Source organism: Carcharhinus amblyrhynchos, chromosome 18 (genome assembly GCF_965287045.1).
Source record: "Carcharhinus amblyrhynchos chromosome 18, sCarAmb.v2.hapA, whole genome shotgun sequence".
In the NCBI taxonomy this organism is placed as follows: domain Eukaryota; kingdom Metazoa; phylum Chordata; class Chondrichthyes; order Carcharhiniformes; family Carcharhinidae; genus Carcharhinus; species Carcharhinus amblyrhynchos.
In genome coordinates, this window is record NC_137341.1 from 44,523,383 (window position 1) to 44,645,278 (window position 121,896).

The window sequence follows — 121,896 nt, forward strand, 5'->3', positions numbered from 1 at the left end:
CACCGGCCTGTAATTACCTGGATTATTCTTGCTACCCTTCTTAAACAAAAGAACAACATTGGTTACTCTCCAATCCTCTGGGACCTGTTCTGTGAGGATACAAAGATTTTCCAGCAATTTCCTCCCTTGCCGGTCTCAGTATTCTGTGGTATATCCCATCAGGCCCTGGGGACTTGTCTACATTAATGTTTTTCAAGATCCCGAATAGCTCCCTCTTTTTGATCTCAACATGACTCAAACCATCTACACATCCTTTCCCACTCTCATTATCCACCAGGTTCTTCTCTTTGGTGAATACTGATACAAAGTATTCATTTAATACCTTGCCAATTTCCTCCGGCTCCACGCATAGATTATCTCCCCTGTCCTTGAGTGAGCCAACCCTCTCTCTGGCTACCCTCTTTATATATGTATCAAAAGCCTTGGGATTTTCCTTAATCCTGCTGGCCAATGACCCCCTTTTAGTCCTCCTGACTCCCTGCTTAATTTTCTTTCTAATTTCCTCATGTTCCACACTTGCTTTATGTGTTTCCAGCCTCCTAACCATGACAAATGCTTCTTTTTTTTGGACTAGGCTCACAATATCTCTCATTATGACTGATAAGGGGATTAAGGGTTATGGGGAGAAAGAGGGAAAGTGGAACTGATCCACTTCAGATCAGCCATGATCTTATTGAATGGTGGGGCAGGCTCGAGAGGCTAGATGGCCTACTCCTGCTCCTATTTCTTATGTTTTTATGTTATCCAAGCTTCCCGAAACTTGTCATACTTATCCTTACAGGAATGTGCCGGTCCTGAATTCCTATCAACTTACACTTGAATTCCTCACACGTGATTTGCCCTCAAACATCTGCTCCCAATCCACATTCTTCAGTTCCTGCTGAATATTGTTGAGCCACATTGCTGTGGCTCTGAAGTCACGTGTAGCCAGATAAGGATAGCAGATTTTCTTTCCTAAAGGACATTAGCGAACCAGATGGGTTTTTCCAACAATGGTTTCATGGTCATCACTAGATTTTTAATTCCAAATTTGTTATGGACCCAAAAGTCTCAAAACTTTTATGTAAATAAGCAGACCTTCCATTGAGTTATAAATGCCAAATCAGATGATAGTGTTTTAAATTTGCAGGTCTATTATGGACTATATTACAATAAATGTTTTATTCTGTTGCTAAGGTGGACTGTGTTCAACTAGGTCTCCCTCTTTAAGATCAAAGCATCTAATCAGAAGTGTTGGTATGGTTCAACTAATGACATACTTGTCAAGCAGTCATATGTTCAAATCTGACACCAGAACTCAAGCACTTAACGTAGGTCTACACTTCTGTGCAATATTGAGGGGAGTGTTGCGATTCTTAAGGTGCAACACTTTGAATGAGACATTAAACCAATGCCCTGTCCATCTGTTTAGGTGAATGTTGTTTATCTGAAGAGAGCAGTTGGGTTCTTCAAGTATTTTGGCTAACGTTTAGTCTTCAGACCAACACACTAAAACTGATCATTTGGTCATTGCTATTTATATGGGGGCTTTCTGTATGCAAATTGGGGACCATGTTTACTGGCTTACATAAAAGCAGTAACAATGTTTCTAGAGTAATTCTTTGTTTGTAAAGCACTTTTGAGCCTGCTGATGATATGAAATTTTATAACTGTAAGCTAGGAATAATGCAGCGAGTAACTCATTTCCTGACTCCCCCAAAGCCTCTCCATTATCTACAAGGCACAAGTCAAAAGCACATTGGAATACTCTCCATGTTCCTGGATGGGTGCAGCTCTAACAACACTATAGAAGCTCAACGCCATCTAGGACAAAGCAGCCCACTTGATTGGTGCCACATCCACTCCTTCCACCACCGACACTCGTAGCAGCAGTGTGTACATCTACAAGATGCAGAAATTCACTAAAGATCATTCAAACCCACAGTCACTTCCATCTAGAAGGACAAGGGCAGCAGATACATGGGAATACCACCACCTGCAAGTTCCCCTCCAAGCCACTCACCTCGCATTAAGTTGATCTTTCTCTAAACCCTGGCTATGACTGTAACATTACATTTTGCACTCTCTTATTTCCTTTTCTATGATCGGTGTGTTTTGTCTGTATAGCACGTAAGAAACAATACTTTTCACTGTATGCTAATACTTGTGACAATAAATCAAATCAAATCAAATCATCCTGACTTGGAAATGTGTCGCTGTTCCTTCACAGTCGCGAGGTTAAAACCCTGGAATTCTCTCCCTGAAGACATTGTGGGTCAACTCACAGCACGTGGGCTGCAGCGACTCAAGAAGACAGCTCACCGTCACCTTTTCAAGGTCAACTAGGGATGGGCAATAAATGCTGGTCCAGCCAGCAACGCCCATGCCCCGTGAAGGAATTTTTAAAAAGTTAAACGTGAAAACCTGTTCCGAGGACACTCAGCATTTCATTGTAGTCATGGCACTTTGCACGTTGGAATGTGCTTGTCAGATACTTCCCCCACCCAGCATTTTAAGATTGTTTTGCATGTGTGAAAAATTGTGACACCCAGAGTGTGACACCCTTCAGAATGGATTGTTTTACTGTTTTTCAGATTTGTCTGTTGGATGTTGCAGAGAGTCAGAGGATTGATCTGAGATGTCTGTCTCATTAATAGATCCTGTTTACCATCCATACAGCTGGAGCCGACATCCGTACAGCTGTCCTGCTCCCTGCGGGAATCCGATAGGCCTATTACTGTCAGAGGCGTGTAAAACTTTTGCCTGTCTCCCTCTGCGCTAAATTGGATCAAAGGGAGTTATGAGATCTATGGGACTGGAATAATTTCTGGATAATTTCTATGAATTCTACTGTGTTTTTCTCACACAATAACTTATTATCTAGACTTGGTAGTTCAAGTCACCAGTGTTATTACAAAAAAAAGCCCAGGCTTTTATTGTCTCGGAACTATTTCAATAATATTAGTGAAAAAAAATCAAACAGTGTAGATTTGGAGCTTTTATTAAATAGCAAGAGCCTGAACAATAAGGCTTATCAGTTAGTTTCCCCAGGTTCATGTTTCCAGTATACAAACCAATGGGAAAAAAAGCACTGCTTATCCATAGTGGGTCACACGCTAGGTATGTTGCCCAGAAAGCCAAGTATCTGAACATTAAGAATGTCCCTCATCCATAAAAGCTCACTTTCATGCTAAGTAGTTTTCTTGTGGAGGGAGGGGGACCAAAATTATAACAACGTATAATTATTCTTTATTGTACTATTAAAAGTTGTATTGTGGACTCTGAAGTCACTACTTTGCACCTTATTTGGAATTAATCACCAGGATATTTCAAAACACATATTATAGAATTCCAACAGTGCAGAAGGAGGCCATTCAGCCCATCGAGTCTGCACCGACAACAAGCCCACCCAGGCCCTAGCCCCATGTATTTACTCTGCTGGTCCCTCTAACACTAAAAGTCAATTTAGCACAGCCACTCAACCTAATCTGCACATCTTTGGACTGTGGGAGGGAACCGGAGCACCCGGAGAAAACCCATGCAGATGTGGAGAGAACTTGCAAACTCCACACAGACAGTGACCTGAGGACAGAATTGAACCTGGGTCTCTGGTGCTGTGAGACAGCAGTGCTAACCACTCTGCCACAGTGCTGCCCCTTTGCAAAGAGGCCAGTCAGCCCATTGAGTCTGCACTGACAACAATCCCACCTAGGCCCTATTCCCATAACCCCACATATTTGCCCTGCTAGTCCCCTGATACTAAGGGGCAATTAAGTATGGCCACTCAACCTAACCCACACTTCTTCGGACTGTGGGAGGAAACTGGGACATCCGGAGGAAACCCATTCAGACACAGGGAGAAGGTGCAATCTCCACACAGACGGCAACCTGAGGCCGGAATTGAACCCAGGTCCCTGGCGCTGTGAGACAGCAGTGCTAACCGTTGTGCCACAGTGCTTGTTATACTGTTAAATCCTGTTGTACTGAGACTTCTCTTCAATAACTATCCCACAGTCAGGTATCAGGGAGCACAGCTGTTTATTACGCCTATTCGCTCCACATCCAAATGTTGACTGCCTACTCTGGGCGGATCCCAATAACTCACTCCACACCTGAGGTCACATGACCTGTTCCTGTAAAGGGACGGTACCCCAAGATACATGGCAGATGTATATCGTTTAAAAGTTCAACAACTGGCAGCATGCCAGAGGCAGCAACTTAATACTGTGTTCAACTTTGCCAGTTTGGTTACGATTTCATTCCATTGGTGCCAATGTTTTCACCAGCACTGAATAGTTTGTAATAGTCACCAAATATTATACATATTAGGATTGATGTGTTTATTTTGCAATATTAATTTTGCTGCAGAGTATAACTTGTGAACTGGGGCTCAACCAGCTCTGGTTAACAACAAGATGACATCCCTAGAGGGGGTAGTGATCCCAAAGCTTGCGTCTGACATTAAATTGATCATTCCTGCACTGCAATGGCAATTCAGGTTTTAAAAATCCATAGCCAATTTCAGATGGAGCTATACAATGTCGAGTTAATTTAAATGGCTACACAGTGCAGGAAGCTTTGCAAACACTTGTGTTTTAATTGTCGGGGATTTACAAATTCTGTAATTGGCAGAATTACAGTTTCATCAGGAACGATGATGGGTGGCACAGTGGTTAGCACTGCTGCCTCATGGCGCCAGGGACCCGGGATTGATTCCAGCCTCGGGTCACTGTCTGTGTGGAGTTTGCACATTCTCCCCATGTCTGCATGGGTTTCCTCCGGTTGCTCCAATTTCTTCCCACAGTCCAAAGATGTGCGGATTAGGTTGATTGGCTGAGATAAATTGCCCCTTAGGGGTATTAGCAGGGTAAATACATGGGTTAGGGGGATAAAGCCTGGGTGGGATTGTTACCAGTGCAGGCTCAATGGGCCAAATGGCATCCTTCTGCAGGGTAGAGATGCTATGGTTCTATTCTATAAACAGGATATAAGATGGCTGGTCTGGCAACATCTGGGGGGAGAGAAACTGAGTTAACATTGAGGTCAATCATCATCAAATGTCAGCTGAGGTTAACTCTGTTTCCACGGTTCCAGGGATGCTGAATATTTCTGTTTTTATTTCAGATTTCCAGCATTTGGCAGTGCTTTGTGCTTTTACAGGCTGGCTGGAACTGAAACTGCAGCTAGCGTATAAACATGCCATTGCTTTATGGACTGAACACTGAACCTTTTCTTCCCCACGTTTGTCAACTGACTGCGCTTGACACGAACACTGGCATTTTTGGCAGAGCTGCCAAAATTGGACTCCCGTCTGGTCTGGAGCTCCTTGCTCCGTGAGGAATTCCTTCCCCACAGTAAGCTAAGGTTGGAAACATTCCCATTGGCAGCCAGACTCACGTTTGAGGAGAAACAAGAAGGGAAGGTGAAGGGTTGAGGGAACGGTTTCGAGAAATGTGGAGGCAGCAGAGAGAGTGGCAGCTAAATAGAAGAGGGAAAGTGGAAGGCAAGAGGAAAGTGGGCAAAGTGGATCACAGAATCCCTACAGTACTGAAGGAGGCCATTCGGCCCATTGAGCTTGCACCAGCAGCACTCCCAGCCAGGCCCTATCCCCATATCCCCACATATTTACACTGCTAATCCCCCTGAAACTAAGGTGAATTTAGCATGGCCAATTAACGTAACCCACACATCTTTGGACTGTGGGAGGAAACTCACGCAGACATGGGAAGAATGTGCAAATGCCACACAGACAGTGACCCAAGACCAGGAATTGAACCCGGGTCCCTGGTACTGTAAGGCAGCAGTGCTAACTACTGCGCCACCTTGTACGAATGGGGAGGTAAGGGCAGGGAGAAAGGCAGTGGAGGGCAATAGAAATACAAAAACCCAAGGCTAAAATGGGATCAGATCGGAAGCCAAAGTGTTTAGTTTGGGTGGTAAAGGTGAGGAACTCACTGTGGCATTTTGCGCACATTTTGAGAAGATAGTTCAGGGAAACACTTTGAAACGAGGGGAGAAAGAGGGTATCTACACTAGCAGAGAGGGCAAGTCATTAACTGAGGGGATGTAGTGAAATTTGGAGGGTCACTATTAACTGATAGATTTCAATGGGTAAGTTGTGGGTGTGGAGGTAATGGAGAGTGTCAGCATCAACTGGACAGGAGGGTTAGGCAGAGACGTTGTGCCAGTGCGGGTGGAAGAATGCAAAGTTGAATTAAAGAGGATGGGAAAAACATACCAGTCTGAATTGAGGGAGAACAGGGGTAAGAGTGTCTGCATAAATGATAATGTTTCAGGAGAGAAGGTCTCTATGAAAGACGTGGGACTTGAATGAATTACAGAGTCCCCGTGAACAGGATCAAGAGAGGCTATCATGCCTTACTGGCCTCCAGGGATGGACCAGAATGTTGACCACTGGGTAAATGACCAATGTTCAAAATCCAAATATCACTTATTTGATCAGTAACAGGAAATATATCTATCAACTGAAGTCTACAAGTGCTTGAAATTAACCAACATGCATCATCCATTATGTATTTGTTTAAAAAAAGCCTGTTGCCTAATCACATGCATATTTTGGGTATCAGCATTTTTATTTCCTCCTTCCAGTTTAATGCATTAATGATTTCATTTACTCAATAAAGTTAACCAACTTCATTACACGTACAATCCACAAAGCCCTCTGCATCTGTTGGGTTTCATCATACAATCCCTGCAGTGCAGAAGGAGGCCATTTGGCCCATCGAGTCCATACCAACAATAATCCCACCCAGGCCCTAGCCCCACAAATTTACCCGTCAATCCCTCTAACTACACATCCCAGGATGTGTAATTTAGCATGGGCACATATGGCTGTGCATCTTTGGACTGTAAGAGGAAACCAGAGCACCCGGAGGAAACCCATGCAGACATGCAGAGAATGTGCAAACTCCGCACAGACAGTGACCGAAGCCGGGAATCGAACCCGGGTCCCTGGAGTTATGAGGCAGCAGTGCTAACACTGTGCCACCCCAAATACTGTAGACCTTTAATTGTGCTGTCTCTAAGTTCTCACCTTTTCACTTTATTTACTAGCCAATCCTCATTGCCTTAGAGAAGTCTCCTTCTTGAGCTCTTGTTGTCTATGTAGTGTAGGTACACCCATTGTGCTGTCAGGAAGGGAGAGAGAGTTCTACGGTTTTGACCCAGTGACAGTGAAGGAATGGCGATATATTTCCATGTCAGAATGGTAAATAACTAGGAGGGGAGGTAAATAAAAACATTAATGAATAAAAACTGGAAGGGGCAAATAAAAATACCGATACATAAAATATGCAAGAAACCAGGCAACAGTCATTGGGCATTTTTAAACAAAAAAAAATGGATGATACATTTTTCCTAATTTTAAGCACTTGCAGACTTCAGTTCATAGATATATTTCCATTTGGTAAATGACTTGGAGGGGAACTTTCAAGTGGTTGTGTTCCCACAATGTATGAGTTCATCTCCTGACAGACTGCCTGATCTTCATAGCTTCCTCTTGTTTTGCTGCGCTAAAGGTGTCTTAGACAAGCAAGTTGCTCTTTTTGTTAACATAGAAAAGAAACAGTGTGCTTATCCAAGTTTTCAAATCCCTCCATTCCCCTCCCTATCTCAGTAATTTTTCACTCCATCCCCCCACCACTGTCTCAGAAGACGAAGGAAATTTGGCATGTTAGATACAACTCTCATCAACTTTTACAGATGCACCATAGAAAGCATTCTTTCTGGTTGTATCACAGCTTTGGTATGGCTCCTGCTCTGCCCAAGACCACAAGAAACTACAAAAGGTCGTGAATGTAGCCCAATCCTTCACGCAAACCAGCCTCCCATTCATTGACTTTGTCTACACTTCCCACTGCCTCGGAAAAGCAGCCAGCATAATTAAGGACCCCACGCACTCCGGATATTCTCTCTTTCACCTTCTTCCATTGGGAAAATGATACAAAAGCCTGAGGTCACTTACCAACCGACTCAAAAAAAGTTTCTTCCCTGCTTCCAACAGATTTTTAAACGAACCTATCTCACATGAAGTTGATCTTTCTCTACAGCCTAGCTATGACTGTAACACTACATTCTGCACTCTCTCCTTTCCACCTCTATGAATGGTATGCTTTGTCTGTATAGCGTGCAAGAAACAGTACTTCTCACTGTGTACTAATACTTGTGCAACGCCGGCATCTCCACATCGTTACTAATACACGTGACAATGATAAATCAAATCAAATCAAATCAAAACCCTCCAAGATATCTGGACTCATCTAATTCCGGTCTCTTCTGCACCCACTATTTTTATCGCTTTGCCATTGGTGACCGTGACTTCAGCTGCCTGAGCCCCATGAAGGACTGACAATCCCGAGTGAATCTATTCCTTGTGGTTTCACTACACAACTTGCCCCCACATGAGTTGGCCAACACACCCATCCTTATGACATGCACTGCCTTTCCTACATGAAATGGAAAGCAAAAAAGACTCACTAACCCAATTGGATGATGCTTGACTTAAGACAAGTAACCCCCTCTCTCGCGTCCCATTTTTATTGCTGCAGGTACTTGTAAAAAGAAATGTTAAAAGAAAATGATGAAATAAAACACTTTGTTTAATGTCCTGATGATTTTCCTCCATGGATGCACACAGCAAGCAATGTCCTGGAAATTTGATTTGATTTATTATTGTCACATGTGTTGGGATACAGTGAAAATTATTCATAGAATCCTTACAATGCAGGAGGAGGACTTCTGGCCCGTTGCACCCGCCATAATCCTGACCTGGCCCTATTCCCGTAACACCATATGTTTACCCTGGTAATCCCCCGACCCTAAGGGGAAATTTAGCATGGCCAATCAACCTAACTCACATATCTTTGAACTGTGGGAGGAAACCGGGGCACCCGGAGGAAACCCATGCAGGCACGGAGAGAAGGTGCAAACTTCACACAGACAGTGACCTGAATTGAACCCAGGTCTCTGGCACTGTGAGGCAGCAGTGCTAACCACTGTGCCACCATGCCACCCAAGATATTGTTTCTTGCATGCTATACAGACAAAACATACTGTTCGTAGCGTGCACAAGGGAGAAGGAGAGGAGAGAGGGTGCAGAATGTAGTGTTACAGTCACAGCTAGGGTGTAGAGAAAGATTAGCTTAATATATGGTAGGTCCATACAAAAGTTTGATGCCCGGGTAATCCAGGCCAATCCTGGAAAGTTGGTAACCCAAGCACTACACTCTGGAATGACCTTACCATCTCTCCCTCTCTTTCCCTCCTGACAGCAACTCCTTTGATCGAGCAAGTTGACCATTCTATTACGTGGCTGGGTGTCAAGTATTCCTACCAACCCCTGCCAAGCGCCTCCCGGGGAGTTTTGTTATGTCAAAGGTGCTCTATAAATACAAGTTGTTGTTGTTGCACTTTAGCATTCATTGCTTGTGGGCAAATCTTGGAAAAAAATTGTAGTGGGGGGGGGCAAGTTTGAGAGAATTGTAGGTGTGTGTCCGTGTTGGAGCACGGTTGGGGGAGGGGGGGGGGGAGGTGGTGGTGGGGGTGTTGCGAGCAATGTTTGATCGATTCTGCCCAGCAGGGATTCTGCAGTGTCCCGGCTGCGTGCTGGAAACGGGACTATTTGCAAACTAGCTGCTGAGTGAGTCATGGGGAATTGCAAAACTTTAGATTTCCCCTCCCTGGGAACGCTTCCAGTTTCCATTCATCATGCAACAATTTGTAGGGTGACGTTTGATCCACTGGATGTCTGGAAGATGATCCTTTGTCACAATCTCCTCTCGCATGTAAACACACCCCGGGGGGCATTCCCAAACTCCCCAGTTAGACCTGAACTTCACCAATGGCTGCAGGTAAGTTTCTGCTCCTGTGACCTGGCGAGAGGGTTTCTTTAACATTCATTGGCAGCGAGAGACGGTATGAGTCGGAGGGGGTTTAGCCTGACAGTTGTGTCATGTAAAGTTGTGGGATTGTTTTTGATGCTAAAAAAAACAGTCTGGAATTGTACAAATCCTTAAAGAGTGAAGAGGAATGTTTTTTTTAAAAAAATCACATTTCAATCTTTTACAAACATTGCTGGCCCCAGCCAGAGCCGGAGGGAGGTAGAGAGAGGGAGATGGGGGAGTTGCTCCCAGCGGGGAAGTGGCTGTTGTAATTTCACTGCTCTGGGTGAAATTCCACCTTCTGGAAATGGACCAGTTTGGCTTTGTTTTGGCGCAGCGTCTCCCTGTCCGCGGTACTGGAGCTATATTGATCTTCCCTTCCCTCTCCCCCTTCCCTTCCCTCTCCCCTTCCTTCCCTCTCCCCCTTCCCTTCCCTCTCCCCTTCCCTTTCCCCCTTCCCTTTCCCCTTCCCCTCTCTCATTCCCTTCCCTCTCCCCTTCCCCTCTCTCCTTCCCTTCCCTCTCCCCTTCCCTTCCTCTCCCCCTCTCCTCTTCTCCCTCCCCTCTCCTCTCCCCTTCCTCTCCTCTCCCCTTCCTCTTCTCCCTCCCCCTCCTCTCCCCTTCCTCTCCTCTCCCCTTCCTCTTCTCCCTCCCTCTCCTCTTCCTCTCCTCTCCCCTTCCTCTTCTCCCTCCCCTCCTCTCCCCTTCCTCTCCTCTCCCCTTCCTCTTCTCCCTCCCCTCTCCTCTTCCTCTCCTCTCCCCTTCCTCTTCTCCCTCCCCTCTCCTCTTCCTCTCCTCTCCCCTTCCTCTTCTCCCTCCCCTCTCCCCTTCCTCTTCTCCCTCCCCTCTCCTCTCCCCTTCCTCTCCTCTCCCCTTCCTCTTCTCCCTCCCCTCTCCTCCCTCCCCTCTCCCTCTAATCTCTCCTTTCTCCTCCTCCTCTCCCCCTCTAGTCTCCTCTCCCTGTCCTCTCCCCTTCCCTCTCCTCTTTTCCTCCTCATCCCCCTTTCCTTTCCTCCCCCCCTTTCCTCTCCCCTCTTCCCCCCTTTCTTCTCCCTTTCTCTCCTTCCCCTTTCCTCTCCCTCTTTGCCCCCTTTCCTCTTTTCCCCCTTCCCTTTTCTCCCCTCTCTCTCTGTGTGTGATGGGGAAGGACCCAGCTCCCCCCCCGGGTCAGGAGCTCACTGCGATGCAGCTTTGCATTGGAAATTGCGAGTAGCTGCTGTTGGGAATGCAGCTTTCAGTCTGAGTGGCAGTGAGTGAGTGAGTGTCTGACGCCCAGGGGCAGATTGGAGAAACTTTGCTCCATTCCACCTCCCCACATTTTTGTCGCATCTTCTGTCCCTCCGCAATTTTTTCTCTGCGATGCGACAAAAGTTGTGACGCCGCGAATTCTCGTATTTCAGACGCAGCAAAAATGCGACGTCCCGTCGGAGGGCAAATTGCAACTTAGTCGCCATCTTTAGCGATGGGTTTTATTTTGCCGGGGAGGTTGCTGCCTAGGTGTGTGTTTGATATCTGAGCCCCCCTCTCCCGGACACATGGCTCAGGAGGAAGCCTTCCGCCGCCGCAAGCTCAACTTCAATGAGGACGAGACGGAGACTCTGATCCGGGAGGTGACACTGCACCAGGACCAGCTCTTTGGCAGGGGGGACACCAAGCTGCCCCCTGGGGCCAAGAACAAGATCTGGCTCTCCATCCTGGCCAAGGTCAACGCCGTGTCCAAGTGCACCAGGGACGTGGGCGACATCAAGAAGCGCTGGTACGACATGTGCCACCGCACCAAGGACAAGGTCATCAAGCTGGCGCGGGAGACCATTCGGAACGAGGGGGTCGCCCAGCGGGAGGCCGGCCCGGGCACTGCCCACCACCGCCGCGACCCGGCCGGGCCCGGCGCCGCCAACCGCGACGCCGGCGAGCCGGGCACCAGCCGGGGCGGCAGCGCGGGCAGAGGCGGCGGCCAACCCGCCGTCTCCGGCCAGCGGAAGAGACAGGCGGCGCCCCGCCCGGTGGCTTGGCAGGCCCGGCAGGTGCCGGGGCAACCGCTGGCGGACCACCGGGCGCCGGTTCAGTGGCCGCCGGTGCTGCTGTTCACACTGGGCCCGGAGGCCACCCGGGACGATGCCAAGGAGCCATCCCCAGACCAGCAAGCAAACGACACCCTGGATGGTAAGTGCTCTCTCCGGTTCGTAGACAGCACTGTCGAACATCCCACGCCACCGAGCTTCCACAATTTAAGGTCACCAGGAGATAAACCTATTCTTGTGCTTGGTGCAATCTGTTACAGACCAGAACGCAATGAAAAGTTATCTCAGTTTGGCTATTATAGAGATCAGAGGTTGTTAAAGGACATGTTGCAGTCCAAGCTGTGAGTTTTTATCACGGAGTTTGCCTAATTTATCTTTTCCAATTCTTCATTTTGAGAATTGCAAAGATTTCTGTTCCCGTCAACTTCTTTAAATTCTGTACACCAGCCTTATTTTCTCATCACACCAGGCATCTGAGCAACTTGTTATTCTGGCGTGGGCCACTGCTTCTCCAAAAGTTTAAAGTTTATTTGTTAGTGTCACAAGTAGGCTTACGTTAACGCTGCAATGAAGCTACTGTGAAAATCCCCTAGTCGCCACACTCCAGCGTCTGTTCGGGTACACTGAGGGAGGACTTAGCATGGCCAATGCACCTAAGCAGCACGTCTTTTGGACTGCGGGAGGAAACTGGAGCACTGGAGGAAACCCACGCAGACATGGGGAGAATGTGCAGACCCGCACAAACAGTGACCCAAGTCGGGAATCGAACCCGGGTCCCTAGCGCTGTGAGGTAGCAGTGCTAACCACTGTGTCATCGCCCCACAACAAGCTACTGGAGGATGTGCCAGTAGTCCTAGTTTTGCACAAGCAGCTCAAGTGGAAACTTCTCTCTAGGGAATTATGCCAATGTTGTGCTCCACTTCAAAGTAACTCACTGCACTTCCAATGTCAATAATGCTTTTCAAAACTAACCTTCATATCCTTCAGCTTTTGCTGCTTATTTCTCTTTATCCACATTAAGTCTAAAACAAAATCCAATCTCGTTCTGCTGGATTTTCTTAACGCATCTGTTATAAAGTGAAGGTTGATCCTCTCTCTGACAACTAACACTCAACCACTCAAAGAGAAGTACCTGGCTTCATAATCTGTTAAAGTGTATATGAGAAATAGTACAATCTGCTCTTCAGCAACTTTTAGTGATTAAATCAAAATAAATACCTGAGACTGTCTCCGTAAAAGTAACAACACTTTATTGATCTAACTAACAGTGAAAAGGTTAACTAAACTATTAACAAACCAAATAAAACATAATTCTAATGGAATGCTGTTCATATAAATCCAATTCCCACTTATTAACAAAAAACAGTAGAACTTTTAGTCACTCTCAAAATGCAACCAGATTTGTCATCTTCTAGAATCTTCTTTCTGGAATCTCTGGTGTCTTTTTGTCAGCTTCACTATCGAGATGAGGCTTTCTTTTAAGACATAAATGCAGCTATGAGAGCCAGCCAGTTTCTCTCTTTCTCTCTCAGAGCTGAACTAAGCTGTCATTCTGGAGGTGGCAGGTGCCCTTGTCCTCCAGTTTGTTATTCCCATCCGCCCCCCCCCGCCCCATCTCTTATACCCTCTGATGATATAGCAACATCCCCACAATAGGATTAGTTTACAGGTTACCAAAACATCAAATTCAAATCTGATAGGCTGCTGTTATTCAAATGCCTACTTTAAAATGATTGGGAAAACTATAAAAAAAGCCTGTTGTCTTGGCAACACTATCACCTAGACTGGCGATATAATGTTTCAGTCTGTGTATTCTGTATGTACCTGGAATTTACCTTTTTTAAAACTCTAAGTACTACCTTTTTGAACAGACCATGCAATTTTACAACTCTTTGCATTTTACAATTTTTAATAATTTTGCAAACACCAACTTCACAACACATATTACTTTGTGGAGTATCCTGAGCTTTTAAATGTAATTATCCAAAAACCTTGTAGAAAGAAAGGGGAGGCTATTGTAACACAGCAACATACCTGGTCTGGTGGAATAGGTAACAGGAGAATATTTTAGTCGACAGTTTGTGTTCAATGTCCCATGTCCTAATTTTTGCTCAACAAACAAAATAAGTTATTGGGCCCGTTTCCTGTTTAAAACAACCAACAAGGCTCACTACACTAGTTGATACTTGTGCACAAATGTTACAGCATCTTTAGGCTGGCGAAAGATGTGCAACTGAATGCCAATTTCTGAAAGTTGGTGCTAAGAGTTGCGCCATCCATTATCAGCTTCAGAAAATGTGTCCGGCTCTCTGCCTCACCATCGACATGCAGTAGATGTGAACTTAAACTCACCACAAATTTACATAAGAACATAAGAGCCAGGAACAGGAGTAGGCCATCTGGCCCCTCGAGCCAGCTCCGCCATTCAATAAGATCGCGGCTGATCTTTTTGTGGATTCAGCTCCACTTACCCGCCCGCCCGCCATAACCCTTTACTGTTCAAAAATTTATCTATCCTTGTCTTAAAACGAGGTAGCCTCAACTGCTTCACTGGGCAGGGAATTCCACAGATTCTCAACCCTTTGTGTGAAGGAGTTCCTCCTCAGCTCAGTCCTAAATCTGCATCTTCTTGTTAAAAGCATAAATGCAGTTTTAAGGTCGCGTACATGATTAATTAGAGCCAATCTTTCTATCCCTCTTTCTGCACCGATTTGACATGGAATTCATCTATTCTTACACTTCCTTCTCTGTCTTGGGACTGTTTACCTATCAGTCATTCACTCTGAATCATAGAGAATCTCTACAGTGCAGAAGGAGGCCATTCAGCCCATCGAGCCTGTGTCAACAACAATTGCACCCAGGCTTTATCCCCGTAACCCTGCATATTTACCCTGTAATTCCCCCCAAAACTAACGGGCAATTTAAAATGGCCAATAAAGCTAACCTGTACATCTTTGAACTGTTTGATTAAGTAGATACACAGCTTCTTGCTCTGTTTAGTCAGGTCCACCGTGCCTTTCTTCCTTCATTGCAACATTATTTGCTCACTATGAGTGGCATGGTGGCAGGCACTGCTGCATTACAATGCCAGGTACCCGGGTTTGATTCCTGGCTTGGGTCACTGTCTATGCAGAGTCTACACATTCTCCCCGTGTCTGCGTGGGTTTCCTCCAGGTGCTCCAGTTTCCTCCCACAGTCCGAAAGACGTGCTGGTTAGGTGCATTGGCCGTGCTAAATTCTCCCTTCACGTACGCAAACAAGTGTGGCAACTAGGGGGCTTTCACAGTAACTTCATTGCAGTGTTAATGTAAGCCTACTTGTGACACAACTAAATAAACTTTACGCTTCATCAATTGATTTTTTTCAAACTTAAACGTGCACAAGTAAACCTCACTAATGGCAGCTGCCATTAGACGCTGTGCTACAGCAGAATTTGGGTCAAGAAGGAAAACTCTTTGCTAAATACTTGAACACTAGGCTTGTATTTTGGAGTAATCATATGGACTGCAAGAAAAAAGTGAACTGACTACCTCTGAGTAGGAACAGTGTGCATGTTTGAAGACAGTGTCTTTTCATGTTCACATTATTTGTCCAACAGAATCCATTATTGAAGTGAAACAGGAAGACATTGGTCCAAACTTTGATGTGGATTATTCTTCACCAGACATTGCATCACCACAGAGTCCTCAAGAAGGGAGTCCATTCCAGCCTCAAGGGAGACGTGGATGTAAGCAAATTTCCCAGGAAGAAATGTTGGGTATCCAGGAACAACACAACGTGTTGCTCGGGGATGGTAATGAGGAGTTGCACGGCATCAGGCAGGAGCTAAGAGAACTTCGAGCCGACCTTCGGGAATTAGCCACGGGCATCAGGCAACCCCTGGAGAGGCTAGCAGATTGCATGCAGGCTATCCTTCCATTATTACAGCATCCACCTTGCCCTCGAACGCCGCAGATGACTGACTCATTCACGCAGCCAGATGAAGAAGAAACCACGGCGCCTGGCCAGTCACTGTCCCGCAGTCGACGGAGCGGGCGCAAAACATGTAAACGACCAAAGCTAGACGTGTAGCCGGTTTTGTCTTAGACCAGTGGATTTCTGCTTCTTTCATTTCCATCTTTGGTTGGGTCAAGTATTGCAAGTCTCGATCTGACTGCACAACCCGATCCAGTGATTCCTGAAAGTCAGTGTTTGACACTTAGTCCTGTTGTAACAGGGATTTTTAGGAGCGGTGGGAGTGTGAAGTCTTCATACAATCTGCGCTTGAACTGTGTAAAAGAACCATTGCAGCTATATTTTAGAGTTTGTGTCACCGGACTGTCTCTGCATGGGGTATTTTGGGCCTTGGTGAATTGCAGGCCTGCCTATTTGTGTTAGTGGTGCTGATAATTTGAGGTCATTAATTAAATTTATCGCCAGTGGCATTTTGCCAACACATTAAAGCACTTTTGGATCATGTGTTTTTCTACAGTGGCTCCAATATGCTAAATATGGCTTGTAATAATATCGATGAAATGAAGTGCTAATGATTTGGAGCAATTTTTAACATGATTTAAAGGGTAACATTAGACAAAAGGCGGGTAACTATAGGCTGGTTAACTTCAGTAGTGGGCAAAATGCTTGAATCTATCATCAGGGAAGAAATAGCGAGACATTTGGATAGAAATCGTCCCATTAGGCAGATGCAGCATGGGTTCATAAAAGGCAGGTCATGTTTAACTAATTTACTGGAATTCTTTGAGGACATTACAAGCGCAGTGGGCAACGGGGAACCAGTGGATGTGGTATATCGCGATTTCCAGAAGGCATTCAACAAAGTGCCACACAAAAGGCTGCTGCATAAGAGAAAGGTGCATGGCAATATGGGTAATGCATTAGCAAGGATGTTGGATTGGTCGACTAACAGGAAACGAAGAGTGGGGATAAATGGGATTTTTTTTCTGGTTGGCAATCAGTGACTAGTGGTGTGCCTCAGGGATCAGTGTTGAGACTGCAATTGTTTACAATTTACTTGGATAATTTGGAGCTGGGACCAAGTGTGGTGTTTCCGAGTTCGCAAATGACGCTAAGATGAGTGGCAGAGCAAGATGTGCAGAGGCACTGAAAGTCTGCAAAGGGATATAGATAGTTTAAGTGAGTGGGCAAGGGTCTGGCAGATGGAGTACAATGTTAGTAAATGTGAGGTCATCCACTTTAGCAGGAATAATGGCAAAATGGACTAAATAGTAAAAAATTGCAGCATGCTGCTGTGCAGAGAGACCTGGGTGTCCTTGTACATGAATCACAAAAAGTTGTTTTGCAGGTGCAGCAGGTAATTGAGAAGACAAATGGAATTTTGTCTTTCATTGCTAGAAAGGTGGAATTTAAAAACAATGAGGTTTCGTTGAGCTGTATAAGCTGCTGGTGAGGCCACACCTGGCGTACTGTGTAGAGTTTTGATTTCCTTACTTGAGAAAGGATATACTGTCACTGGAGGGGGTGCAGAGCAGATTCACTAGGTAGATTCCAGAGTTGAGAGCGTTGGCTTATGAGGACAGACTGAGTAGACTGGGATTATATTCATTGGAATTGAGAAGAATGAGGGGGGATCTTATGAAGGAAATAGACAAGATAGAAGCAGGGAGGTTGTTTCCAGTGGCAGGTGAAACTAGAACCTAGGGGCTTATCCTCAAAATAAGGGGGAACAGATTTAAGACTGAGTTGAGGAGGAATTTCTTCACCCAAAGGGTTGTGAATCTGTGGAATTCTCTGCACAGTGAAGCAGTTGAGGCTACCTCATTGAATGTTTTTAAGGCAAAGATAGACAAATTTTTGAACAGTAAAGGAATTAAGGGTTATGGTGAGCGGGCGGGTAAGTGGAACTGAGTCCACAAAAAGATCAGCCATGAACTTATTGAATGGCGGAGCAGGCCCGAGGGGCCAGATGGCCTACTCCTGCTCCTACTGCTTATGTTCTTATGTCATTGTGGGAGCAACAGCAATATAAATGTCTCTGAAAGAGGAGACTTAACATCTCAGAGCTGCACGTGGGAAATAGAGAGTGAATAAATATTGAAACTGAAACTACACTCAGCTACCTTCATTACACAAGGTGAGGACAAATGGCCCCTGGATAATGTGCATCACAGTTCTATTTCAGTTTGTTGAAGAAGCAATTTTAGCATTCTTGGAAATAGAAACTATTGTTCTGGTTTTTAATTTAAACAATGAAATTTTCCGTGTCATTTTAAATTTAGTTTGGCAATGTTTAATTCTATTTAATCAAACACACTGATATTCCTAGCAATGTCTGAGATATATTTAGAAACATATGTAAAAAATAGAAGCCATTCGGCCCTCCAAGGCTGCTCTGCCATTCATTATGATCATGACTGACCTCAAATCTTAGGAGACCATTTTTTACAAGTGTACGGCAGGCGATACAGTAATTAGCCTCACGGTGCCAGGGACCCGGGTTTGATTCTGGCCTTGGGTGACAATCTCTGTGGAGCCTGCATGCTCTCCCCGTGTCTGCGTGGGTTTCCTCCAGGTGCACCAGTTTTCTCCCACCCTCCAAAGATGTGCGGGTTGGGTTGATTGGCCTTGCTAAATTACTCCTTAATGACAGGGGGACTAGCAGGGTAAATACATAGGGTTATGGGAAAAGGCCTGGGTGGGATTGTGGTCAGTGCAAGCTCAATAGGCCGAATGGCCTTCTTCTGCACTGCAGGTATTCTATGATTCTAATCTGTAAACAGGATGGCTGGTCTGTCAGCATCTGGGGAGAGAGAAACAGAGTTAACAGGTCAATCATCATCAAACCATAGCAGAGGTTAGCTCTGTTTCCAGGCACACTGAATAGTCCTATGGACTGGTGTCATTTTAATTTATACACTAAAACCAAAGTGGTGTTGAACTCGTAGGTTAAATTCTATTTAGTCTGTAAATAATAAAATCTCTCCTCATTAGTACTGGGAGGGCAATAAATGCTGGCCAACCAGCAACAGCCATGTCCCAGGGAAAAAAAACCTAGTAGTCTGAACAATGTAGCAATACTTTCAAGTGTGTCTCTGTTTTAAGGGGCACCAGTCTTTTGTAATGTATTATATGAGAGATGAGCGAAGATGATTGATTCAAATTCTTCTGCTGTAGATGTGATCCCAGCTGTGATTGCCTCCTTATTGCGTATCGTATCTTGGTAATGACCATTTCACAAATTACATTGATTTGTACATCACGATCGAGGCGAAATTGAAACGAAGAAAGCAAAATGCTACAGGTGCTGGCAATCTAGAAGAGGAAAGAGAAAATGCTGAGAATATTCAGCAAGCCAGGCAGCAACTTGCTGGGGTGGCATGTACCGGGGGCGGCATGGTGACACAGTGGTTAGCATTGTTCCTTCACAGCAGCAGGGATTGGTGTTCGATTCCTGGCTTGGGTCACTGAGCAGAGACTGCACATTCTCCCCATATCAGCGTGGGTTTCCTCCGGGTGTTCTGGTTTCCTCCCGCAGACAGGGGCGGCATGGTAGCACAGTGGTTAGCACTGCTGCTTCACAGCTCCAGGGACCTGTGTTCGATCCCTGGCTTGGGTCACTGTCTGTGTGGAGTCTGCACATTCTCCTCATGTCTGCGTGGGTTTCCTCCGGGTGCTCCGGTTTCCTCCCACAGTCCAAAGATGTGCGGGTTAGGTTAATTGGCCATGCTAAAAATTGCCCTTAGTGTCCTGAGATGCATAGATTAGTGGATAAATATATAGGGATATGTGGGTGGGGCCTGGGTGGGATTGTGGTTGGTGCAGACTCGATGGGCCAAATGGTCTTTCTGTACTGTAGGGTTTATATGATGATTTCTATGAGACATGTTGGTTAGGTGCATTGGCCATGCTAAATTCTCCCTCAGAGTACCCAAACAAGCGCCAGAGTGTGGCAACTAGGGGATTTTCACAGTAACTTCATTGCAGTGTTAATGTAAGCCTACTTGTAACACTAATAAAAAAAACTTAAAACTTGGAGCGAGGAACAGAGTTAATGTTTCGAGTCAATGACCTTTAGACGAAATTGTTATTTTTCTTTTTCGTTCAGACAGCTGGACCCTAAGTTTTGGACAGGCGCCGGAGTGTGGCGACTGGGGGATTTTCACAGTAACTTCATTGCAATGTTAATGTAAGACTACTTGTGACACTAATAAAAAAAATAAAAAAACATAAAACTCCTTCACCAAGATCTCCAGCCTTTTACAACATTGGGCCCTGTCTGCCGTATCCAGCCAATATCCATGGTTATCACTGACTCTACGCTGAAATCATTAAAGTGAACAGGCACCAAGAGGTTGGGCTGCTTCCTGAATCATAATGAGTGGACATAGTTAATCCCTTATTCTGACCTTAGTGCCCTTGTTTGGGTGCTATTTAATTGAACCCCTCTCTTGACTCTATCTAACATCTGGAAGTCACCTGTATCCAATAAATTTTCCATCTGCTGCTGCAGGTGGCAGTGTTCCTTGAGCACGAAGATCAGAAAACCATGGAGCATAACAGGTTCAGATCCCTTATTCTCTGCAGCAAGATAGCTATCGTGCCCGAGGGGATTGCCAGGCAGAGATAAGACTGTTCCCCAAAGTAAATACGGGACTGGTTACCGAGTCAATTGCATTATCGGACTGTGCCCTACAACCAAAGGGCTTCTCAATCCATCAAATGACCATACAGCGGCCTCAGGCAAGGCTAGGGGAGCTGGGGTCTGCCTCCTAATCAACACCTTGTGATGCAAGGACGGAACAACACAGGCAAGTTTCTGCTCCCCAGAATTAGAATACCTGACGCTAAAATGCCGCCCCTACTACCTTCCGCAGGGGTTCCCCTCTGTTATCCTGACAGCAGTTTACATTCCACCCCCACCCGGACAGAAAGACCTCGCTGGACGAAATATGTGCCACCACAATTAGCCTTGAGATGAAACATCCTGAGGCCTTGTCCATCGTGGCAGGGGACTTCAATCACACCAACCTCAAGAATGTCCTACTAAGATGCCACAATACGTCTCCTGTTCACAGGCCCAAACGTTCCACTGCTACACAAATATCAAACATGCCTACCACTCTGTTGCCTGCCCACACTTTGGCAAATCAGACCACAAGGCGTCTGCTCCCAGGTAATAAGTAAAGACTGAAACGGGAAAATCCGAAAGTTGTGTAATTTTGGTCTGAGGAATTGGATGATCTCCTACAGGGCTGCTTGGAGTCAGTGAACTGGTCAATATTTAAAAGCTCTGCGACCAGCCTGAACGAGTACACCACATCAGTAATGGACTTCATTAGTAAGTGTGTAGAAGACTGTGTGCCAAAGAAGCAACCTGTGTGTTTCCCAAATGGAAACCATGAATGAACAGGGATATCCACTGCTTGCTGAAGTCCAGGTCTGAGGCATTCAAGCCAGGAGACCCTGACCTATTCGAGAAAGCCAGATATGATCTGCGAAGATCCATCAAAGATGCCAAAAGACAGTACCAGGCTAAGGTAGAATCCCAGGCTAGCCACATGGACTCCTCCAACTATTGGCAAGGTTGGCAAGACATAACAGGCTACAAGATGTAAAATCACCAGCTCCAATGCACCCCTTCCCGATAAGCTCCGTGCACTCTATGCACATTTTGAGCAAGAGGTCAGCGGGAGCACTCCTTCCATCTCGGAAGCCTTGGATGAACCTGTATCTGAGGTCACCATTGCAGACATCAGAGCAGCCTTGTCAAAAGTCAACCCATGGAAAGCGAGTGGCCCGGATGGGGTGCCCAGATGAGCAGTCAGATCCTGCGCAGACCAGTTGGCGGGGATATTCGCAGATATCTTCAACCTCTCCACAGCAATCTGAGGTCCCCATCTGTTTCAAGAAGACGACCATCATCCCTGTACCAAAGAAAAGCAAAGCAGCGTGCTTTAATGACTATCATTCGGTGGCTCTGACATCCATCATTATGAAGTGCTTCGAAAGGTTAGTCATGGTACAAATCAATTCCAGCCTGCCAGATTGCCTGGATCCACTATAGTTTGCCTACCGCTACAATAAGTCAACAGCAGACACCATCTCCCTGGCCCTGCACTCAACCTTGGAAAACCTAGATAACAATGTCACCTATATCAGCCTCCTATTCATCGACTACAGCTCAGCCTTCAACACTATGAAACGCATCTCTAAACTCCATGGCCTGGGTCTCCCTCTGCGACTGGATCCTGAACGTCCTAACTCACAGACCACAATCAGTAAGGATAGGCAACAACACCTCCTCCACGATCATCCTCAACCCCACTGCCGCACAAGGCTGTGTTGTCAGCCCCTTACTATGTTTCTTATACACCTATGTCTGTGTGGCCAAATTCTTCTCCAACTCTATTTTCAAGTTTGCCGATGACACCACCATAGTGGGTTGGATCTCAACCAATGATGAGACACAGTACAGGAATGAGATAGACAATCTGATGAACTGGTATGGCAACAATAATCTCTCCCTCAATGTCAACAAAATGAAGGAGATAGTCATCGACCTCCGAAAGCATAGTGGAGGACATGCCCCTGTCGACATTAATGGGGACGAAGTAGAGGTAGTTGAGAGCTTCAAGTTTTTAGGTGTCCAGATCACCCACAACCTGTCCTGGTCCCTCCATGCTGACGGTATAGTTAAGAAAGCCTACCAATGCCTCAGCTTTTTCAGAAAACTAAGGACATTTGGCATGTCAGTGATAACTCTAAGCAACTTTTACAGATACACCAAAGAAAGTATTCATCCTGGTTGTATCACAGCTTGATATGGCTCCTGCTCTGTCCAAGACTGCAAGAAACTTCAAAGGCTTGTGAACAAAGCCCAGTCTATCATTCAAACCAGCGTCCCACCCATTGACACTGTCTACATTTCCCGCTGCCTCGGAAAAGCAACCAGCATAATTAACACTCCAGGCATCTCCGATATTCTCTCTTCCACCTTCTTCTGTCGGGAAAAGGATACAAAAGTCTGAGGATGTGTACCAACCGACTTAAGAACAGCTTCTTCCCCGATGCTGTTAAACTTTGAATGGACCTACCTCACATTAAGTTGATCTTTCTCTACACCCTAGCTATATTCTGCACTCTGTCCTTTTCTTCTCTGTGAACGGTGTGCTTTATCTGTATAGTGCGGAAGAAACAATATTTTTCACTGTATGCTAATACAGGTGACAATTATAAATCAAATCAAATCAAAACGAAATCAAAATGAAATCAAATCAATAACCTCCTGATGAAATGGCGCTTGCAATGACTTGGAAGGGGGTCATGAACAGCTGATGTGAGGAAGAATGGAGCATTTGATTTGGTTAGCTCATGTGAATGCTGGATTTCCAGGCCTTTGACAGCTCTGGACAGAGATTCAGACAAACAGCTGTCTTTTGACTCCCATATGGCAGATCTAACTTCAAACATCTGAACTTCAGAGAAAGAGACTTTTCTGGCAGATCCTGGTGTCTAAACTTCAGAGAGAGAGAAGGAGCTACTTCTCTCTACAGCTCCCAAGCAACAATTGAACTGGGTCTCCGTCCATTCCATGGGTTAGCGAGTGCAAGAACAATCTTCAAATGCTGGGCTGATGGCGTTGCACTTTGAAACTTCAACACAGTGGCACAGTGGTTTGCACTGCTGCCTCACAGCACCAGAGACCCAGGTTCAATTCCGGCCTCGGGTCACTGTCTGTTTGGAATTTGCACATTCTCCCTGTGTCTGCGTGGATTTCCTCCAATTGCTCTGGGTTCCTTCCACAGTCCAAAGATGTGCAGGTTAGGTTGATTGGCCATGGTAAATTGATGTGTCAGGGGGACTAGCAGGGTAAATGTGCGGGGTTATGGGAATAGGCCTGAGTGGGATTGTGGTCGATGCAGACTCGTTGGGCTAAGTGGCCTCTATGAAATGTACAAGCACATTCCAAGCTGGAGAAGGCCCTGCTTAAACAGCAATTAAATCGAGCAACTTCCAATTTACACTTGATTTGAATGGATTATATGTTCCAATCTTAGAAAAAGGTGCAGGTTAGTTTAAACAGAGAGTTCTGCCTTAGCAATAGGATAATATGTTTTGCATGATTGAAGGGCCAAACTTGCTCCTATTTTGTGTGTTTCTTTCTGTTATTTAATGTACCATGGTATGGCAAATGGCAATTTTACAAAATACCAACCAATCCCAAAATGTGGCTCATTGCAAACTAAGGAAATTTGGCATGGCTGCTACAACTTTCACCAACTTTTACAGTTGCACCATAGAAAGCATTCTTTCTGGTTGTATTATCAGCTTGGTATGGTTCTTATGCTGCCCAAGACCGCAAGAAACTACAAAAGGCCATGAATGTAGCCCAATCCATCTTGCAAACCAGCCTCCCATCCATTGACTTTGTCCACACTTCCTGCTGCCTCGGCAAAGCAGCCAGCATAATTAAGAACTCCTCGCACCCCGGACATTCTCTCTTCCACCTTCTCCCATCGGGAAATAGACACGAAAGTCTGAGGACGTGTACCAACCGACTCAAGAATAGTTTTTGTCCTGCTACCATCAGATTTTTGAATGGACTTACCTTGCATTAAGTTGATCTTTCCCTACACCCTAACTATGACTGCACCCCCTCCTTTCCTTCTCTATGAGTGGTATGCTTTTATCTGTATAGTGCGCAAGAAGCAATACTTTTCATTTTATCCCAATACATATGACAATAAATCAAATCAAATCTGCAACTTGCTGACGAAATGGCACTTGCAAAGGCTTGGAATAGGGTCATGAGGTGCGACAGAAGAGAGGCTGATTTGATTTTATAACCGAAGTTTTAACGTTTATTTATTCAAGTTTAAACCTTTGGTTATAAAATAGAGCACCATCCAGTTTGCAATGAGGGACATGTTAGGATCAGTTGGTATTTCAGCGGAGTTGCAGTTTGCCATACCATAGTTGGGATGTGAGAACATTTGAGACTTTAAAAAAATGCACAGTTTGGTAGACAAACGTGTTCTTTGTTTTTTGAGCTACTGCAAACCCCCTTGCAATGAGAATTTGAAGCCAGACAAAAACAGGCGTGATTACACGTCTATACATTTCGGACCGTAATGCAATAAGCACCCCACTTTTCTTAGTTGCGATTAATGTTAGCTGGCCAGGTTTTGAGTTTTTCTGCACAGTGCTACTTGCAATGTTTGAGCTCTCTATCGCACTGTAGGTGGCAGTTGTTACTGACAGCGAGGATTGAGAAAAGACACGTTACTGCTCCAGGGGAGAAAATAAAACAAGGTGCATGCAGCAAGAGAGGTGGGCAGGCGAGAAGCATAGGGCTGAAAGACAAAAGACAACTGGGGTACAAAAAAAACTGGGGTGTTAAGCAAGAGCATTGGAGATAGGTAAGCGCATTCATCCCACTGTTTTTTTTAAAAAGGGAGGGGGGCAAATTAAATCAGTTTCACCCTCCCTCCTCTTTGTTTTGCAAGCAAGGTTTGCAGGGGAAGGGTCAAAAGTTTTGCAATCCGTACAACCCACCCCTCCTAATCTCCAAAGCGCGTCCCGGGGCAACTTTGCAGCGCGAGCCGCCGGGCGCACATACACACAAAAAAAAGCGGCCCCTAGCAACCGCGGCCGGGCCCCCCTGGCAACCGCGGCCGGGCCGCAGAGGAGGCGGAGGTTCGGGTCGCTCCGGGCGGCCGGGCTTGGTGGATTCACTCGGAGACGGTGAGTAAGATGGGGTGGGTGGTTTAGGGAAAGCCTCCCCAGCACCTCTCCGGGGCGGAGGAGGAGGCGGGAGGGAAAGGCCTCGGGATCTCTCTTTCTCTCTCCCCCCCCACACCACCGCCGCCGCCTCCTCCTCTCGGTGTGGGAACCCGCCTCTCCACCGGCCCCCCCCTCCTCTCTCGGTTTGCTGCTGACAAAGCAGCCCACCACCAGGCCGCAAAGCCCCGGGCTGTCGTTAGGGGGCCCACCGAGTAGCGGCAACGCACCTCGGATCCTGCTTTGCTTGAGGCTAAATATATTGGCTGTTTTGCCTGCTGTTGTATTCCACATCCCCTTTCCCCCACTTAAAGTCTCTGAAAATTTCGGATGATATATTTTCAAATTTTTCGTGCTGTTCTTGTGTTATTCTGCGTTTGAAATGGAAGTTTTAAAGTTTATTTACTAGTGTCACTATTAAGCTTACATTAACACTGCCATGAAGTTACTGTGACAATCTGTTTAACTGTTTTGTCTGCTGCTGTAAACATCCCCTTCCCCCACTTAATAGTGTCTGAAATTTTTGGGTGATATGTTTTCCAACGTTTAGCGTGATTATCTTGTCATTCTGCAAGTTTATATATTTGAAATGGAAGTTTTTAAGTTCATTGATTGGTGTCACAAGTAGGCTTACGTTCACACTGCAGAGAAGTTACTGTGAAAATCTGTTAATTGTTTTGCCTGCTGCTGTACTCACATTCCCTTCACAGTAGCAAGCAAAACATCAAACCTTTTGATGTAATCATAGAATCCCTACAGTGCAGAAGGAGGCTATTCGGCCCATCAAGTCTGCACCGACCACAATCCCACCCAGGCCCTATCCCTATAACCCCATGGATTTACCCTAGTCAGTCCCCCAGGCACTAAGGGACAAGTTAGCATGGCCCACCCACCTAACCTGTAATGGGCAGGACTTGGTGCAAGTTAGGCTAAGGGCTTTGGATAAATTCAAGTTACGGAGAGTAAGGTGTACAGTGTACAACTGTATAGTGGTAATTTATCCATAGAAATACCAGTTAGAACATCTGCGCAAAACAGTGGTTCAAATCCCAGATCTGCTGGTATGTTTTTGTGAAGATTAATATTTATGTTTGGACTATTATTAGAAAGTTAAATATGTGTGTACTAGTTTTCTTAGCATTTCGAGTTCAAGGGCAATCAGATATGTAAAACAAAATTTTTTTATGACAACTTATACAGATTACATTCTAAGTGGAGAAGGATTCCGTCAGTGCCCCCCCCCCCCCCCCCCCCCCCCGCCGCCGCCGCCGCCATGTATTATTGCTACCATGCCATAGATCATTGATGACAGAATAAGCCTCGATGATCTCTGGCCCTTGGGAGCGTTTATCCATTTGGAGAACCAACTTCTTCAGGGGTACTTGAAGGGTTCAAGTGATCATCTGGTCTGGAGTCACTGATCAATTGAAAGGGGTTGAAATCACTTGGTTTGCTTTTCGTGAGACACACGCGAATGTGTTTGTGTAAAATTAATTTGTCTACTATTTTGCCAAACTATTTGGAATAGGTTAATGTTGCCATTAAAGTAATGGGCAGAGGATTTTGATTGGATATGTTCGTAATATTAGTGATTTCAACCCAGTAATTTGTATGACTAATTTTAAAAACAAGTTCAGTTATATAGCATCTTTCATGATCTCATGCCTTTATTAGCCTTTACAGCCAATGAGATGTAATTAAGGAAGCACAGCAAAGAGATTAATACTTTAATAATTAGTTGTCAAGAGGATAAGTATTGACTAGAATATGAGTATAATGTCCCTCTCTTCCCAGTAGTGAACACACACATTTTTGTGGCCATCTAAGATTGTATGAGGGCTCTGTTAATTGTGTCTCTGACGTGAAGTATTTCCTTAGTGTAAACCCTGTTTGTGTGCTTGGGATTCAAACCCATAACCTTTTGACTTTGAGGTGATGATGCTCTTAGCTATTGGAAACAAAATATTTGTATTCTAATAGCATCTTTTGTGGCCTTAAGATGTCCAGAAGCACTTCAAAGACATTGGGATAATTATGAAGTGTGGTCACTGCTGTAATTGTAAAATGGTTATAGCACAGAAGTGGGCTATTCAGCCTGTGTCTCTCAGCTGGCTCTCTGGAGGGGCAATTTATCTAGGTTCATTCCGCCATTTTCTCCCCAGAGACCTGCGCCTTCTTCCTTTTCAGATAATCCAATTCTTCCTTAAATGCCTTGATTGAAGTTGCTTCCATCACGCTGTCAGGTGGTGCATTCCATTTCCACTTGCTGTGTATAAAAGTTTTTTCTCATGCTGCTGTTGTTTCTTTTACTAATTGCTTTAAATCTGTGTTCTCTTGCAAGTAGAGTTTATTTATTAGTCACAAGTAGGCTTGCATTAACATTGCAATGAAGTTATGTGAAAATCATTGATCCTTTCACTAAGGGGAACAATTCTTCCCCATCTACTCTGTCCAGACCTCTCATGACTTGGTATATTCTACAAATCTCCTTCCAAAACAGTCCCAGCCTCTCCAGTCTATCTACGTAATTAAAGTTCCAACCCTTGGAGCTATTTTTGTTCATCCTTCCTCCAATTTCTTTGGTAACCTCACATTTTTTCCTGAAGTGTAGCGCTCAGAACTGGACACAGTCTCTAGTTGAAGCTGAAGCAGTGTTCTATACAAGTTGAACATTCCTTGTTTTTATCCTCTGTTCCCCTAATAATAAAGCCTAGAATGTTGTAGTTTGAGCCCTGCTGGCAGAGAGGGTGCTGACTAAAATATAACCCAAAGAGATCAGTTTATTGTGAGCTCAAACTACTGAAGGAATAATTTCAAAAGAATCGTAATCTCGCTTTCAATCTGTTCTGCTGGCACCTTCAATGAGTTATGCACATATGCGTCAGGGTCCCTCTGCTTCTGTGTCTCCGTGTTCTTCCAAACAAAATGAAACACGTGTGGAGTCTGCACATGCTCCCCATGTCTGTGTGGATTTCCTCCGGGTGCTCCAGTTTCCTATCAGAGTCTGAAAGATGCGCTGCTAAATTCTCCCTCAGTGTACCCAAACAAGTGCTGGAGTGTGGTGACTTGGGGATTTTCATTGTAACTTCATTGAAGTGTTAATGGAACCCCACTTGTGACACTAATAAAAAACATTCACACTTTTCTGCAATCAGTTTCATTTGCCATTTGTCCACCCATTTTAATACAGCTCTGTTAACTTAGTTTGTATGTACGCAGCTTCCGCCTGACCTGCTGAACATTTCTAGCATTTTCTGTTTTTATTTTGTTTTAACTGCTATGGTATCTTGTTTGTGTAAATGCAGCAGCCAGTTGTACACGGTAATGTTCTCCAAACATTGAAACCAGATGATACTCTAAGAAGTGGTCTTATGATTCTTATGATGCAAATGGAGTTGCTTTGCCTTTTTCTTGTTTATTGTGCACAATAGTTAGTGGAACAGTCGAGCTGGATGTGATCAGCATACAAATGAAAAGTGACCCAGTCAGTATACAACCTTGTGTGTGTGCGTGCCTGTGTGTGTGTGTGGGAGAATGGAGTGCTGGCATTCTTCAGAGCTGATCTTGTGTGGGCAGAAAGATAAAGTGTACAGGTACCCACTCTGTTAGGCAGAGAAGTGGATTAAGGGCTTGTCAATCCATTGACTCCAAGTGCTGCTGAACTGAGGGTCTTTAACCCAATAGTTCTGCTCGCATTGACCTCTCTGCCAATGAAAGGTGTGTTTACTTCCTATGTCTCTGTCCTACAATTTTGTGACATGATGAAAGTTGTGTTGAGGTGTGAAGTTTGCGTTTGGATGTATCTGGATACCAAAAGACTTAAAGTGCAGATTGGATTTGAAGTACCCCTTTCTTTGCCTATATATTCTGTTACTCCTAGTGCCTTCCACAGCCATTGCATCTTAAATTTGCCATTATTCTGGTCCAGCTCTGATTTATAACATTGATCTGTCACTGATTTGAGTTCTATTGCTTTGGGAAATAACAATGTATTTTTTGTATTGAAATAATAATCTCAAAGAACTGGACGGCTGAGTAGGCTAGTGACCTTACTTGCAGTCCTGGAATATGGTTTTCATGGAGTCCTACAGTGCAGAAGGAGGCCATTTGGCCCATCAAGTCTGCACTGACCACAATCCCACACAGCCCCTATCCCTGTAACCTCTTGTATTTATCCTAGCTATTTCCCCCTGACACTAAGGGGCAATTTAGCATGGCCAGTCCATCTAACCTGCACATCTTTGGACTGTGGGATGAAACTGGAGCATGTGGGGGAAACCCACACAGACGTGGGGAGAACGTGCAGACTGCACACAGACAGTGACCCAAGTGGGGAATCGAACCTGAATCCCTGGCACTGTGAGGCAGCAGTGCTAACCACCGTGCCATCCCACTATGCCACGCCTTTGAATGCAGCCCAAAAGTTTTGGTTGCAGTTTTATTTCCCAGGTCCAGTAGTGTCTTGTGAAATTTATTTCCACCCATCTTAATGATGTTTGGTACACAGCACAACACAACAAAATTAATTGTGATGATTGGTAATCTCATTTATCCCATGAGGTTGATTTGTGTACAGATGTTTTCTTTTTATTATGTGTTCTTGGGATGTGGACCTTGCTGACAGCAGGGCCAGCATTTGTTGCACATCCCCAGCTGCCCTTAAGAACGTGGTGGTGAGCTGCCTTCTTGAATTGTACAGTCCATCTGATCTGATCTGATTTATTATTGGAATACTATGGAAAGTATTGTTTCTTGCTTACTGTACAGACAAAGCATACCGTTCATAGAGTACTTAGGGGAGAAGGAAAGAAGAGGATGAGAATATAGTGTTGCAGTTATAGATAGGATGAAGAGAAAGATCAGCTTAACATTCAAAAATCTGTAGGTATATCCACAGTGCTGTTCCATTTATTATGAGGGCAGTAGGATTAGCATGTTGATGAAGAGTAACAGTGCTCTGTTTTGACTTGTATATCCTTCTGTAGATTTATTTGGAGGGTCTCACTTACTGTGATCAGTAATGTTCAGGACTGATGGAGAACATGGAAATCTAGTTTTCCTCCAATGGGCAGAAGTAAAGAACATTAAAGGGATTGGAAACCCTTAAGTGTGAGATTATTTGCAGGTGTTCTTATGAAAGATCATGTCAGCATGATCGTTCATTAGAACGTCTGAAGCATTAACTCTTTCCTCAGATGCTTTCTGACCTCAGTATTTTCTTGTGTTTTCCATGCTTGTTTCAGATTTCCAGCTTCTGCAATATTTTGCCTTAGTGGATGTGTGATTATTTGATTTAGCTGGCACCTCCACCTACAGGGGAAATAAGTACTTGTGGGCTTATCAAGCAGTGGGTAAAGCTCTTAGCAGCTAATAAAAACAAGGAGGGTTCACACTGTCCACGTGCACTGTTAATCAGATTGATAGCAGATACAGTTAATTTGAACATCATTTCTAATGGCAGTTGTGCTTCAGTTATTTTTCTTGGCAGAATGCAAAATGCATTTAAACCTGCTGCAGGGAAATGATATCTAACTCAGGATGTCTTCTACTTCGTGCAGCATTTGTGAGTTGGTACTGAACTCTTAAATCAATGAGTTTCCTATTACTGAATATAAGTTACACTAATAGCATTTCCGTCTGTCCCATATGCTGCCTTGTGTCTAACTTTATTTACATACATTCTGTTTTGCTTCAGCACAGTGTTCTGTTAAACAGTGTAGAGATAACAGTGTTCAATTGTTTGTGCTAGTTTGGGTTTTGTCGTTTTCATACCCTGGTATATAGGATATTTTACCAGTCCAAAATCACACTTGATTAATTCAGGCTTTCAGTTTGTTTTTGATTTGATAATTTTTGCATTTAAGAACTGGCAAGATTTGTCAAATTGTGGATTTCAATACTATTAGCAATAAATTTTGTCAAATGGCCATAGAGAGCATTGAGAAGTGTGTTTAAGCGGCACAGTGGTTAGTGCCGCTGCCTAGCAGCACCAGGGACCTGGGTTCAATTCCTGGCTTGGATCACCATCTGTGCAGAGTCTGCATGTTCTCCTTGTGTCTGCATGGGTTTCCTCCCACAGTCCAAAGACGTGCTGGTAAGGTGCATTCGCCGTGCTAAATTCTCCCTCAGTGTACCCGAACAGGTGACGGAGTGTGGCGATTAGGGGATTTTCACAGTAACTTCATTGCAGTGTTAAAGTAAGCTTACTTGTGACACTAATAAATAAACTAAACTATAGGATTTGAAATGCGTTTCCTGTCTTGCTCCATTTGAATGCTGTAATAGTGCTGGAAATACAGTTAGGTGTGATATCATCAAACTACAGTGTTTTAATTTCATAAACATGAAAGCAACTGAAGAGGTTCTTTTGAGCATTTGCTGCACATTCTTGAGTGCTAAAACAAAGACCCAGTCTTTTGATTCGGACAGGGATCGAGTGCTGTTGAATTAACAGGAAAGGGAAATTTCCCACTTTAGCACCTGTTGGTAAGCATTCAGATGACCCAAATTGTATGCAAAGTAAATTCCCCTCCTGTTGGGCCTAACCCCAAAGGGCACGCTGTATGTATTACACCATTGAGAAACTTTCACCAAATGTTTTGGCCTTCATGCCAGATTGCTAAATTACAGAATATTATAGGCACTTTGGTCAGATCTATAACTGCTGAAATTATCTGGTTAGTATCAGGCCTTTAATATTTTATTCCTGTTTTATTCTATTTGTTTTGAATGAAAGACGATGCTTTTGACCTTTCCATATTCAAAGAGGCATTGGATTGTTGTTTGAAAAGGAAGAGCATGCAGAGTAGTGGGGAAAAGTTGCAGCAGGGGGAGGCACTGGTACTATTGTTAAAGTTTTAATGTTTATTTATTAGTGTCACAAGTAGGCTTACATTAACACTGCAGTGAAGTTACTCTGAAAATCCCCTAGTTGCCACATTCAGGTGCCTGTTTGGGTACACTGAGGGAGAATTTAGCATGGCCAGTGCACCTAACCAGCACGCTTTCAATCGTTGGAAGAATTCAGAGTACCCGGAGGAAACCCACCAGACATGGCGGACAAAGTGCAGACTCTGCACAATGATCCGTGCCAAGAATTGAACCCGGGTCCCTGGCACTGAGAGGCAGCAGTGCTAACCACTCTGCCATCCCGTACTTGAAAGAGCAAATGCAGAAACAATGGGCAGATTGGTCTCCTGTGCTGTGTAACAGTTCTACATTGTGTGCTGGTATTTTTAGGACTTTTTTTGCGCCTGGGATGTTGCTAGTCTTTCATTCTGCATTTTTTTACTGTTATGCAATAAAAAAGCCTCTAAATAACAACAAGATTTGTATTCTTTGTTATGTGATATTCATTTCCTCAAGGAACGAACTAACATAATACCTAGATGCCTAATGCATTTAAAATAATCTGAATACAATGTAGTTAGTTTAACAATCCTTGATCTCTTTGTTGGCCTGCTGTTGCACATTAAAAACCTTTTTGGTTTGTTTCGTTGTATCCATGCATGAGATGGACCTAAATGAGTTATCTACCAGGAGTTTCGAAGAATCTTGTCAAAATTATATGTTTGTATTTTTTTTCAAGTATTGAAGGGTGGCACAGTGATTAGCACTGCTGCCTCACAGCACCAGGGCTCTTGGCTCAATTCTGGCTTTGGGTGACTGTGGAGTTTGCACATTCTACCTGTGTCTGCATGGGTTTCCTCCCTCAGTCCAAAGATGTGCAGGTTAGGTGGACTGGCCATGCTAAATTGCTCCTTAGTGTCAGGGAGATTAGTGGAATAATTAAGTGGGGATAGGGCCTGGGTGGGATTGTTGTTGGTGCAGGCTGAATGGTCTGAATGCCTCCTTCTGCACTAAGAATTTTATAATTCTGTGTGACTTAATTGCAGCATATTGCCACCACCCCACTGAAACAGATTCTGTTCTTTCCTACATAATGTGTCAAGTTTTCAGTGATGGGCTGGTGCACGCGTATCTTGTTAGATCGTTGTTGATATAAATATTATACGCACAGACTATACCTTGTGAAGGCAAAGTTGCATTGGCTAGAATTCCCCAAGCTTGTCATTTAAAGCACATGACTGTGATGTGCTGGCTAGATCAAATTCTTATTGCATATCACAATTTGCAGTGTTTGTTTACCAGTCCATTTGGTAAGAAATGGAGCTGTATAATTCCAGTTGTTTCTGTTCCTGTTTGCAGTGTAGCTCTTGAGTCTATTGAATCATTGAGTCTAATGATTAAATGTAACAGATCTCATGGCATTCCTTGCTTACGGTAAATTGATTGATAGGATGCTTTGTAAGGATGGTAGTGATTTACAATGAAATGCAGAATGATTGTTCTGTGAAGGTCGAGCTTTGTCTCTTTGAAATTGCAGCGAACTTTGTAGATGGGAATGTTCTGATTAGTTTCAGGTTCAAAAGCGCACAAGATTTAAGATAATTTTTGTTACAGATGCCAAACTATGTTGATGTCTGCCTTTTTGCTGCATTTAAAGAATTTATGATGTATTGTGGGAATCTTTGCTCATGTTAGGCCTAATATTTACTTTTGTTCTGGTGCAACTTAATCTTTGCATTTGTTTATTAATCATTGACATCATGATCTGTTATCTTGTATAATAAAGGTATTTTTATATTTGGAAAAAAATGTTCTATTTTCCACTAGGGTAGATGTGAAACTTTTTGGCTCTTCTGCCCTCCATGTTTTAGAAGAATTTGTGGAACACCAGGAAGAGCCTGTTCTTTTAATAGCTTAAAATATTTTTTAAATGTGTTGTTTTGCTTATTCTGTTCACTTGTCATAAACCTGATAACTGCTTAAACTGACATTTTAATTATTGTATGATTCGTTTTCACAATGATTGATTAAAATTGCACAGTATGGATGTGGTTTCTGTTTAACAGTAGAGAAGAATGTAGAATGCTTAAATTAATTTATCATGATTCCTGTTAACATATCCCAAGTGTCTATCTGAAAGAGATACAGTGCTCTGATAGTTGTAAGATTACTATGAAGGGAATAGCTAAGATAGAAGCAGGGAGGTTGTTTCCACTGGTAGGTGAAACTAGAACTAGGGGGCATAGCCTCAAAATAAAGGGGAGCAGATTTAGGATTTAGTTGAGGAGGAACTTCTTCACCCAAAGAGTTATAAAGAACAAAGAACAACCCAGCACGGGAAACAGGCCCTTCGGCCCAACGAGCCCGTGCCGCCGCATCACCCTACACCTATTCTACCCTGCATGTCTACGAATGGGACCCTACTCAGTCAGATTCAGGGAAGAAATAGTGTCAATTTGGTAAAAACCGATTAGCCTAAGAGCACATCTTTGGGGTGTGGGAGGAAACCGGAGTGCCCGGAGGAAACCCACGCAACCACAGGGAGAATGCGCAAACTCCCACAGACACAGGCCCAAATCCATGTGTCTGCACAGCCAGCAGTGCTAGTCACTGAGCTGTTGCGGCGCCCGTCTACCGGTCCAGGATCAAGCACACACACCGACATGAAGTACTAGGTCACTCCTGGACTTCCAAGAGCAGCCCACGCACGACCCGCCGTGTGCATGCCCCTCGCTTGACACGAGGTGGACCTCCACCTGTGGAATAAAGACAAAAAATATTAATCATACAGCCTGCCCTTCCGGTGTCTCCCGAGGTTTAACCCTATTTAATAGCCCCTACCATATCCCTCCATTCTCGTTTCACTCATGTGCCTATCTAACTGCATCTTAAACGAGTCCAACGTTCCTGCCTCCACCACCCTACTCGGTAGCGCATTCCAGACCCCCACAACTCTCTGCGTAAAGATAAATGTGTGGAATTCCCTGCTCAGTGAAGCAGTTGAGGCTACCTCATTGATTCTTTTTAAGGCAAGGATAGATACATTTTTGAACAATAAAGGAATTAAGGATTATGGTGAGCAGGCAGGTAAGTGGAACCTAGACCACAAAAAGATCGGTCATGATCTTATTGAATGGCGGAGCAGGCTCGAGTGGCCAGATGGCCTACTCCTGCTCCTAGGTTTTATGCTCTTATGAAAGTTTGGAATTGTCTCATGATTTTTGTACTCCCTGATAGTAACCATCATGTCCTCCTTTCCAGTGTTCAAAGTAAACAATTGTGCATACCATTCTCAGTTAAGTGGCTTTTTGGATTTTTGACGGGTTACTTGTTTTGTAGCTTTCGTTATTGATCGCTTAAAGCCATTAACCTTTTATGTAACAGGAAGCAAGATGCAAATGCATTTGCCCTGTTTCTGCTGCTCAGCTGAAGGATGAGTATTTAGTAATGGTGAGATTCAAGGCAGCATGTTTAATCAGGATGGAAAAGTGTTGTTTATATTTAATGATTTTGGCTGTAACTGGAACATCTATGCTAGAACTGCCGTAAACTGGTAGAAGGTTTTTTTCTCATGAGGCTTTTTTCCATATTTTGAGTCAGCATTTTGGGTTTTAGAATGGAGTGCGTGGAGTAAGAAGAGTAACAAAAATCATTTATAGCACCAGGGTTGGTTTTGAATTTCTCTCACAAATAGTTGATACAGCTACAATAGCCCTTATCTGTGCTGTAAACCTCTAATTCTATGATAGACAGCCTTGAATCATATACATAAAGCAAAACAAGAATACTACACATAGAACATTACAGTGCAGTACAGGCCCTTTGGCCCTCGATGTTGCGCTGACCGGTGGAACCAGTCTAATGACCCTCTAACCTAAACTATTCCAATGTTATCCATATGCCTGTCCACTGACCATTTAAACGCCCTTAAAGTTGGCGAGTCCACAACTGCTGCAGGCAGGGCATTCCATGACCATACTGCCCTCTGAGTAAAGAACCTACCTCTGACATCTGTCCTATAATTACCACCCCTTAATTTAAAGCTATGTCCCCTTGTGTTAGCCATCACCATCCGAGGTAAAAGGCTCACACTATCCACCCTATTCAATCCTTTGATCACCTTGTATGCCTCAATTAGGTCACCTCGTAACCTTCTTCCCTCTAATGAAAATAACCTCAAGCCCCTCAGCCTTTCCTCATAAGACCTTCCCACCATACCAGGCAACATCCTGGTAAAAATGGTGGAGACCTGAAATAGAAAAACAGAAAATACTGGAAATACTCATCAGTCACACAGAATGTGTAGAGTCATAGAATCCTACAGTGCAGAAGGAGGCCCAGGCCCTGTCCCCATAACCACATGCATTTACCCTAGCCAGTTCCCCTGACATTAAAGGAGGCAGATGCAGAGTTAACATTTCAGGTCATTGGCCTCCTTCTATACTGAAGGGATCCTTTCGGCCCATTGAGTCTGTATCAACTACAGTCCCATCGGATCCTACTCCTGAAACCCCGCAGATTTACCCTGCTAATCCCTCTGACACAAGGGTCAATTTAACATGGCCAGTCAACCTAATCCGCATATTTTTGGACTGTGGGAGGAAACTGGAGCACCTGGACAAAACCCATGCAGACATGGGGAGAAAGTGCAAACTCCACACAGACAGTGACTGAGATTGAACCTGGGTCCCTGACGCTGAGAGGCAGCACTACTAACCACTGTGCCACCCAGAGACCCTTTGTCAGGTGTCTGCTTCTCACTTCACAAAGGCTGCAAGCCTTGCTGACTGTTTCCAGCATCTCCTGTTCCTTATTTTAGTGTATAACCAAGTCTTGGTTGTTTGCCCGGATGGTCATGTTATATGGGCTGAACCTAAGTCATTGATGTGTGACTGAGACAAGCGTGTGAGACTGTAAGAACATTGAGCTAAAATTTAAAATACCTTTTTGTGTTGTGGCATTTTAATGTCTGAATCATAAATTTTGATTCCCATTTAAAGGGTGTTTAATACATTAGCAAAACGATGCTGATATAAATCTAGCACATTTAGTTGTATGAATTTACAAAAAGAGTTATACTTTATAGTGTAAGCGAATAAAGAGAACATGCAGAATCATTGTGTGACTTTATATAATTTATTGTTTCTCTTTCTGACTCAGAATCTGCATCATTAGAGGAATTGGATGTAAAGGATAACATGTCCAATGTATCCAAGGACAGAAGTAATAGGTGGCAAGAAATTCAGGAAGGACTACAATTTATCCAGTAAGTGTCTTCCTAAGCAGTGTGCTTAATTTTACTATTCTCTGAAGCTCATATTCTCTGAATATGATTGAAGCAACACCCAAAATCAGTTGTATATCCTATACAATAAAAGCAAAATACTCTCGATGCTGGAAATTTGGGAGGAAAAAAGATGCAAAAAATGTTGGAAAAACTCAGCAGGTCTGGCAGCATCTGTGGATGCAGTAATTAAAGAATGCTGTTAAAGACACACTGATGGGATAATTCCCCCTCCAGTTTCTCTTCTTTCCCTCAACATGAAGTTTGGCTCCTTGCCACTGTGACACGTTTGAAATCATTCATGTATCATGTGAGAAATGAGTGAATTCTGTTACTGTGCTACTATTCAAACCTTGATGTTCTTTGAAGACTGCTTCTGGAATCCCTTTGTGATTATTGCATGACAGCGAGTGTAAATACTGGAGGGTTAATTCTGGGATTGGATGCTCCCAGTGAGGAATGATAACAGTATCTTGGAACTTTGTGGGTGTGCAGTCAAGAGATTTCAGTACAGGAGTTCTGATGCACGTTTGTCCCTAAGTTTGAACCTAGAAGATTTGGGCCAACATTTCGGTGTAGCCACACACGCTGAATAACAAAGATATTATTGGTATTTTTCCCCATCCTGCTTTTAATTTGGCATTGTTATTTTAGTAAATATAAATTAATCAGCAAAAGGATTAGAAAACGTTCAGAAATTAAATACCTTAGCAGCTTGCAATATGGAATTCCAGTTTTCTTTCTTCCAACCAACAAGTTACACCCTTCCCTGTGGCATGTTCAGTAATACTTGCTGTAATTGTATAGACATTTCTGATTGCAGGTATGTGCCATAGAACATAGAAAAACTACAGCACAAACAGGCCCTTCAGCCCACAAGTTGTGCTGATGATATCCCTACCTATGAGGCTTACCTATAACCCTCAATTCTATTAAGTCCCATGTACTCATCCATAAGTCTCTTAAAAGACCCTATCGAATTTGCCTCCGCCTCCACCACCACCACCGACGGCAGCCGATTCCACTCACCCACTACTCGCTGAGTGAAAAACTTACCGCTGATATCTCCTTTACCTACTCCCCAGCACCTTAAACCTGTGTCCTCAACCATTCCAGCCCTGGGAAAAAGCCTCTGAGAATCCACCCAATCTATACCTCTCGGCACCTTATACACTTCTGTCAGGTCACTTCTCATCCTTCGTCTCTCTAAGGAGAAAAGACCGAGCTCCCTCAATGTATCCTCATAAGGCATGCCACCAAATCCAGGCAACATCCTTGTAAGTCTCCTCTGCACCCTTTCAGTAGTTTCCAGATCCCTCCTGTAATGAGGTGACCAGAACTGAGCATGTGGATTTTTAAAACATTCTGTCAAAGGTATAGATGAGTTCCTAGTTTCTTTTAAATGTGCAAATGGGAAATATATTAAACAGTAAAATGGGTACGATCTGTTTGTTTTGCAGCACTAATTTGTATATTTTTATTTACTTGTTTACTACAGATTGTCACAAATTTCACGTTGTTGTCCGTAATGGCACGTGATTAGTAAAACTAGACAATGCTGGAAATACTCAGCAGGCCTGGCAGCAACTATGAAGAGAGAAACTGAGCTGATGGTTCAGATCATGTCCTTTCATCAGATTTGATTATGTTGGCACCAGGTGGATCATGTTGGCACAAAAACTGAAAATGCTGGAAAATCTCAGCAGGCCTGACAGCATCTGTGGAAAGAGAGTAGAGTCAATACTTTGAGTCAGGATAATTTGTCGTCAGAATTGCTTGCTCAACGCTCTGACTTGAAACGTTGTTAGGGTTTATTCTGTCTCCACAGATGCTGCCAGACCTGCTGAGATTTCCCAGCATTTCCTGTTTTTGTTTCAGATTCCAGCATCTGCCATATTTCGCTTTTATCTTGAAATCATGTTGACAACCTGCTGAGAAGGAGCGCTGTTTTGTTTCCCTAATCATTTTGGTGGATGTGTTTTTGATGGCAAACAGTGTGGTGTGTTGTGTTATATAACATTCTGCTGTGATGGAAGCAACATAAGCAACTTGCTTGATGGTGGATTCAAGTCACAATTTGCACGGAAAAATTATCGCTTTGTGCTTCACTCTGCTGCTTTATCGACCTCAGAAATAGAAAATATGTAATTGATGTCAATATTGTGGGGCAAAAGATCATATTTGTTTTTGACTTAGTTAATTGCAAGAAATTATGGATGAAGCTCCGCTGGTAACATATAGGCCACGTAGATCTTCCACAGAATAGCAGTCATCGTCAGATTTCTCAAACTTTTCCAGGTTGCTCCACATTTCTTGCCCAGCCTTCAGCCAAATTTCACCAGGAATACACAGTGCACTCCTCACAGAGCGCTCTCAGTGCAATGGGGTTGGTGGGAGATGGGGGTGAGGTGGGTGCAGGAGAGAGATAGGACACACCCTCTCTGTATGGCACTAGGTTTCATATATTAATGATCTGGAAGAGGGAACTGAATGTATTATTTCCAGATTTGCAGATGATACAAAGTTGGGTGGGAGGGTGAGCTGTGAGGAGGATGCAGAAATGCTTCCGCGTGATTTGGACAGGTTGAGTGAGTGGGCATATGCATGGCAGATGAAGTACAGCACGTATTAATGGGAGTATATTCACTTTGGTAGCAAAAATGGGAAGGCAGATTATTATTTGAATGGGTGTAAATTGAGAGAGGTGGATGCTTAGTTTTATGTCTTCAAGCATCAGTCGCTGAAAGTAAGCGCACAGGTACAGCAGGCAGAGAAGAAGACAAATGGTATAGCAAGAGGATTTGAATATAGGAATAGGGATGTTTTACTGCAATTGTATAGGGTGTTGGCGAGGCCCTGGAGTATCGTATGCAGTTTTAGTATCCTTATCTAAGGAATGATGCCCTTGCTATAGAGGGAGTATAATGAAAGTTTGCCAGGCGGATTCCTGGCATGGCAGGTCTGTCGTGAGGAGAGACTAAGTCGGTTAGGATGGTATTCATTGGAGGTTAGGAAAAGTGAGAGGGGATCTCATAGAAACTTATAAAATTCTAACAGGATTAGACAGGGTAGGTTCCAAAAGAATGCCCCTGATGGAGGGGGAGTCCAGAATTAGGGTTCACAGTGTGAGGATAAGGGGTAAACCTTTTAGGACTGAGGTGAAATGAAATGTCTTCATCTAGAGAGTGAATGTGTGGCATTCACTATCACAGAAACTAGTTGAGTCAAAACATTGTCTGATTTCAAGAAGAAATTATATGGCTCTTGGGGCTAAAGGGATCAGGAGATATGGGAGGAAGCTGGATTGATTTTAATGATCAGCCATGATCGAGATGAATAGCAGGGCAGGTTGAAGGGCTAGTCCTATTTTCTACTTCTATTTTTTATGTTTCAATGTCATAAGGTAACTTTAAATGTGAACGCTAGTGAATGGATAAATGAATTAATTGGTAAGGTGGAGTAAGTCAGTAGGGTGGTGGAGGGATTGTCAGGTCATGTTGGGAGTGGTAGGTTAGTTTGGAAGGGGTTAGTCAGGTAGTGGGGTAGGCACATTTGATTGCTGGGTAATCGACTACCCCCCAGGAGGTGGTCAGGGGATAATAAAACAGTTGGCAGAGTTGGAAGATTCTCAGGGAGGGGTGGTCAGTGAGTGATTGGAGAGTCCGTCCTGTAGTTATTCAGGAATTCGACTAAGGTTTAATCTGTCTAACATTTCCTGGGTAATCGTCCAGGTAAGTACTGCAGAGCTGTTTGAAGTCCCTAACTTTGAGTCTAATATATCCACTGAAGGTCCTGGGGAACAGGTGAATTTCACATTTCTCCTGGAGGTCAGAGCATTGAATGGGACATGCATCTTGGGTCAATGATTAGAGACTGAAGATCAGGGTTATCAATTAATTATGTTGGTCTCGTTTGATAATGCTAGTGTTGTGACTAGAAAATATTGTATCAGACAGATTTTTGTGTTGGTTGATGTATTTTTAATATTTTGGTATGTTGATTACCACATGCATCCAGTACGTGATGTTTATTTCTTTGTTGGTATTATTTCTGTTTGTTGTGTTGATAAATTATGGTTGTGGTAGAGTTAAATTGATTTTACCGTGGATGGAATTTCATTAAGGTAAATTGAAGAGCACTTCATCACAATAAAGAATGCAGCATCTGAGAACTTCAGTAATTTATTCCTTTAGAAAACCATTCAACTTTTTTATTGACTCGTCAATTCAGTAATATAAAACACTTAATTACAATTGTGTCAAGATAATAAATCTAATGAGGGCAGCGTGGAAACTAGCAGCAATAAGTCAGATCCTCAGCATGTGGAAGCTCCAAAAAATGCCTGCCTCTCTTGGCTGTGGAAAGCACATACTCGTAACATTACTTAAGTGTTAGAAGTCACTATATTTCTTTTTCACTACTGGTTAAAACCTCCCCTCTGCTGAAACTGCTGACCAACTAGGATTCACTTCCCTAAGTAGCAGTTATTCATATGAGCCTTGACAGTCATTGTCAACAAAATACTTTGACCATGTGGAGTGCTGCTGTAGCTGCATTCAGTTCTTAGCAATGCCTATTTACACGTAGTTCTCAGTGGAAATTACTGGATTGCAGAAATGCAGGAACCTTAAGTTAGTTTCTCCCTCAGGATGAAAGTTTCACGTTAAAGTTAAAGGTTAAAATGTTTAGTTATTAGTGTCACAAGTAGGCTTACATTAACACTGCAATGAAGTTACTGTGAAAATCCTTTAGTCGCCATACTCAGGTGCCTGTATGGGTACACTGAGGGAGAATTTAGCATGGTCAGTGCACCTATCTACGTTAGGACGGCATGATGGCATAGTGGTTAACGCTGCTGCCTCACAGCACCAAGAACCTGGGTTCAATTCCTGACTTGGGTGACTGTGTGGAGTCTGCACATTCTCCCCATATCTGTGTGGATTTCCTCCAAGTGCTCTGGTTTTCTCCCACAGTCCAAAGATGTGCATGTTAGGTGGTTTGGCCATAATAAATTGCCCTTTTAGTGTCAAGGGGGTCTAGCTAGAGTAAATGCATACGGTTGTGGGAATAGGGCTTGGGTGGGATTGTGGTTAGTGCCGACTCAATGGGCCAAATGGCCGCCTCCTGCAGTATAGGATTCTATGTACCATATATGTTTTTCGGACTGTGGGAGGAAATCGGAGCACCCGGAGGAAACCCGCGCAGATGTGGAGAGAACATACAGATTCCACGTGGACCGTGACCTGAGCCAGGAATCGAATCTGGGTCCCTGATGCTGAGGTGGTAGTGCTAACCACTAAGCCCCCGTGCTGCTGGATAAGGAATCAGATGATAAAAATATACCACTGTCATAACTGAAATCAGTTGATTTAGCAAAGACTGGGGATTGAATGACTTTTTTTGATCGCTATAACTGAGCTAATTATTGAGCAACTGACTGGATGTTTTGCTGTAAATGTTTTCTTCAAGCCTGAAACACTAACCTGAATGACAAGATTCTTTTGATCCTGAACTACTTGTACAATCTGGTGGGTCATCTTTGCTTGATATTGAGTCAAGCATATCTGTTTTGCATGGAATCCCTACAGTGCAGAAGACAGCCATTCAGCCCATTGAGCTTGCACGAACTCTCCAAAAGAGCATCTTGCTGAGATCCATCCTCCTCCCTTCCCCCATTCCTATAAACCTGCACGTGGCTAATCCACCTCATTTGCACATCTTGGGACACCGAAGAGCAATTTTGCATGGCCAGTCCACTTGACCTGCACGTTTTTGGATTGCGGGAGGAAACTGGCACATCCAGTGGGAAGAGAAATCCACTTCTTATATATCTTTCCCATTTTCTCCCACCAACAATTCACACAAGTGGAAATTCCTGGGATTTTGAATGGCCTGTACCCTTTGATCTCTGAGGTACTATGAAAACTTGGCCATTTGTTCTGCTTATGTCAAGCAACCTATTGAAAATGTACAAGATTCTTTGGGGCCTTCATAGGGTGAGTGCTGAGGGAAACCATCCTCTTATGGGGGAATTTAGAATTAGGGGGTGCAATTTAAAAACAAGAAAACTCCCATTTAAGAAGGCGATGAGGAGGAATTTCCTCTTGGGTTGTTAGTCTTTGGCTTCACAGAGCAGTGGAGGCTGGGTCATTGAATAATAAACTCGGGCTGAGTTTGACAGACTTTTGATTGCCAAGACAGTTTTAAGGTTGTGAGTGATAGGAATGTGGAGATAAAGCCACAATCAGATCAATCATCTCCTTTTTGAATGGCAGAATAAGTTCCTGGGTCAAAAAGTCTTATTACTGCTCCTGTTTCCTAGGATCTTATGAACTTGTCAAAAATTGTATATCTGCCATGCATGGATTGGGTTTGATCAAGTGTGACATTTGATGTGTGGTGTCAGGCCATGCCGTTGGCACATTGTTAACACCCATACTGCTGTTGCTGTTCACCTTTTGAGGTCTCAGTTGCAGACAGTACCCTGATTCCTTTTTGCTGCTGTGATACACAATTGGGTAAGTATTTTCAGTTGAATGCCAAAAGTTCTGAGAGTTCTGGCTCTTGGTCTTCTGTTTGCTTTTTTTTTGTCTTTCCATTATTGATCTTTAGGCCATATTACATGATACATTTATTTTATATGTGGAGTTTCTGATGATTTTGCCGTCGTTGCCACATTATAAGCACATCACATGTCCAGCAACATGTGAATCCCACCATGATGGCAATCGGTGGTACTTATTGATATCTGAATTGATGTTGAGAGAAGATTTGCAGATCTCCGTAGGGATCTAGGTAGGGTAGATGCAGGGATGATGTTCTCGATGGTAGGGGAATCCAGAACCAAAAGCCACAGCCTGAGGATTCAAGGGAGACCATTTAGGACGGAGGTGAGAAGACATTTCCTCACCCAAAGAGTGGTGAGGCTGTGGAATTCATTATCTCAGGAAGTAGTTGATTCCAAAACATTGAATGTATTCAAGAGGCGACGAGATATAACACTTGGGACAAATGCGATCAAAGGTTATGGGGAAAAAGCAGAGTTAGGCTGTTGAGTTGGACGATCAGTCATGATAGTAATGAACAGTGAAACAGGTCGAAGGGCCAAATGGCCTCTTCCTGCTCCTATCTTCTGTGATTCTAAGATTCATGTTTTACTCTGGATCCATTATTTGAATTATCCATATTTCTACATGTTTTTTCCTCAAGAATGATTCCATGCAACCAATACATTCTAGTACATTTAATGAGAATGCTGCACTTCTTATCAGCTATTGTTTTGTAATCAGTGAAATGTTAATAGGTGCTATTGTTGAACAACTTCTGTTCGATTGCTTAAAAGAAGATGCCTTCTCTTGTTCACCTTTTATAAATATTGTTTTGCTTGCCACTGATTTTTCACAATCTTTACTATTCAGTTATGATCACAACAGATGTTGATTGCTGAGCAGACCAAATCCCAGAGGGAAACCTGGCTTATGGGCCATGCCCTTTTTTTCGTATTTTGAAAATGAGAGGCAGCCTCAGCAGCAAGAAGTCCAGTAGCACTTTTGGGATTTGAAAAATTAAAAGTAGACCCCCCACCCCCGCCAACCCCAGGAGAAAAAATTGACCAACAATAACCGTCTTCTAGGCAACACTCTCTCGTAAACATTTAACTATTAAAATCAAGTATTATTACCAAAGGCAAAACTGCTATCACTTAAAAGGGTGTACCACACAACCTATCAAACCCTTTTCCACCCTACTGTGGAAATCCAAGAAACTTAAGAGCAAGTCTGAATTTTTTTCAGTCCAAGACTTTTCTGGCTTTATTGAATGGCTGTTTTACATTTCATCTTTCCCACTTCAGCTGTTTATAGGAGATCTTCTCTACACAGTCAATACCATATGAGCTCAACTTCTCGTCTTCCTTTTGCTTTTCCCCTTTTAGCTTCAATTCCATTGTTCTCAGAACTTTGAACTTTTCCAAAATATAAAAAATCTTTTATGTCTTTGCTATTACCCCTATTTTAGGGCCAAATAAAATGTAATAATCTTTCCTTGCTTATTTATGAAATAGTTGCAAACTGCAAATGCCTTTTATAGAATCCCTGCAGTGCAGAAGAAGGCCATTTGGCCCATCAAGCCTACATGAACAGCAGCTCCACTCCTGCAATCCCATGCATCCACCCCAGCCAATCCCTCTGGCAATAGGGGTCAATTTAGCATGGCCAATCTACCTAATCCACATGTCTGGATTGTGGGAGGAAACTGGAGCACCTGGAGGAAACCCGTGCAGACACGAGGAGAATTTGCAAACTCCGCACAGACAGTGACCCAGGCCAGGAGTTGAACCTGGGTCCCTGGCACCGTGAGGCACCAGTGCTAACCACTGTGCAGCCCCTTGTGTCACCTTGCCACCAGTTTTATTCTTCTCTGGAATTTAACAGCTTAAAAAAACTAACTCCTTATCTATCTCCTGATGCAAATTTCTAAACTTTACTTATTTACATGTAAAGCCACTTGATTGTAGTTTCACTGCAAACGCATACACTTAGCATTTTGCTCCTTTCATTCTCAACTCCTACATGATCTCTATTAACCTTTCCCCAGCTTAATTAAATCGTTTATATATACACACACGCATTCTCATTCTCACGCATTCTCTCGCACATGCGCACACTATATTTTAAAAATCATTCTCAGAATTTTGAATTAGCAATAAATCTTTAACCACTTTACTCATGATGCTTCTTGTTCAAGTTCCTGATTACTTTTGCAATATGAGTGTCCTAGTCGCGTTGTACTCTGGTGTAATTTATTCTGACAGGACTGGAGAATTGAGGGGTGGTGGGGACAGAGAAATATGGGTTGCCTGAGTCCTCATGTTGATATCAATGAACTTTCTGAAAGGTTTCGTGCATCAGAAGGCTCCCACTGCTCAGCGAGTTATTTTCCATCCTCTAGGTCTAAAATTTTACATTTCTTAAAATGACTGTCAGCCATTGTCTGAGCTTAAGTACACAAATTTGATGGTTAAGAATCAGTGCTCACTTTTAACCCTGGGTCGGTTAGCTCAGATGGTTAGAGTGTGGTGCAAATAATGCCAAGGACGCAGATTCAATCCCCGTACTGGCCAAATGCAGTTACCTATGCCTGTGGAGTCCTGGCTTATGATGTGCTCAGTGGAAATCTCTTTTGAGTTGCTGCATGTAGTTCCGTAGTCACAATGTAATTATTTGGGGGCAGCACGGTGCCACAGTGGTTAGCACTGCTGCCTCACAGTGCCAGGGAACCGGGTTGAATTCCCGGCTGGGGTCACTGTCTGTGTGAAGTTTGCACGTTCTCCCCGGGTCTATGTAGGTTTCCTCCCACATTCCAAAGACGTGCTGGTTATGTTCATTAGCCATGCTAAACTGACCTTCAGTGAACCTGAACAAACGTCGGAGTATAGTGACTAGAGGATTTTCACAGTAACGTCATTGCAGTGAGAACGTAAGCCTACTTGTGACCAATAAATAAATAAACTATTGAACAGTAAATAGACAGAAACCTCTGGCATCCGTCCATGTGCAGTTAAATGCAGAAATCAGGAAGTTAGCGTCTGATTTGTTCTCCGCAAACTTTACTCCCTTGACAAACAACTTGACTCAGATACATGAAATTATGTGAAGTTGCTGCACTTGTGCACTAGATACTTACTAAATACAAGAGAAGAGGATTTTCCCAATCAAGTCTATGTCACATTTTCATGGTGTTTTTAGTTAACTGCCAAATAACCTTGCTGGCGTTGAAAATTAACTTATAGAAATGTGAATTCTTATAACTTCAGATTTTAATTATTAGAGATTTTAAGAAAAACTAAGATCAATATTTAACATTTCCTTTCTCCCTCCTTTTTTTCCTTCCTCACAATCCTTATTAAAGTTTTAACGCTTATTTATTAGTGTCACAAGAAGGCTTACATTAACACTGCAATGAAAATCCCCTAGTGGCCACACTCCGGCACCTGCTCAGGTACGTTTAGAGAGAATTTAGCATGGCCAATGCACCTAACCAGCATGTTTTTCAGACTGTGGGAGGAAACTGGAGCACCCGGAGGAAACCCGTGCAGACTCCACACAGACAGTGACCCAAGCTGGGAATCGAAGCTGGGTCCCTGGTGCTGTGAGGTAGCAGTGCTAACCACTGTGCCTCCGTGCTGATTTTATATCCAGTTAAATATTCCAACTTGCACTCGCTGGTTTAGACTCCGTGGATAGGATTTGCCGGCCATGCTTGTCTCAATGCCAGAAAATTCCGCCTGAGGTCAAAGCTTGGTCTGTGTGCCACCCGCTAGATTCCCGTGGCGGGAGAGAAGAGAAAATTCTGCCCCATGACTCAGTAAGGATTCTTCTACATGACTGAAGAAGCATGCCATGTCTATTCTAATTACACAGGTGTGCATTCCCTATAGAGGATGCCAAGCTGTTTTGACTATCTGATAATTAGAAATCACAGTCCAAAACCCTTCAGAAACTCTGTGACATAATGAATGACGAGCTGACTGCTAAATCTGGGTTATGGAAATAATGGGGATCCATATGCACACCACTTTTGCAGAAATATGTTCCTCTGTGGGTCGTGGAATTTGGTACATTTCTCCATGTCTTCAGTTAGCAAGTTTGAATCTTTTTATTTGTGATTCATCTCTAATTCCATATCTGCCATGTTAAATACCTTAACTGGTATTGTAATATTAACCACGAACCATATTAGCTATATTAGAGGAAGGTGGTGGTATGGTGGTAATGTGATTAGCAATCCAGTAGCTAATGCTCTGGGGACAGTGGTTCGAACCATACCACAGCAGCTGGTGGAATTTAAATTCAGTTCATAAATCTGGAATTTAAAAGCTAGTCTTGTTAATAATGACCCTTGTTAATTGTTGTAAAAACCAATCTGGTTCGCTAATATCCTTTTAGGAAAGGAAATCCCCTGCCCCTTCTTGGCCTGGCCTACATGTGACTGCAGATCCACAGCAATGTCTCCTAAAAGCCCTCTGAAATAACCGAACAAGGCACTCGGTTGAATCAAATCATAGTCTACATAAAAGAATAAAACAGGAAGGATCACCGGTACTAGGTCTGTGCAAGTTCTGAGGAAACCAGCAAGAGGGAAAAAACCTTGTCCTCAACAATCTAGCTGTGGCAGATGCATCCCTCCATGAATGTCTTAGGAGGAGTGACCACTGCACAGTCCTTGTGGAGAAAGACCTGTCTTCGCAGTGAGAATACCTTCTATTGTGTTTAGCACTGCCACCATGGTAAATGGGATTGATTTCAAACAGATCGAGCATCTCCGATGTGCAGGCTATTGCTGCTCAGTTTGAGATTTGTCAAGATCACTCAGCCCCTGATTTCATCAGAGCCTCTGTCCAAACATGGACAAAAGAGCTGAACTACAGAGATGAGAGTGACTGCACTTGACATTAAGAAGGCATTTGACCAAATGTGGCACCAAGGCACCCCAGGAAAACTGGAGTCAATGGGGTCTACACTGGTTGGAGTCATACCTAGCCCAAAAAGGTTGTGAATGTTGGAGGTCAGTCATCTCCATTCCAGGACATCACTGCTTGAATTCCTCAGGGTAGTGCCCAGGCTCAACCATCTTCAACTGCTTCATCAATGACCTTAAGTCAGAAGTGGGTATTTCACTGATGAATGTACAATGTTTAGCATTTTTGATTCCTCAGATGTTGAAGCATTCTGTGCCCATATGCAGCAAGACCTGGACAACATTCACAATTGAGCTGATAAGTAATAAGTAACTTTAATATGCGCATGCCAGGCAAAGACCATCTGGGGTTCACCATTCTCCAGAAACTGAACTGTACCAGTCATTTAAGTACTGTGGATACAAGAATAGGTCAGAAGCTGGGAATTCTGCAGAAAGTAACTCACCTATTCAGCATTGACAAGGCACAAGTCAGGAGTGTGATGGAATACTCTCCACTTACCTGGATGAGTGCAGCTCCAACAACACTCGATGCCCAACACCATCCAGGACAAAGCAGTCAACTTACTGACACCTCATCCACCATCTTTAACATATGCTCCCTGTGCCACTGGCGTAGAGTGGCAGCAATGCATATTACCCACAGCATATACTGCAACGAATCAACAAGGCTCCTTCAACACCACCTTCCAAACACGCGACCTCTACCACCTAAAAAGCCAAGGGCAGCAGCTGCATGGGAACACCTTCGCCTGCAAGTTTCCCTCCAAGTCGTGCACCATTTTGACTTGGAACTATATTACTGTTTCTTTACAGCCACTGGGCCAAAATCATGAAACTCCTTTATCTACCAGCAATGTAGGTGGACCTACATTACATGGACTGCTGTAGATTAGAAATATGGTTCACCAGCATCCTCTCAGTGCAATTAAGGATGGGTGGTGAAAAATGCTGTCTAGCAAACGATATCCACGCCCTGAAACTATTAAAGGATACTAGTCTGATTAAACTTGCTGATATGTTAGTCTATGACTGTAGTGTTTATCATAAATTACCAAAACAAATGTTTAAAATACTTTAATTAGACAAGTAATCTTGCCTATTTTATCTGTTATAAAACATTTTGTAATTTTTACAATGTTTTTTCTAATTTTGGTCTTTTTACTTACCCGCCTTTCTTCATGCTGTTTCTCCTATACATCTTGCAAGACAAAAACTATCCATACTTTAAATGGTTAAGATCTTCCTTTTAAACAGTTTTTAAGTCATTCAAACATCCAATATTTGAGGATTGAATTGCTTGCATTATTATAGTATCATAGATTCTACAGTGCAGAAGGAGGCCATTTGGCCCATCAAGCCTGCACCGACAACAACAATCACACCTAGGTCCTATCCCCATAACCCCACTTATTTACCCTCCTAATCTCCCTGACACTAAGGGGCAATTTATCATGGCCAATCACCTAACCCGCACATTTTTGGGAGGAAACGGGAGCACTCAGAGGAAACCCACACAGATGCAGGGAGTGTGTGCAAACTCCACACAGTCACCCAAGCCAGGAATCGAACCCTGGTCCCTGGTGCTGTGAGGCAGCAGTGCTAACCATTGTGTCACCTTGCCACCCATTGATGTGACAAAGATGTTCAAGATTGTGCCACAGGAAAGTATTTTTAAGACAAAGGACTTTACGTACAGTTTATGGGTTACCAGGACATTTATTTCTATTTCGGTACATGTTAAAAATGATATTGGGGCCAAAGGTCTTCTTGAACTTCAGGTGCCCCAAAAAAAAATCCTTGCTTGTCACATCTGTATTGCAGAAGCCTGTTTGTCAGGTTTAGTATGTGTACTAGACAACCATTAATAGTACACTCACTGGAAGTTCAATGAAAGGTAATATTGAGTGAGAGAAACTTCTGTGGTCTCCCAGTCAAACTAAAGATACAAAAATACTATTCGATTTTTGTCTTTTCAAACTTGAAGAAAGCATTTTGAGCTCTAACATTTTAAGATTTTCCTGGTGTGAAGGTAGCAGTGGGTTACATCTTTAAGAAATAAATCTCATTGTAGCATCCAGATTAAATGCAGTTTTTTCAGGGTGTTTTGGTATGAGTACGCTAATAACGACAGCAGTTATGAGACTACTTCCTCCATTTTCTTACTGCTGATGTTTAAAAATGACTCTAATAAACTGGTATGTGCAGCAAATACAGTACACTCCTCTGCAAATCTGGTTTGATTCAGGAGAACCTTAATCATAGAATCCATTGAGCAGAAGGTGGCCATTCAGCCCATTGAGTCTGCACTGACCACAATCCCACCCAGGCCCTATTCCCATGACTTCATATATTTACCCTGCTAATCGCCCCCAAAACTAGGGTCAATTTAGCATGGCCAATCAACCTAACCCGCACATCTTTGGTAGCAATACGGAGCACTCGGAGGAAACCCAGACAGACACGTGGAGAATGTGCACACTCCACACAGACCCACCTGGGTCTGTGGGGCTGTGAGGCAGCAGTGCTAACCACTGTGCCACAGTGCTACCCCAAAAACAGTGGCCCTTATTGCACCTTAAGCAATGCATTGAGAATTAGAGAATTCTAGGAGGGAACTGTTTAAAATGAACATTTAATATAATATCTGCAGTTTTATCACTTCAGTAGTTTGTTGCCAGCCAAGCAGAATAACTGCAAAGTTATGGTATTAATTTCAACAGCTTTGCATCATATGCTTCAAGTCATTACATTATAATTTAAGGGAGGCAATGCCCTAGTAGTATTATCGCTATATTATTAATCCAGAAACTCAGCTAATATTCTGGGAACCTGGGTTTGAATCCCCGCCATGGCACACAGTGGAATTTGAGTTCAATAAAAAAATCGAATTAAGAATCGATTGATAACCATTGTTGATTGTCTGAAAAACCAAATTTGGCTCACTAACGTCCTTTAGGAAAGGAAATCTGCCGTCCTTACCCAGTCTGGCCTACATGTAACTCCAGAGCCACAGCAATGTGGTTGACTCTCAACTGCCCTTGGGCAACTCAGGATGGGCAACAAATTCTGGCCAGCCGGTGACACCCATGCCCCAGATGAATTAAAAAGAATATTAGCTGTTTGGTAGTTCAGAACTTGAGTATTGTTGAAGAAGGAGCATAACAGATCTTTTCATCATGCACTCATCAGGACACTTCACAAGATTAAAAAGTCTCACAACTCCAGGTTAAAGTCCAACAGGTTTATTTGGTAGCACATGCTACTAGCTTTCACAACCAATATAAATGGAAAACGCCAATTTATACAATTTATGTGGACTCTGGTGGAGGCGTTGCCATTGAGATGTCTCCGTGCAACACCTCTAACAATCAGAGTCCATTTGCCAACCAGTTAGCATTGTCTTCTCATTTACAGTATAAATTTCCCCCTGTATTCTTGCAATGTGTCCTGTTGAGTGCAGGACATAAAGTTTTGACATTGTTTATTTTTCAGCAACACGTTGAAATTACATTGTAACACTCTACTTAGTTAATACTGGATATAATTAGTAACTCGTTTTAAATTTTGAGGTCCCCACCACAATATTGTTATAACTTCCTAATTAAATGTCACAGCTGAAGTATACAAATTAGTACCGTTGGAAGTATTGGGTATAGTCTACCTTGATAAGTCAGTTGTATCTTGTGCAAGAAAAATCCAAGATTTGAATTCACAATGTTAATAAAACAACGCACTGGGAACTTGGCACTTCTAAATTGACTTATCAGATAATATGAGTGGAAGGACTTGAAATTAAGAGGAGTTGACTGCCATATAAATGTAGACTCACTCAGTGTGCTGGCCCAGGGTGTTGCATCATTGCACATCCAAATGTGTGGTATTGCTCAGATTTGATTTTTTTTAAAGTATGCTTTCCATGTATACTTCAATTAAGTCCTTACAACACCCCAGTAGGTAGCATTGAGCTCATTGAGCTTCCATTGCCAAGGTGTGCCAATGGCTTAGATAGTTTTAGGTGTTTTTAATCCTCATATGGGGACCAACTGTGCATGTTAGGTGCGGTTGGCCATGCTAAATTACTCCTTAAGTGTCCAAAGATTTGTAGTTTAGAAGGGGTAGCAAGTTAAATGCGTGGGGTTTCAAGGACTGGTCAGGAGGAATGGGCCTGAATAAGATGCCGAGTCGGATCAAACTTGATGGGCTGAATGGTGCCCTTTTGTAGGGATTCTATGAATCTATGAACTTAAGTTTCCCGAATATTTGTTAAAAGTTTAATATCTTAGAAGGCACTGTGTGCTTAAGAAACCCAAATCTAAAGCTAGTTCTGCTTTACAGCCAGAATTGGGCTTCTGAGACTGGATTGAATGGACGTCAAATTTGCCTTTATAACCAAACATAATGTACAAGAGAGCTACGTTCCAGATCAATATTTAATAAAGCTCCAATCAACTTTAGGCAAGAGCTTTCAACACCAGTGACGCCCACTCCCATGAAATCTAACTCATGTAATCTAATGTATAAAACATGAAATCCCTGTTGGAGGATAACTAACAAAATCAAAATGAAATTATCAATTTAAAGACCAAAGACCTAAGACCTAGTGAGAATAGATCAATGATTGTCAGCTTACAAAAATCAGTTAAAGAACTGGTTTTCCCACTTGGCTTCCTGACTACATTCTTAAGCTACTGTAAGATTTGCAACATTAAAACCATTGAAAGAATTATATTTTTTAATAACTTCTATTAAACTATAAAGTTGTCACATATCTTAGAAGACCTTAAGCTGTGTTTGCCATTAAGTTTATTGTACAGTTGTCACTGAATATTGTGGATAAGTGCAGTCTGAGTGTTGATCTGGGTAATTCCCTCAAATATACATAGCTTGACTTTCTGTCCTCGTGGAGGAACACAATTTCTGAGTTCCTTGTTTTTTTTTGATTGAGAATTAAAGCAGTTTTATTTGGTTAGTCTCTCATTCAAGCTCTTTTAAAGCAATAAGTATTGCTTCCGAGGGTGTTAGCACATACTTTTCATAGTTACAAAACTTCTGATCCTAATTCATGCTGTCTTGTAGTGCAGTTGAGGAAATTGTATTCATTTCCCATAAAAACACGGTGCTGTAAACTACTGCATTTAGTGCCTTTACCCACGATAAACAACCTTTCTTGAAGGAAACTTCGACAAGTGTTCACGATTGGCCATTTAGTGAAGGAGATCAGAAGTTAATCTTCAGTTTTAAATTGATCCACAAAGTGGAACATTACACATGTATAGCTCCCAATTCTACAATCTCATACCAGTGTCAAATGAGTGCCTCTTCATATTGACTTTTTGAACCAAATAAAAATAAACCAGTTAACAGGGATGACAGCCCTTTTAAGTGTGTTCAAGTAATCATCTACACCACAAGATTGTATATACAATTTCAGATTAGGGAAGTGATTGCTTAAAAATGTGAACAGTTATTATTTGCAGAAAATGTATTTGGGTTTCTAAGCAAGAATGCTGAGAGTTGTATGCGTTGAGAGTGCTCTTTGGAAAGTTAAAAAACCTGCATTTATATATTGTTTTATTAATTCATGGGATGTGGGCCATCATTTATTGCCCATCTCGAATTTCCCTTGAATTGAGGGTGTTTAAGAGTCAAGAACATTGGAGGCCAGACTCAGTAAGGATGGCTGATCCTGAAGGACGTTAGTGAATCAATTGAGTTTTTGCAACAATTGACAATGGTTTCATCCTTAGACTTTTCTAATTTTGGATTTTTTTTATTGAATTCAAATTTCACCAACTGCATTAGTGGGCTGTTGAGCAGCAAATAATATTTGGACCAATGTAGCTTGATGAGATTGGGGAAGAGAAATAAACCAAGTAGTAGTAGGCTACAGGATGCAGAAGGAGAGCAGTCTGGCTTACGAGTGCATAGGTCATTGAAATCAACGGTGCAGTTGCAACAGCAAGAACTAAAGCTAGATGACAAAGACACCTACGTCAGACTACTATTTATTGACTAAATCTCAGCCTTCAAAACCATTATTCCTACAAAACTCATCTCCAAACTCCGTGGTCAGGGCCTCAGCTCCTGTCCCTCTGCAACTGGATCCTGAACGTCCTAACCCACAAACCACAATCATTAAGGATAGGCAACAAGAGCAGCTTCACGATCATCCTCAACACAAGTGCCCCACAACGCTATGTTGTCAGCCCCCTACTATATGCCTTTATACACCAAGACTGTGTGGCCAAATTACCCTCCAACTTGATTTTCAGGTTTGTTGATGACACCACCATGCAAACCATGAAATGCAAACATTTCAATGATGAGACAGAATACAGAAATGAGGTAAAGAATCTGGTGAACTGGTGTGACAGCAATAATCTCTCCCTTAATGTCAACAAAACAAAGGACAGTGTGATCGACTTCAGAAAGCATAGTGGAGAACATGCACATGTCTGCATCAACAGGGACTAAGTAGAAATAGTCGAAAGGTTCAAGTTTTTAGGTGTCCAGATTACCAACAACCTGCCCTGGTTCCCCCCATGCAAACACTATAGTAAAGAGAGCCCACCAGCACTTCTACTGTCTCAGAAGACTAAGGAAATTTGGCATGTCAGCTACCACTCTCACCATCTTTTACAGATGCATCATAAAAAGCATTCTTTCTGGTTGTATCACAGCTTGTTTTGGCTCCTGTTTTGCCCAAGACTGCAAGAACCTCCCAAAAGTTCATGAATATAGCCCAATCCATCATGTAAACCAGCTTCCCATCCATTGACTCTGTCTACACTTCCCACTGCCTCGGAAAAGCAGCCAGCATAACCAAAGACCCCACGCACCCCGGGCATTCTCTCTTCCGTCGTCTTCCATCGGGAAAAAGATACAGAAGTCTAAGGTCATGTACCAACCAACTCAAGAACAGCTTCTTCCCTGCTGCCATCAGACTTTTGAATGGACCTATCTTGCATTAAGTTGATCTTTCTCTACACCCTAGCTATGACCATAACACTACATTCCGCACCCTCTCCTTTCCTTCTCTATATATGGTACACTTTATATAGCGCACAAGAAACAATATTATTGTCACATGTATACTAATACATGTGACAATAATAAATCAAATCAAAATCAGCTGATCGGAATTGCAATCATATACGATGGGAAACTTGGAGATGGTGAAAACTCCCAGAAGAATCAACACCAGGATCTGCAGATGAATCGATGCAGTCATTGTTAGAATACTGTGTGTGGTGTTAGTCACTGTATAGCCATAAAATCCAGATATTGGAGTTATTGCAGAAAATGGCAACCATTGTCTAGTCTCAAGGGTGCTGGCTGTGAGGAAAGGTTGAATAAAATAGGATTGTTTTTACTGGAAAGACGGAGGCTGAGGGAACACCTGATAGAGGTCTACAAAATTATGAGAGGCATAGACGGTGTGGATAGTCAGAAGCTTTTGCCCCAGGAAGTATCAAGTACAAGGGTTCAAGGTGAGGGGGAAAGATTGAGGGAGATGTGTGTGAGAAATTTTTCACGCAGGGAGTGGTGGGCGCTTGGAAAGTGCTGCCAGAGGAGGTGGTGGAAGCAGGCATGTTTGCATCATTTTAAGAGGCATCTGGATGGGTACATGAATAGGGAGAAAATAGAGGGATACAGACCGTGTAAGGACAGAAGGTTTTATTTAGGTTTAGCTGGGGCATCATGATAGGCATGGACTTGGAGGGCCTAAGAGCCTGTTCCTGTGCTGTACTTTCCTTTGTTCTTTGTTCAAACCAATACTTTCGTAAAGGCTGCTGAGTATGAGGAGATGTTAAAATTTATTCTAAAGCAAAGGGCCACATTGAAAATTGAAGTTTGATACTTTTGAAATTTGCTACAGGCTCTGAAGGGAAATGAGTCAAACATTTCTAACCAGTTCAGAGTGAAGATTTTTAGAAAAAGACTAATTAAATGGAATGCAAAAGCAAGCTGCTGCAGTTGTTGGAAATCTGAAATAGATACATAAATGTGCTGGAAACTCTCAAGTTGGGAAGCATCTGTGGAGAGGAAAGGTCATAAACCTGATACCTTTCCATTTTTTCTTGTCCAAAAATACTGCCAAATCTACTGAAGACTTTTCCAGCATTGTCTGTTTTTTTTAAATCATCTGGAGTGGACAGTCCAAAGAACCATTGGAAAAGATTTTATTAGTTGGTAAATGAAAGAGAGAATTTTTTGAAACCAGTGCTGTGTATTTTCCTATGTGAGATCCTGGTTAAATCACTTGTGTTTTAATGGCCCTGTATAATGTTTGATTTATTATTCTCACATGTACTGGGATACAGTGGAAAGTATTGTTTCTTGTGTGCTATGCAGACAAAGCATACTGTTCATAGAGGACATGGGGGAGAAGGAAAGTAAAGGAATTTGGGTCTATTGCTGAATCATGAGACAAAGACCCCATGGGAAAGGGGAAAGAATAGAAAAGGCTAACTTTGAACAGGGTATTCCAGGCTATAATTTTGAGGATTTTGCTGTATTCAGCATTGTACAAAAATTATGGATTGAAAGAGTAATACACCTTTGAAGTAAGCCAGTTACCGAGAGGTGTGTGCGTGTGTGCTGTTTCTTTGACATCACGTTTTCAGAATCATTTTCACTATGCTGGGCTAGGTCTTGCACAAAAGAGGCTGGCTTATCAGAAACCTTTCCTCCAATGCCTGTGACCGTTTGTTCGTTACATGTCAATGGGCAGCAAATCATTAGCAAAGCACTTGCAATTTCCCAGTTAATCACCCATTGTGTATGAATTTGTATGGAATTATGCCCACCAAATTGGTTTTCAAACATATTTTTATCCACATGTCGGTCTTAGCATTTTAGCAGGAAAAAAACTTTGATCAGTTGTCAGTAACATCTGTGCTGTGTTCCCTCAACAGTTTTTTTTGCCTCAGTAATTGAATGGCATTGATAAAAGTCATGATGACTGGCCTATTCTCCTTTGAATATGAAATGTTTACAGCATTCATGCACTTTAAATACTGCGTTTAATCAATATCTTAAATGCATTAGGATGTACGATAATCAGAAACTTTTGCTTCTGTGCACATGTTAAAGTGTTTACCTACTACTTGAGTGACTATATTTATCTAATAGTCTGCTGCAATTCTTGTATTATGCTTCTCAATGCTCAGTGGTATCGCATTTGTGTCATGCATCGCATTCATTCTCCTCAGCAGAGATTGTAGTGTCAGTTGTGGTTCGATCGGTAGCACTCTTGTCTCTTTGAATCACGTTCTGAGTTCATGCCCTGTTCCAGCACTTGCGCACAAAATTCTGGGTTGACAGTCCAGTAGAGTACTGAAGGAGTTCTGCTTTGTTGAAGGTGCTGTCTCTCAGATGTTAATCTGAAGCCCTAGGAACTTTCACATTGATGTAAAAACAAAATCACCTGGTTAAAGCAAATTACCGTGGATGCTGGAATTGGAAACAAAGACAGGAAATGCTGGTAAATCTTAGCAGGTCCGACAGCATCAGCATGGCAAGAGAACAGAGCCAACGTTTCATGTCTGGATGATTCTTCGTCAGAGCATCTGGTGCTATTTCTAGGAAGAATAGAGGAGTTATTCCTGCATTGTTCGTGAAAACTGATTTGGTCATTATCACATTGCTAGTTGAGAGATCTTGTTGTCGACAAATTAGCTGCAATATTTTCTGCTTCAGTACAGTGACTATACGTCAAAAGCACTTCATTGTCTGTAAAACGCTTTGATATGTCCGGTGGTCAATAAAGGCACTATATAAATGCAAGTTTTTTTGTCTTGGGTGCATGTTGTGTTAAAAAAAAAACATACATTAGTGTTTTAATTCCTATTCTTTCCTACGATTTAGCTTTTGTTTACTTGTCAAACAGCATATTTATTTTTGTATCTCTGCCAGCTCGTTATCCAGGGCTTGTTCAGGGCTCACTTCATTCAAACCCTGTCCCTAAACTTTGCACTGTGTTTCAAAATAACCTTTTGAATTGGTTGTCACTTAAGATAGCACGATCAAAATTCTGCTGTTTTTCTCGAACAGGCACCAAAATAGTTAGCCAAGTTGTCAGTGGCCGAGCTGTCAACTTTATAAAAGATACATACATGTGTATGTGTGTGTATTTACTCCATCTTTGTTTCCATTACTGCTGATTTGGACCTTAGGCAGTAGTAGTGCTAAATGCTTGTTTGCTTCACAGTGGAATCATAGAATCCCTACAGTATAGAAGGAGGCCATTTGGCTCATTGCGTCTGTACCAACCACAACACAATCCCACTCTCCATAATCCCAAGCATTTACCCCCATGCCCCTGACACTAAAGAGCAATTTACAAGACAACCCACCTAATCTGCACATCTTTGGATTTTGGGAGGAGACCGGAGCACCCAGAGGAAATAGGTATGTCAGGAATAAAAGAATGACTAGGGTAAAGTTAGGTCCAGTCAAGGACAGTAGTGGGAAGATGTGTGTAGAGTCTGAAGAGATAGGAGAGGCGCTAAGTGAATATTTTTCGTCAGTATTCACACAGAAAAAAGATGATGTTGTCGAGGAAAATACTGAGATACAGGCTATTAGACTAGACAGAATTGAGGTTCATAAGGAGGAGGTGTTAGGAATTCTGGAAAGTGTGAAAATAAATAAGTCCCCTGGGCCGGGTGGGATTTATCTTAGCATTCTCTGGGAAGCTAGGGAGGAGATTGCAGAGCCTTTGGCTTTGATCTTTATGGCGTCATTGTCTACAGAAATAGTGCTAGAAGACTGGAGGATAGCACATGTCCCCTTGTTCAAGAAGGGGAGTAGAGACAACCCTGGTAATTATAGACCAGTGGGAATTACTTCTGTTGAGGGCAAAGTTTTGGGAAGGATTATAAGAGATAGGATTTATAATCATCTAGAAAGGAATAATTTGATTAGGGATACGCAACACGGTTTTTTGAAGAATAGGTCGTGCCTCACAAAACTTATTGAGTTCTTTGAGAAGGTGACCAAAGAGGTGGATGACGGTAAAACAATCGATGTGGTATATATGGATTTCAGTAAAGCGTTTGATAAGGTTCCCCATGGCAGGCTATTGCAGAAAATACAGAGGCATGGGATTGAGGGTGATTTAGCGGTTTGGATCAGGAATTGGCTAGCTGAAAGAAGACAGCGGGTGGTGGTTGATGGGAAATGTTCATCCTGGAGTTCAGTTACTAGTGGTGTACTGCAAGGATCTGTTTTGGGGCCACTGCTGTTTGTCTGCAGGAGAGTCTGCAGAAGGATCTAGATTGGCTGGGCGAATGGGCCAGGAAATGGCAAATGGAATTTAATGTTGGCAAGTGTGAGGTGGTCCACTTTGGTAGGAAGAATGGTAGGAAGGACTGTTACTTACGGGGCGAAAAACTGCAGCAGGCGACGGTGCAGAGGGACCTCGGGGTCCTTGTGCATGAGTCGCAAAAACCCAGCTTGCAGGTGCAGCAGGTGGTCAGGAAGGCGAATGGGATGCTGGCCCTCATAGCGAGAGGGATTGAATATAAAAGTAGGGAGGTCTTGCTGCAGCTGTATAGGGCATTGGTGAGGCCGCAGCTGGAGTACTGTGTGCAGTTTTGGGCGCCGCACCTGCGCAAAGATATTTTGGCCTTGGAGGGAGTGCAGAGGAGGTTTACTAGGCTGATACCGGAGTTGAGGGGGTTGAACTATGAGGAGAGGCTGAATAAACTGGGCTTGTACTCGTTAGAGTTCAGAAGAATGAGGGGAGATCTCATTGAGACGTATAAGATGATGAATGGGATGGATAGGATAGAGGTGGAGAGACTCTTCCCGCTCAAAAAAGACAGTAGGACTAGGGGGCACAGCCTCAAGATAAAGGGGGGGCGGTTTAGAACAGAGTTGAGGAGGAACTTCTTCACTCAAAGGGTGGTGAATTTCTGGAATTCTCTGCCCGTTGAAGTGGTGGAGGCTGCCTCGCTAAATATTTTTAAGACGCGGGTTGATGGGTTTTTGATAAGAGTTATGATTAAGGGTTATGGGGAGAGGGCGGGAAAGTGGAACTGAGCAGCGACAGATCAGCCATGATCTTATTGAATGGCGGCGCAAGCTCGAAGGGCTAGATGGCCTACTCCTCCTATTTCTTATGTTCCTTATGTCATTTTTATAAATGACCGGGATGGGTTAGTAAATTTGTGTACGACACCAAAGTCGATGGAGTTGTGGACACTGCAGAAGGATGTTGCAGGTTACGGAGGCACATGGATAAGCTGCAGCACTGGTGTGAGAGTTGGCAAATGGAGTTTAATGCGGAAAAGTGTGAGGTGATTCACTTTGGAAGGAGTAACAGGAATACAGAATACTGAGCTAATGGTAAGATATTTGGTAGTGTGGATGAGCAGAGAGATCTCGGTTTCCGTGTGCATAGATTCTTGAAAGTTGGCACCCAGGTTGATAGGGTTGTTAAGAAGGTGTGTTAGCTTTTATTGGCATAGGGATTGAGATTCGGAGCCATGAGGTCATGTTGCACCTGTACGAAACTCTGGTGCGGCAGCACTTGGAGTATTGCATACAGTTCCGGTCGCTGCATTATAGGAAGCGTAGGAAAGGGTGCAGAGGAGATTTACCAGGATGTTGCTTGGTATGGTGGGAAGGTCTTATGAGGAAAGGCTAAGGGACTTGAGGCTGTTTTCACTAGAGAGAAGAAGGTTAAGAGGTGACTTAATAGAGGCATACAGGATGATCAGAGGATTAAATAGGGTGGACAGTGAGAGCCTTTTTCCTCGGATTGTGATGGCTAGCACAAGGGGACATAGCTTTAAACTGAGAGATTATAGATATAGGGCAGATATCAGAGGTAGGTTCTTTATTCAGTGAGTAGTAAGGGCATGAAGTGCCCTGCCTGCAACTGTAGTGGACTCGCCAACCTTAAGGGCATTTAAATGGTAATTGGATAAACATGGATGATATTGAAATAGTGTAGGTTAGATAGGCTTTGGATTGGTTTTTGCAGGCCGGCACAACATCAAAGGCTGAAGGGCCTGTACTGTGCTTTTATGTTCTATGAAACCCATACAGACTCTGGGAGAACGTGCAAACTCCACACAGACAGGGACCCAAGCTGAGAATTCAACCTGGGTCCGTGGGGCTGTGAGGCAGCAGTGCTAACCACTATGCCATTATGCTGTCCTGTGAAATGATTCACAGTGTTGAACAAAAGTTAGAGACATCAATAAAACATTCACTTATTCGAAGGACCAACCAGATTCAGCTTTAAAGCTTTTTACGCCTTCTGAAGTAATAAATTATAATTGTTAAGCATTCATAGCAATGATCGTTTGTCAACCATCAAGTATTCCAAATGATATTTGTTAATGAGACAGACGAGGAAGCTAGTTTAAAATTAAAGTTATGCATTCTTGTTAATACTGTGTTAAATGGGAAATGTAATTTAAATAGTTCGGGATGAGGCGATGGCTGTTTGTGTTGGTAATCTTCATCATATTGACTTTTAAGGTGCTGGTAATTGGAAAAGGTTGTTTCTGTAGCATAATCTTAACTATTGGAAAAGGTGCTGGATTTTGATGAGTTCAGGACCGGACAGGGTATTCCTATGGACCTTGAGGGAGGCTAGAGTTGAACTTGCAGGGGCCCTGGCAGACATATTTAAAATGTCAGTATTCATGGGGGAGGTGCCAGATGATTGGAGGGTGGCTCATGTTGTTCCGTTGTTTCAAAAAGGTTCCAAAAGAAATCCGGGAAATTATAGGCCAGTAAGTTTGACGTCGGTGGTGGGCAAGTTATTGGAAAGTGTGATAAGGGATAGGATCTACAAATATTTGGATAGACAGGGACTTATTAGGGAGAATAATAGATCCCTGCAGAGGGATCTAGACAGGCTAAGCGAGTGGGCGAGGACCTGGCAGGTGGAATATGATGTTGGCAAGCGTGAGGTTATCCACTTTGGTAGGAATAATAGTAGGAAGGACTACTACTTACAGGGTGAAAAGCTGCAGCATGCTACAGTGCAGAGGGACCTGGGGGTCCTTGTGCATGAGTCGCAAAAACCCAGCCTACAGGTGCAGCAGGTGGTCAGGAAGGCAAATGGGATGCTGGCCTTCATAGCGAGGGGGATTGAATATAAAAGTAGGGAGGTCTTGCTGCAACCGTACAGGGCACTGGTGAGGCCAGAGCTGGAGTACTGTGTGCAGTTTTGGTCACCGTACTTGCGCAAGGATATTATGGCCTTGGAGGGAGTGCAGAGGAGGTTCACTAGGCTGATACTGGAGTTGAGGGGTTTGAGCTATGAGGAGAGGCTGAATAGACTGGGCTTGTACTCGTTAGAGTTTAGAAGGATGAGGGGGATCTTATTGAGACGTATAAGATGATGAAAGGGATGGATAGGGTAGAGGTGGAGAGGTTCTTCCCGCTCAGAAAGGGCAGCAGGACTAGAGGGCACAGCCTCAAGATAAGGGTGGGGGGCAGTTTAGAACAGAGTTGAGGAGGAACTTCTTCACTCAAAGGGTGGTGAATCTCTGGAATTCTCTGCCCGTTGAAGTGGTTGAGGCTACCTCGTTAAATATATTTAAGACGCGGGTAGATAGGTTTTTGGTAGGCAAGGGGATTAAGGGTTATGGGGAGAAAGCGGGAAAGTGGAACTGAGCCACTTCAGATCAACCATGATCTTATTGAATGGCGGCGCAGGCTCGAGGGACTAGATGGCCTACTCCTGCTCCTATTTCTTATGTTCTTAGAATCAACATGGCTTTGTGCATGGTAGGTTATGTTTGACCAATCTATTAGAGTTTTTCAAGGAGGTTACCAGGAAAGTGGATGAAGGGAAGGCGGTGGATGTTGTCTACCTGGATTTCAGCAAGGCCTTTGACAAGGTCCCTCATGGGAGGTTACTTAGGAAGGTTCAGTCGCTAGGTATAGATGGGGAGGTAGTAAATTGGATTGGACACTGGCTCAATGGAAGAAGTGATGATGTGGGTATGCCGGCGTTGGACTGGCGTAAACACAGTAAAAAGTCTGACAACACCAGGTTTTAGTCCAACCTATTTATTTGATAATATTCTCACAAGCTTTCGAGGGGACAGCCTCTTCGTCAGGTGAATGGAGAGTTCTGGCCTCAAACAGAGCATATAAAGCACAGACAGTTTAGAAGCCAGAGAGTGGTTGTGGAGGATTGCTTCTCTGAGTGGAGGCCTGTGACGAGTGGTGTGCCACAGGGATCGGTGTTGGGTCCATTGTTTGTCATCTATATCAATGATCTGGATGATAATCTGGTAAATTGGATCAGCAAATTTGCTGATGATACAAAGATTGGAGGTGTAGTGGACAGTGTGGAAGGTTTTCAAAGCTTGCAGAGGGATTTGGACCAACTAGAAAAATGGGCTGAAAAATGGCAAATGGAATTTAGAGATATTGCACTTTGGAAGGACAAACCAAAGTAGAACGTACAAGGTAAATGGTAGGACTCTGAAGAGTGCAGTTGAACAGAGGGATCTGGGAATATAGGTACAGAATTCCCTAAAAGTGACGTCACAGGTGGATAGGGTCATAAAGTGTGCTTTTGGTACATTGGCCTTCATAAATCGGAGTATCGAGTATAAAAGTTGGAGTGTTGTGGTAAGGTTATATAAGGCATTGGTGAGGCTGAAATTAGAGTATTGTGTACAGTTTTGGTCACCTAGTTACAGGAAGGATGTAAATAAGATTGAAAGAGTGCAGAAAAGGTTCACAAGGATGTTGCTATGACTTGAGAAATTGAGTTACAGAGAGAGATTGAATAGGGTAGGACTTTATTCCCTGGAGCGTAGAAGAATGAGGGGAGATTTGATAGAGGTGTATAAGATTTTGATGGGTATAGATAGAGTGAATGCAAGCAGGCTTTTTCCACTGAGGCTAGGGAAGGAAAAAACCAGAGGGCATGGGTTAAGGGTGAAAGGAGAAAAGTTTAAAGGGAATATTAGGGGGGGGCTTCTTCACACAGACAGTGGTGGGAGTGTGGAATGAGCTGCCGGATAAAGTGGTAAATGCGAGGTCACTTTTAACATTTAAGAAAAGCTTGGACGGGTTCGTGGATGAGAGGGGTGTGGAGGGATATGGTCCAAGTGCAGGTCAGCGGGATAGGCAAAAAATGGTTTGGCACAGACAAGCAGGGCCAAAAGGCCTGTTTCTGAGCTGTAATTTTCTATGGTTCTATGAATATAAAAATGCTTTTTGTTTTTTCAGGTCTACGTTGCCGTATCCTGGTACTGAGCGAGACTATGAGGTAAAGTAAATGTATCTTTAAATATTTTTAATGTATACCAGTTGAACTAATAATTTTATTACATTTTTGGAGGACATAGGCAATGAGAAACTTCTTACAATTTGATGAGAAGTTAACTTAAGCAATGTGTACTTGGGTCCTTAAGACAGGAATTGTAATTGTTCGTATGTTTGAGGGAAAGATTCACTAGACAGCTGCCTGCACTGGATTACCTGATTGCTGTGCATGGAGGAAAATTGGATGGAAAACATTTTCTTGAACTTTCCCACAAAAGTGAATTTACTAATTATGCAACTCCTGATAAATAGAGGACATAGAATCCCTGCAGTACAGAAGGAGGCCATTCAGCCCATCTAGTCTGTGCTGACGGCAATCGCATCCAGGCCCCATTCCTGTCACCCCACACATTTACCCTGCTAATCCCCTTAACGTTAGGGTAATTTAGCATGGCCAGTGAACCTAACCTGCGCACCTTTGAACTGTGGGAGGAAACCAGAGCACACAGAGGAAACCCATGCAGACACGGGGAGGATGTGCAAACTCCACACAGACTGTGACCCAAGGCCAGAATCGAACCTGGGTCCCTGGAGCTGTGAGGCAGCAGTGCTAACCATTGTGCCACCGTGTTGCCCTCAGCAGCTCACTCAGATTCATATCTCTGGGATGAGTACGTTTTAATCTCTACTGGTATATAAACATGTCTTAAGCTAGATTGAAGAGGTAACAGAAGGCTATGGATGGTTATGATCTTTATGGAAGTAGTCCTCATGAGGGGACTTTAAAGTTCTGACTAGATAGTGAAAGTATTACCACACGGCTAGTATCTAAGCATCATTCCCAGTGTAGCCTGTCAGAGCGAGAAGCACTGTTGAAGACTTGGGTGTTCTTTGGGGAAAAAAGGTGATATTGTATTTTCCTGCTGTCCCTTTGAGAGAGGATAAGGTTTATTGATGCACTATGTGAAGGTTTCAAATACATTAAATCATTTTAATTTTATAGGTGTTTCTCCAAGACCTTGTGAGAAATTTGTATGATGAGGGAAATGATAAATTCAGAGAACGTAATTGGGCCGATGCCTTGAATCAGTATACTGAGGCCTTAAATGTGGCTGATTATGCATCTGAAGAAATCAGCATTGTAAATGGAGTTATAGAGAAGCTGTATGCAAATCGAGCAGCCTGCTACTTGAATATGGTAAGATTACAGAACACAAGAAGCTTGCTTGCTAATTGTCTCATATGAAGTATAATGATAAGAATTTGGTCATTTTGTCACCATTTGCGACTGGCAATTTGTATGTCATGTTGCTTCAAATTTATCTGGGGTTAATGATGATATCTTTTCTGAGGAATACACTATTTGATCTGATAACATAAATTATTCAGGTCTTGTTCATACCTGCACGCCTTCTGCAGAGATCACTGAATAATGGTTTTTGCCCCCACTTATTCCCCCCTCATAAAGTTCTTGAATTTTAAAGCTAATTGTGACAAGTCATTGTTTTGAATAATGTTTCTAATCTTCGCTGCTCTCTCAATTTAGGGTCTCTATAATCAGGTATTAGATGATTGTGACAAAGCTTTGAAGTTGAATCGTAACAACTACAGAGCACTCTATCGAAAGGGAAAATCTCTAAAAGAGTTAGGAAGGCATAAAGAAGCCTATGATGTTGTTGCAAAGTGTTCACTAGCTGTGCCACAGGTAAGAGCAATGGTATTTGCATCTACTTGACAACCATTATTCAGAAAAAATTGTATTTCCAACTTCTCAATGCTGTACATTATGTTTGGCTTGTCCAACCATTTTGCTCAGGAGGCTGTATTTACATATTTTTCTCACTCAAAGGGCAGGCCAATAAGCTTATTTATGAAAGATAAGGTTTGGCACAACAATGAACTGAATTTCTAAAAAAAATTGAGGTTTTAAAGAAAGATAATTGAACGAATGTAAAGCAGCGTCAGAGCAATAAGCTGTTAAGTTAAAAATGTATGAGTAATAAAAATGACCAGAATGTTGGAGGGTCAGTGTATGTGAGTGGGAGTGTGTGCATGTGTGATGGTGAGAGTGAGTGAGAGAAGTCGAATTGAACGCAAGGCAGATTTAGACTCTTTCCCCATCCACTCACCCTATCACTCATTCAACATCTCACATACGCACTCTCACACACATTGTCAGTCAGTCACATACGTACACATACCCACTCATAAACTCACTACCACACAACCATTTAGTTGCTCGCTCTCCCACCCACCGTCACTCACACCCGTACTCTTCCACACATCCACTGACCGCTTTCCACACACCCACTCAGTCATTGATCCCTCCAAAATGACAAACTTCAATCTCCCTGGGCCCAATTCTACTTTGCCCTTCCTGGCCCCGCTGTGTGCCTGTCTCCCCGGGCTCCAACCCAGCCATGCCTTGAACCAGGGCTTCAACCCTGACATAGCTGGCTGTCCAGCCCCAATGCACCCACATTTCTCTTGCACACCAGCTCTCAATGTACTATGTGCTGCTGCAACAATCAGTGACTGTTTCTGTCTCGTTTGCTGCTGATATGGTATCAGCAGCAGGCATGGGAGAGAAATTAACAGGATGTGGGCTAAAAGCATGACCCAGTTGTTACCCGTTCCTTATGAAATAGTATGATTTCAGCATTGACTTGTTTCTAAATTGTTGCCTGGGTTCTGAGCAACCTTCAATATAATCATTTGAAATGTAGAGTTCAGAATGATTGAAAGACACGGTTTGGATCTTTTGATTGTAATTGCGTTTAAAAAAATTACTATGCTTTGGTGCCCAACAGGTGTGTTCAGCTTACTCCCTCCATCTGCAGTGAGCAAGAGGAAGTTTTCAGTTGTGATTTTGTTCCTTTCCCAAAACTGCAGAGTCCGAGAAAAGCTACTGTGCCAAACAATAGCTGAAACCATCTTCTATTATTAGTAAGAACTTCAATCTGTATTGGCTGATTGAAGGTTGTGGCCTGCAGCCTTGGCTTTTAGAATGCGTCTGATTTGTCTTTTGTTGACTGTTCCATTTGTTAATTATCCAAAAGGACATTTCTACAGGCAGATTGAGAAATGTGTTGTAATTATATATTTCAGGATGATGATGTAATAAAATTAACCCAGGAGCTGGCTCAGAAATTAGGATTAAAAATTCGAAAAGCTTATGTTCGAGCTCAGGTGAGTACATCGTTCTTTGCTATAAGCTAATTTTTTCTTAAAGTTTCATTCATCATATTTGTATTGTTATTTAATTGAATGTGTGTCCCTCTCTTTTAGCCTCCCTTGAACCCAGTAGTTGCTGTCAGTTCTGTATCTTCTGCTGATTCTTCTAATCAAGTAAGGACCTTCTTGTTCATGTATTTTAAGTATTCCATACTGTATTTAATATCCATGAGCATTAAGTTTTAACAGCTGCTATTTCATTAGAAATTAAAATCTACATGCACTGATTTTTTTTGATTCAGTCGGGAATTTAAAATACTCCTGCAGGAGTGTTGCAGCAGAATGAATGGCCTCCTTCTGCACTGTAGGGATTCTGTGATTCCAATGGACTTTGTTGGTATCTCACTCTTTTATCAAAAAGAAATTTTGTTTAACAGGCAGTAGAGGACTATTCCATTATAATAAATAAATGGTTTCCTTGCTGATGTGAAAGAAAATGTGTGGTAGTTTAGAAGTGTTAGCTTCTGCATGTGACATCTGCTACATTGGTAATTAAAGTAAACACAAATGGCAGAGCATCTAATTTAAATTCAACAGGTCTACCACTCTAAATCAGGATTCGTTTGTTGCCATAAATGTCACAATGTTTGCCTATTCAATGTTTGTATATTTAAATTTACGCCTGTTCCCAAAAGCATACAGCAGTGAAATATATGCAGTGCAAAAATGTTCATGGCCTCAAGGCTGTATAAATAAAATGTTCTTGTGTTTCCTGATTTATTTTATGTATTTTATAACAGCTGCAGTGGTACTGGTACAGAACAATTGGCAAATGTCCAACAGCAGTTTATCCCCTTGTACTGCTGGACATGGAGAGATAGCAAATCTGACAGAAAATGAACTCTACAAAAATAACATTGATTAACCAGTTGGGTATACTTATCTAAACAGTTGACTGAGGAGATTGAGAATATTGCGTGCTTGATTTAGGTTCTCTTTAAATGGATTTAGAAAGAATGTCCTTTTTAAAATGATTTGAGGGAAATGGGGGAGCTTAAAATTCTATGGTGGCACAGTGGTTCGCACTACTGCCTCACAGCGCCAGGGACCGAGATTTGGTTCCCGGCTTGGGTCATTGTGTGGAGTTTGCATATTCTCCCTGTGTCTGCGTGGATTTCCTTCGGGTACTCCGGTTTCCTCCCACAGTCTAGAAAACGTGCTGGTTAGTTGCATTGGCCATGCTAAATTCTCCCTTCATGTACCCGAACAGGTGCCAGAGTGTGGTGGCTAGAGGATTTTCAGATTAACTTCATCGCAGTGTTAATGTAAGCCTACTTGTAACGCTTGTCGCACCTGCTCCCTGTTGACAGAGGAGCCTCAGACAGATGTGTAACCTGTCCCTGCTCTTGCCTCATGGGTAGTTTGTAACATGGCAAGATCCATTTACAAAGTCGACAAAATAGGAAAGAGAACAAATTGTTAACCCAGATCTTCTAGAGATAAGTTGTACACTGGCTGATGCACCACGAGTCCCCTTGGAAGTCCTAACTTAGGGGCTCTGGGAATTGCCTGGGAAGTGGAACTTCAGTGGGAAATTTTCTGGTTTCCAGGACTCTCTAAAAAGTCTCCAGCTCTTTAGTTCAAGCTGGAGACTTTGGAGTGTTCCCCCTTGGTTGCTAAGAAATATTAGGCCGATTAAAACCTAGTCTAACTCTTGGATAACTATGCCACTGACTCCACTTGGATCCTTTCTCCCCGACTCTTTGAATCATTCCCAACCCTCCTCTAACCTCCTCCCTCTGACCCACTTGATCCTCTTACAGCCCCTCCTCTCAGTTGAACTATTCAAACCTCTTGATTCTTCACCGACCCAACCTCACCCTCTACCAGCCTATCCATTACCCACTTAGTTCATCTACCTCACTGACAAACACACTCAAAAGCTATTTAGTTTGTTACTGAATGATGGCACCCCCTACCCCCCAACGATCCAATGGAATGAGGAAGGACTCTGAAAATGGTTATATTCTGCTGTATTTGTGGTTTGAAAGTCTGCACTAGAAATCTGGAGCTACATCATTGCATAAAACAAAATGGGAGTGGAATAGCAATCTGGTGATTGTCACCCATCGGAAAATTTGGCGCATTGTTTTTGATTATCACCTAGCCTGTTAGGACTAAGTGGGTGATGGATAGGCTGATAGAGGGTGAGGCTGGGTCAGTGAGGTGTCAGGAGGTTTGAATAGTTCAACTGAGAGGAGGCGCCGTTAGAGGATCAAGGGGGCCAGAACTCTATGATTTCCTGCTTGCAAGCATCAAGTAGAAGACATGTACTGATAACGTTTGACAATTATAATGTTTTGCCTGAACAACCAATTTTTGAAAAAAACATGAATGTAACATGAGATGTGAAATAAAAACAGGGGCTGGATATTTAAGGGAATATCTACATATAATGTCTTTTGGAGTCCATATGGGTTTGGTGAGTATTCACAGAATTGCAGAATCGTTGCAGTGCCAAAGGAAGCAATTCAACCCATCGGATGGAATTTCACCAGCATGTATGCCTGAGGTTTCTACAGTCCTGTCGGAGGCCAATGGAGAATGCCATTCTCCAAGCCTTGCCCGCCTCCCGAATCGGGCCGGGCGTGCCGGTAAAATTCCGGCAATTGAGTCTGCACTGGCTCTCTGAAAGAGCGTTCTACCCAATTCCATTCCCCTGCCCTTATCCCCGTAACCTTGCACACTCTTTCTTTTCAGCTAGCAATCCAATTCCCTTTTGAATGCCTCGATGAAACCTGCCTCCACCACCCTCTCAGAAAGTTCCTTCCAGACACCAGCCACGCTCTGGGTGGATCTCAAATTTTACCTTGTCTACACTACTCAGGATCAAATTGTTTTTTTTTGTTCATGGAATATGGACATCTCTGGCTGGACTGATATTTATTGCCCATCCCTGAAGACATTTACATCTGGAGCTACATGTAGGCCATACCAAGTAAGGATGCTGGATTTCCTTCCCTAAAGGACATAAGTGAACCAAATACCTCCATCCACTATCAGCCTTCTTTCCTTCAAGGAAAACCATCCCCACATCTCCAATCTATTGCCACAGCTATGTTTCCTTATCCCAGTCTCCACTACTCTTTCCAATGCCTTCATGTCCTTCTTCCAGTATGGTACCCTGAGCCAGACATGGTACTCTTAATGAGACTTAATTAGTATCTAATACAAGTTCAGCATGACCTCTTTCACTCTTGTACCTAATGCCCTATCAATAAAGCCTTGATACTACATGCTTTGTTAACTGTTCTCTCAACATGCCCTCAGTGGTTTATCAACATAGACACCAAGATCCCTCTTGTTCCTGCCCCTCTTTTTGAATTGATTTTTTAAAAACTTTTTTTCCATATTATTTCTGCCAAAATGAATCACCCGCGCTTCTTTGCATTGAACTTCATCATTTGCTGCTTATCTGCCCAATCCACCAGCATGCCTATATACTTTTGAAGTTCAAGACTATCCTCGTCACAGTTGGCAGCGTTCCCAATCTTTGTATCATCTGCAAATTTTGAAATTATGTCCCAACCACCACAGCCTAGGCCATTTAATGTACATCAGGAAGATTGAGTGTCCCTGACACTGACCTCTGGAGAACCCCACCACAAACTTTCTTTCAGTCTGACCATTTATGACCCCACCATTTATCGCGACTGTCAGTTTCTGTATTATCATACAATAATTCTTTTTTTCTCCATAGCCCACCAATGGTTTGGATTCTGTTGAAGATGTTGAAATAGGTAAAGTGAACTTATTCTTTTTTATTCTTGCAGCCAAACCTGCAGAGGTCTGATACTTGATTCAAAAATAGAAGAATGCTGGAAAATCTCAGCAGGTCTGACACCATCTATGGGGAGAGAGTAGAGCCAACGTTTCGAATCTAGATGACCCTTTGCAGAGCTCTGACTCTCTCTTCACAGAAGGTATCAGACCTGCTGAGATTTTCCAGCATTTTTCTGTTTTTGTTTCAGATTCCAGCATCCGCAGTATTTTGCGTTTATCTGACATTTGGTTGCTTTCCTGTTGAGTAGAGGTGCCTGTCTGAAGGAAATTAGATAAAACTATCCTCTGTCCTCTAAAAGCGCATTACATGCATAGGTTGGTAGAGATTGGTGACTTAAGTTTTCATAAGTTTTTTTTATATATGGTTTCCTTTCTGTTGTTGGGTGGACTAGGGTTGTTTCGCTTAGAGCAGAGGAGGCTGAGGGGTGACCTAATTGAGGTGTGCAAAAATTATGAGGGACCTTGGTGGGATCAGCCTGAAAGACCTGTTCCCCTAAGCTGAGAGGTCAATTATTGGGGGCATAGATATAAGGTGAAGGATTAGAGAGGCTATAAGGAAAGAATCGATCACCCAGAGACGGTGGTGGGTGTTTGGAATTCACTGCCCAAATTGATCATTGAGGCAGAAATGCTTGACTCATTTAAAAAGTTCTTGGATCTGCACCTGAAGTGCTATAACCTGCAAGGCTACAGACCAGATGCTGAAAAATGGGATTAAAATGAGTGGTTAGTTTTTTTTTTGGCCTGTTTAGTTAGGGCAGCACGATGGCACAGTGGCTAGCACCGCTGCCTTAAAGCGCCAGTGACCCGAGTTCAATTCCTGGCTCGGCTTGCTATGTGGAGTTTGCACGTTCTCCCTGTAGCTGCATGGGTTTCCTCTGAGTGTCCAGTTTCCTCCCACAGTCCAAAAGACATTTGGCCATGCCAAATTCTCCTCAGTGTACCTGAACAGGCACCGGAGTGTGGCGACTAGGGGATTTTCACAATAACTTCATTGCAATGATAATGTAAGACTACATGTGACTAATAAATAAAATAGTAAGTGATGTTGGGCTAAATGGCGTCTTGCTGTGCTGTAACTTTTCTACGGTTCTATATCAAAAATTTAAAACATCTTTGGTTAAATCTTGGTTAATAACTGAGAGGTAGGAATTGACAGTTTGATATTATCCATCTTATGTTGTAGATTTCCCAGGATTGAGTTTGGAGCCTTCAATTTCTTCATCTGTCCCTTTGGGTGAAATCCCTCAAGCAGCTTGTGATTCAGCCCCAATTCCACTTATTTCTAATTCCACATCACCCACTGTTCAACTGTTAGAGAAAACCAGCCTTTCCGCTACTGCACTGGTGAATGGAGAAGAGGTACCCTTTTCAGTGCCCGAGACATGTTTAGACTTAACTGACGGTGACAAAATAGGAGAAGATCTGGATGAGTTGCTGGATTCTATGTCCGCAGTAGAAGAAACCCCAATGGTAAAGCAAAACTCTGAACCCTCGTATATCTTTTTAACAAATAACATTTGAGAATATGCGATGGTTGACAAACGATCATTGCTATGAATGCCTGATGATAATTTGTTACTCCAGAAGATATAAAAAGCTGTAAAAGTCTAATTTGGCTGGTCTTCCGAAGAAGTGAATGTTTTGTTTTGATGCATCTAACTGTTGTTTAGTACTGTGAATCATTTCACAGGACAGCACAGTGATTAGCACTACTGCCTCTCAGCGCCAGGGACCCAGGTTCAATTCCAGCCTCGGGTGACTGTGGGGAGCCCGTACATTATTCCCTTGTCTATGTGGGTTTCCTCTGGGTGCTTTGGGGATTTCCTTCCACAGTCCAAAGATGTGAGGGTTAGGTTGATTGGCAATGCTAAGTTGCCTCTTAGTGTCAGGGGGATTAGTTAGGATAAATTCATGGGATTAAGGGGATAGCATCTGGGTGGGATTGTGGTGAGCGCAAACTCAATGGGCTGGATGGCCTCCTTCTGCACTGAAGGCATTTGATGATTCTATGATTTTAAAACCAGAAACGGTGTGCTTGAATGAGCATAGTACTACAGACGCACTCCCAGATTTTAAATTGTTGAGTGTGTGCACTGTTTGCTACAAGTGACATCAATAGGCTCCCACCCCCTAAGCTGAAGAGAGCTAAATTGGCCTCTTGTTCCTCTTTCTGGTTCTATCCACTGACTGGAAATATGTCTGTGCAGTTAATATTTGAGGACAGATTTGGACTCGGTGTGACATGGTCAAAATATAATCAACAAACATGTGCTTTTAGCTACACAGATGATGAATTGTTTTTTTTTTGTTTGCCTAGAAGCTCCAGAGCAGTCATTTCCTATGTAAGCATACCACATTCTTCACCTTTGGAAGAGTGGCGGGGCGAGAGGAAAGCATTTCCACAGTTTTACAGAATCTAGAATTGCTTCAGCTGCCAGTTTCTGTTTTTTTTAATATATTGCTTTCCTGTTAGTATAATAATTTGTGGCCATAGCTTCCCCTCTGTGACTCAGATACTAGACCCTTGAATGCAGTCAATTTTGAATTCATTTTTTCAGTGTCAAGTTGCATCCAAGCATCCTCCTAATTTGGACTGAAATTTAAAATAGGCACAAATTAGCGTGAATAATCAGAGTTCAAGTAAAGAACAGAACTTGCACCTTTTTTTTCAGGTGTCAAAATGTAATTTTCAATTCTTTTAACCATGTGTGCACAATCAGGTGCAGTATACATCAGAGCCTGAAATCAGGGAACCTTTCCAATTTTTAACATAAAAATGCATTTTGAAAAATCATGATCTAAGGGCTTTATTTCTTTAAAACGTTCAAAAATTTGCAATAAAACAGCAGAGCAATTACTTTCTGCTTCATGTGAAAGTCTGATTGCAAAGTGAAGAGATCCTCTGAATCAGCGCACTTGGAAGATATTTGCATTTGAGGGTTGGGGTTGGACTAGTTTCATAGATCTTGATGGGCATCTGTTATAAAAATTTGACTTGAACATATTTCAGTTCTCAGCGTAATTCATATGTATGCATAATCCCACCATTCCTTAAACTGGATTTCACCTGTTGTGCCTCATTTTGTCATATTTGGTTGTGTGACTCTCCTGTGAAGTACATTGGGACATTTTATTATGTTAAAGGCGGAAGCTAAATATAAATAGTTGTTTCTATTTGCACCCAAATACCCATGTGTCTCTGAGCTAATACAGATTGTATCTGTCTTAGGGTGTAATGAAGAGAAACTCCAGGCATCAGTATCCAAAACCAGATTAATAAGCAGCTAAAGTTATTTAATTACTATAGTAAAGTGTCATGAACAGTTATTCCACTCTTAGTAAAAGATTAATTAAGATTTTTTGCAGTTGACGATGCAATTTTACAGATGTCCTAATGGAGCCTCTGTATTTGTTCTAGCACTTTCAGGCCTGATAAATAGCAAAGCAATTGAATTATGTTACACTCCTCTGGTACTCTGAATTAGCAAAGTTTCATCTTGCTGCTTGCATTTTTCAGTCCCATGTTTTTTTCACATGTCCCCCCCCCCCCCCCCGCCCTGGTTGTTCTATTAATTGATGGTGGTTGAGATAACTGGTTATTTTGATCATTCTTCATTTCTTTGTAACCTTCCTCCTAAAGACAAGTTTACTGAAATGCTCCTTTACAGAATACCACTAGCTGCAGATGACATAACTGTAAGAAAAATAACATCCAGTATATTTAGCATACGCCAATTTTTCAAACTTCACTCATGTGGATACAGTAAAGGTGTTTAATTTATTATTGTCACTCGTATTGCTATACTGTGAAAAGTATTGTTTCTTATGCACTATACAGGCTTCGTTCATGGTCTTTTGTAGTGGTATTCTGCATGCCATTCATAGAAAAGGAAAGGAGAGGTTGCAGAATGTAGTGTTATGGTTATAGTTAGGATGTAGAGAAAGATCAACTTAGTGTAAGGTAGGCCCATTCAAAAATCTGATGGCAGCAGGGAAGAAGCCGTTCTTGAGTTGGTTGGTACCTGACCTCAGAGTTTTGTATCTTTTTCCCGACGGAAGAAGGTGGAAGGGGGTATGTGGGATCCTTGATTGTGCTGGCTACTTTTGCGAGGTAGCGGGAAGTTTAGACAGCTTCAATGGATGGGAGGCTGGTTTGAATAACAGGTGGGCTTGGTTCATGATCTTTTGTAATGGTATTCTGTAAAGGATCATTTTAGTAAACTTATGTTTGGGGGTTGGCTACAAAGAAATGAAAAATAATCAAACTTATCTGGAATAATTGAGTTATTTTGCTAAAACAAAAATTTGTGTGTCCAATAAAGTTGGAAAAGATTTTCTTAATTTGTGTGAAATTGGAAACATTTGTCTTGCATCATGAAAAATGTTGGGTCAGTAATTTATAATGCCATTATTTTAGGACTTTTAGAAATAATTTGATTTAATCCACCAGTGGATTTATTATCTGCTGATCTATTATTTAGAATACAGAACCTGTCAATACATGTAGATGACAAATTGATTGGCTAAGCTTAATTTAGGTGGTAGTTATCTTTTTAAATTGATTTTTGAGGGTGGGAGGTGTGGATTTCCATTAACTGGAATCAAGAGTATTTATTTGTCAAAAAAAATATACTTGCAAGACAAGTATTATATTTGCCCTGAGTCGGAAGATTGTGAGTTTGAGTCCAGCAAACAATCTTTTGGGGTGTGCCACGTTATTGGAGGCACAGTCTTTCAGGTTGAAATTTTAAACCAATGCCTAGTCTGCCTGCCAAAGTGAGTATATCGCACCTCATAACATTAACTGAAGAAGGGCCAGGGTTCCCCTGGTCTTGTGGCCAACTGTCATCCCACAACCAACACAAGTTGTAGAGTTGACATAACATGGTCTTGTTGAATGGTGGAACAGACTTGTAGGGCTGTGTGGCCTTCTTTTGCTCCAAATTCGTATGTGCAAAAAAAACCAGGTTTTTTGATCATTGTTGTTTATTGGCTCTTGATATGGGTGAATTGGCTATGACATTTATGTAAATAACCGTGACTACATTCCAAAAGTAATCCATTGGCTGCAATATGCGGTGAGATGTGCATTCTTTAATTACTTTTTTAAAATCTTATGCCACGACTAAAACTGATTTGTTTTACTCCTTTAATCGCAGAAGACCATGAACGTTACAGGAAGTATTTCTTCTAGCTTGCCTGCCAGTATGCCTTGTCCCAGTTCTGTCTTAGTGCCACCACCCCAAGTTACAGCTAATAGTATTCCATCGGTGACTCTGCCGTCGGTGTATTCATTATCTATGAATATGCTATCCTATGACACTTTTGGTTCCAGAATGGACTCTTTAGATTCTCTATCTATTATGGAATCTCGGCGAGGTAAGAATTGTCATTAATTACACAGCCAAATTTGTTAAGTACAATGAATGTCTGTTCTATATTTCAATATTAAATAAGTTGTGGTCCCCATTCATGGAAACATTTTTCTGCCCTGGTAGGTTTCCTATAGACCTCAAACAGGTGAGTTACTATGGCTACTCGTATGTTTCTAATATTGCTGTTCTGCATGAGGAGGCTTCAAATGCACCCTTGCTTCCTCAATATTGGGAACTTCTCTTCACTGAGACCATGCCCCGTAGACCATCCTCTGACATCAGGAGCTTACTAAGTAATGACAAATTTGCACTGTTTTAACAAGGGAGTCTTGAAATGAATTTGTCTGCAAGAGCAGTAACGCAAATAAGGCTTTTGGAATCGCAGGGGATGGAAGTGTGGCAAAACGAGTGAGCAGCCCTCAAACCACAATAACGTCACCATTCTCCACACACCCCTGCTCTCTTCCATATAGGTCCAAAAAGCAAAGCCGCCCAGAATTGAAGGGCTCATGCACACAGAAGCAAAGCTCCCTCCTTCCCGTTACATAGCACAAAAGTAAATAGCGTTCCTGTTTTTTGTTCATTGCCTACCCTTCTGCAGCTTTAAATGTGGAAGCTTCAGCTGTTGAGTTCCAGGGTCTGGAGTTCACAAGAAGGTTGCTTTGTAATTAATGTTGCCTTTCTTAGTCCTCCAGATCTGGGAACATGAAAAAGCTGAAGTTTAAGTTTATTTATTAGTGTCACAAGTAGGCTTACATTAACACTGCAACGAAATTACTGTGTAAGTCCCCTAGTTGCCACACTCTGATGCCTGTTCGGGTATATGGAGGGAGAATTTAACGTGGCCAGTGTACCGAACCAGCACATCTTTTGGACTGGGGGAGGAAACCAGAGGAAACCCATTGGTGCTATGAGGTGGCAGTGCTAACCACTGTGCCACATGCCATTGAAGTCCAAAAGCAAGGTTTACGCCCAAGCTGAAAAAGCTTTACTGGTAATATTTGGCTTGTAGCTTGTATTAGAGGATATCTGTTATTGCAGTTAGCTATTCAAATATTCAGGACGTATATTGTGCATGTAAATTAATGTTTTTTTTTAAGATTCTCCTGGAAAGACCCGAACAGTCAGGAACCTATTTCTCTCCGATGCAACCCTGTTTTGTAGAGGGAAGTGGCAACCTCAGCAGGAGTTGCCTTGAAATAAAAGGAAGTGCTGGAAATACTCATCAGGTCTGGCAGCAACTTTGGAGAAAGAAACAGAGTTCATTTTTTTAAATGCATTCAATGGGTGTGGACTTCACTGAGGCCAATATTCATGGCCCGTCCCCAATTGCCCTTGAAGGTGGTGGTGAGTTACCTTTTTGAACCCCTGCGGTCCATGCGTGGGTACACCCACGGTGCTGTTAGGGACATATTTCCAGCCTTTTGACCCAACAACAGTGACGGACTGGCAATTATAATTCCTAGTAAGAGTGCCGAGTGTTTTGGAGGGGAATTTCCAGGTGGTGGTGTTCTCATGTGTCTGTTTTTGTCATCCTTCTAGATGGTAGTGATCATGGGTTTGGAAGGTGCTGTTTAAGGAGCCTTGGATGGTACACGCTGCTGCTACTGTGTGTTAGTGGTGGAGTGAGTGAATGTTTATGAAAGGGGTGCCAATTAAGTAGGCTGCTTTTCTCGAGTGATGGGAGGTGAGCAGCAGGTGGATTGATAAGGTCCTTGTATAGCAGCAGACTTGGGTTGATGTAAACCTTCTCCACTACAATCTCCCTCCTTATGTGAGGAGGTGGCATGTTGCTCAGAACAGGGAGCCTGGGGAGTTGAGTTGAGTGTACTTGAGATGATGCACATTGTTGTGTTGAGCTGGGTATCTGAAAGACTGGTGTGGAATGATTTGTACAATAGTGGTGCATGGTACGCTGCAATCAAGCAGATGATGGCACGAGCTGATGTCCTTTAAAGTTTGAGCATCTGCACCCCAGGAAGAGCCAGAAGATTTGTTGAGATTGTTTCACATTTTAATCTTGGTGGACAGGCTTTGGAGAGTCAGGAAATGAGTTATTCACTGGACGATTCCTAGCCTCTGATCTACTCTTGTAGCCCCAATATTTACGCAGCTGGTCCAGTTGAGTTTGTGGTGAATGATAACCCCCAGGATGTTGACAGTGAGGGATTGAGTGATGGCAATGCCATTGAATGTCAAGGGGCAGTAGTTAGATTTTCTTGTTGGTAATTGCCTGCACTTGTGTGATGTAAATGTCATTTGCCAATTGTCAACTCAAGCCTGGATATTATCCAGTTCCTACTGCATTTAGGCATGGACTGCTTCAGTATCTGAGGAGTCATGGATGGTGCTGAATATTGTACACTCATCAGCGAACATCCCACTTCTGGCCTTATGATGGAAGGAAGGTCATTGGTGAAGCTGAAGATGGTTGTGTCCAACACACTATCCTGAGGAATTCCTAATGGCTGACCTCTGCTTTGTGCTAGGTTTGACTCCAACCAGCAGAGAGTTTTCCCTTGATTCCCATTGACTAGTTTTGCTAAGGTTCCTTGATATTGTGAAATGCTGCCTTGGTGTCAGGGGCAGTGACTCTCCCCTCACCTAGTGACCCAGTTTGGACCCCAGTTAATGGCCCAAATCTTCCAAGGGATGGCAATCACTGTTGGTTTGCCACTCCACTCCTGCTTTTCTGTACCACAACAGCTCCATATTTCTGACTAGGTCTTCTTTGGAAACGTGGACCAGTCTTCTGTCAAACTGCACCCTTGTAGCATTCGATCTCTGGGGGGAGGGTGAGCCTCGCCCCCTTTTTATGGCACTAGCTGCCTGATTCTGATTAGTACTCTTTAACACTGAAAAGCTTTGGGACAATTAAAACAGATTTTCAGTGAATGACAATCTGGAGAGTCGAAGATCTGGACCATTGTTTCAGGTTGATGAACTTTCATTAGCAATGAAAGATGTTAAAAGCTGTAACAGGTCTACAGCAAGTACACAAATGGGGAAAGGAGGACTTTTTGAATGAAGGTGAGGTAGAAACCAAGAGAAATTAAATGACAAAAGATATGATGTGATGAGGCCAAAGAAGATAACAGTAGGACAAATAAATAAACAAAAGATACTTGTCCAATCATCATCTTTTGCCTTGCTCCTTGATCTATTTTGTCATTTAATCACAGATTTTCTCTCCTCCCCCACACACTCTTTCGCTTGTCTGTGTTCTTAATTAAAACCTGATACAGCTGTAACTTCCTTCGGTTCTGATGAAAGGTCATCAACTTGAAAAGCTAATTCCGTTTCTCTCTCCACAAATGCTGCCAGCATTTTCAGTTTATAGCTCCTGATTTCCAGCATCCACTGTGTTTTGCCCTTGCACGAGGGATTTCCTAGATTGATGTTTTCCCAATAGAGTTTCTCCAATATAAGGAACGGAAGGAGTGATTTCCGATTGGCCTGAGTGTTCCTCTGGAATGAGGCAGCCTTGGGAACAGTTGTATTTCCAACCTGAAGTGTGTTTTCCTGACATTGGTCAGTTCAGAGCAACCTCACAGCCAGTCTGAAATTCATTATTTGCTATGAAGACAGTTGGGGATGTTCCTTGTAACTGGCATCAGAGGAGAAGTTTACAAAGAATGTCCTAACATCTTGGAAAAACATTAACATTTTTAAAAAATATGGACATTTTTGATAAGATTTAATTTTTTTCTGCCACTTAAAGCAGGAATAATGGGAACAAAAGTTGTTACCATGTACTTTCCCCCCACATTTATTTGTTGCAATTAACTCTATAAACAAGAAGTTAAAAGGCCTTCATGTGCTGTGCTGGACTGTTAAGCTGACTTTTGTTTTCTATTGCTTCTGCGTACTGCTGAGATCAGCATTTTTGGATGTGCATTGGAAGACTGAAGATTTTAGCCTATCAGTATTTTCACATGTTATTATACTTTTCTCTTTGGAAGGGAAACCTCCAGGTCTTGGAGTTGGGGTTGGAGTACAAGGACATAGTAGCAGCACTCCTTATCTGCCTGTGAGTAAATGTGTAATTCACACTAATCTTTATAAGGTATATGGTAAAACATTTTGAGGTTTGGTAGTTTAACTCGATCACAGGATCTACCAAACACCACAGCTATAATCAGGGAAACTAATTCGGGGAGGGGAAGGAAGAGTGAACTGAAAATAACTGTTGGATCCCAGCAAAACAGATTTACTGTCTCCCAGTAGTCAAAACTTTTATGTCTGTCTGTGATGACTATCTTTTATAAAATCCCTACAGTGTAGAAGGATGCCGTTCACCCATCAAGCTTGTACTGACAACAGTCCCATCCAAGCCCGATCCCCAGAACCCCACACATTTATCTCACTAATCCCATCTAACCTACACATCTTGGAACACTAAGGGGCAATTTGGGATGGCCAATCCACCTAACTTACACATCTTTGGTATGTGGGAAGAAACTGGAATACCTGGAAGAAATCCACGCAAACATTGGGAGAATGTGCAAACTGTGCATGGTCACCAAAGACTGGAATCAAACTCGGATTCCTGGCACTGTGAGGCATAAGTGCTAACCACTGTGCCACCATGCTACCCTAAATAAAAGAAAATTAAATTAAATGTCAGAAATCAAGAGGGAAAAAAAATATATAGGTTAGTTGAAAGCATAATGAAGATCTTGGAGGTCACCAAGTCAAATAAAAGATTTCTCTCTCGATTTCTGACCAGTACAAAAATGGTGAACTGAACACTAACTTCAAAAGGGCATCGGAAGATTGCATTTCTTTTGACGTCTATTTGTCCAATTTATTAACGTAGGAAAAATTAAAACATTTTGGAATGAAGAATGTACTGTAAAAACCTAAAGTAGTAGAGGAACTAAGGAATTGGGAATTCAGTCTTTAAAAGTGGGAAGATAAACTGATAGTTTTTCTTTTTAATCCCAGATTTTATAAATCACAGAACTGATATGGTGTAGAAGGAGGCCATTTGGCCCATCCTGTCTGCACTGTCTCTCCAAACAAGCATCATGACTTAGTGCCATTCTCTTCCTTTTTCCTGTACTTTGCACATTGTTTCTATTCAAGTGATCATCTAATGCCCCCTTGAATGCCTTGATTAAACCTGCCTCTGCTGCGCTTCAGGTAGTGTATTCCAGACCCTAACCACTTGCTGTGCGAAGAAGTGAAGGGTTTTCTTGAAGTCTGTAGACAGCATTGTCACTCATAACTAGAAACCATGGGTCGGATTTTCCAGCTGTGCTCACCCCAAGACTGGAAAATCATGCCCATGATGAGTGGACATTTGCATTGTCCCGTCTGGAGCACCCGGACGAAGCCCATGCAGACAGGGAGAGAACATGCGGTCTCCATACAGACAGTGACCCAAGCTAGGAATCGAACCTGGGTTACTGGCATTGTGAGGCAGCATAGCTAACCACCGTGCCACCATGTAGCCGTAGCAAATGATTTGCTCTTCAGCGAGTGGGCACCTGAACCACGAGCCAAATGGCTTCTTGTAGGAAACGCTTTGAGGCGTCCTGAGGACACAAAAAGCACTACATAAATTTTTTTTTAATTCTTTGCAGCTGTCAGGAACGTGCAGCCTCAAGCCTACCTTCTCATTTCTGTGTTAGGTGACAGGAAGAGAACACTGAGGCCTACAAGAAAGGAGCAGACAGACATGCAGAGGTGGCAAATGAAAGTTTATGAGAGGCATGCAAAGTGCTAGAAAGAGACAAGTGTGGGTGTGTGCGCACATTCACCAGGAGAAAAGAATGAGACACAAAGCAGAGAGGAAATAATGGAGGACAGATGTGCATAAAAGATGGGACTGAGAATCAAAGTGACAGTATTGGAAAGTGAGAGGCATAGAATGCAAAAGCTGAAAGTGGCAAGACTATATTAAAAAAAGTCAGCAATGGCATAGGAATTGAAGTAGTTTTTTCAGTCCAGACTTCCTTTGTTTGTGTATCACATTTGTTGAAGTGCTTTTCATGAATTGCTTCAGTTTTATTTATTCTCTAGATCTCTTGCTGTGTTGCTGTCAGGAAGTCTGTGAGCCTTTGTCTTTTGCTCCGCCAGTTGGATCAGGGCAAAACCACTGGCTCCAGAAATATGTCATTCATAGCGGCTGTAAAACATAGGGCTGCTGAGCACATTGAAAATTGGAGGGGGTCGCTCCATAAAATTAGAGGTCCAATTGTTCATTGTTGACAGTTATATTATTGTTGCATCAATGTATGAGGTGACGTGTCTGCAGTCTGAGGTACAGTTTAATGTGTTCTTGCTGGAAGCCGGTTGTTCTCCCAGAGGAAACTTGTGAAACAGACAAAAAAAAAGCAAGTAGAACCAATGAAAAATGGAAGACTAGGATTAGAACTATTCTGTTTGGAACAGCAGAGGGAAGCATATGTTATCAAAGTTTTAAAACAGCTGGTACAGTTGAAAAAGCGTGAAAGCTGGGATTGGCAGTGGAAGAAGGCTGTCAAATGATCTCTATAAATGAAGGAAGTGTAATGCTCAAATGTCGGAAGAAGGAGTGGAATATATCTTGATTTGAAAGGTAAATAATGGAATGAGGAAGGGAAACATACAGTGTAAAAGGATATGATAAGGCGACCGAAATGGCATGGGATTCGTGTTGGGGACACACTTTCTGGGCGATGGAGGAAAGAGGGCGAAGCATGCCATAGTCAAGAAGATAAAAATTGACAGGGTTTTGTGTTATTTGACAATCTAGGAAAGAAGAGTACGTAAAAAGCGAAGAAAATTACAGCGCAGGAACAGGCCCTTCAGCCCTCCAACCCTGCACAGCCCATGCTGCCCCCTGAACTGAACTAAAACCCCCTACCTTGGGGACCATATCCCTCTATTCCCTTCCTATTTGCATATTTGTCAAGACGCCCCTTAAAAGTCAGTATCGTATCATATCTTTGACCATTGCATGAGAATGGAATTAGGCATGATTATGAGGGCGGCACAGTGATTTAGCACTTTTGCCTCTCAGCGCCAGGGACCTGGGTTCGATTCCCGGCTTGGGTCACTGTCTGTGTGGCGTTTGCACGATCTCCCCGTGTCTATGTGGGTTTCCTCCGGGTGCTTCAGTTTCCTCCCACAGTCCAAAGATGTGCGAGTTAGGTAGATTGGCCATGCTAAATTGCTCCTTAGTGTCATTGGACTAGCTGGGGTGATAGGGATAGGGCCCGGATGGGATTGCGGTCAGTGCAGACTCGATGGGCCGAATGGCCTCCTGCACTGTAAATTCTATGATGCCCTTGCAATGGAATAGCTTACTGACAGCCAAATAAGGCACCGCTGGGCATTTGGAGCCCAAATCTCAGCAGGAAAGCAATGCTATAGAAAATTAGAGTCATAGAGGTTTCCAGCATGGAAACAGGCCCTTCGGCGCAACTTGTCAATGCCAAATTATTTGGGGGGGGGTTCACCAAAAAGAGTGTTGTCTCTCTCTCTCTCGCTCCCTCTCTCCCCCCCTCCTCCCCACTGCTTTTCCAGAAAATAAAGCTAGTGACAATTTGTTTACACTGCCTTTGAACCCTGACTTTCGCTCCCAGCTGGATTCATCACCTTTGTGAACCCTCTTCCCTTGACTGGCAAAATAAATAACACAACTTAGTGGTGCCTGCAAAAAGTCCAGAAGTGATAGCCCAAAGCCTCTCAAGCAGGAGCAAGGATTGTAATGATTCTTGGTTTTCTGTATCCTCTGGAATAACCTTACCATGTATTGATGGTAGTGCTGCAAGTACCCTTTGTTTTTCTTTGCATTGATACCCTGTATTTCCTCTCCTCTCCAAAGGAACACTATTTATTTTAAAAGTATAAAAGTAGAACCAAATCTTCTAGTGTTGCTGAATGCTGATGATTTGATTTATTATTGTCACATGTATTAACATACAGTGAAAAGTATTGTTTCTTGTGCTGTACAGACAAAGCATACCGTTCATAGAGAAGGAAACGGGAGAATGTAGTGTTAAAGTCATAGCTAGGGTGTAGAGAAAGATCACTTAACGCAAGATAGGTCCATTCAAAGGTCTGACAGCAGCAGGGAAGAAGCTGTTCTTGAGTCGGATGGTACGTGACCTCAGACTTTTGTGTCTTTTTCCTGATGGAAGAGAGAGTGTCTGGGGTGCGTGAGGCCCTTAATTATGCTGGCTGCTTCGCTGAGGCGGTGGGAAGCGTAGACAGAGTCAATGGATGGAAGGCTGGTTTGAGTGATGGATTGGGCTACATTCACAACCTTTTGTAGTTCCTTGCGGGTCTTGGGCAGAGCAGGAGCCATACCAAACTGTGAAACAACCAGAAAGGATCATGTGTTGGGATATTATTTTATTGATGTGTAGTGGTATTTCCAATAGTTTCCAGATAAGTGTTTGCATGAAATTTGCATTCTGATTAAAGAGGAGCTGTAATAGCGAAGTGTTCATCTTAGCAACATTTAGGCAATGTTATTTAAGTACATTTTACAGTTTTGATTACATGAATTCAATGCAGGGAACCAATACTTGTGGGAAATGTGTGTGGGGATTGGGGGAAAGGATCACCAGAAGAAATGTTGTTTCCTCCGCCCAAGTAAATGGAATAGCTTACTGACAGTCTAATAAGGCACTGCTGGGCATCTGGAACTTGTATCCCAGCAGGGAATCAATACCTATAGGAAATTCTTTTTCTTAGAACTTGTACAAAGTGTTTAAAGAGAGAGGGGAGGACGCTACCTAAGTTTTAAAAATGAATGGGCCATTCCTGTCAAATTGCCATGGATTAATTTTGTGGGCAAATTTAGTTAATGCTGTGCTGGAAATTGAAATCCTGAATTTTCAGGTAAACTAAAACACAGTTCTGCAAGATCATCATTAGTTTTATGAACATTAACTTCTTGTACTGATACTCTGACCCCCCCATGGGAGCTTTGAAATGGGATTCAAACAAAATAATGAATAATTAGATTGAAATTGTAGCAGAAAGTTTGTTTCTACAATACTTTATTTATGCAAATGATATGTAATTATTTAAAACACCTGCGCTCCAAAATTCTTTTGGAGATTGAGTTTTTATATGAAATAATTTGGAATATGAATGATCTATAATCAAGCTTGTTTGTCTTTTTGTAAAAGCACCAGAAGTTATGAGATTGAGTCTTGTTTTGGTTTGGTTCAGTTTATAATTTAAAAATGCAGTACTTCTCACCTGGCTACCTAAGATCTGTTACACCGACATAGTGAAATGTATCACTTGGTTCACGGTTTCAAAATTCAGATCGTGGTACTACAGATATAATGATTTTTCTGCTTTTCAATTTTCAGTGCACGTATAAAAAATAGTTAGTGAATATTTTCTATATTTTTTCCTACAGCTAAATAGTACAAACAGTCTGTTCGGTAGTAACAGCAATATAGGAGTTATAGGTCAAAATGGAAGTGGCTTTTCAAGAGGAACAGAAATGGGAGCAAATGAATTATCCACACAAACACTAGCTAGAAATCCGCTGTTGGACACGCATGAATTTAAGCAGGCCTGTCCTTTGTGCTTTAAAATAGGTGAGCAAAATACAACTTGGTTATGTTCTACAGATTTTCATCTTATGAAATGACTATTACTGTTAAGTGTAGTACTTGCCTGTTCATGTCGCTCCACGTGTATTTGAACACTAGGCTGTGTAAGTTAATTGCTCTACCAACAGGCTCACATTTCATAAAATCCTCATTGGATTCAATTGAAGAATGTCTCTCTGGGGAACAGTGGAGTTGTTAACATTTTTTTTGCATTTCTGCAGTCTAATTTGAGATGAGTGATTTCACATTCGAGATAAGTACCTGTCGCTTAAGTTTTTTGTGCACTTTTGAGTTACATTGACGGTTATAACATTGAAACTCCATGTGTATCATCACAAAAAATTGCTGAGCTGCAATCTTTTCCCCTGAAGTCAGGCTTTCAGACAGGATCTCATGGTGATGGTGAAAATTACTGAAGCGTAACCATGAAAAATCTGTTCCTTTGCAGCTGGTGTTATACATGAAAGGGCCAAGTATTTGACCAAGGTTTCTCACAATGTGTCCAAACAATATAAATATTGGCATACGTATATCACATCCTATGAGTGAGATTTTCCCATCGATAACCAGAAATTCCCATCTGAGATCAGCAGACCTGTAACTGATCATCAAATGGTTCGTCCTGCTGACAATTTCAGTGGTGGGTGGAACCGGAAAATTTACCCTATAATCATTCTTCCCCCCCACACACACACACGCACGCACGCACAGTTTTTGATGTGTTTTGTCTGTTGGCCCTGCTCCAAATGCAGTTGAATAGGCAAATTGCTCCAAGGCCTTTCTTTGTATTTATGCCTTTTTTTGATGGCCAAATCATTGGACAAGGATGCCACATTAGTATGACATCAAGCACATGTTATATCATCCTCTTTTTAAAAACTGAAAGGTGGATAGCTTTGGCTGTACATAATGAAGTGAATTATATAGTGTATCACCACTGTTTCTTGGGATTTATATCCTAGCAACTTCCCTCATCTGATGTCAAGCTTTCAGACTAGTTTTTTAACCAGTGAAATTAATAACAATCATTCTTCACAGGAGTTATTCAAAACTCCTGTGTCCTATGGCAACAATATTTATTTTCTAATTTCCCATCCAGATTAGTTTTTCGTTAGAAAGTTGCTTGTTTGTTTTTTTTGCTGATGTTGAGTAATTTTTCAGGAAGTGCTCAAAACCATTTGTTCCACAACTTTTAAGAAATCTTGTTTTAACCTGCCATTTTGATCTATAATTATTGTAGTTAAATCAAAAAGCTAATGTATTAACATTTGCACTTTGGATCAGATCCAGATAGCATTGTATGATGATCCCATTAATTTAAAATCACTACAGTGTGTGGCGAAGTATCAGGGATACCTAACCAGTATCGGAGAGTTGAAGCTGACTAAATTCCAGCATGTTCAGTCTTTCTAGGAATCGCATCCTAGCCATCCCTACCTCCCTGATAGCTGATGTAATAGTCTAATAGATGTTTGGAAACACAGGAGCAGTAGAAATCCTGTTTTGTTTTTGAAATACAGTCACTGGCAGTCTTATTCTAAAAATGCCAATATTGAGAGATGCTAAAAATTATTGCAAGGTGATTTTAAAATGATGAAAGAATAAAATCAAAATAAAACTATAATCTGCTAATCAAGGAAGATCCAAAGAACCTTTCTTAATAAATTATCCTATATCAATAGCTGCTTGGTCATATGGAATTTGTGTGCTGTTGTAAAAAGAGACATCCTGCAGAAGGCTTTCACCTTGCACTCATCAAGCAAGAATTGTAAGAATACTAGATTTCAAGGAACAACCTTTTATACAGCATGAGAAAAGGATGCTAATTGGTTGGCATGTGGAGTCTGGTCAGCTATTGCCATGGAGATGTATCCCATATCCTTTCGAATAGCTACTGTAATCAAAATATTAATCTCATGTTTGGTTGACTTTTTTCTTCTATGTGTGGAGGTGCCGGTGTTGGACTGGGGTAGACACAGTTAGAAGTCTCTCACTAGGTTAAAGTCCAACAAGTTTATTTGGTGGCACAAGCTTTTGGAGTGCTGCTGCTTCATCAGTGACTCACCTGATGAAGGGGCAATGCACTAAAAGCTTGTGCTACCAAATAAACCCATTGGAATTTAACCTGGTGTTGTGAGACTCCTGTGTGCTAAGGGATTGATGCTAATCATAGTAATCAAGTCCGCAATTCAACTCTTCAAGCCTGCAACACTATTCAATTACATAGAATCAACAGTGCAGAAGAGAGGCCGTTCAGCCCATCGAGTATGCATCGACCATAATCCTAGCCAGATCCTATCCCCATAACTCCATGCATTTTATCCTAGCTAGTTACCCTGACACCAATAGGCAATTTAACAAAGCCATTCCACCTAACCTGCACATTTTTAGACCATGGGAGGAAACCGGCGCACCTCGAAGAAATCCACGCAGACACTGGGAGAACGTGCAGACTCCACACAGACAGTGACTCAATTTGGGAATCGGGCTGTGAAGTGGCAGTGCCAACCACTATGCTGTCCGCAATCACATCGTGGCTGATCTCTAAATATTGTTTGCCATGTAACAGGAGCTCCACTAGCAGTAGTTAAACAGCAGTGCAAATAAAGTAGCACTGTTGCCATTGAAGATGAAGTAAATAATCAAGACATGGTTTTGCCTCATGTTTCTGGCCATTGATCAAGATGCAGCATCTTTGATTGCAACGCTGGGGGGGGGGGTGGATTCTGTCTTTAGTCACTAATGCTTTTGGGCATTGCAAATATGGCTCCCTTGCACAAACCTGTGTATGGTGTAGTTTTGTATTTGCAAGCTGGTATTGTAAATACTGGACTGCACCCCCAAAACACAGAGTGGTATTGCATGGGCTAAAGTCTGACTATGTTTCTTAATAACTTATCCTACCTACATCAATAGCCGCTTGGTAGTACAGAGCTTGTGTTGCTGTAAAAAGGGACAGGCAATAACAGGTAATTTTACTTTGATTTTACCCTTTTGTCATTAAATGCGTCTTGCAATAATTTTTATTATCTCTCACTATCGGCATTTTGAAGTAAGCGTGCCAGTGTTAATTTTAAAGGTGAAGTTTTAGAGTGGGAGTATATGCTTTGGAACTGCTCTGGAATATCAACAGTGTTTCCACAAACCCAGAATAAGAAATAGAGTTTACTAATTTACAAGGCTTTGAGATGTAATGTTTTAAGGAGTTTGTTCACAATTCCACTGGTTTCCACTGTTTTTAGATCCCAAAGGATTGACATATACGTACAACAAAGATGTGGAACATAAGTGTAAGAAGGATATTTTAATTGGTCGATTGAAGAACCCAGATGGTAGGCCCTGGAAGAAGATCCGACCTAGACCAACAAAGAATCAATATGTGGGGCCATATTTCATATGTAAAGGTAAGACTTAAACGGGGGTCAGTCTCCTATTTGTGGATACAGTCAACTTTCATTTTAGTGAGAAAGTTCAATTACTGTAGGCAATAAAAGGATGGTTAATATTTTCTTGGGTAGGGGATTTGGTGCATTGTGGATATTAATTGTCTGTTGACTGCCTCCTACATTTGTTGTTAAAACTAAATAGCTATATTGGTGTTAGTTATTCTATGCTATTTTTCAAGCAAGTTTTTAACTCCCTATAAGTATACAGGAAATACAACAATTATCTAATCAGTCTTTTAAAAATTAATCTTAGGGATAGAGACGTCGCTGATGAGATTAGCATTGATTTTTGCTTTTTTCCTATTCTTAGTTGCTCCTGAGAAGATGGAATTGTGTCTTCTGATTGCACCATTGCAGTTTCTATGGTGAAGGTCCTCCCATAATAGCTTTAGGCAGACGGTTTCTCGGATTCCCAGCAACAATGTAGGGGCAACTATTCATGCCCGTAAATGGTGTCTGCTGCTCTTAGTATTTTAGATTTGGATGGTATTGCGTCATATATTGCTTCTCCTGCTTGCAGTATTTGCCTTTACCTGGAATTTTTATCCTTTGCATTCAGTCAGCATCACCTGTTGAACCATTTGCTATGGCACGAATTAGGAAAAATTTATGTACCTCACGACAAATTTTCCAGACCTGTTGCAATCTTCAACCGCCGCCATGCTAAATGTCATGAACTGAAAAATTGTTGGTGAGTTGCTGCAGTGTATCCTGCAGATAGATGATATACCTTGCAGCCCAGGTATGCTGGTGTTGGTGGAGTTCAGGCTAATGGATGGTCAGTTTCTTGTTGCACCCTTCCAGGCAAGTGTAGAATATTCCGTCACACTCCTGACTTGTGCCTTGTAGATGGTGGAGAGACTTTAAAGAGACAGGAGGTATTAAATATTCAACCTCCGGTTCTAATAGGCACCGTAGCACAGCAGCTAGCACTGCTTCAGAGCGCCAGGGACCTGGGCTTGATTCCTGGCTTGGGTCACTGTGCGGAGTTTGCACGTTCTCTCCCTGTCTGCATGAGTTTCCTCCAAGTGCTCTGGTTTCTTCTCACATTCTGAAAGACATGCTGGTTAGGTGCATTGACCCGAACAGGCACCAGACTGTGGCGACTCACGGAATTTCATAGCAATGTCTTTGCAGTGTTAATGTAAGCCTTACTTGTACCAATAAATAAATAAACTTAAACTTTAATAACCACATCATTTACATAGCCAGTCCAGTTGAGCTGCTAACTAATTAGGATTCTTAGGATGTTTATGGTCTATTACCCATAAATGATCCTGGAGAAGCAGGTCATTTTCTCTCTTGTCGGAGCTGGGCATTGCACTTGCGCGATGCCAGCAGTAGACTTGTGTATTTTCTTCTCTCCCCCATGACTGCCTGACTCTCTTCAGCTATTAATATTAGCGTGCCTCGACTTTGCATCACTGGCTACCTTCAGTGTAGTGTGACCATGCACACACACTGCTGTTGTGATGGGATGGGTTGAGTTCCATCAGTTTGATTGCCATTCCATGTTGTGTGCAATGCTTTGCAGCTGATCCACCTTTCCCAGCCAAACAACATCAAGATAAAAACTGCAGAAGTATGAAAAAATCATTAGGAACACGGATGTATTTTGCTGCTTATCAATTGCAAAAGTTTGTCTGTTTTATTCTTCTTAGATTTAATACCAGCCTCTCAAGACTTTTCACTCTGCAGCTGTTAAACAACTTACGCACCAAATGCAATAATTAGCACATTGTCTGAATACATTATAATTCATGTGGGATCTACTAATGATCATAGTCTTGTTAGTGTACTGTAACAAAGAGGATGCTGATGATGTTGAGCATGGTGGTTAATGAGCATGACATATGTGGAGAGTTTGTAGTGGGGTACATGTTTTCCTGTGCCTGATTTGGGTTGTAGCAGTTGGTCCAGCAGATAAATGGTGTCTGAATATAAAGGATAACGATTCCAGATACAGGATTGGATTGGATTTGATATATTATTGTCACATGTATACAGTGAAAAATATTTTGTTTCTTGTGCTATACAGACAAAGCATACTGTTCTTAGGGAAGGAAAGGAGAGAGTGCAGAATGTAGTGTTACAGTCATAGCTAGGGTGTAGAGAAAGATCAACTTAATGTGAGGTAGATCCATTCAGAAGTCTGATGGCAGCAGGGAAGAAGCTGTTCTTGAGTTGTTTGGTACGTGACCTCAGACTTTTGTACCTTACGACGATGAAGAAGGTGGAAGAGAGAACGTCTGGGGTGCATGGGGGTCCTTGATTATGCTGGCTGCTTTTCCGAGGCAGCGGGAAGTGTAGACTGTCAATGGGTGGAAGACTGGTTTGAATGATGGACTAGGCTTTGCTCATGACCCTTTGTAGTTTCTTGTGGTCTTAGACAGAGCAGGTGCCATACCAAGCTGTGATACAACCAGAAAGAATGCTTTCTATGGTGCATCTGAAGTTGCTGGCGTTGGACTGGGTCAGGCACAGTAAGTAGTTTCACAACACCAGGTTAAAGTCCAACAGGTTTGTTTGGTAGCACAAGCTTTCAGAGCACTGCTCCTTCATCAAGCATTAACCTGATGAAGGAGGGGTGCTCCAAAAGCTCATGCTACCAAATAATCCTGTTGGACTTTAACCTGGTGTTGTAAGACTACTTACTATGGTGCATCTGTAAGGGTTGGTGAGAGTCATAGCTGACATGCCAAATTTCCTTAATCTTCCGAGAAAGTAGAGGCGTAGGTGGACTTTCTTGACTAAAGTGCCAGGATGGAGAAACCAGGACATGTTGGTAATTCGGACACCTAAAAACCTGAAGATCTCAACCATTTCTACTTCGTCCCCATTGATGTAGACGGAGGCATGTCTTCCACTATGCTTCCTGAAGTTGATGACTATCCCCTTTGTTTTGTTGATGTTAAAGGAGAGATTATTGTCGTCACACCAGTTCATCAGATTCTCTATCTCTTTCCTGTACTCTATCTCATCATTGTTTGAGATCTGACCCACTACATCATTAGCAAACTTGAAAATCGAGTTGTGAGGGGATTTGGCCGCACAGTCCATAGGTGTATAAGGAGAATAGTAAGGGGCTGAGGACGCAGCCTTGTGGGGCACCGGTGTTGAGGATGATCATGGAGGAGGTGTTGTTGCCTATCCTTACTGATTGTGGCCTGTGGGTTCAGAAGTTCAAGATCTAGTTGCAGAGGGAGGAGCTGAGCTCTAGGCCCTGGAGTTTGGAGATGAGTTTTGTGGGAATAATGGTATTGAAGGCTGAGCTATAGTCAATAAATCTGACATGGGTGTCTTTGTTATCTCGGTGCTTCAGGGTTGAGTGCAGGGCCAGGGAAATGGCGTCTGCTGTGGACTTTTTGCAGTGGTAGGCGAACTGTAGTGAGTCCAGACAGTCTGGGAAGCCAGAATTGCCAGAGGGAGATACACAAATTAAGTATTGCTGGCAGCAGAAGTAATATGTGAAGCTGGGTCGTTAGTGTCCTCTACAGATTTATTTGGCTCTTACAGGATTTTAAATGGCAACTGCACCAGCTAATGCAATGCTGAGTTCTGTAATGAATACCAGCTATTTTTGTGATGTAATTACATCGTAAGGAGGGTCAATAAGGATAGATTTGATGGCATTGATTTGGCTTGGCCAACCATAAGCATTCTAGTGTTCGTAATGATTTTATAAGTTCACGGAAGTAAAGGCATCATCCCACCTTCCCAATCAAGGCAACACTATTATATTCTGGTCATATGTTATTTGTAATGATGTGGAGATGCTGGTGTTAGACTGGGGTGGGCACAGTAAGGAGTCTCACAGCATTAGGTTAAAGGTCAACAGATTTGTTTGGCATCACAAGCTTGCGGAGCGCTGCTCTTTCATTAGGTGTTATTTGTGATGTGTAATGGGTGTGACAAAGGTTTCCTCACATTTTGTAATCTTTCCATTTTGTTTGCCCTAGTGCTCTTTTCTCTCCCACGAGATTCATCTCGACATTTTTATCTGTATTGAAGTTAAATAAATTTATTAGTGTCACAAGTAGGTTTACATTAATACTGCAATGAAGTTACTATGAAAATTCCCTAGTTGCCACACTCCGGCACCTATTCGGGTTCACTGAGGGAGAATTTAGCATGGCCAACGCACCTAACTAACACGTCCTTTGGACTGAGAGAGGAAACAGGAGCACCTGGAGGAAACCGATGTAGACACGAGGAGAACATGCAGACTTCCCACAGACAGTGACCCAAGCCAGGAATCGAACCAGGGTCCTTGGTGCTGTGGGGCAACAGTGCTGCCCCAAGACACTGTAAATAGACGTTTGCCCTGTTTCTTGTCTAAAATTCATGTAGGTGTCTTTTCTGGCATGCTTCACTGGATAGCAATCACAGTGGACCAGTTCACATTGGTTAATTGATACTAGATCCTGTTTATTGAGCAAATCAACAGTAAATTGTGCAGTTGTTTGACTTCGATCTCTCTGAGGACAAGCAAAATGCTTGCTCTTTTCACCCAAATAGTGTGAAATAGTTTTGTCTCTTGATCACTGCCCTGAAAAAATCGTAAGCTTTTATTGTACTTATAGCCAGTGTAAACATACTTTTAGCCAGCGTAAGTATGCTCTTAGCCAGTATAATATCTTTTATTAAACCAAGCAGAGAACCAATCCTCAGCAGCATTAGACATAATCTGTTGCTTTGACACCAGATGAAATGTAGATATTTTAGCCAGTGTATGGGGCCATGGGTAACAGATTCTCTTGTGAACTGAGTTAAAGTTGACTAAGATTTATTCCCTTTCTTGTATCTCATTAAAAGGTAAGTGATACATAATTTTGCTTAGTGTTGGTATTGGTGTTTAAGCTAATTGGTTGCCAAAAAAAAGCCTATGTTTGGATCAAAAGTATGGAAGATTATAATACTTGGTTTTGTTTTTAGATGTTGCTGCTGGAGAAGAATGTACATACCCTGGTCACTGTACATTTGCATATTGCCAAGAAGAGATAGATGTATGGACCCTAGAACGCAAAGGAGCATTTAATCGTGAACTGTTGTTTGATCCTTTTGGAACTGTCAGGAAAGTTAATTTAACTGTAGGCAAAATTCTACAAGAACATCATGGCATATTTATGTTTCTCTGTGAGGTAAGTTGGATTTGTTTTAAATTGATATCACCATTGTTCCATTTTACTTAATCTGGCATATTCCGCCAGACACAGAACAAGAAATGGAATTCGGTATGGGATGGGGGAGAGGGCATGTGAGGGATGCTCTGTCAGAGAGTTGATGCAGATTCGACAGGCTGAATGGCTGCCTTTTGCACTGAGGGATTCTCTTCTATGGATGCAAAGAAATAATTGGGGTGGCACGGTGTTTAGCACTGCTGCCTGACAATGTCAGGGACACAGGTTCAATTCTGGCCTCGGTTCACTGTCTGCATGGAGTTAGCACATTCTGTCCCTGTCTGCATGGGTTTTCTCCGGTTGCTTCGATTTCCTTCCACAGTCCAAAGATGCGCAAGCTAGATGGACTGGCCATGATAAATTGACCCTAGTATCAGGGGATTAGCAGGGTAAATATGTGGGGTTATGGGAATAGGGCCTGAGTAGGATTGTGACCAGTGCAGGCACAATGGGCCGAAGGGCCTCCTGCACTGCCAGAATTCTATGATTCTAAATACGGTTTCATCATAAAGTGAGAAGACTTCAGATTTTCCGACTTAGGTGGAGTGGGAAAATAATGAGGCATTTTGTGAATCTTTGATGATTGTGGAAACAGTTGGTGTTTCTTTCATCACCTATTTGTATTGCGTTAGTTTTTTACTCATTTGTGGGACATTGCGTTGCTGATTGGTCAGCATTTTTGCCCATTTCTTGTTGAGGGCAATTGAGAGTCAACCACATTGCTGTAGTTCTGGAGTCACATGTAGGCCAGACCAAGTAAAGACAACAGATTTCCTTCACTACAGGACATTAGTGAACGAGATGGACTTTCTTGACTAATCAACAATGATTTCACGGTCATCAGTAGATCCTTAATTCCAGGTTTTCTTTTTACTGAATTCAAATTCGTCTACTAGCGGTGGTGGGTTTCGAATCCAGGTCCCCAGAACATTAACGGAGTTTCTGGATTAATAGTCTAGCAATAATACCACTGGGCCATCACCTCCCCATGTCATTGTCCACACGATCTTGATGGGTAGGTGATCAGGTTTCAGTAATATGTAGAACCATGATGATCAGTATCACCTTGCTTCTGTAGCTTCTGCTTCACAACTAGTGAAATGCACAATCATCCTACAACTGTTCTGTTGTTAAGGACTTCTTGAACCTCACCTTTTCTGGCACCTCCACCTTACTGTTAAGCTTGGTCCTATCAGGAGCTCCTGATGGCATTCCTCAAGGGATCATTGGCACGCCCAAGCCTCTCCACCAGGTCATGGTGGAGATCCACGTAAGGGTCTGAGCGGCTCACTTGACAGCACACTATCCTACGGTTCAAGTTTACCTCCAGGACTTGGGTAGCACAGGAATAGCGTCCATTTCAATTGAATTTCTATTATGTGACGCTGACCTACACAGGCCGGCAAATTCCAAATACTGTTAATCTTAGTTAAGGTCATTTTTGGGACTTGATTTGCTGAGTGTTACAAGTTGGAGAATTAACACAAGTTCTGAAGAGCTGCTGTTGAGTTCATACGTCTTGAAGCAAGGTTAAACTCAGTCGCAATCAGTACACCATTTTTTAAAGTCAAAATCATAAAAGGACTCGTTAAAATGTTATTGTTTAGTTAAATATTGGCAGGTTTTAATTTGTAAAGATATGCTACAAGATAAGTTCCAAGATCAGAATTAATTATGGATCCATCATGTGTTAATTAATTTCAGATATGTTTTGATAACAAACCCAGAATGATACACAAGAACAATAAGGATAACCAAGTCTACTGTTCCAATCCAGATGCCAAGCATTTATTTGAACAGAACAAGTAAGTACATTCAGTACTAAAACTGTGGAACATCATTGATAGAGCTGGAACAAATCTATATTTTTGGACTTCCAAGATTTTGGATGTAGCCTGTGTTTGCTGCTGAGGGCTGATGTTTTACATCCATGGAATATTTCATTATAATTGTTCCCACGACTGGCAAGTCCATATCTTGCCAAACGTCTCTTCACTATTGGAGTTAATTAGTAACGCATTAAATACGTTGCTGCTCTAGGACAAGTGGCGGAAAGTGAATAACAATGTCTGCGTAACTAATTTTAATAATTGAATAGTGGAATTTGTAGGCAACTATTTGCCTTACGGCTGAGAACCAGCTTTCAAATCGTCGCTGCATTTCTGTTGAGGAAACAGAAAAAAGTCCCATCAAAATTGAATCCAGTCCATCTTTAAAATCTTAAATGCCAAACTAGGAAACACTGTTGCTGACTTAAAAAAGTCTTGTAAGTGAAAATAATTCAAAATATTTGCGGTGGGGCATGAATTTTACACAACTTCAGTTGCTGATATACCCTGGCATTCTTTCACTGTCTAGCAATTTTGGATGTTTATGGTACTCTGTTATCTCCAGTTGGTTGTTCTGAAATAGTTTGTACAATTTCGTGGTGACACGGAGACACTGGGATAGGAATTTTCCCATCCCACCTGCCACAGAATTGTAGTGGGTGGGGCGGACCATGGAAAGGTCTGTTGACCTCAGGCGGGAATTTCCAGCCTTGGGGTGATCACAGCCATAAAATCCCACCCAGTATCAGCATCTACGGTTAGTATTATACTAAGATATTTTCTTTCAAATTCAAGCATGAACTCTCCTGTCATACTTTCCCAGTTAATGCTTGCTTTCCAGCCAGTTGGCCCTCCAAATTCACAATACTGCTTTTATTCTCTCGCCTCTCACTCCAGTTTATAGTGACTCTCTTCACCATCTTCCTCTTCGTTCTTCTAATTCATGTTGCAACTTCTTCCCCTTCCAGTTCCTTCTAATACTTTACCCTCACCCCTAGTTTACACTGATACGCCTCCTTGTGCAGCGGCCTTCTCCTTTCAATCATTTTTTTAAGATAAGCTTCTATAAATGTCTCTTTTTTGCCAATTATTTTGTTTAATATTTTGGATGCTTGGCTAAAGTTTTATCAACTTCCGGGTAATTAATTGCTGTTTGTCTAGTACCTGAACCATATGGGGGTATATCCAAGTTATGTGAACTTGCTTTCTCAGCTCACTAAAATGGGTAGACAGAGGGGAACCGATGGATGCGGTGTTTTTAGATTTCCAGAAGGCGTTTGATAAGGTGCCTCACAAAAGATTGCTGCAAAAAGTTAGGGTGCACTGAGTTGGGGGTAAGGAGTTAGCGTGGATAGAGGATTGGTTGTTTAATAGGAAGCAGAGAGTTAGAATCAATGGGTGCTATTCTGGTTGGCAGTTGATGACTAGTGGAGTGCCGCACGGATTGGTGCTGGGGCCTCAACTGTTTACCATTTACATAGATGATCTGGAGGAGGAGGCTGAGTGTAGGATGACGAAATTTGCTGATGACACGAAGATGAGTAGAAAGGCAAATTGTGTGGAAGGTGCGGAAAGTCTGCAGAGAGATCTGGGTAGGCTGAGTGAGTGGGCGAGGACCTGGCAGATGAAGTATAACGTTAGCAAGTGTGAGGTTATCCACTTTGGTAGAAATAATAGTAGGAGGGATTATTATTTAAAAGGCGAAAAGCTGCAGCGTGCTACAGTGCAGAGGGACCTGGGGGCCCTTGTGCACGAATCGCAAAAACCCAGTCTGCAGGTGCAGCAGGTAATCAGGAAGGCGAATGGAATGTTGGCCTTTATAGCGAGGGGGATAGAATGTAAAAGTAGGGAGGTCTAGCTGCAACTGTACAGGGTACTGGTGAGGCCGCAACTGGAGTACTGTGTGCAGTTTTGGTTGCCGCATTTGCGGAAGGATGTGTTGGCCTTGGAGGGAGTGCAGAGGAGGTTCACTAGGCTGATACTGGGGACGAGGGGGTTAGCCTATGAGGAGAGATTGAATAGACTGGGTCTGTACTCGGAGTTTAGAAGGATGAGGGGGGATCTTATTGAGACATATAAGATAATGAAGGGGATAGATAGGTTAGAGGTAGAGAGACTCTTCCCGCTTAGAAAGGATAGCAGAACTAGAGGGCACAGCCTCAAAATAAGCGGGGGGGGAGCTGTTTAGATCGGAGTTGAGGAGGAACAACTTCCCGCAAAGGGTGGTGAATCTCTGGAATTCTCTGCCCATTGAAGTGGTGGCGGTTATCTCGCTGAATATATTTAAGTCATGGGTAGATAGGTTTCTGATAGACAAGGGAATTAAGGGTTATGGGGAGAAAGCGGGAAAGTGGAACTGATCCACTTCAGATCAGCCATGATCTTGTTGAATGGCGGGGCAGGCTCGAAGGGCTAGATGGCCTCCTCCTGCTCCTATTTCTTATGGAATCTGATTTAATAGAATTTTAAGTTATTTTCCTTAATGATATTTCCTATAGTGACTTGACTTACAATGACATGGTGGAGAGTCTGACTGTTGGGCATATTGCCTGACTATGAGTTCACCTGTCTTAGAACACTGCTTTAAGATGACCCAGAAATCAATTTGCTGTCTGACTTTATTGGTGAGTATTAGAGTAACTCATCTCCTGACACCCCAAAACCTATCCACCATCTACAGGCACAAGTCAGGAATGTGATGGAATATTCTCCACTTGCCTGGATGGTGCAGCTCCAACGGCGTTCAGGAAGCTTGATACCGTCCAGGACAAAACAGCCCGCTTGATTGGCACCACATCCCCTGCTGACGCTCAGTAGCAGCAGTGTGTACTATCTACAAGGTGGTTTGTAGAAATTCACCAAAGATCCTTGGACAGCACCTTCCAAACCCACGACCGCTTCCATCTAGAAGGTCAAAGGCAACAAATGCATGGGAATACCACCATCTGCAAGGTCCCCTCCAAGCCACTCATTTGGAAATACATCACAGTTCCTTCACGGTCGCTGGGTCAAAAACCTTGAATTCCCTCTCAAACAGCATTGTGGGCCAACCCACAGCACGTGGACTGCAGCAACTCAAGAAGGCAACTCACCTTGACCACCTTAAGGGCAACTAGGGATGGGCAATTGTAGACTGAGTGGATTTGCTTTTACCTTTGGTTTTCTCTGCTTGATCAGTAACATTGCTCAAGGCTTCTGTACAGATTCCGATTACCTGCTCTTTTATTTAAATAGGTGCCTCGTCCACATCCTTCGAGAGACAACAGTGAAATACTCTAAGATCCGACCTTTTGACAATACCAGACTACTTGATCTCTGCCGCCATGAAGTTCGCTTTGGTTGTATTAGAGAAGATGAGTGTTTCTATGCACACAGTCTGATAGAACTGAAAGTCTGGATGATGCAACTTGACACACGTAGGTTCCATAACACAGGGTTTTTCTTTTCTGTTGGGAGCCTGCTTTTTATGCACATCCTGCACAGGTTATCAGGTTACAGAAAGCTTGGAATCGGAATAGGCCATTCCATTCACCATGTATAACTCAGCCTGCCAAAGATTCAGCAGTCATTCTGACTAATGCTATTTTCCTTTTACCTCTGAACCTCTACTGTCTGAATATGGAGTTTGCCGAGTTTCTTTTCTCATCCGAGTCCATTGTCACTTATACTGGGTGTCAATCGGTCTATTTGACTGCCTTTTTGTGATGTGATTGCTCTTGACACTGTATAGGCCAAGTGTTTCACAGTGAAGAAAATTATATTTCCTCTTTCTGCGCATTCTTATCAGCAACTTCTCACTGCATAGTTGAAATGCAGGCACTTGTCTGGCAAACCTACGCTCAGCCAGATGGCTAAATCCCTATAGTGCAGAAGGAAGCCATTCAGCCCATTGAGTTTGCACTGACTCTCTGACAGTGCATCTTTTGCACGTGCCATCCCCATTAGCCATACTAATTTATCCCGCTGATCTCCCTCAAATCTAAACATCTTGGGACACTAAGGGACAATTTAGCGTGGCTTAATTTAACACCTAACCTGCACATCTTTGGACTGGAGGAGGAAACTGGCGCACCTGGAGGAAACTCATGCAGACACGGGAAGAATGTGCAGACACCACATGGACAGTCACCCAAGGCTAGAATTGAACACTAGTCACTGGTGCTATGAGGGCTAATCACTGTGCCACTGTGCTGTTTGGGGATGACACTTGGGATTATTTTAGAGCTGTAAGGAAGCTGGCTGCATTCAGTTTGGGTGGCTGTGGATTGAGGATTGTTCATAATATTTCAAATCCATCCCGCCAAATATTTTCACTTGGTTTGCAAACTGAAGAAATATTTTGTGGGCGGCACAGTGGCTCAGTGGGTAGCACTGCTGCCTCACAGCATTAGGGACCTGGGTTCAACTCCAGCCTCAGGTGACTGCCTTTATGGAATTTGAAAGTTCTCCCCACGTCTGCGTGAGTTTCCTCCGGATGCTCCAGCTTCCTCCCACATTCCAGAGATGTGCAGGTTAGATTGATTGGCCATGCGCAATTGCCCCTTAGTATAAATACATGGGATTACGAGAATAGGGCCTGGGAGGGATCGTTGATGGTACAGGCTCGATGGGCTGAATGGCCCCCTCCTACACTGTAAGGATTCTATGATTACAACACTATCCTTGAGAAATACTTGTTTCATTAATAAGAAGTCTCGCAACACCAGGTTAAAGTCCAACAGGTTTATTTGGAATCACGAGACAAAGGCACAATTGCAAGATAATTGCAGATTGGAATGCCTTATCCTTCATAATTCCAGAATCTGTAATTATTTTGCAATTGTGTTTTTGCCTATAAATGCCATGTTTGTGAACCTACTTCTCCACTCACCTGATGAAGCTCATGATCCCAAATAAACCTTTTGTGCTTTAACTTGGTGTTGTGAGACTTCTTACTGTGCCCACCCTAGTCCCACATCATTGTTTCATTAAGGTATAAATCAACCCGATAAACTCTGGGTTTATTATGTTGATGTGACCCATGTAGGAATAAAAGTGCACTCCTTTACATTGAAAGTTGCAGCATAAATTCAAGTATGATTATTCCTGTGCTGTTCCACTGGTCCAACATTGGTGTAATTTAAACTGCTGTCTCCACCACAATCACACGATGCAACAAAGCTCACCAATCATAATAACTGCATTAAAGGATGAATTTTAGGAATAGAAAATACAGCAGAATGAAAGGTTTGTGTACATGAATTTATTGTGAGAATTTTGGACTAATGAACACTATTTGAATGGTGGTCATTATCACTCCAGATTAACCTGAACTTTGTTCCAAGTATGATTCAGTAATATCTTGCCAAAGTAAAGCTTACTGTAACTGCTTATGTTTGATAAAGGGATTTGTATGCATCCACAATTGTTTAAATAAGGCATACAAATATTCAATTAAAAGATTCAAGACTCTATGGCTATTATAACATGATTTTGTCGAATATGTAATGCTTTTCATGACTCTGGGATATCTCCAAAATGCTTTACAATTAACAAAGTACTTTTGAAGTGTAGCCGTTGTTGTAATATAGGAAATGCACCAAACACAAACACAGCAGCCAAGTCGTACACACCAAGCTCTCTCAATGACCAAATAATCTGTTTTCTGATACTGATTGAAGGATAAACATTTGCTCGGGCCCTGGGATCTCTTGCACCTACCCCAGCAGGCAGATAGAGCCTTGATTTACCACCTCACCTGACAGGTGACACCTCCGAAAGTGCAGCACTCCCTCAGTACTGCCACTGGAGTGTGAGCATACGTTTTTGTGCTCCAGTCCTGGAGTGCGACTTGAAACTGAAGCCCAGTAACAGTCACAGCTGACATAGTGTAGCGGGCAGGCTTGAGAATTGTGCTGAAAGCAGATGCAAAAATCAGATGTCAGGTAAGCCTGTTTAAGATGAGAATTATTTATTAATTTTATATATTTGTGTCTCTAAACGTTGAAACTTTTTTTAAATTGCCAGATATCTCTCATGAAGCAATTACTCAGGAATCGAAAAAGTATTGGCAGAACTTGGAAGCTAGTGCCCAGGCAGGACAGGTAAACATCTTCTCTAGCTCTGTTTTGCATGTGGTTCAGATTAGCTATCATCTCTGGTCGCAAACATGTCAGTTGTGTATTTTTTAATTAATGTATTCCATTCCTCATAAACACCGATTCGTGAAAGAACTTAACAAGCCATATTATTGAGTTCCAGGAATGTATTTGTTGATGTTCCAGAGGCTATGTTGATACCCATGCATTGACAACACCTAATTGCTACCAGAGGAAGTTATTTGGCTGATGCATTCTCTTTTTTTGATTGGGGGTTTAGCAGCACAGGGAATATCTTATTACAACAGCTTCACTGTGTCCGGAGGATAATTGGGCGATGGAGTCTTTGTTGGAAGAATTGTATGGTGCTGAAATTAATTAAGTACTCCTAGCCGTTAATTTTCTGAAATTGAAACTAACTTTGACATTGTTCAGTGTTTAAAAATAGTTTGTAAAATGTTTGCATCATTTTCCATTGATTGAATGGAATGCAGCAATAAAAACTCGTGCAGGACAGACCTGTGTGACGCCAGGTGTGCGAGAATTTGATAGGGACTCGCAAATTGAATTACTTGTCTAACTTATTATTGTGATAACTCCGTGTCATGTGTGTTTGGTTTCCGCAGTTTTCCACGTGAGGGTATCAAAACAAAGTAAACTTTATGAATAGAAGGCAAAAGATACTGCCCCCCCAGGCACCTAAACAGAATGCTACCCAATTTATTCAGTATATTCTGACTTTTAATCCATTTCCATTTGTAAATTCTTGTGCCCATATTCATAAACACAAGCAATTTTTGTAAACTAACTAAACCTTCAATCCCATCTCGCATACGAAAATGATCATTTCCATCCAGTAACCCATTTTTCCATCTATTTTTGCTTCTGCTTTCGATCCAAGATCTGCCCTGCACAAAGATGATTCAAACCAGGTTGCAAATTGAGCTGGGGAATTGCTGAGTAAACCACATAGTTCAGAAGTGAAGAGACACTCTTGTCTGTAAATTCAATTTTATCTTACAACCCTACAGTGACATGTTGTTGTACCAATTACTTGTTGGAATAATTATCGTCCTAAGCCTTCTACATCTGGGGGATGATTCTCCCAACCCGATGCGCTGCCTCTGTAGTGCAGTGGGTCAGGAGACTCAAGCGGAGACTGTTTCATGGGTTTCCTGCTGGGCGCTGTGGCCTCTGCGAGTCTCCAGCAGCCAGTTTTCTGGTGCCAGCAGCTCCATGCTGATTTTGGTGAGACTGCATTAATTATGTAAATCACTGTTAGCATATATTTTAAATGTAACTAACCGGCCAGGGACTGGTATCTCCAGGCTGGCTAGATTTCAAGAGGCAAAGTGCCAATGCCCAGGAGTGTATTGGCAATGCCCAGTGGTCATTTGGCAGTGCCCGATGGGAGGGGCTAAAGATATGGGGCCTCCGGGGGCTAGATCGGTGGGGGTGGGAGTCCTGCTGCCAGTCTGCACTCGGCAATGACATTTGGGCTGGAGGCCAGCGATTGGAGCTGGCCATCGGATGGGAGGGGTACTGGGGTAGGGGGGGATCGAGGAGGGGGCGGGGGAGGCATTAGGTTGGCTGGTCATATTCGCAGGGCCAGCAATCAGAGCTGGCCATCGGGTGGTGGTGATGGTGGGGGTAGGGAGGGTTGGTTGGCGGGGGGTGGGGGGGGCGGTGGGGGGGTGCTGCGGCTGTGGCGGAGTGGGTATCAAGGAGGGGTTAGGGGAGACATTCGGCTGGCCGGTCATATTCCTGGGGCCAGGCATCAGGTCATAGGGAGTTTGGAGGGTCAGCGATGCGAGGTTGCAGAGCTGGACGGCGATCGCAAGGTCAACAGTGCAGGGCTACAGTGGATGTGCCAACTTCAGTGCTGACAGATTGGCACATGTCCAGTGACCTGCTCAGTACTACACTGCCAGCCTCCCCAGCGGGATTAGGTCCTGTCCACTGGTTTTTAGCATGATCCACAGTAGTGCACTCTGCAGTGAGCAGAGTGTGGGAGATTCGTTTTGAAAATGCCTCTGGGAAAAAGTGAGATTTACTCCAGTTTTTACATGAATTTGACACTTACAATTTGGGAGAATCGCTTCCTCTGGTTCTTTTGGAATTTGCTTTTCAAAAAAAAAAATTAGAAGCTTTATAAACTATTGTTCACCAGTACTCCATTGCCACTGGTGATATTGTTGCAGTCTGTTTGACATACAAACTCCCGATGTTGTTTATATTGTTGTAGACCTTGAACTTCTGAAATTTTAGCTACTTGCTGGTGTTCTGGAAGTATGCAGCATTTAACTGCTACTTCCAGTATCAGACTTTTGTGCATTGTACTAACATATTAGTGTAATATTCATGGGGGAGACCTGTAACATTCGTGTTGTCAAATGACCTGGGAAGTGGGAAGACTGGGAATTAGGAGCATGATAGTGATAATCGTGATTCAATTTGGTAATAAAATGTAGGGCTGGAGACAACACCGGCACATGTCAGAGATGTAAATTATTTTTGAATTGCGCAAGAATTGAAGTTGTATTCTTATTCTTGGAATTCGGGCAGTAACGTAATTTGAAACCAAGGTTCTTTGAGATTGGGGAACATCTAGAAATCCCAACTATCTGTGTTCAGAACTACAGAAACCCATGGAATGACAGAAAATTTAGCTCAGCGATGTGCTGAAACAAAGTCAACATTCCATAATTCTTCGATATCTCTTACCCCTTTTTCCCTTCCTTTATCCTAGTCTAATTTTTTTCTTCCATACATTTCAAACATCTTAAATATGTTTTAAAAAAAAGTCCTTATTTAATTGCTGTAGTTTTGCAGTTGGGAGTCGGTTAGTTCAGTTGGCTGGACAGTTTGTGGTGGGGGTTGCTGAACCCAGTTGGTTGGTGATGCAGAGTAACACCAACAGCGCAGGTTCGATCTCTGTGCCGGTAAGATCATCCTTGAAGGCCCCATCTTCTCAATCTTGCCCCTCGCCTGAGGTGTGGTGATCCTCAGGTTAGAATCACCACCAGTCAGCCCTCCCCCTCAAAAGGGAGAGCGGCCTATGATCATCTGGGACTTTGGCAACTTTAGTTTTGCAGTACTGCTCAGCCATGTGTTCACTGCGTCAACTAAATACTGATAATACTAGCCACACACTATGTTCCGGCAGGTGGTTTAGAAGATATAAAATCCTGTTTTTACCCCTGCATGGATATTGCTGGTCGTGCACCTCTTAAACTGCTGGATAGCCAACATGCTGACGTGTATACTGCAGTCAGCAGTACTTGCCAAGGACTGATTCCTTCCGGTGGAGAGAAGATATAACGCCCTGTACTTGGTGTCCTGCCGTTGCAGCACATCCAAGATTAGGAACTGAATGGGAAATGGAATCACTGTGACTGACTCCACTCTATGCTTCTGTTTCATTTGTGAAACTTCCAGCAGTTGAATAAAATATTTACACTGTATAAATTAAGAATTGTTTGCCGAGCTTAGTTACCTTTGTTAACCGGAACTTAGAATGGCATTCATAGCTATTAGAGAAATGCACATATTTAGGGTGGCACAGTGGTTAGCACTGCTACCTCACAGCACCAGAGACCCAGATTCAATTTCAGCCTCGGGTCATTGTCAGTGCGGAGTTTGCACTTTCTCTATGTGCCTGTGTGGATTTCCTCAAGGTGCTCTGTTTTACTCCCACAATCTAAAGGGTTAGGTTGATAGGCCATGCAAAATTGACCCTAGTGTCAAGGGGATTAGCAGGGCAAATGTGCAGAATTATAGGGATAGACCTTGGGTGGGATTGTGGTCGGTGCAGACTCAATGGGCTGAATGGTGGCTTCCTGCACTGCAGGGATTCTATTCTTCTATTTCAAATGAAATTCTAGTTAATGCAGGCAGCTATAATGTTGTGTGTGCATCTCTGCAATTAGGGGAAAAGAAATAATCATTTTCTCAATAAGAGAACCATGACAGTAATATTTTCCCAGTATATCGGACAGGCGTACCTCTAGTGCAAGATCATATTGCAATTCAAAACCCAGCTTCTTTTCACAGTTTTACAGGAGTTCTGGGGTCACAACAGTTAAGAGATTTTACTATTTGGGTTGCGATGAATGCAATAAGAAGTCTGACAACACCAGGTTTAAGTCCAACTGATTTATTTGATTGTAAACTCGCAAGCTTTCGGGGTTTGCCCCTTTGTCAGGTGAATGGAGAGTTCTGGCCTCAGACAGAGCATGTCTGTGCTGTTATATGCTCTGTCTGGGGTCAGAACTCTCCATTCGCCTGACGAAGGGGCAAACCCTGAAAGCTTGCGAGTTTACAATCAAATAAATCGGTTGGACTTAAACCTGGTGTTGTCAGACTTCTTACTGTGTTTACCCCAGTCCAACGCCGGTATCTCCACATCATGATTGCGGTGAATGGTCAGTGATTTAGCTGGTTTCTCTTTCAAGATACCTCTAGGCATGACAAAATCTAGAAACCTCAACTTGAAGCTGAAGTTTGTTTGTGGACAGTGTTGGAGGCATGGGCAAGTCAGCGAACCGGACAGGAACCGAAAATACTGCAATGCTAAAGCAAGACACCCGTAAGTAGTTAAATCATCAACACTACTGTGGTTCAGTCAACCAATATGTATTCATTGGACAATGACTGATCTACTATTGAGTAATTGTGATATGGCATCACACATAGTTCCAGCATTCTGTTTACTGCTGTTGATTGTTTCTTATGCTTCTGATTCCATGGTATGTACTATGTTTCTGTAAGAAGCTGTGAATTGTTAATGTAAGGATTAGTTGAACAACGGGTTAACTATCGTTAAATGCATTTACAATTCAGTTTTTTTAAGCTACTATACACCATTTTCACCATGTTCACTGTAACTTGGCTACTATTTGCTGGTTACAGCTGCATGTTTTCCTGTCAGAATATATTTTGGACTAATGAATGGCACTCACTGTTAATTAGACTTGTAAGTTAAGTTGAAAGTTTATTTATTAGTGTTACAAGTAGGCTTATGTTGTCACTGCAATGAAGTTACTGTGAAAATCCCCTAGTCATCATACTCTGGCACGCCTGTTCGGGTACGCTGAGGAAGAATTTAGCCAGGGCCAGTGCATCTAACCAGCATGTCTTTCAGACTGTGGGAGGAAACCCACACAGACGGGACGAGCGTGCAGACTCTGTGCAAACAGTGACCCAAGCTGGGAATCGAACCTGAGTGCCTAGTGCTGTGAGGCAACAGTGCTAACCACTATGCCTGCCTGCCCGCCCGCCCGCCGCCCCCCCCCCCCCCCCGTCTCCTTGTCTTGCCTGTTTAATATCAGCAATATTTTGTGCTGTGAGGTGCTGAAAGTTAACAATGGAAGAGGGATAAGGGCAAGCTACTGTGATCCCTTCAACCACTCAGACTGAAGGACTCTGAAAGCACCAGTGTAGTAACTGAGAAGGAAGTGTAGGTGAACTATGGTGAATTAGTGTTCAGCCAGACACACAGACAAAAAATGGGAAAGAGAAGATTGGATTTAGAGAGAGGGAAAAAAGACTGAAAGAACAAGTAAACAGTTCAAATGGGAAGGAATGAGATTCCACCCTTGCAGTAGTTTGTCTGGCAGGAATTAACACTTGTCATTAGAAGGGTACTTGGACTTGAAAAGTCTTTAACTACCTGTGGCAAATTTATTTATATCTATTGTGCAAGTGAAGGATCTTCAATACTGCTCAATGCATTGGAATTGGGAACAACAAGATACTTTCCTTGTGAAACCAACAGCAGAACGTCTTATCGTCACAGTAATTTTTTCATTCCCACACTTAATCATGTAGCTACCCATCGCTGATGTTGTTACGCTATTTGCAGCTAAAGATTAATGAGTGCCATTAAGCTCTCAGTTGTTTTGAGTTATTAGTCTTGCCATTATGTTGGCGGCAGTTTTTGGGCCATTGCGTTTTCATGCCAGACAATGTTAGGGTACCAGATCGGAAACCCCAAGGTGTATTATGAAACCAGACTAGACCCCAACAATTTTCAATTTTGGCATTAATGTGAGGATAGGATATTTCATTCCAGGTGTGATTCTTCTGACAAATTAGGGAGCTTTTATCAAAACAAACTTCATTTAACAACACAGTTTAACTATAACAAATGCATTAGCTTAACTTTTAACAGTTAAATGATACTTAAACGTGACAAGGTACAATTCTTAACTGCTAACCTGCTATTCATTCCAATCAAGCAATATTTCTCATATATATATATTTCTTTATAGTTAGTTAGCAAAGCGCATGCATACTTGGTTGTGACTTAGGTTAAAAATCTTGGAGCATTAGCCTCTGGAGAGAGAAAGCGAGAGACAAAGAGATACTGCTTTTTTCCATCAGCTCCAGATGCAACTGTTCTTTATTTTAAAATGAAAATTAAACTGTTTTTTCCTGCAAGCTCAACTTCTCCCATTAGCCACAAGTGTCTCTATCAATTAACCTAATCAAAACTCACATGACTCTGTACTTAGTCTAAAGTTCCAGGAGAATTGAAATAAACAAAACACCCATGAACTCTGCAAAGTAACATATTATTCTTAGCTAAAATGAGTTACTTTCCTGCATTCTCAGCTTTTGAGTTGCATGTTTTCACAGACAAATTGACTCTTGTAACTCAACGCCGCCTCTTAAAGCAGCCCCATCTTAAGCATAAAATATATCTAGTCACGTCGCAACAGTGAGATGAGATGTCCCTTTGAACCCAATATCATGATTCTCATTTCATCTGCACTGCTGTACGGAAATTATTTCATTATCGCAAAGTACTGGCGGAGACCAAAGTTTTTAACATGTTCCCAATGAGGATGCCACATATTATCTGTGTTTTATGTAGTCTTTGTGCAAACATTGTTATCACAATGGACAGACGCTACTGGAAAGGAAATCTTGATTTCGCTTGTAATATCATTCTGTGCTTAAAATGTGACATTTTTTTAACTATTAAAAGTTGGACCAAAGAACGCCGCGTGCTATTAGTGATGTCCAGTGAGCGTAAGAAATGGACAACCATACGTGCTCTGCCATCAAAAAAACCAATTCCGCAACAGTTTGATGTAAGTGTTTTGAATAATTTATTTTAAGTAATATATTTGCATAAATATGTTCCAAATTGAGCTTCCTTTTGTGACTCTCTTTCAGTTGTGCATGCATATAGCAAAAGGCAAGAAATGTACATACACTGGGCACTGCTCCTTCGCCCATAGTCTTGAGGAAAAAGACATGTGGACCTATATGAAAGACAGTAACAGTAAGTGCTAATTAAAGCTTTATTGTTTTTATTTAAACTGTAAAAAATATTTCAAACTGTAGGGTTTTTTCAGAAGGTAAATATTGAGCTAATACAAAGACTTACAACATAGTATCCTGGAGAAAGATGTTTCTTTATTGACCAGTGCACGCTGGGAGAAAAGGGTTGGGCAGTCCAACTCTTCTCTGAAGTTATGTCACAGTGGCAATACAATTATACAACTCCCAAAAGACATTTTATCCACCCTCTGGCTTATTGTGAGCCAGCCATCGTTAGTAAATGTCATATACCTTGACCAATTACAGATATTCTTTGACAGCAATAAGCTCTAGTGGTTTCTGCCTGACTTTCCCAGGGCCACTTGGCCTAAACTCTCAGCTGGCAGAATACTCAGCCTGTTCATTAGCTGTCTGGAATCATAGCTTGTTCTTGTTCAATGAATGTCTCGTTTACTGAACTGTCTAGTACTTGTGCTGGCAAGAGTTCTGCCTCTAAGTGTATTGTTATAAGGAATGTAGTTCCCTTTACTGGCCTATTTTAGTGCTAGCTAAACTAGCACTAAATATAAAAAAGGATAGTAAGAGTTTTTATAAATATATAAAGAGGAGGAGGCTGGCTAGGGTGAATGTTGGACCCTTAGAGGATGAGAGGGGGGTGTTAGTGGTGGGAGATGAGGAAATGGCTGAGGCCTTAAATAAGATTTTTGCCTCGGTCTTCACGGAGGAGGACGCAAATAGTTTGCCGGGTATTAAGGATAGAAGGATGGTAGGAGTTGAGGGCCTGAACATGTCACTGTCACTAGAGAGGTAGTGCTCAATCGACTAGCGGGACTGATGGTGGACAAGTCCCCAGGACCGGATGGAATGCATCCCAGGGTTCTGAAGGACATGGCAGAGGTGATAGTGGATGCCTTAGTGATTATTTTCCAAACCTCGCTGGATGCCGGGGAAGTGCTGGAAGATTGGAAAACGGCTAATGTTACGCCGCTGTTTAAAAAGGGTAGCAGGCAAAAGGCAGGGAATTATAGGCCGGTTAGTTTAACATCTGTTGTAGGAAAAATGCTGGAATCCGTCATCAAAGAAGAAATAGCGCGGCACCTTGAGAAGAATTGTTTGATAGAGCAGACGCAGCACAAATTCGTTAAGGGGAAGTCGTGTCTGACAAATTTATTGGAATTCTGTGAGGATGTGGGGGGGGGGGGGGGGGGCGCGATGGGGGGGAACCGGTGGATGTGATGTTACTCGATTTTCAGAAGGCGTTTGATAAGCTGCCGCACAAAAGGTTGCTACAGAAGGTTAGGGGGCATGGAGTTGGGGGTAAGGTGTTAGCGTGGATAGAGGATTGACTGTCTAATAGGAGGCAGAGAGTAGGTATCAACGGGTGCTATTCGGATTGGCGGTTGGTGACTAGTGGAGTGCCCCAGGGATCGGTGCTGGGGCCTCAGCTATTTACCATTTATATAGATGATCTGGAGGAGGGAGCTGAGTGTAGGGTGTCGAAATTTGCTGATGACATGAAGATAAGTGGAAAAGCAAATTGTGCAGAGGGTGTGGAAAGTCTGCAGAGGGATCGAGATAGGCTAAGCAAGTGGGCGAGGACCTGGCAGATGGAGTACAATGTTAGCAAGTGTGAGGTTATCCACTTTGGCGGGAATAATAGTAGGAGGGATTACTATTTAAAGGGCGAAAAGCTGCAGCATGCTACAGTGCAGAGGGACCTGGGGGTCCTCGTGCATGAGTCGCAAAAACCCAGCCTACAGGTGCAGCAGGTGGTCAGGAAGGCAAATGGGATGCTGGCCTTTATAGTGAGGTGGATTGAATATAAAAGCAGGGAGGTCTTGCTGCAACTGTACAGGGCACTGGTGATGCCGCAACTGGAGTACTGTGTGCAGTTTTGGTCACCGCACTTGCGCAAGGATATTTTGGCCTTGGAGGGAGTGCAGAGGAGGTTCCCTAGGCTGATACCGGAGTTGAGGGTGTTGAACTATGAAGAGAGGCTGAATAGACTGGGCTTATACTCGTTGGAGTTTAGAAGGCTGAGGGGGGATCTTATAAAGACGTATAAGATGATGAAGGGGATAGATCGGGTAGAGGTTGAGAGATTCTTCCCGCTCAGAAAGGACAGCAGGACTAGAGGGCACAGCCTCAAGATAAGGGAGGCGCAGTTTAAAACGGAGTTGAGGAGGAACTTCTTCACTCAAAGGGTGGTGAATCTCTGAAATTCTCTGCCCGTTGAAGTGGTGGAGGCTGCCTCGCTAAATATATTTAAGACATGGGTAGATAGGTTTTTGGTAGGCAAGGGGATTAAGGGTTATGGGGAGAAAGCGGGAAAGTGGAACTGAGCCACTTCAGATCAGCCATGATCTTATTGAGTGGCGGGGCAGGCACGAGGGGCTAGATGGCCTACTCCTGCTCCTATTTCTTATGTTCTTATGTATTTTCCATGATGCCTTAGAACTCTGTGCCATGTGCTAAGATGTATGCCTGTTCAATGATGCACTTTCAAAAATATGTTTGAATTCTTTAACTGTGGTTATGTTTCTGTGCAGACAGTACCTCTGCAAAATATACTCAAGGCAGTCTGTGATTCTTATCCTGAGCTAATCCGCTCTGTTTTAATATTCTTTATTAGTGGTTTAAATCCAAGTGTTTTGAAGACATGTAATAGAAATTTCTAGTCTTTTGAGTTGAATTTGAAATAATTGCTTGTTCTTCAAGAACAATCCTCCTCCTCGATTCTCAAAACAACATAGTTCCGCGGTTCCTGTGGAACTAAAGCCAGTGTGTTAATTTAGGAATCTAATTACCTTTTATTTCCTTTGAATTTCACTGTAAACATGCAACAAAAAGTCCTTTAAAGAAGTTTCCTAAGCACACACAGTAGTGGTGCTCTGCAGTGATGATGTATAATTTCTCACATGGGAGACGATGGCCTAGTGGTATTATCGCTAGATTATTAATCCAGAAACTCAGCGCACGTTCTGGGAATCCCGCCATGGCAGATGGTGGAATTTGCATTCAATAAAAAATCTCTGGAATTAAGAATCTACTGATAACCATGAAACCATTGTTGGAAAAAGGTTCACTAATGCCCTTTGGGGAGGGAAATCTGCCATCTTTATCTGGTCTGGCCTACATGTGACTCTCAACTGCCCTTGGGCAACTAGGAATGGGTAATAAATGCTGGCCGGCCAGCCAGCGACGCCCATGTTCCCTGAATGAATTAAAGAATTAATTAAAATTTTTAGAATTAGAAATCTCAGTGTAGCTGGAGGCCATTAATTGTGGTAATCATCAGGACGACCGTGACAGGGGAACCGCATGGTGGCACAGTGATTAGTATTGCTGCGTCTCAGCGCCAGGGACCCTGGTTCAAGTCCCAACTTGGATCACTGTGTGCCGAACCTGTATGTTCTCCTTGTGTCTGCATGGGTTTCCTTTGGGTGCTCCGGTTTCCTCCCGCAATCCAAAAGATGTGCTTGTTAGGTGCATTGGCCGCGCTAAATTCTCCCTCAGTGTACCTGAAGAGGTGACAGAGTGTGGTGACTTCGGGATTTTCACAGTGATTTCAATGCAGTGTTAATGTAAGCCTACTTGTGACATTAATAACAAAACTTTAAACACTTTTTAACAATAATACTTTATTGCAACCTAATATACATTCTTTGGGAACAAAAATTGAAAACTTAGAAAATAAGGTGAAAATCTATTTCTGATCTACAAATATCTTGCACATGCTTTGACAGACTTGTCCCTGACTTCCTTTGTAATGCTTGTATGTTCAGATTTCTATAGTGGAGATTCTTCTGCAGAGAAATTGCTCTAATTTAAAATGCGGAGCTGGCTTATTAAAGAATTACACCACTGCGCCACAGAAGTGATCTACCAGTCTCAAATAAATCCATTAATTTTTGGCAGTTTGATGCTCATCATTGTTTATCTTTTGCTTGTCTTGAGTTTCTTTTTCACTGTATCACTTTAAATTAAATATTTACCAGTCCTAGACATGGAACAACTGTATGAGATGTGGTTGAAGAGCCGGGAACCAGAGAAAGAGGAAGCAACTAATGTGCCAAAGGAAAATGGCAAACAAATCCATATGCCAACTGACTATGCTGAGCTTGGGGTAAGTGATAATTGCAAATGCCAGTTCATCAATTAATGTATTTTAAATAAAACCATTGTTATTATTCCAGATTGTAAACTTGTTACCTAGTTATACAAGATTGACCAATGATGGGAAACCAGTATGCTCACAAGCAAGGTATAATACAGTAAATGAAGTACAAACCCTTATAACCATGCAAGCTCGGAGAGAATGACGTCTTTCCAGCTAGAATTTCTGAGGCCAGTCTTCCTGGGCCAAATTCCAATGTGTTGGTATTATCCCTCTCGTGCTTATGTTTTCCTTATTGAACTGTCCCAAGTCATGAAGGGGTCATTTATTCACGATGTGGGTATGCCGGCGTTGGACTGGCGTAAACACAGTAAAAAGTCTGACAACACCAGGTTTTAGTCCAACCTATTTATTTGATAATATACTCACAAGCTTTCGAGGGGACTGCCTCTTCGTCAGGTGAATGGAGAGTTCTGTCTGAGGCCAGAACTCTCCATTCACCTGACGAAGAGGCAGTCCCCTCGAAAGCTTGTGAGTATATTATCAAATAAATAGGTTGGACTAAAACCTGGTGTTGTCAGACTTTTTACTCATTTATTCACACCAGGAATTGCTCTTAAAGGTTATTGCGTTTCGAGAGAATGCTTAGTATAATTTCAATGATGTGAAGAATGGTAGGCCTGTAAATAAGGTTAGTGGGTTCTAAAGCAGCGATGCAGCCAGTCTACGTAAGCTGCACATGTCTCAGTCTAATTTTCAGGATAGCATTATCCTACACATCAGAGCTATTGATCCCAGAATTAACGAATAGTTTATTGTAAGTGGCGGAAACGTATAACAGAAATGCATTAATTTTCTGTAAGCTATGATTAACAAAGATCATATTTAACTAGAATAGAACAAAATAGAATTCCTGTAGTACAGAAGGAGGCCTTTCAGCCCATCAAGTCTGTACTGATCACAATCCCACCCAGGCCCTATTCCCACAACTCCACGCATTTACCCTGCTAATTCCTCTGTCACTCGGGTCAATTTAGCATGGCTAATCAACTTAACCCACTCATCTTTGGACTATGCAAGGAAACCTGAGCACCTGGAGGAAACCCGTGCAGACACTGGGAGAATGTTCAAAGTCCACATAGATGGTGACCCAAGTCCGGAATTGAACCTGGGACTCCAGTGCTGTGAGGCACTGTGCCACCATGCTGCCCTAATTCAAATTATTCTAGTTTTTCTGTTCTCATAATCAAAAGGTAACAAAAATATTTATTATAAAAGCAGTAGCTGATTCTTAGCAGGAATGCAAACTACATTATGTTCAACTAACAAAGAAAACCTCGACTACACCATCGATATACACTTGAGATATAGGCTGGAATTTTACAGCCCCTCCCGCCACGGGAATTGGAGCGGGCAAGAGGGAAGGTCCGTTGACCTCGGACAGGACATTATGGTTTAGGGACAAGCAAGGCCGCAAAATCCTGCCTATAAAGTGAGATCAGTACCTGTATACAGCTGGTAGTCTCGTACCTGGAATGGAACATAATGGCTCTTTTCTGTTATGGAGTGGCTTATTTTCGAAGTGTTTCTGAAAGTGGCTACAGTTGGTGACATGATCTCCTTGTTTGTTGCTGTGAAAAATTAGCACAGTCACACACCTGACAGTCTGCCCAAGGCTGCCTTTCATGTCAGACCAGTAGTGATAAAGGAACATTGCTTACCTGTTTAAGTGGGACAGTAGGTCAGTCCACCCACAGCCAAGCCCCAAGATGTTAGACAAGGTAGCAGATATTATCAGAGGAAGCCATTTAGCTTTGCCATATCACTTGATGTTGGTTGCACCCACTGAAATTCCTGTCCAAGGGATGATTCATTGCTTTGTTCATAATTTATATTTTGTAATATGTGTGATAATCCTAGATTAAGTATGAGTTGCTAGTTTCACAACGCAGTCTTTCTTTGGATGACAATCTGATTTATATATAAACATACAAAGTAAAGCAGGAGTAGTCCACTTGGCCCTTGAACTTGCTCCACCATACAGTAAGATCATGGCTGATCTGATTATAATCCGAATGCCATAGTCCCACCTATCCCTGATGACCTTTCACCTTGTTGCTTATCATAGATTACCTCAAAAGCTCACTGACCTGTATCATGGAATCTCTACAGAGCAGAAGGAGGCCGTTCGGCCCATCGGATCTGCACCGACCACAGTCCTACCCAGGTCCTATCCCCATAGTCCCATGTATTTACCCTAGCTAGTTCCCCCTGACACTACATGGCAATTTAGCATGGGCAATCAACCTGACCCATGCATGCCTGGATTGTGGGAGGAAACTGGAGCATCCAGAGGAAACCCACACAGACACGGGGAGAATGTGCAAACACCACACAGACAGTGACCGAAGCTGGGAATCGAACCCAGGTCCCTGATGCTGTGATGCAGCAGTGTTTCCTACGTAGCATTTTAAGAGATAAACCTGATACAGATATGGTTCTAACAATCAATATGAATGTCCAGATATTACCCTTCATCTTTTAGATGCTGACTGTTCTTTATAGTTCTAGCACTTGCCTTTTTTTTTAACATGTTTACAATGAGATCTATTGTTTCTGTTCTGCTACAGTTAGCAGTTTCAATGCATGTGTTAGAGCTCTATCCAGGACATGGTTAATGGGACTTTAAAAATCATTTGTTTAAGATCTTTATTCATACTAACCTTGATAATATAATATAATATAATATAACCTTGATGGATAGGATAGAGGTGGAAAGACTCTTCCCGCTCAAAAAAGACAGTAGGACTAGGGGGCACAGCCTCAAGATAAAAGGGGGGCGGTTTAGAACGGAGTTGAGGAGGAACTTCTTCACTCAAAGGGTGGTGAATCTCTGGAATTCTCTGCCCGTTGAAGTGGTGGAGGTTGCCTCGCTAAATATTTTTAAGACGCGGGTTGATGGGTTTTTGATAGGAGAGGGGATTAAGGGTTATGGGGAGAGGGCGGGAAAGTGGAACTGAGCAGCGACAGATCAGCCATGATCTTACTGAATGGCGGGGCAGGCTCGAAGGGCTAGATGGCCTACTCCTGCTCCTATTTCTTATGTTCTTATAAATACGTTCCTTTTTGTGCACACTCTAGGGTAAACTCTAGCAGTTCCCTCCCTCCACAGGCTTGTGTTTTTTTTCATTGGTAGAATGCTTTTAAAGAAAATTACTGTTATCTTTCCTTTGAAGACCGGCTATCATTGTTGGTTGTGTGGGAAGAACTGTAACAGCGAGAAGCAGTGGCAGCAGCACATAACCTCTGAGAAACACAAAGAAAAAGTTTTTAGCTGCGAGGATGACCAGAACTGCTGGCAACATCGTTTTCCAACTGGACAGTTCAGTGTTTGTAAAATGTAAGGTTGCATTTAATTCATCTTTTAGCAACAAAATCATTTGGTTTTATTTGAAATGGGGATTTGTTTACATTATTTGGGTATGTCAGAACTTTTGGTCCCATTACAGTGGCAGATAGTAACTTGTACATCATAGAATCCTACAGTACGGAAGAAGACCATTTGGCCCATCGATTTGCACTGGCCCTCTGACAGAGCATCTTGGCCAGGCCCACCTTTGTCTAATTCCCTTAACCCCACACATTTACCTCACTAATCCCCCTAACCTACAGTAAGGGACAATTTAGCATGGCCAATCTGCCTAAGCTCCACACCTTTGGACTGTGGGAGGAAGCTGGAGCACCCGGAGGAAGCCCATGCAGGCATGGGGAGAATGTGCAAACTCCGCACAGACAGTGACCACAGCCAGAATTGAATCCAGGTTCCTGATGCAGTGAGGCTAACCACTATGCCACTGTACTGCCCATCATACATCAGAATTCAGATAAAATGCTAAAATGGCAAAGGCAACATTGATTCTTAAATAAAAACAGAAAATGCTGGAAAATCTCAGCAGCTTTGACAGCATCTGTGTGGAGAGAATAATGTCAGTGTTTCGAAATGTTGGCTGTGTTCCATCTCCACAGATGCTGTCAGATCTGTTGAGATTTCCCCACATTTTCTGTTTTCATTTCAGATTTCAGCATCCACAGTATTTTGCTTTTATTTTATTTTATCTTTAAGTTATGTATCTTCAATTGCAATTCTATAATACTGTGTCCAGTTATTGTTCCTTAGCTGCCCAAAGGACCTGACTCCCATTCAGCTAATCCATCTCCTTCTTAGTCTCATTTGTTGGAATTTTGACCACCACGTGAGAATTGTCCCATACGATCTTAAATTAAAAGGGTTGTTGCATCTGTACCCTTGCAGTGCGTTTTGAGAATGAAGTGCCAATTGGAATATAATGACTTTCTGTTAATTACAGGCATGAGACAGGTACTTGCACAGACGACAAGAATTGCCAATTTGCTCATAGTAAAGCAGAATTGCAAGAATGGATGGATCGAAGAGAAGTCCTAAGACAGAAACTAGCCAAAGCCAAAAAAGACCATTTGATTGCTCCAGAAGATGACGATTTTGGAAAATTTGATTTTTTGATTAAAGACTTAAATTAATATAATAACCATGATGTATTTTCAGAAATGTGTTACTGGTAGAAGTTGACAGTCTCTCGATCGAAACCAAAACTAAAAGGTGTACAAGCAGTAATTCTTTGAATTGTTCTCCTGCTTTACTTCCCTACAGTGATGACTACTATGGTCTTGTAAGAGTGGCATATAGTAGAGAGGCAGGAGCGTGGCAGTGTTCTCTGCACTTTGACGTAACAGCAGGCTGCAGCCTTACTTGCTGAAAGTTGCAACCTCGGTTCAAGATGATGTGCAACTTTTAAAAAAAATAATAATCATGGGGTATATTAAAAGTGCAAGGACTGGAATATTTTTTGTGATATATTCCTATGATATTATGGGGAATATTTGAGTTACTTGAGACAAGGGGAAACTTTGGATTTCTATGAATGTGAGATTAAAAGGATACAGAATTTGTCAGCCGTTCCGAGTATCTAAAGAAATCAGAATTGACAGAGGAATAAGGATCAGCAGTGGGGGCAAATCAATTTGGGTAGTTTTTAACTGTTCAGAGATGAGTTGCCATCGATGAATTTGTTGGAGCAATAGGATGCATTTTTGATAACATTTTTCTTCTAAGTAATAGTTTTTAAGCAGAGTCATTCATCAGTATATAGGATGAATGGATTTAAATTTTACCAGTGTTTAATTATGTGCTCCTTTCATTGGTAACTGGGAAGCAGGTGTTAAAAGAACTGCATAAAATAATTTCATTACAAGATTTTAAAAATATTATGTTTTTGCTATATTGCTTGCTATTTAATTGTTGATTTCCTTTAAAAAAAATCACATGAATTGCCAATTGGCAAAAATTATATGGACCAATATTGTCAATAAAGGATATGAAAGTGTTTACATTACGCTTTGTTGGAGTGCATCGTATCCTGTCCGTTGAACTTTAGTATTCATTGTAAGTGCCCATAAATCTTGATGGAGTTGTTGGCAGCATATTCAAAATAGTTGTGCTCTGTCACGCTCCTTGCTTTGCCTGTCTCTCTCTCTCTCTGTCTGCTTTCCTTCTATTGTTCCCTCGATTTTCTGTGTTTTTATTGCTTCTGTTTTGCTACCGCCACCACTCCCCCACTCAAGTGCCTCACCCCATTAAGTATCACAGCGCTTTTAATAGACTTGCAACAGGCCAGAAGGGCAAGGTGAGTGTTGGAAACCGGGGAGCCTTAGACCAAAGGAGGAGGTTCATGACATGAAAAGACAAGTTGGGTCGGTTTGGGGGAGAGAAGGGCTGAAACCAGAGAGACTGCCAGAGCAAATGGTTTTTGAAGGAGCAGTATTGGTGACAGTGGACGGAGTAGACCTGGGAGATCATGGTGCCACCTAGTGTTGGAGTGTCATAATGGGCACATTCTTGCAGCTTAAAATAAATGTCCAAGCGTGGCATCGCACGGGGAAGTCTCAACATTTTATATTAAAGTTTTTTTTTAAAATCCTTTCTGCAACTTGTTAACCAGAATAGTGCATTGACTATTTCCATGTTGCCGTGACTGGTCTTCCCATTTCTAATCCCTACAGTGCAGGAGTCGTCTGTTCGGCTCATCAAGTCTGCACCAGTATTCCAACAGAGCATCTCACCCGGTCTTTACCCTTGTGGTCCCACGTATTTGTCTCACTAATAAAAACAAAATACTGCAGATGCTGGGAGCTTAAGCAAAAACAGAAAATGCTGGAAAATCTCAGCAGATCTGATAGCATCTGCAGAGAGAGAATAGAGCCAGCATTTCAAGTCTGGATGACCCTTTGTCAGAGCTAAAGATAAAATGGACATGATTTATACTGTTAAGGCTGAGGGGGGAAGAGTGGGCGTTGTGCAATTGACCAAGATGTCAGGGATAAAAGCATGAAGGAGATGTAAAAATGGTGGATCGGAAGGCTGGGAATGGTACTCAAAGTCCATTAAGAGATCAGA

The 121,896-nt window shown here is 42.5% G+C and overlaps 1 protein-coding gene across 5 annotated transcripts; it reads left to right on the forward strand.

Annotated features, from left to right (window-relative positions):
- The first annotated feature begins 9,770 nt into the window (after positions 1–9,770).
- On the forward strand, positions 9,771–120,822 carry zc3h7a (zinc finger CCCH-type containing 7A). Of its 5 annotated transcripts, XM_080206934.1 has the most exons (24): positions 9,776–9,848; positions 15,497–15,625; positions 37,645–37,750; positions 65,468–65,507; positions 66,507–66,701; positions 67,050–67,208; positions 68,612–68,692; positions 68,792–68,851; positions 72,438–72,477; positions 73,707–73,993; positions 77,683–77,902; positions 81,861–81,928; positions 87,269–87,452; positions 90,710–90,871; positions 95,849–96,054; positions 97,798–97,898; positions 101,157–101,338; positions 103,929–104,005; positions 108,454–108,587; positions 110,991–111,096; positions 111,182–111,290; positions 115,288–115,415; positions 118,643–118,806; positions 119,774–120,822. In XM_080206934.1, exons 3-24 carry the CDS (start codon positions 37,683–37,685, stop codon positions 119,961–119,963), a joined length of 2,961 nt encoding a protein of 986 aa, XP_080063060.1. In that variant the 5' UTR covers positions 9,776–9,848; positions 15,497–15,625; positions 37,645–37,682; the 3' UTR covers positions 119,964–120,822. The 5 variants fall into 5 exon arrangements, with proteins under 5 accessions (XP_080063056.1, XP_080063060.1, XP_080063061.1 ...); XM_080206930.1 differs by lacking the exon at positions 15,497–15,625 and having other exon boundaries at positions 9,771–9,848; XM_080206935.1 differs by lacking the exons at positions 9,776–9,848; positions 15,497–15,625 and adding an exon at positions 25,105–25,185.
- The last annotated feature ends 1,074 nt before the right edge of the window (positions 120,823–121,896 follow it).

What these genes read in the sequence shown, in the direction of transcription:
- zc3h7a (XM_080206930.1), top strand. An exon ending in GAAGGACTACAATTTATCCA is followed by an intron (nt 37,751 to 65,467) that starts GTAAGTGTCTTC and finishes TTGTTTTTTCAG; the next exon opens with GTCTACGTTGCCGTATCCTG. An exon ending in AAGCTTATGTTCGAGCTCAG is followed by an intron (nt 68,693 to 68,791) that starts GTGAGTACATCG and finishes CCTCTCTTTTAG; the next exon opens with CCTCCCTTGAACCCAGTAGT.